Raw genomic sequence first — 144,179 nt, forward strand, 5'->3', positions numbered from 1 at the left:
AGGAAAAATCATGGTTTGGGGTTACATTCAATGGGGGTGTGCGGGAGATCAGCAGAGTGGATGGCAACATCAACAGCCTGAGGTATCAAGACATTTGTGCTGCCCATTACATTACAAACCACAGGAAAGGACAAATTCTTCAGCAGGACAGCGCTCCTTCTCATACTTCAGCCTCCACATCAAAGTTCCTGAAAGCAAAGAAGGTCAAGGTGCTCCAGGATTGGTCAGCCCAGTCACCAGACATAAACATTATTGAGCATGTCTGGAGTAAGATGGAGGAGGCATTGAAGTTAAATCCAAAAAATCTTGATGAACTCGGGGAGCCCTGCAAGAACACTTTCTTTGCCATTCCAGATGACTTTATTAATAAGTTATTTGAGTCATTGCAGAGATGTATGGATGCAGTCGTTCAAGCTCATACACAATACTCCAAGAGTCATACACAATAATGACTCTTTTTCCACTGCTTTATATTCTACTTTATATTCTACTGTACATTATTTCTGTTAAGTGACAAGACTTTTGTCTAAGCAATGTCAGACCTTACTGTCCTAAATAAATAATTAAAAATCAGGGCATGATCATATTTTATTTTGATAAAATAAGCATAATCTAGAGGTCTTTGCCCTTCATATAAGCCACTTCTGATACCAAATGATCAAATACAAGTCAAGTTATTATTTGTTGTTCCTAAAACTTGAATAAGTGACAAGACTTTTGTCAGGTAGTGTATGTTACAACTCAGCAGCCATCGAATTTCAAAGTATTTTTGTTTCTACTTTGAATGTCAATGGCTACTAGTTTCCAACATACTTGATATGCGTAGAAAAGGAAAAATTAATTCAAATAGTTTAGAACCACTGTGACTGAGTAAATTGTGAGGAAATGTTCATTAAAAAAATCTTTTTACATGTGAGTTACATGCACACACGATGCTTCAGAAATCAATTAAATTGTCTCTGGTGCTAATTATGATAATAAATGTTGAAAACAGTTGTGCTTCTTAGTTTTTTGCAGAAACTATGATACGCTTCAGTATTAAATCAATGTAATGAATTACTATAAGCACTTAAGCACTATAGTAAAGTATTAATTACTATATATCTCATCAACTGAATGCTCTTTTGCTGAATCAAAGTATTACTTTTTAACAAAACGTTACTGACCTTTAAAATGTGAACAGTAATATATTTTACTTCACTTGTTTTAAATGAATCAGTGTATTTCGAACAAAAATGTTTAATCAACTTGCTAATTGGTGCATAATCATCTGTGCTATGTGTAGATACTTTTTATTTATTTCAGTGTGTTTGTATTTGAGGTTATAAGTCCTCAATATTCTGAGTATAATTAAATTTCCTACAGTATCTTCACAAGGTACACTTTAGGACACATGATGTTATGAGTTTTTAGTTGTAAAAATCTCAAAAGAGAAATTTATTTCAACGTTGTGTCTATGTTTCATTTGGTGTAATAAGGCAATTTGTGAGTGCACAGAAATCAGCACAGGTTATGCTAAATCTCTTTTGGGACCCCTGATTCCCTTGGGTCCAAAGCAGCCACTTACTGGTTAAGTCTTCTCCAGGGAAAACATTGGATTTTGATTCCAAAATATTCACTATCACTCACAAAAAGACAAAACCACTGGTATATTAGAGGCTGTAGACCATGTAGACATTGTAAAGGAGAGTTTGGATTGCTCATTAAAACAAGTTGCAGTGTGACAGACTCTATAATTCTTTATAATCCCTGTTGTCTCAAAAGGGGCATTTCCATCTCCTCTCATCAAACCTCCCCACTAATCTCCCGAGAGCTTAACTCATTATATTCTAATTATCAGCGATTGTGTTTCACCCCTTCGGCATGAATAGCACAATGAATAAAAGATCTGCGTTTTTCAAAGTCCACATCATTGGCTAAGATTAGTTGACACTGGACTGCAGACACATCTGTTTAATTCAAGCGTGAACATTTGGCCAAGTGTAAATAATCTGATACTAATTCTGAGAGAATGGGATCTTCCGTTTTATCTGGGAGGATTAGTGCAGTGCAAGCTTATGGTAGTTTATTGCTTCATTTTGAACAAACTTAAAAAAAAGAATTGCAAACGAATGTGTTTTGCTGATCCACAAGACAACATAAGGGCTGCAGCTGTAATAGATACAACAGCTGGGCTAATATTGTGGAGTTGTGAGTCATATTAACGTTTATTTTGTGCTTCTGGATCTTTTCAGTGTGTGTTCATGACTTCACCCTGAGAAAGATAGCTGGTACCGGTGTCTGTGTTTTTGAGTGCGCGTGAACCCCTCTGACCGAATCTTTCTGTCCCCATGGAGACTCGAGAGGCTCATCAGTGGAACAATTGACTTGTGCTTCTGCATCATGACAGCTGGGCTTCACCCTATTAATATTCAATTCAAGGTCTGGTGAATACAACCACTCTCCTAACATTCAGCTCAAGCATATTGTCAGCGATCAAGTTCATCTATCATGGTGTCCTTGGTGCTGGCCTTCCCTTGACCATCAAACATTAACTAGCTGGTCTGGATCAAAGACTTCAGACTGTGAGGTGCAAACATTGTGAGGCTGAAAGAGAGAGAGATTTTATGGCTAGTCTGAGAGCACTATCAATTAATTATTGATACATAACAATAGCAATTAGACTTGTTGCTTTAAAGTTGATGACAAAATATAAATGTTATTAGCAAGCAAAAAGTGCTGCAGGATTTAAAATATTTATTAAGCATTTTGTAATAAATTAAATCTTTTTAATTCTATTTGGACTAACAAATTATGTAATAAATAGATGGATGGATGGATGGATGGATGGATGGATGGATGGATGGATGGATGGATGGATGGATGGATGGATGGACGGATAGGTGGCTGAAGGAATAGTCAGATAGATGAATGATGGATTTAATGAATAGATGAATGGATGAAAAGATGGATGAATGAAGAAATGGTCAGATGGATGAATGAAAGATCTATTGAATGGATGGATGGATGGATGGATGGATGGATGGATGGATGGATGGATGGATGGATGGATAGATAGATAGATAGATAGATAGATAGATAGATAGATAGATAGATAGATAGATAGATAGATAGATAGATAGATAGATAGATAGATAGATAGATAGATAGATAGATAGATAATGAATTGATTGATGAATGGATGTATGAATGAATAGATGGATGAGTGGATGAATCGATCAACAAATTTATGAAAGAATGAATGAATAAATTGTTGCTTGAATGGATTGTTAATGAATAAATGAATGAATAGATGGATTGATGAACTAATGGATGTATTGATTGATGAATTGATGGATGCATAAATGAATAGATGGATGTGTGAATGGATGGATGGATGGATTGTTTGATGAATGAATGAATAAAAAGATACATTAATGAACTAATGGATGTATTAATTGATGAATTTATGGATGGATGAAGGATGGGTGGATGGGTGGATGGATGGATCAATGAATGCATGAATTAATGAATGAATGGTTAGATTTTTTGATGAATGAATGAATATATAGATGGATTGATGAACTAATGAAAGTACTGATTGATGAATTGATGGATGGATGGGTGAATGAAAAGATAGATTATGGATGTGCGGATGGATGGATCAACAAATACACAAATTAATAAATTTAAATGAATGGTTGGTTGGATGGATTGTTTGATGAATGAATGAATAAAAAGATGGATTGATGAACTAATAGATGTATTAATTGATGAATTTATGGATGGATGAATGATGGGTGGATGGATGGATCAATGAATGCAAGAATGAATAAATGAATGAATGAATTAATGAATGAATGGTTAGATTGTTTGATGAATCAATTAATTTATAGATGGATTGATGAACTAATGGAAGTATTGCTTGATGAATTGATGGATGGATGGATGGATGATTGAAAAGATGGATGCGGATGGATGGATCAACAAATACACAAATTAATAAATTTGAATGAATGGTTGGTTGAATGGTTGTTTGATGAATGAATGAACAAATAAACCGATGGATTGATGAACTAATGAATGTATTAATTGATTAATTAGTGAAAGGATGGAGGAATAGATGGATGGATGCATGAATAGATGGATGATGCATGGGTGGATGGATGGATCAATGAATGCATGAATGAATAAATGAAGGAATGAATAAATAAATGATTGGTTGAATGAATTGTTTGATGAATGAAGGAATGAATGAATAGATGGATTGATGAACTGATGGATGTATTGATTGATGAATTGATGGTTGGATGATGGATGGATCAACGAATGAATGAATGAATGAATGAATGAATGAATGAATGAATGAATGAATGAATTAATGAATGAACAAAGTAATGACATAATAAATGGTCTGTTGAATGGATTGTTTGATGAATGAATGAATAAATAGATGGATTGATGAACTAATGGATGTATTGACTGATGAATTAATGGATGGATGAATTGATAGATAAATGGATGATGAATATATGGATGGTCAGATGGATGAACATATTGAATTTCTGGATGAAATGATGGTCAGATGGATGAACAAATGGTTTGATGAACAGATGGATGTATGAATGAATGGAAAAAAGAAATAAAGAAAGAAAGAAAGAAAGAAAGAAAGAAAGAAAGAAAGAAAGAAAGAAAAAGAAAGAATGAATGAACAAATGACTGAACAAAAAGACTGACTGACTGACTGATTGACTGACTGACTGACTGACTGACTGACTGAGTGACTGACTGACTGACCGAATGAATGAATGAATGAATGAATAAATAAATGAATGAATGAATGAATGAAAAAGCCAGTATTTATTCACAATTCCAGGAATATTGTGAAGTAATATTACAATTCAAAATGTTTTCTTCTGATTCTTTGAAAAATAAAAAGTTCTCAAGGTTCTCATATTTTTGCAGTTTAGTTAAATTTGAGTTACATTATGAGCTGCTTGTTTTTAAAGTGAATATTTAACACTTTTAGACCCAGAATGTAGTGATGCAGCAGTGCAGTGATCAGCTCTGTTCCCATAGAGCCCTTTAAAGGCCCACAGTGACCCAAGCAGACCTGCAAAAACGATCCTCGCTCCCCTTTGTGCCAGGTTAATGAACGCTGGAGTGATGAAAAACAGTTCCAAATCCCGCCTCCTCCATCCCGCTCTTTCCATCCCTCCCCTTCTCCCTCCCTCTTTTTTCAGTTGGTCTGTCCTCTGCTGTCTGTCTCCAATAGTGATGTGCTGGAACAATGCTGAACTCTTTGTACCATGAAGTGCAATGGAGGCAGGGCAGCATGAAAGAGCACTCTCAATAAAAAGCCTTTAAGAAGCAACAGGAGACATTTATATTTGCTGAAATAACGCATCGGTTGAGCACGTTAGACAGTGCAGGGCATCATTATAGGATATAAACGAGATGGCAGGTGGTTAACATCAACCAATGTTTCTTTTGAAATAATAAAACGCTCAGCTGCGACCTTTAGGATGAATGTCCAATGACCAAGCTCTTCCTCATACATATTACATCAGATTATTAAGTGAGTTTGGCTGCGTGGTGCAGACAATAGAGAGCTGGTCACAAATCACTTTCAAACACAGGCCAGTCAAGGTTTTCAGACCAGGATGGTGAGCGTTGCCACCCAGGCGGTCTTTCAATGAGTTTTATGTTGAGAGCTATTTATCTGACTTCTGGCGGCTAAATAATCAGTTAACCACCAACTCTGAAACTGTTACTTCTGTGTAATCTAATGTGTCCCCACATAGCACGTTTTCTTTAAAGGGTAATTTTACAATAATTTTAACCTTCAGACCATCTAATATGTGAGTGGTTTTTGATTAAAAATGAAAGAGTTTTTTTAAGTAAAACTGTCGACGTCGATTAAAAAAATGCAAGTCAACTGCTACTGGCACTTTGAGAGTCAAAAACACATACAGGCAAAACAAAATTTATACCTGTGGCTCTAAATAATAATTTGAGCTTTTGTAATTGTAATCCAAAGCCCCTGCATTAACTATACATTAACAAATTAATAAGTTAGTAAACTAATGGCAACTTTTCATTTTTGAGGGAACTCTTGCTTTAAGTCTGTGTGATATAGAAAATCATCTGCGAGAATTATCTCTGCATAAACCCCACCCATTCTTAAAACCCACCACAAGCATACATTTTAATTTGTCTTCATTATCAGCATTAATAGAAGTATTTCAGTACTTTCATTTCGTCTTTGTTTCCCAGACTGATATTTTGTGAGTTCAAAGCAAGAAACGAAAAGATCCATTAGAATAATAATAATAATAATAATGTAAAAATTCTGTAATTCGAAGGACCCTTCGAAGTGGCTAGTTTTGAGCACTTCAGCTTGAAATGACACTTCAATATGGCAATTTTACTGTTTTGAAGGATGCATCAGGTGTATGCTTAGCAGACTTTAGTTACCCACAATTCATTTCACATGCAACCCACAAGTCCTACTCCACCCAACTCGCTCTGAGCTGGGATCGAAACGACGATTCTGTGTATGGGAGTCGGTTGCTCTAACAAGGAGGCTAAAGACCATGGCCTCTAGCATCTGTCACTAGAGCACCTTCAGAGGTCACAGTATTGAGGTTTACCTTCATAGCACATCGCTAGCTGGCCTCCGTTACACTCACCCCCTAAACCTCACTCCTACCCCTGGATGAGCCCTCATGTGTAACCCACCGGTCCTACTGCACCCAAACCACTCTGAGCTGGGATCGAACCGGCGATTCTGTGTATGGGAGTCGGTTGCTCTAACAAGGAGGCTAAAGACCATGGCCTCTAACATCTGTCGCTAGAGCACCTTCAGAGGTCAGAGGAGTGAGGTTTACCTGCATAGCATTTTGCTAACTGGCCTCCATTAAACACATATTTGAATTGTAAAGAATCAGTCACTTTCCTAACCTCAAGAAGCATGCTAGAGACAGACATTAGAGGTCCATACCATGCCTGAAACACTGACTTAAATCCCACTCAGTGCAGGTTGAGTACTGTATGGGTTAGGGGCTACAGTATGTGTCTGTGAGTGTGTTTTTGCTAAAAACACCAAACGTAGTGCTCAAGAATAATTTTTAAAAAAAGCCTCTCTATGCCAACTTGTTACTGTTAACAAAAGCTTGCAAAGAGTTCTTCTGAATGGTCGTTTTTACATAGAAAAACATTGGAAAAGTAGCACACTGGAATGGAAAAACACGTGTGTGAATGGTGCCTTATATCTTCATCAATCTGGATACTCACTGGAAACACAAAAAACTCACAAATGTTTAGTTGAAGTCATGTATTTTGACTAAAAGTTTGCTAAAGCATTAAGGTTGTATTTGACTCTGTTCAAGACTATCCAAAAATAAGCATACTGTGCATGGCAGTAAGCCCAGTGCATGGTGGATGTTGAGATTTTCAATGTGGGATTGACAGAAATTGTGATCAATCAATCAATCAATCAATCAATCAATCAATCAATCAATCAATCAATCAATCAATCAGTCAATCAGTCAATCAATCAATCAATCAATCAATCAATCAATCAATCAATCAATCAATCAATCAATAAACCAACCAACCAACCAATCAATCAATCAATCAATTAATCAATTAATACTTACGGACCCAGTACCCTAGCACATGAATATTATTTGTTCGAAAAATAATTTGCTTTTAAAATCTGTTGTCAATCATTTATCATGTCAACACAAGTCAGTAGACTGACAAAAGTCTATTATAGAATGACCAATACATTTCAGAAAAAGCATTAACTTTTTTTACTTTCCAGTGGATTAAAAACATTGAAGTGAACCAGAAGGATTCAATCAACTTAAAAGATTGGTTCAAAACAGCGAATCATTCCTAAAACCAAAATGCTAATCCTCAAACTCACGAAGAAAAAAAGCCCAACAACTTCAGGCCTACATATTCAACAGGTCTCATGTAAGCTCAGTGTCTATCGAAGCTTTTACTTTCTTTCACCACGTTAATCTGCCAAGTCTCTGAGGAGATTTCGCCTTTCCTGGACGCGACACAACGACAGTATTCAGCGTGGTTGTGATTTAGAGCGTGCTACTTGCTCCCAGAGTTAAATCTTTAGCATTTGTCTGCATAGAGGAGACCGTGCTGCAGGCTAAACACTGATGCACTGATCGCAAATGAAGGCGTCCAGTCAAACCCCTCACTGTTAATGCAATGCACGACTCTCTGGTGTGTTTTCTCAGTCATCTTAAAAAAAACTGACAAGCCATATGTTGTTCCTAAAGGCACTGAAGGGGGAAAAAATGGGATCTGGTTGTGCCTTTGCTGTTTACGCTATTAGTGTCATAAAGAGTGGATTGATTCCATATACAATGGCTCAGATTCAAACAACCTGTATGGGGATTGAAAGCTCTTGATGTACTGCAGCATATAAAGTATTTGCCTTTAATATATATATGCAGTTAAATGCACAAACTCTTTAATGTCTGCCAACTTGCCAGGAAATAAATGCGTGCACATTTACAAGTAAGAGTCTCATTGCATTAATGAAACATTCCAGCAGAAAACTGTACAAAACAAAGTAAACAATAGCGTTTTAAGTCCTGCCGTGAGAAGAGTTGTGATAGTGTTTTGCGCTATCGCACATTCTCTGCCCTGAGGTTTAACCTGGCACAGATGCAAGCCTTTCTAATCATTGCTTTGAGCTGAAAAAACCTCCCACATTTCAAAATAACATCCTGGTGCAGACAGTGCGATGACAATTTTAGATTCCAAGGACAGTTAACTTCCCTGCTTCCTGGTTACCATTGTGCTCTTATGATAGCACAGGGATGAACCAAACCACCCCCCTTTTCCATATCACAAACTCACAATGGCTTAGAAAGCTGAACAAATATTATAAAATGTAACAAATACTTACATAATTCAGGGGTGCCCAAACCTTTCTTATGAAGAACCAAAAACCAAACTTGATTGAGGAAAAAATTAACAAGGGGGCTAATAATTCCAGGGGGCTCATAATTCTGACTTCAACTGTATATATATTTTTAATACTTGCACAAAACAAAAAACGAGCAGTTAGAAAAAAACAAACAAAAAACTAATTTACAAACAAACATCCCCAACACTAATTTCCCTTGTGTGGCTTTAACAGAGACACGTAGCTAACAGTCTGCAAACATTAAAGTCCTCAAGCATCACACAAACGCACAGCAAGGGTATGTATAAGGTGCAACTCCGATACAGTGATGACAAACAAATAAGTAAATGAATAAATGTAAAAAAGGTAAATGCAAAAAGATATACGATGCAAAAAAAAAGCAACCGTTGAAACCGTTCAGTGTGTGATAGAACACTGTAGAAAATGCAGGGTTCCACACAATTCATTCATGTTGTCCCAACACAAATTGATTGAGTTAACACTTCTAACAAATTTATGTGGATTGAACATAAAAAATTAAGTTGTCCCAATGGAATCTCAAGAATTGTGTTGTTTCAGCTCATTTTAAATAAGTAGTTTGAACGAGCAAAAAATATATAGGTTTTTTTGAGTGAAGGAAGGTTATAGGTATTGCTTTATCACAATCAAGCCCATTGTGAAAGGCATTACAAGGTTACGGTGAGATAAAAGAGGAATGATTCAAAAATAAATGAATTAATAAAAAAAAAAGACAGGGGGTGCAGATGGATCTTTTGTGATTATATGAGATTAAATATCTTCCTGCTCTAAGAATTGTAAATTATAATTTTTTACATTTTATAATTAACTTATTATATTAAAACAAAACAAGCTCATTTATAACAGATTGGAGTTCAGTGGAGACCCTGTTTTTGCCTTGATTTGCTCGAACGATGCTTTTTGCATTGCTTTCTTTCTGTCAAGTGACAGTATTTACATTTTCATAAATCTGATTAATTTACAGACAGATTTAATTAAAACATTTAACTTCAGTTTGCTTCTTTTTGTAGCTGAGCAAACAAACAAACAAACAAACAAACAAACAAACAAACAAACAAACAGAAGCTTATGTTAAATTAGAAATGACAATCTCTGTTAAAGGCTCTTGCCCCAACGCTCCCTATTAATCTCTTCTCTGATGGGAAGGTGGTCCAAATCAAAGGTTACAAGCATGGGCCAACTTTGGTCTGCAGGCCCTAGTTTGGACATCTCTGATATAAATATGTTGTATTGAAGTTAGCAAAAATTATCATAAAATCAAGTGTATAGTGCTGCAACAAACTAAATAATACAAATACAGTGGTTAGCACTGTCACCTCACAGCAAGAAGGTCACTGGTTCGAGTCCCAGCTGAATCAGTTGACGTTTCTGTGTGGAGTTTGCATGTTCTCCCCGTGTTGGCGTGAGTTCCCCGGGTGCTCCGGTTTCCCCCACAAGTCCAAAGACATGCACTATAGGTGAAATGAATAAACTAAGTTGGCCTTAGTGTATGTGTTTGTGAATGTGAGAGTGTATGGGGGTTTCGGTTGCAGCTGGTAGGGCATCCGCTATATTAAACATATGCTGGATCAGTTGCCAGTTCATTACGCTGTGGCGACCCCTGATAAATAAAGGAACTAAGCCGAAGGAAAAATTGCAGATACTAAATATAAAATAAAATAATATAAACATAGGCTATATGCAAAAATATATAGATCCAAATATGTGACTTGCAAGATCCATGGCTGTTTACATAAAAGTTTGATGACTGAATGGATTTATTTACATGCTGACAATGCTCTATGAGTTCAGATGCTTTTGTTCGGGAATGTATCTTTGACATATGTTGAGAGACAGGAAGGATCCTAAAACAAACAGGACATGTGAACACAGAAAAGATCTGCTGCAGCCTATACATCCTGAAGCATTACGCAATAGCCCAGTGCATAGCCATCTGGAGGAGAAGAAATGTGGCGCTTACACTAACAGCCCCAGTCTTGGGTGTTGACATGATTTTTGATGTTCTCGAAGAGCTTCAAGTGTCTCAGTCAGCAGGAATGACAGCGACTGACTGTGGGCTCTCCAGTAAAAACTCCCTGACCTTTCTGCTTGTTGATTACAATTATGAACCAATTCATAATCCAACAGAAAGCGGGAACTGATTACACCATCACGGAAAGATGAAACAGCGCTATTTTATGTAATATGCTTTGTTTCATATGCTTTACATTAAAGTCTCTGTGTAATAACGCCCATCTGTCATTACTGAATGAAATGTGGTCTCTAATTTATAGAGGGCAATTTACATCAGTCATAAATAACTATTGCCCAAGCACTCATGATATCCTTTCAAGTGTATGGAATCTTGATTTCATTTAGAAAGTTTGGACTCCACCATGATGTTTTGCTGATCAGTGCTGTGTAGTCTGTGATGCAATTACGGCTTTACGGGATTGTGGGGTTAATGCAAGGGTACATAGCACACACTCATAATTAGAAACTGTGGATGTAAAAACAAAGTGTAATTCATTAGTTGTGAAAGGTACAAAGAGATCAGAGTCTTACAAAATCTGGTGCAAATTATCTTGAGGTTGTGTGCTTTTCGGGACAAATGCAAGACTACCACCCCCTAGTGGTTACTTAAAGATGAGTTTTGCATCTATCTATCTATCTATCTATCTATCTATCTATCTATCTATCTATCTATCTATCTATCTATCTATCTATCTATCTATCTATCTATCTATCTATCTATCTATCTATCTATCTATCTATCTATCTATCTATCTATCTATCTATCTATCTATCTATCTATCTATCTATCTATCTATCTATCTATCTATCTATCTATCTATCTATCTATCTATCTATCTATCTATCTATCTATCTATCTATCTATCTATCTATCTATCTATCTATCTATCTATCTATCTATCTATCTATCTGTCTGACTGTCTGAAATCACACTTTTTTAATACAAAAAGAATACAGTTGGCATTTAAACAATACTTGTATACAGTACACAAAATATCAATTACATACATTGTCAATGAAAAAAAGATACAAAGAGAGAGTAAGAAAGAAAGAAAGAAAAAAGAAAGAACATGAATGTACACTCACCGTCCACTTTATTAGGTACACCTGTCCAGCTACTTGGTCACACAAATTTCTAATCAGCCAATCACATGGCAGCAACTCAATGCATTTAGGCATGGTCAATGCATGTAGACATGGTCAAGACGATCTGCTGCAGTTCAAACCGATCATCAGAATGAGGAAGAAAGGGGATTTAAGTGACTTTGAACGTGGCATGATTGTTGGTGCCAGACAAGCTTGTCTGAGTATTTCAGAAATTGCTGATCTACTGGGATTTTCATGCACAACCATCTCTAGGGTTTACAGAGAATGATCTGAAAAAGAGAAAATATCCAGTGAGTGGCAGTTCTGTGGGCGCAAATGCCTTGTTGATGCCAGAGGTCAGAGGAGAATTTCCAGAATGTTTTAAGCTGAAAGAAAGGCAACAGTAACTCAAATAACCACTCGTTACAACTGAGGTATGCTGAAGAGCATCTCTGATCACACAAAACATCCAACCTTGGGCTACAGAAGCAGAAGACCACACCGGGTGCCACTCCTGTCAGCTAAGAACAGGAAACTGAGGCTACAATTGGCACCAAATGAGGCTCACCAAATTTAATTTAATTTAACTTATTTATTTTTTGCTCACCAAAATTATTAGAAGATTGGAAAAATGTTGCCTGGTCAGATGAGTCTCGATTTCTGTTGTGACATTTGGATGGTAGGGTCAGAATTTGGCATCAACAACATAAAAGCATGGATCCATCCTGCCTTGTATCAATGGTTCAGGCTGGTGGTGGTGGTGTAATGCTGTGAGGGATATTTTCTTGGCACACTTTGGGCCAATTAGTACCAATTGAGCACTGTGTCAACGCCACAGCCTACCTGAGTATTGTTGCTGACCATGTCCATCCCTTTATGACCACAGTGTACCCATCTTCTGATGGCTACTTCCAGCAGGATAACGCGCCATGTCATAAAGCCTGAATCATCTCAGACTGGTTTCTTGAACATGACAAAGAGTTCACTGTACTTAAATGGCCTCCACAGTCACCAGATGCACCTTCATTAGAAAAAGTCGATTCACCTGGGAAAAAAATGTACTAAAAGTAGACAGATTTAGAAAAACAAGAAATGTATAGAAAAACACATTATGACAAAATATTAAAATAGCTTGTTCAATTATTTTGCATGTAAAGCTTATGCTATGAACTAATGCATAAATGTTGTGGGGGATGAGACTATTCAGACAGAGACCATTATAATACATTTAGATCAACATGATATACGATAATGTGGGAAACAACAGAGAATTCATTCATTTATTCATTTTCCTTCAGCTTAGTCCTTTTATTCATTAGGGGTTGCCACTGTGGAATGAACCACCAACTTATCCAGCATATGTTTTACACAGCGAATACCCTTCCAGCTGCAACCCATCACTGGGAAACATCCATACTCTCTCTTTCACACCCATACACTACAGCCAATTTAGTTTATTCAGTTCATCTATACCGCATGTCTTTGGACACATGGAGGAAACCCACACAAACATGAGGAGAACATGCAAACTCCACGCAGAAAAATGCCAACTGACCCAGTCAGGACTCAAATCAATGACCTTTTTGCTGTGAGGTGACAGTGCTAACCATTGAGCCACCGTGTCGCCCCACAACAGAGAATTGTACGTAATCATTTGCATGGATGTAATAAAGCATTTGCAACTTGTTCAAAGGAATGATAAACTGCTTTTCTGATGTGCACAAGTGACACAATGATGTGAAGATTGAACAGGTAGTTTTGAGATTTTCAATTTTGACCAAAGAAATCCCTGCTGAAAAAAAAAACAGCTTAAACCAGCCTAGGCTGGTTGGCTGGTTTTAGCTGGTTGACCAGCCTGGTTTTAGAGGGGTTTTGGCCGTTTCCAGGCTGGTTTCCAGTCAATTCCAGCCTGGTCTTAGCTGGTCAGGCTGGAAAATGACCAGCTAAAACCAACTTGACCAGCCTGGTTTAAGCTGGACATAGCTGGTTTTGGCTGGGCTCCCAGCATGTCTAGGCTGGTCAAGCTGAGACCAGGATGGAAATGACTGGAAACCAGCCTAGAAATGGCCAAAACCCCTCTAAAACCAGGCTGGTCAACCAGCTAAAACCAGCCAACCAGCCTAGGCTGGTTTAAGCTGTTTTTTTTAGTAGGGATGGACCAAAGTGACTGAGAAAACTTTAAATAAAATAGAAGTAAAAGTACTAAATCAACAACAATAAGATAAAAGATACATAAAGACATGAAAGTAAAACTATAAAAGTAAAAAAGTAACACTATAATAATAAAATTCTTCATTGTCAGTCATCATCGGTCTATGTTCAGCGAATACTTGGCTTTTATTTTGAAAGGCTCAACAGGAAGTAGCTGCTCCACAAACTTCCGACAAGGATGCGCGAAACCCTCTGAGGGATTTCCCTTTATTTGATATCCTTGTTTATTAGCCTTGAAAGAGGAAAAACGCAGCATTACAGACTAGAAACGCAGCGCCAGTCATGTCAGAAACATACGGTAGGGCGACTCATTTTCCTCTTGTCCTGCCACACTTCTTATTGAGAGCATAACATGATTTTAGCAGGTGTCCCGGGCTCATTCATCACACTATATTTGCTTACAAGCCGTGTTCAGTGCCAGCGAAGCAGCAGCTCTCTGATGCCATATGGTTTATCTGTCGACGAGTTTTGATTCAATTCTGATTAGTAGATAATACAGTACTGACGGTGTTGATATAGAAAGACCGTGCTTTGTCTAAACATGAATGTTTTTATAAACCTCCTGTGTAGAGTCGATTCTGATTGAGTGTTATTAGCCTTCAGTCGTTCTTAAATTTAACCATAACGTTCCAGAGTGAGGTAAAGTGGATTTTATATTTACACATTCAGACTTTCTCCTCTAATAATATGATTTCAGAAAAGTATTCATTGCTTATTCTAAATAGTGAAATTATATTAGCAGCCAGTGACTATCAAAGTACACTGTTCACAGTCAATGAAATGGTGCTACTGTTGTTTTAAACTCATACTTGCATGTAATTTCTGTCAGAATATTTAAAGTACTGTGGTAAACAATATAAGGAGCTGTCACTGAACGAATGTGCAAATATAAAACCAACTTTACCTTAATACGTTCTAGTACTGCCTTGTTTAATTTGTGTAAGAATTTCTATGCATTTCTGGACAAAATATCTTTGTTTTTCTCCCTTTTAGATTTCCTGTTTAAGTTTCTTGTGATTGGAAATGCTGGAACAGGAAAATCCTGTCTTCTTCATCAGTTCATAGAAAAAAGATGTATGTCTCTGAATAATCTTGATTTTCAAGTGATAGTTCAACCAAAAAAGAAACTTATGTCATCATTTACACACCCTAAAAATCTATTTTTGTCAGTTGATCACTAAAGATGATATTTTGAACAATGTTTTGTTTCGTGAAGAACACACACATCCAGGCACTCGCACATTTAGCATTTTTTTCTAAGACCCGGCTGCACATTATAAAGATACTGTATATTTATAAGGACTGCACAATACTGGAAAAATATGCAATATGGGACATTGTTTGAGAATATTTCCATAAAATACAACATTTCCGTAGAGACATGCTATTTTTTTATGTAACTTTAGCATTGTGAATTTTTTTAAAATATTTTTATGATCATTCATAAATGGGTAGTAAACATTTTTCTGATCTATAACTAAAAATAAACAATCCATGCATGCAACTTACAAATGGTTGGCACATAAAATAGATGTAATTCATTGCACGTCTTTGCATTAAGGATATTTTATATACTAGTATCAAGATAATAGGCATTTTTTGATGTATTGTGCAACATTTTATATATAGACCATTTCAATGTGGTCCTGTTATTGGCCTATGAACATTTCTTATTTGTCACCAACCTATTTCATATATGTAACAAGAGGCAATTATAACTGTTTAAACAGCTATCATAACATTATTTATCAACATGTGGCTCTTTTTGGATTCTCTGAAGCTATTGAAATAAAAAACCTAAAACAGGAAAAACATTAGGTCAATTGTTTTTGTTTACATCCCTAAAAATGGTCTATAGAATGTTGGAAATTAGTGGCCATGGCCTTAATACTAACATTCTTCAAAGTATCTGTTTTTTTGTGTGTTTAAACGCTGTGTGAACCGGAAGTTGCTGCAGACTTTTATCTCCATATAGCACAGTATTTCCAAATGAAACTGAATATTGACTAGTGGCTGAGGGGTTATTTTTTTATTATCAGAGAAGGACTGCCATTACAGAATAAAACAAATGGCCAGATTTTTGATTAAAGATTACCAAATCAAAGGAGTTTTTTTTTCAGTGGATTAACTTGCATGGTTTAAATGTGCATGTTAAAAATAACAATATGCACTAGCAACAGTAAACTTTGTACATTTTGATTTCATGCAGACATTAACAGAGCGCTTGGTGTGGAGACTAAATAAAAATATTTGGATGAACTATCCCTGCAAAACCTAGACACATGATTTGACGCTACATCAGTCATTGTTGTGTTTCTAATGTCTTCTCCTTTTTTCTCTAGTCAAAGATGACTCAAATCACACTATTGGGGTTGAATTTGGCTCGAAGATAATCAGCGTGGTCAATAAGTTTGTCAAGCTCCAGATCTGGGACACAGCGGGACAGGAGCGTTTCAGGTGGGTTTACATGACTGAATCATAATATATCATGAGTGTTTCCCTGTTAGACTGTGAGATCTGGCTTATGGCGATCATTTCCAGATTTGTTCTCAGGCAGTCAGATGGTGGAGCATTTGGTGAGGGAGTGATTTGACTCCAGATTGCACATACTATAGGAGTTTATAGTAGCTTTCACAGATTCGTTTGTCAGCGCTATCAACAAGCACTTAATTTGCGCTGAACTTTTGCCAGCTACTTACTCTTGGAGTCAGAATAGCCTCAGGCCCTTTGAATGAAAATATGCTGAGGTCACATAAGTCAATGCAGTTTTATTTTCATAGTGAATTTTTATGTAGCTTTGAATGTTTCTAAAGTATTAAAAACTTTGGATGTTTTTTGGTGTCATATCGGTAACACTTACGATGAGGTTGTTTTTAATTAATGTTAGTTAATGTACCTGCATGAATAAATTATGAGCAATGCATTGTGTTACTCTGTATTAACATTAATGAAAATAAGTCGTTCATTGTTAGTTCTTATTAATTCATAGTGATTTATAATGTTAACAAGCACAACTATGCATTTTAATAATGCATTAGTAAATGTTGAACTGCGATTAATAAATCATTTTTTGTATTTATCTATCACATTTATTAAAAATAAATGTTTATATTTGGCTTTTTATATATGCCAATTTAGGACAATTTGAAGAACTTATGTTATTTTTGATGCCATTTCTAATTTATTACTTATTTCTAATGGTGTGGGTCTTTATGAAGGGTCGGTAAAAGAAAATTATTTGTCATAGGATTAGTTTTTTTTTTATTGTTAAGGATTTTAAATAGTACAAATAACAAAGACAATCAAACAAACAAACTACCCCAAGAACTGCAAATTAAATAAAAATGTACAAATGTATGTTTAAAAAAAATCTAAACAAAACAAAAGAAGCCAGAACTCTCTTAAAATAAAAAGTTTCAGAGCTTATGTTGAAAGGATTTGAGAGGTTCCCATAGTCTCATGAATTTGTCCTTGTTGTGGTTGAGGTTATAAGGTTAATTTTTCCAAAGGAAGAAAGTCTGACAACTCTGAGAAATCCACATGGAAATGGTTGGAATTTAAGAAGTAGACCATTTTAGTAATATACATGTCTTAGCCAGAAATTCAAGAGTTGTAGAAGATGTTTGAGTTCTGAGCCAAAAAGTTATTTAGGAATGTCATTCAGCAAAACAATTGAAAGGGAGAAAATGAAACGTTTTCCAAATACCTCCTGGATTGCAGAATGAACCCCTCTCCAAAATGGTTGGATGTGATATATATAACTTTATAAATGTGTGTGTATATATATATATATATATATATATATATATATATATATATATATATATATATATATATATATATATATATATATATATATATATATATATATAGATATATATATATATATATATATATATATATATATTAGCTATATCATATTTAATAAACATTTGATTATATGAATATTAAAATAACTGTTTTTGAATGCATTTCAGTCTGAATAATTTCAGTTTACTCACATTAATAAATTTTCTTAGGCAACAATTAAATATTTAGTTTTTGTCTTTATTTTTATTTATTATGTACACTATTTCATTTCTTATTCAATTACTATAATTTCTAAATAGTTTTAATTTGTCAAAATTGTTAAGTTAATTATATTTATGGTTTTAGTATTTCACAGTTTTTGTATTTTTTTGTATTTTTTTTTATATTCCTGTTTTTTATATTGCAATCTTTATTTTAGCTTTATTTGTTTTAGCTGAAACTAAATCGATGAAAGTAAAATGTCCTTGTTTTTATATTTTTCAGGTAAGTTTTTAGTTCTTTAATAACTCAGTTAAAATCAGTAGAAGCCATTTCCACCATTTTAAAATTGGACACGGTTTGTTTTTTTGGGACAGTTGCATAACAATTAACAAACCACAAGACAGCTTGAAGCGAAAGATTAGAGAACAGTATGAAGAACTGATTCACTGTTTTGTTCTGTTTGCAGCTGCAGCTCATCTTTATTATGCCATTTCAAAGTGTCATTTGATTTTTTTTCTATTTTAATATGCTTTAAATCGAGACAGTAGTAGACAGAAAAAAAAAACATTGTCCTGCATGTTCATTTTTAGAATTGGCATGCAGATAATTTCTGTGACACACTCAGTAAACAAATGGAGTATGTTGAAAGGCAATGTTGCAGCAGATACTAAAGGACGTCTGAGCTACACAGTCTTGCTATTGTGAGCAGATGTGATTTGACTAGTTGGTCAATTGATATTGATTCTTCAGTGTCCGGTGACGTTATAGAGAGAGCAGAGCGGCTGATTCATGATATAATACCAATTTACAGTCCAGAGTCCAGTTCAATGCCAGCAACGTCATACAGTTGTCAGTGTTTTTGAAAGCTAGCATTACTATATGTATATATCATGTTGTTGTTGTTTCACAATCCCACCAATTCTAGATGAAAAAAAAACATTTTTTTTCTTTACTATTCTTCTCTTTGAACTTGGATATGTTTTTAACGCAGGTATTTATTTTACAAAATATGTTCTTAAAATAATCTTATATTTACATTACTGTTCAAAAGTAACATTTAGTTTATTTTAAATAGACAATATTTAAAAATATCATTTAAAAATATATGTTTCTATTTATTCCGGTGAGCAACCATTCATTTAGAAATCATTTGAATATGCTGATTTAACTCTTTTAACAGTTAATGTCATTATCAGTGCTGAAAATCATTTTAATTTAATTCATATATTTTTTGTGGAAACACATTGTTTTATGATTCATCTATTATTATTATTAGTATTATTATTATTATTATTATTATTATGTTTTTTTTATGTTTTTTATTCAACCAGGTAAAAAACATTGAGATCGAGGGGGATACAGGGGTTACAAGAGGTCTGCAACACACAGATTATGAAAAAAAAAATTATAAAAATAATAGAAAAAATACAGTTTGGTTATTCAGCCATACCATATTAAAATATGTTAAAAGCACATACATTGATAAATGGACTGTTGTTGTTTGTTATAAAGGTTAGAGCAAAAAGATTTAATCGAGATGAGCTCAGACATTATCAGTTCTGAAGAATATTCCAGGATGAGGGGGCGGCATGACTAAAAGCGTGTTTCCCTATTTCAGTTTGAACCCGGGGAACAGAAATGACAATTTTCACTTAAACATAGGGTATAGTGGCTTTTTGACCTATGAAGAATGGAACATGAGTTTAAAGGTGCCAGACCAAGAAGAGCCTTTTTAGACCAGAGTCATCCAGTGGGTGTACCTTCTTACATTTAAAGAAGGCCTCTCAGCTTTGGCATACTGTTCACAATAGTGAGCTAGTCAACGACTGCCTGTAACAAACCTCAAAACGCTGTGATAAACAGAGTTTTTGTAGTAGTCTTACTGTCACTTTTAATAAAGAATGCTCCATATTCACAGCTGAAGCCCGTGCTTTAATTTTAGCATTGGAGTATATAGAAAATGCCCAACAAAAGAAATCAATTATTTTCACAGACTCCAAATCATGCCTCCAAGTGATGGAATCTACAAAAAATGATCATCCTTTAATTGATAATATTTTAACCAAAGTTCACCATCTACAAAATCAGTTTTATCACATCATTTTTTGCTGGATTCAAGGACATGTCAGGCTTTCAGGAAATGAGCGAGTTGATGCAGCTGCTAAAAATGCTTTGAAGCAAGTTGTGAACAAATGCCAAATTCCTCCATCAGAGATGAGACCTTTTATCAACATTTACATTTTAAACAAGTGGCAAGAGGAGTGGGATGCATTGGAAAATAATAAATTACATGAAATCCAACCTGAAATCTCAAACAGAATTTTAAGACATTTTAAGACTAGATTTGATCAAGTTTTTTTACCAGATGTCGTATTGGGCATACAAGATTAACCCATGTTTTTTGCTCAAAGGTGAAGACCCTATTCAATGTTTGTGCTGCAAAACTCACCTTACTGTAAAACACATTTTACTGGACTGTCCTGCTTTTAATGATTCTAGAAGACTTTTTTTATGAAATGAACTCTCTTAAGCACATTTTTAGCAAAGTGACACCAGAAAAGATTTTAGAATTCTTATTATGTATTAACACTAAACATCTTATTTAACTTGTGTATTTATTTGTTTGTTGTTCTTAATTGTTTATTTAATATTGAAATGTTCTTGCCATGAAAATAGCCTTGGTTGCTGACATGGCAATTAATAAAAAATACATTACATTACATTACATTACTGTCACTTGTATACAATTTAATAAGTTCTCACGCAATAGTTTAGGGAAAAAAGTCCACAGTTTTATCATTTATCATAACATTGTTTAAATTCAGTTAAATGACCAAGGGTCTGGTTTATACATTTTGCCTAGAAACCTTCCCTAAAATGCAAAATACACCAGAATACATTTGAATTTATTTATTTATGAACAATTATGGTTCATCTGAAGATTTAAAATGCTTCAAGTCAGTCAATATTTAAGTTAAATATATGTACTTCAAGTTTACGTACAGCTTTATCCATCAAGTTTGGTTTTTTACAGATCACAACATTGCGTGGGAAGTTGCATACGCACATTTCCGCCACGTTTATTAATGAGAACCCAGATATCATGTCATTGGTTTGATATTGGTTTACTTTCAGACTCTTGTAGATGTTACAGAGGTTTAATTGTATGAATGTTTGTTCCCCTCAGGTCTGTAACAAGGAGTTATTACAGAGGCGCAGCAGGGGCTCTTCTAGTCTATGACATCACTAGGTAAAGTGACTGTTATCATATCCAGAGCAGCTTCGTAATATTATATGTGTGCCCATTTTCTTTATGAGATATTTCTGGATTTTCAGATTATAATATACATTTTTAGATTCTTAAGTGCATTGATACTGTATGTCTCACTGTTTGTCTCTGAATGTTAGTCGAGAAACATACAATGCTCTGACCAACTGGCTGACAGACGCCCGGATGTTGGCCAGTCAGAACATAGTGATCATACTGTGTGGAAACAAGAAGGATCTGGATGCTGACCTTGAGGTGACCTTCCTGGAGGCTTCACGCTTCGCTCAAGAGAATGGTGTGTATGTCTGACCAGCAATTACCTGTTGAGCAGCACTAAAATTAAATTATTAAAACATGTTATCTGCTCAGAAATGAATATCTACTGCCAAAAACATATGTATTTTTACTGTGCCACTAGAGGTCACTACAGGATAGTGGAGAATGCAATAGTAAAGTGTATAGACCTGCACTAAAACTATTTTATAAATGTTTACATTAATTAAAAATACAACTAAAAGTATAAAACTAAAATATTTAAGCCCCCCCCCCAACTGTTTATTTTTTTCCCCAATTTCTGTTTAACAGAGAGCAGATTTTTTCAACACCTTTCTAAACATAATAGTTTTAATAACTCATTTCTAATAACTGATTTATTTTGTCTTTGCCACGATGAAATAATATTTGACTAGATATTTTTCAAGACATTTCTATGCAGCTTAAAGTGACATTAAAAGGCTTAACTAGGTTAATTAGGTTAACTAGGCAGGTTAGGGTAATTAGGCAAGTTATTGTATAATGATGGTTTCTTCTGTAGACTATCGAAAACAAATATATCTTAAAGGGACTAATAATTTTGACTAAAATGTTCTTTAATAAATTAAAAACTGATAAACTAATAATTCTGACTTCAACTATACATATATATCTATATATCTATCTATATATATATATATATATATATATATATATATATATATATATATATATATATATATATATATATGTATGTGTGTGTGTGTGTGTGTGTGTGTGTGTGTGTGTGTGTGTGTGTATGTGTATATATATGTATATTAATAAATACAAATTTTGCTTAAATATGTAAAGGCATATATTTTAATATTAAAAAAGTGTTTATTGTAAAACTACAGTTAGAATAATCATTTACAATAGTGAGTTTTACTTTTAAATATTTATTAGCTTATCCTTCAAATCTTGAAATTTTACCCATTAGTCAGCAAGAATTTGTTTTTTTTATTATTTGAAAATCATTTTAAATATAAAAAATTTATATTTACGTAGTCTTTTATATATTGTCACAGTCTTTTTAATATAGGGACCTATCTGAAAAGTTTTTTTCTTCATATTTACATAAATATATTTGTTACATTAGTCAGCAAGAAGCTTATTTAAAGATGAAAATGATTTCAAAAATAATAATATTTTATATGGTCATAAAGTCTTTTATATATTGTCACTGTTTTTTACTATTTGTCTATTTGCTGTAACAATATTGAGTAATGTATTTTATTCTGTACAGTCTAAGAATTTCTATAAGAATTTATTCATTCATTTTGTTTTCGGCTTAGTCCCTTTATTAATCAGGGGTCACCACAGTGAAATGAACCGCCAACTTATCCAGCTTATGTTTTACGCAGCGGATGTTCTTCCAGCCACAACTGGGAAACCTCCATACACTTCCATTCACACACATACACAACGGACAATTTAGCTTACCCAATTCACCTATACCGCATGTCTTTGGACTTATGGGGGAAACCGGAGCACCCGTAGAAAACCCACGCGAACATGCAAACTCCACACAGAAATGTCAACTGACCCAGCTGAGGCTTGAACCAGCGACCTTCTTGCTGTTAGATGACAGTGCTACCCACTGCACTACCGCGCTGCCACGAATATAATATAATGTATTATTATTTCACTAAAATTAACTACAATTTACATATTTCTAACTGAAGTACTTAACCCAAGCTAAAACTAAAAATGAATATAGATTAAAGCTAAATAGAAATATTAAAATTACATAATGTCTAAAACTTAATTAAAACTTCAAACAAAACTGAACATCAAAAAATATAACTAAAAGGAATAATAGATGCTATATTGGTGCTATTGAGAAACATTAATTATAAATGTTATATAAATAATAATAAAATAAACTGAAACAGAATATATTGCATATACTGACAAACTACGTCTCCTGAAGAGTGGATTCAGTTCTGAGTATTACTAATTTAGCACAACAGATGTAAGTGGTTTTATCTTTTCTTTCAGAGCTGATGTTTTTGGAGACCAGTGCTCTGACAGGGGAGAATGTGGAGGAAGCTTTCGTCCAGTGTGCTCGGAAAATCCTTAACAAAATTGAATCAGGTGAACTGCTAACGCCCTGTCCTGTTAACTTCATGTTTATAACTATTTGAATGAGTCTGCTGATGAGTCTGCTTGTGATCTGGCTGTGTAGGAGAGCTGGACCCAGAGCGAATGGGTTCAGGAATCCAGTATGGAGATGCGGCTCTCCGACAGCTGCGTTCACCTAGACGGGCACAAGCCGAGAGCGTCCAGGAGTGTGGCTGTTAACACACGTCCCTCTGAACAGACAGCTCAACAACCAGGTAAAGCTCCACACACGGTACTTCCTATCTTCTGGGAGAAACCAAAGTTTTCAGAGCTTCAAAACAATTGAACCAACTGCTTTGCTAAATGATTTTAAGTGTCAAAGCATTCAAAATGTAATGTAAATGTAACAAAAGCTCAGGCAAAACATGCAGTTGAATTGATTGTTCATATACAGTTGAAGTCAGAATTATTAGCCCTCCTGAGTTATTAGCCCCCTGTATATTTTTTACCCAATTTCTGTTTAACAGAGATTTTTTCCAACATATTTTTAAACATAATAGTTTTAATAAATCATTTTTAATAATCTTTTTTAAAGATTTGCCATAGTGACAATACATAAAATTATACTAGATATTTTTTAAGATACTAGTATTCTGCTTAGTGACATTTAAAGGCTTAACTACGTTAATTATGCAAGATAGGGTAATTAGGCAAGTCATTGTATAACTGTTTTTTTCTGTAGACTATTGAAAAATATATATATTGCTTAAGGGTGCTAATAATATTGATCGTAAAATGGTTAAAAAAAAATTAAAAACTGGTTTTATTCTAGCCAAAGTAAAACAAATAAGACTTTCTCTTGGGGAAATACTGTGAATTTCTTTGCTCCATTAAATATCACTTGAGAAATATTTGAAAAAGAATAAAAAAACAAATTTAACTTCAACTGTAGGTAGATTTTTTCATATATATTTCATCAATATGTTTTCAGCATATTATAAACTTTAAATTGAAAGTATAACCCATCAATGCACTTAGCTGATCATCTACAGTGCATCTGGAAAGTATTCATAGCTCTTCCTTTTTTCCACATTTTTTATGTTACAGACTTATTCCAAAAAGGATTAAATTCATTTATTTCCTCAAAATTCTACACACAAGACCCCATAATGACAATGTGAAAAAAAGACTTTTTGAAATTGCTTGTTAAAATTTAAAAAAAAAATGAAAAATCACATGCCTTTGCTCAATACTTTGTTGATGCACCTTTGGCAGCAATTACAGCCTTATGTATTTTTGAATATGATGCCACAAGCTTGGCACACCTGTCTTTGGGAATTTTTGCCCATTCCTCTGTGCAGTACCTCTCAAGCTTTATCAGGTTGGATGGGAAAAAATGGGTTTACAGCCATTTTCAGATCTCTCCACAGATGTTCAATAGGATTTAGGTCTGGATTACTGCTGGAAGATGAACTGTCGCCCCCGTCTGAGGTCAAGAGCACTTTCGTTCAGGATGACTCTGTACATTGCTGCATTCATCTTTCCCTCTATCCTGACTAGTCTTCCAGTTCCTGCAGCTGAAAAACATCCCCACAGCATGATGCTTAAACCACCATGCTTCACTGTAGGGATGGTATTTGCCTGGTGATGAGCGGTGCCTGGTTTTCTCGATTTTCAAAAAAAGTCTTTTTTTCACATTGTCATTATGGGGTATTGTGTGTAGAATTTTGAGGAAATAAATGAATTTAATCCATTTTAGAATAACGTGTAACAAAAGAAATTGTGGAAAAAGTGAAGCTCTATAAATACTTTCCGGATGCACTGTAAATATCATCATTAAATAATAAATGTCTGCATAATATGGGTACTTTATAAATTTACAAGGCTTATATATTGTTTGTTTTAAAGTGGGCTAACAAGAGACCTATTTATTTTTATTAACTATCATTCCTTTTCATTTTACAAATGCCTCGTTAAAACATTGAAACCTCTTCAGCGATTCACCACAAGTGCACTAATTGAGGAAGCAGCCATTTTTTGTGGTGTCCGAAACCATAGTGGATGTTATAAATTGCACTCAATCAACCAACCCATGTACACATAAAAGCTAGAAAATTCCCATAATGCACTGTGAGAGTTATGAATTATTAGTTACAAGAGTTGTGAATGCCGAATGAATTTCTGCATCTGACCACAAGATGGCAATTTTAAGCACAATCCTATCAGTGTGTGGGTAAACATAAAATCTCATTTAATAAAAGTAATGCTTGTATACATGACAGAAATCAATAGTTTTTGTTTTATTACTAATAGAGCGCTTGCTAAGTGTTAAATATCTATCGCAGTGTTTGGCCAGGAAGTTAAAAATCTTATCTATTTGTGGGACTTATCTTCCAGCAAAGCACAAACACAACTTGTGCTTGAATTAACTCACTGCTTTCATTCACTCCTTCTATAAGTGGACTTATATAGTGGACTAATTTAGAGAATAGTGAATGAGAGGGTGGCGATTTGAGATACGACAATGTTTTATACAGATCGCCCCCAAGTGGAGAATGAACATTTTCTAAAGGTTTGGAAACAATAATAATGTTTTTTATTGAAATCACATGAGCTTGCCAAAGTAATATGCGCTCCGAAACCACTTGGAAACTGGAAATTTGAACGCTGCCATCACTATTCTCTTATAGTTCTTCAGATATGAGATTTTAATTTTAGAAGGTTTCGTTTTAGGTGCTGAGTGTTTAGTACTTAATGTATTTATTGTTAGTTATTATTATTATTATTATTAATATTATGTTATATGTTTTTTCTATGCAATATCATAACCTTGGTCTCTTAAATTGAATGTGACCGTGTGAATGCCGGATGGTGGAACGATGTTGTTCTTGCCGCTCACAACAGCAACATCCGCTAAAAATAGCAGCACTGCATTCAGATTTAATCAGACACAGTTGTTCACTGTGCTCAGAACATCATTCCCTGCATATTAGATTAAAGTGTCTTGTTAGGTTGGGTAATGGTTATTTTCTGTTCTGTGTCTCTGTCCTTCATTCAATAATTGAATCACATCAGTAACCTTGTCTTCAAATATGATTTCAGCTTTTCTTCAGCTTATTTGGTCCTTACTTTTGGACATAAGATTTGTTTAGGACACATTTTTGTTTAGCTATGATGATAGAATTAATATAAAAAAAACAACGAATCTGAAAACACAAACTCTGATTCAAATTCAAACTGAAAATGTATTAAATAGATTGTTTTACTGGATTATATTAAACTTTTCACATTTCCTAAATTCAATTATCACAGATATAAATTGTGTTTCTTAAATTAGGCAGAATGTCTCAATTTTGCGTTCATTTTACTCATTACTAGTGTCAAGGGCAGCTCTAGGATACAGCTTTTAGAGTTTCTGACAAAAGATTAAATATAAAATTAGAATGATAGATAAGTCATTTTTAAAGAATTATTCAGTGACACACATTTAGATGGTTGTTTGTCGCCACCTATTGGCATAAACAATGTAATTCCTACAACTTTCATTTGAAGCATCAAGTTGCTTTCACAGTGATGTCTTTACCATAAACATTAGTGTTCACATCTGAACTATAAACTGTTGTCCCAGTACTTTTATTTGATTGTGTCTGATGAAATCATAAAGACTAAACATAAGCAAATATAACATCCGCCATTTTGTTATGATCACGTGACCTACCCACGTCAGTTGCATCCCTTCACTCCTATTCATAAACTCTCTCGCGGGGCATCATGGGCTAGCATAGTGTCCATTGGATGTGCACTTTAGAATCTCGCCGGAAGTAGTAAGTCATCCAGGTACTTCTCACATACAGTTTTTTTTAATTCTATGAATTCAGACTTTATTACTCGGCTCGCATGTGTTTTAGCGTACTATATAGTATGGAAGTATGCTATTTCGGATGCAGACTAAACATAAGCAATTTTTGATTTATTTATTATTAACAACATTTGAGTTTTTTTTTCAGTGACATGTTTAAAATTATTAACTTTAAATAGGTTTATGGTTTTGCAGGGCTAAAATGACAGACAGTTAGCTATGGTTCACCTAAAAAGGACCTAGAACTGCCCCTGACTTGTGTTGATCACTATTAGTCCCTCAAAACAATAAAAGTTTAATACAGCTTTTATTTTGTACATTATAACACCCAATTTAATTGTTTTCCTGTGCTAAATATAATGATTTACATTATTTTTTACCATGATTTACCAACTAAAATGTCAGTCAATATTTTATATAGCAAAAATCCACAGAACCATTCAGTGACGCATTCAAGAATCTATTTAATGTCCACAATGCAGCTTTGCCCATTTGTTGTTCAGTATAAATATAAAACTGTGTATAATCACTTGCATAATTAACAACATTTGTGTAGTGACACCAAAATTAATATAGACAAACATAAATAGTACTAAACTGTGTTTGAAAAACAGCACCTTTTCTCTAACTGTATAAGGATGTTGACGTGTCTGTGGCTTGCACAGCTGAGAGGAACGCTCTTCAGGAAGAACTGCTATTTCTGTCTCTGACACACACAAACGCCACTCGCATACAAGTGACGATGACACAGCACACACGCGCGCACACACACAAAAGGTCGAATGCTGCACCTTATTGCACCCCCTCCTGAAGACAAACAAATCCTCCAATACTCCTTCACCCTTTTATCAGTCAAATGCCACAGGAGAAACAGCTTAAGAGGCTATATTTAACTCCAGATTCAGATTCTCCACCTGCACTTGTCCAGGTTTCTGAAGTGCCTTATTTGGGAAGCAAGCTAGAAATAGAGATTCAAGGAGACCGAGGCAGATACAGGCTGATTAGGAAGCAGCTCCTTCTGTTTTGTATTGGGGCTTTTTGATATAGTAGATATACTTAATTAAGTTATGGAAAACAATTACCTTTTTTTTTTTTAGCTGCCGTGCTCAGAGACATTTTAAAAGGTATAGTTCGCCCCCAAAAATGTCAATTCTGTTATCGTTTACTCATCCTCCACTTTCTTTTTCTGTTTCTTTTTTTGTTGAACACAAAGGAAGATACACTGAAGAATTTTTGGGGAAAAAACAATAAGGACTGCCCAATGGTCCGGGGCTAGCGTGCGAGACACTCGAGACCGTAGACGGGATCGTTACTGGCCTTGTCACTTAAGTTTAATTTGGCTGCAACTGGTTGTCAATTGCATGCACATAGTGAGCTTTTCACACCTAGATGTTTGTTTCGGAACCTGTCTCGTTTGCCCATTTAACACAGTTTATTTGGCATATGTGAATCCTGCAATTGCGCTCTGATCCACGCCGAAACAATCCGTCCGTGACTGCCTGAATTAAAACAAACTCTGGAGCGGATCGATTGTAGTGAGAAAGCAAAATGATCCAACAAACGAACCAAGCTATATCACAGTGTATTATAGTTGTGTAGTAGCTATACAGCTATATGAAGAGAGAAATGTGAGTAGGGTGGGATGTCATTCCTACTTGTAAATGTGTTTTTTATGTTGAATATGAAAGTGAAAGCATGCTGAAATATTACAGAGTGCTGTTTATTCGTTAGGAAAATTGACAGAAATTACTATCTGATCATTTTTCCATATTTTAGTCATATAATATTTTGTATTAGGCCTATTGTTTTGCTAATTTCTGCACTGACACCTCGAAAGAAAGATCAATATTAATCTGCTTCATGATCAGTCTCGGTTCACATGTTATTTCTCTCTATAATTTAAGCCTATAATGCATTATTCTAGCTAACTTTTTTTTTTAAATAGATTGATTAATTGAATGGATAGATTTTTACAAAACTTGACAACTGAAATGAGGCTATGAGAAAGGCTTACCTCTCTGATCTATATTTGGTGACAATGTCTGTAGGTGTCCAAATTAAAATGCACCTTTTCACTTAAAATATGTGTCTAAGAAATGTAAAATATGTGGCTAAAAGCTATTTTTGGTGGGGTCGGTGAAAATTTTGGCATGGCAAGTAAAACATTTTAGCGTTGAACCTTGAATTTTCTTTCATTGTATTTTTATTTTAATTTTTTTGCTCCTGTTGAGGATTTCAATGGCTGCTTTTTCCAAACATTCTTCAAATTATTTTGTTTTGTGGTCAGGTGAAGAAAGAAATAATAATAATACTATTTCTAAATAATATAATAAAAACAATTATTATAATAATAAAAATGTTAACAATTAAAAACATGCATTCAGGCCAAACAATGAGATTTCTGTTCCAATATTATATTTCCCAGAATAATTTGGAAAAAGAAGCTTCATGTTTGTTGAATTCAAATATTTCTATAATTTACATTTAAATATTTCTTTTTGTTAATGTTTACTTTTGACATGAAAAATACTTCAAAATTGATTTTGAAAGCATTTTATATGCAAAAAAAATATATACAGTTAAAGTCAGAATTATTAGCCCCCATTTGAAATTTTTTTTTTTCTTTTAAAAATATTTCCCAAATGATGTTTAACAGAGCAAGGAAATGTTCACAGTATGTCTGATAATATTTTTTCTTCTGGAGAAAGTCTTATTTCGGCTAGAGTAAAAGCAGTTTTTAATTTTTTTAAAACCATTTTAAGGTCAAAATTATTAGCCCCTTTAAGCTATATATTTTTCTATAGTCTACAGAACAAACCATCATTATACAATAACTTGCCTAATTACCCTAACCTGCCTAGTTAACCTAATTAACCTAGTTAAGCCTTTAAACATCACTTTAAGCTGTATAGAAGTGTCTTGAAAAAGTATCTAGTCAAATAATATTTACTGTCATCATGGCAAAGATAAAAGAAATCGGTTATTAGAGATGAGCTATTAAAACTGCTATGTTTAGAAATGTGTTGAAAAACAATCTTCTCTCCGTTAATAATTCTGACAACAACAACTGTATATTTTAAAATTGTCATGTCATGTCATTTTCTTCCACTTATCCGGGCCGGTAAAATGTATTTTATTTTATAATCAAAAATGTATTTGATCACAACAGTATTTGAAACAATGTGCAAGTTTTGTGCTAGAGCAAGTGTTGGACTGTGTGTTAGAGCAAGTTTTGTGCTAGAGCAAGTGTTGGACTGTGTGTTAGAGCAAGTTTTGTGTTAGAGCAAGTGTTAGACTGTGTGTTAGAGCAAGTTTTGTGTTAGAGCAAGTGCTGTAGTTTTGTAAACATGAAGAAAACTGATCACCTGCACTTTTTCTGTGTCGTTTGGCCAAGGTTTTGCGAACACAATGACGAGGAGAACATTAGTGGGGCGTTTGACGTACGGCTCATCGTGGTGGAACGATGTTTCCCTCACCTTACTTTTACTTCTGTTCTGACACGCCGGGGGTCTCCCTGCGCTCCAGAAAGCCTCCGAAAAATGTTTACTGTCCCCCTCGGGCTCCAGACCAAGACATCCGTGGTACCCAAAACTCCTGAGGGTAGATAAAAGATACTGCACTGAGCCCCTGCCCCGTCTTTTCCCTTTTCCAAATGTAGATGTTGTGTAGAGAAGAGTTTATATTATCACCGTGGAGCATGTTTCATGGTTGCAGTACTACAACATATTCATAAATGACTATATGCAGCAAATGTGTATATATATATATATAGCTTAGGCATACTGCATCACTGCTCTCTGGCGCGCAGCTGTAAATCTTATCAAAGTTTATCATGTGGATTATATCGATAGCTCATTGCTTTTATTTGTTGTTTTTTCTTATTGTCTGTTAAGGAAAGGCTGCTGTAGTGTTTGATTAGTGTTTTTTACAATCAGAGGCAACATTTAAAAGGTCAACACACTTACTTTCATATCACACTGTAATACATTGTATTAACAGCTTCAGTGTTACTGAATATTTATTGTTAAGCATTTTTAACCATTTGTTTTCGTGTTGCCGTCCCCTTTGTAGGTTTTTGTTGGAAAGACACTAAAGTTTTTAAAGCCATTCCTTGTTTTCAAAAGTAAATTGCGTTTTTGGTGGGCGGGTTGTGGAGAAAATGTTTTCTAACCTGTGCAGTCTTCTCCTAAAAGTTTTAAACATTTAAAATGGACATTTATCATAAAAGCTTGCACTTAAAATGTGTGATAAATCAATGTGGATCCCAATTCACAATGCTGGCCATTATGTTTTTATTTCAGTCATGTTTAATAGTGCGTTGAATCATAGGTGGTTCCTTGTTTTTCATTAAATATTATAGTTCACCTATACAGTACTCGGCATAATTGAGTACACCCCATTTTGAAAATTTCTCAGTGAATATGGGCAATGTATTTTGGTGTATTTATTAAACAGATATATTTATTAAAATAATATTTTAGTTAGGGCTGGGTTAATCGAAAAGTAATCGAAATCAACATTCAGAAGCTATAATCGATCTAATTTACCTAGTTTTAGTCACCAAACATATTTAGAAATTGAAAGATAATACAATTAAATTCAAGCTAAATATTGCAAACCTAAAAAATTACAACCTACTAAATTTCAACTAAGTTTTTCGTTTTTTTTTTTTTTTTTTTTTTTTTTTTTTTTTTTGCTTCTCTTGATTTTTCCTCTTTTTTTAAATTTGTATTTAATATTTTTCTATAACATACAAATTTGGGTGTACTAGTTTTTGGACCTTTATCGTAAGTAATTTTGTTAGATAAGCTCCAGATTTGGCTTCAATAATGACTAATCTAATGTTTATGCACAAATGTATTATTGTACATCTTCCTATTCAAAATATGAATTTATAAGAGATTTGTAAGGGGTGTACTTGCATATGCTGAGCACTGTACATAGAAAATTGCTTTTATTTACTTTCTCTGAGCTCATCCTAAATTAAGTTGATTTTTTTTCTTCTGTCGAACATGAGATTTTTTTTTTATCTGAATCTGGGGTCTTTGGTGATTCATAAAATACTAAAAAAAAATGGAAAACAATTGAAATATACATTGACAGTTGAAAAGCCCTATTCAGGCTGAACCAATAATACACACTTGATGATACATTGAGATCTTATGAAATGAAAAGTCTGTAAGAAACTGAACAATAATAATTTTAGCACAGACTGATCATCTTTTTATAAATCTTCAATGTATCATCACAGTGCCCCAGGTATTTATTCTGTCATTTTTTGACTCTCAAAGGAGTGCCAGTAAATGTTGGTGATGATTCACAGAGGACCACAGTTTCAGCACTAAACCTTCTTTAAAGTTCTGCTCAAGAAATAAATGCAGCTTCACAAAGAAAACAGACAATGACTGAAAACAGACTTACTTTACAAAGAATTACTTTAATTGAGGAACTTTTCATCACCTACATCTTGGATTGCTTGAGGGAGAGTGAATCAATAGCCAATTGTCATTTTTGGGTGAACTGTGTTTTTTTGTTGTTGCTTCTTTTGTTTTACATAAGCTTCAAAAAGTAAAAAAGAAAGCCAACTAGCCTACTGTGTGATATTGCTCTGAACAATTAAGATCTGATTACAAATTTGACCTAATCAAAAGTACAATTTAGAGTCTGAATGTAAAATCTGTGTTTGTAAAATAAATGTAATTTGTGTCAAACCTACAATCTTATTTTGCTGGACAGTCAAGTATTCCTTAAGAAAAGAAAATCAGTTCAAATGAACAAAGAGGACACTTGCAGACATTTAAACAGTGTTTCTTTGTATTTTTGGCAGGTAGGCAGTATCCAAAACAGCATGTTATAATGAATTTGTGATATACAAATCTGACGTTTAGTGCATTAGGCAGAATAGAGTGTCTTTTTTTAATGGATGGTCTTTATACAAGCTGTCCTCAACTACAAACGAACATGAAAACTACTTTTACATCAATAATATGCATTATAACCCAACACGTTTTTAATTATTTAACACATCAGTAACTTCTGAACAGCATTGTGTTAAGACTAAACATAATGGCACATTTACCACCATTATCTTGGTCCTCATAACGTAAGTGCTTCAAAAACGTCCCATCCCATGTAAACACATATCAGTTTTAGTAACTTTAATACCCTCAAATCCAAATCACACATTAAAATAGATATTCATCCTCATAATGAAGCATTATGGCTTAAACAGTACATTAAAGTCAATCCTATACGTCAGTGTTTCTCGACCACGTTCCTCCTTGACCACCAACTCTGCACATCTCCCAAACCAAACACACCTGATTCAGATCATCAGCTCATTAGCAGATACTGAAAGACCTGTCATGGGTGTGACGGATATAGGAGACATCCAAAACATGCAGTGTTGGTGTTCCTCCAGGAACGTGGTTGAGAAACACTGCTATATATAACACAAGCCGGAACTGACTTTAATGATATGATGTGAGTGGAAATAAGTCAAAATTAGTTCAATAACCTTATATAAATAGTGTACAAATATCCCAGTCTCATCTTTCCCTATTCATAAATTACACAAAATACAACAAGAAATACCTGAGTGCTACTAAAAAACCAAATGACATCAATAAATGGAAACAAATATGCTTGATAAGCAGCTAGACTTGCTTTTGCTGTGTATGATCTCATTCAAACATGATTTGTCATTTTGCTGTGTATGTTTCATGCTTCAGATACCAGTGACTTTTTACATTACATAATGATACTGAACATTACATAATGATATGAATTACTGTTCTGATCTAATACAAGGTGGAACGCACCATTGGTGTAAATGTACAAGTAAAAGCTCATATCAAAAAAAGCAGATATTAATATAATGGATGAATCAAAGTGTTGCTTATTTAACACCACAAATGTTGGCTCAATTGATTTAAGTGAAGTATAAAACAGATTTCTTTACATTTAATCCTAAATGCGAATCGATATAAACACAATGTATCAATAATACACAACATTACAATACACCAATATCGTATTTCTATAATTGTCTGACAATTACTGAACACTTTTGAAGTTGCTGTTTGGCTCAGAGTGTAAAGAGACACTGGTAAACCTCATGGCCTGTACTTTCAAAATCACGCATTAGGGCATGTGATTGTTCGTCCTGCAGCATCAATGAACTGTGTTTTCATGTTTGATATGTACCAGTAAAATGCATCATATCCATGGTGTAAATAAACGCCTGAAACGCCTTGAGTTATAATCTGAGTTTAAATCATTGTAAGTTCCATCGTGGAAGACACCGAGCGAACTGGACCGATGTTCCAGTCATCATGTGGAGCCTGAGAGGTTTAGATGGTCTCGGATGTTTTCAAAAAAAAAAAAGATCTGAATCGGTACTACCGAGAGCGAGCAGAAAAGCAGCGCATGTACTCTGTCATCCAGGGATTGAAATCGGGGATGATTTTATTTCTGCTCTTTTCCAAGTCAGCAGATCTGGCTCTTTGCTTGTCAAATCTCTTCATCTGTTTTTCAACCTCCCGTCTGGTTTTTGCTCGCAGGGCTGACTCGTGGATCTAGACAGAAAGAAAAGCATGACGACGATAAAAAAGGAGCACTTCAAGTCTGTTTGATTTATAAGTTGCAGACTTTTATTTCAGTATGATGACGCATTTTGAACTGAATGAGAATATTGAGGTTTTATTTTTGCGCTCCTGTCATCTTTCACTTGCAGTAAACTAACGGTTGGAGGGGTGTGGCTTAGCATATGAGCAATCGAACTGACATCATCAGAGAAGGACTGCCATACCAGAGTTGAAGCAAATATTTTGATTTTGATTCAAGATTACTACATCAAGAAGGTTTTTCCAGTCGATTAACTTATTCACAGATTTATTGCTCACCTTATGACTAACAATATGCTCTAGAAAAATAATCGTAAATTTTGATTTTATTCAAACTTTAAAGGGATTTAAAATGATAGTTCATGTCTCATCTATTGGAGCTCAAATAAAAATGGATACTAAAAGATCTGTGTTCATGCAATTTATTTTTAAACACTGGATGAACCTTTTTTTTCTTAGTATTTTTTCCACTTTTTAGCTTAAAAAAAGAATTTAATGAACATGCAGTGCCATACCTGACAAAAATCTTGTCGTCAAGTTTTAGGAACAACAAATAATAACTTCTAGTTGACATTTGGTGTCAGAAGTGGCTTATATGAAAGGCAAAGGCCTCTACGCTTACGCTTATTTGACCAAAATAAAACATGATCATGACTCATGATTTTTAATTATTTATTTAGGACAGTAAGGTCTGACTTTGTTTAGACAAAAGTCTTGTCACTTAACAGAAATAATGTACAGTATAGAATATAAAGTCATGCTGCACTGGAAAAAGAATTAATATTGTGTATGACTGCCATAAGCTTGAACGACTGCATCCATACATCTCTGCAATGACTCAAATAACTTATTAATAAAGTCATCTCGAATGACAAAGAAAACATTCTTGCAGGACTCCCAGAGTTCATCAAGATTCTTTGGATTCATCTTTAATCCCTCCTCCTTCATCTTACCTCAGACATGCTCAATAATGTTTATGTCTGGTGATTGGGCTCGCCAATCCTGGAGCACCTTGACCTTCTTTGCTTTGATGTGGAGGCTGGAGTATGATTAGGAGCGCTATCCTGTTGAAGAAAATGGGCAGCACAAATGTCTTGATACCTCAGGCTGTTGATGTTGCCATCCATGCTGAGTGTAACCCCAAACTATAATTTTTCCTTCACCAAACTTGACTGATTTCTGTGAGAATCCTGGGTCTATGCGGGTTCCAATGGGTCTTCTGCAGTATTTGTGATGATCGGGCTGCAGTTCAAGAGATGATTCATCTGAAAAGTCTACCACTATCACTATAAATCTATCACTTTTCCAAATGATCAACTAGAAGTCAAGTTATTATTTGTTGCTCTAACAACTGGGATTGATGACAAGACTTTTGTCAGGTAGTGTACCATACCTGAAACAGAATTGTTTAAATGACCAATAATGACAATTTATTTTTGGGTTGACTGTTTTCTCTATGTTTTTTATCGTTTTATTAACGAGCAAAGCGAAGCACACAATCTGAAAGAGCCATTTATACTAACAATTATTTTACTTTTATTCTATTAGTCTTTGTTTTATTAATTTTCTTACTGGACATAAGCCTTTTGTAATATGCTGTTGCAAAATAATAATATAAACATAAGAACTTTAGTCATTTTACTATTTTCAAATTCTAATCTATTTAATGGTGCTCATTTATATTAGTGAATGCTGAGGCGACCTCTGATGAATAAAGGGAGTAAGCAGAAGGAAAATGAATTAATGAATGATTGAATGAATGATTGAATGAATGATTGAATCAATAGCTTGAAATTTGCAAAGAAATCTGCCACTAAGTGGTGTTTCTATATTTTTAATCTGCAATAATAAAAACTAAACGATTACTTGTTCATCTTAAATTAAAGTTTCTATTTGCACTCACCACCCTATAATATTGTTTATGCAAATGATGCTGATGTAAACGGTTAAATGAGAAATTCTTTACTTTTCTAAGTAAAATAATTATTTATCAGTTCAATTTACTTGCTACTTGCTTAGTTCCACCAAGTAATGTTTCAATAGTTGCAGTAATCAAAACTATCTGAGTAATTGATCTCAAAAGAACTATTTATAAATTTGAAAGTGTTTTTTTCCCCTCTTTATTCTATTATTCATTTTCCAGTTTTTTTGTCCATCAGTTCAAGAAATCACCCCGACTTACCTCTGCGGTTGAAGCTGCAGGACCGACATTATGTGTTTTCTTTAAAGCCATGTCAGTCTGCTTCTCTCCTGCTCCATACAGGGCAAAGGGGTGACGGTTCTCTTTGTCGGGGTCTTTGGGGGCCTGAGGTTTGACCTTTGATCTTGTGTACTTGTGTGAAGAGCGGAGTTTGCTCTTTGGCGTGTTCTGGATCTGTGTGTCAGTGTCTGGGTTGACAGCAGGAGAGCGTTCTCTGTCTCGTTCTTCCTGTCCTTCTGGATGAGCCACCTCAGCATCACAGGGAACTAAATCTGTTGATGGAAGACAGAGAGATCAGTGTTGATTTGGAATTACTCTGGTTTAAAAGGGTTTGGAGTCATTTTAGTTAAGTAGCCCAGACTGTTGTGCCTTGATGCCTTGCTATGATGTTTTGAGAATTACTTTTCTAATTATGATCAATTGTCCTGATGTAAATAATTAATTAAGAAAAATGCACTCTAGTCTATTATCAATTTTAGTATCAACATCAGTGGGATGAATATAAACAAAATATTGTCATACATTTGCCAAGTACTTATTGCATAATAGCTGTAAAATAAATTAAAAAATTATGATTTTTGTTATTACAACCACAAATACACAAGTATTACAATAAAAAAAAATGTTTTAGAACATTTAGAACATCTTTTTTCTCTGACAAGCATAAAATGTTTCTATTCTCATTAATATTATTTAAAATATTTCAGTGCAATAAACATAGAAATATTCGAATATTTTTAAAAAATTATAATTTACATTACACTTAAATAATGTCACAACGGCACAAATAAAATTCACCAGCACTCAATATGACACTCAAGTATTATTTATTATAAAAGAATTCAAAACAATAGTAGCAGTTGTAAACTGCAGAATGTGACTATTATCGCGACTCCAAACCATTATTATATTTTATATATTTAATACAATATATTATTTATTAGATTGTTTCTTATTACACTGTAAACCCTGCTGTTGTCATAACTAAATATATTAAGTTATTAATATAACTTGACTACTTAAAATACCAAGTTTTGGCATCAAAACTTAAACAGGTGTGTTTAATTTGCTTATTAGGCAACAAAAAAACTTTTAATTAATATTTTAAGTTTTCTGACGATTCACCATGTCTCTGTTTAAAATGATTGGTTGCGTTTGAGATTCTGCCTTTACAACCTCACTGAGTAGTAGATATATGTTATAGGACACAAGGTGGTCATTTTGCTTGTGATGCTGAATTTTGCTGAAGCACAGCAGGACAGAGGCACCTGAACCCATCTGACGAAAGAGAAAAGTTTAATTAGTAAGTAGATATTTAAATGGTTATACATTTTTCTTAATTGATATACAGCAGGGGTGACATGGTGGCGCAGTGGGTAGAGCTGTCGCCTCACACCAAGAAGGTCGCTGGTTTTAGTCCAGGCTGGGTCAGTAGGCCTTTCTGTGTGGAGTTTCTGTGTGTGTGTGTGTGTGTGTGTCTGTCCGTCCGTCCGTTCGTCCCCTGGTCCTGTAGGTTGGGGGTTAAGCATTGGGCTAATGACCAACCTCAGAAAAATTTGATGTTACAAAACACCAACATGTTGCGGCTAAATATCAACTTTGATATAAATTACCCTGAAAGTAGGTAAAGAATATAAAAGCTGAAAATGTGGAAGTTTAGTCTATAAGCCATTTTAAGTTATTTGTACTTTTTCATTCATTCATTTTCATCAACTTTTCCGGGGCCGGGTCGCAGGGGCAGCAGTCTTAGGAGAGAACCCCAGACTACTCTCTCCCCTGACACTTCCTCCAGCTCCTCCGGGAAGAGTCTGAGGCGTTCCCAGGCCAGCTGAGAGACATAGTCCCTCCAGTGTGTCCTGGGTCTTACCTGTGGCCTCCTCCTGGTGGGACATACCTGCCAGCCACCTCAGCTGACAAATTCTCTCGATGTGGAGGAGCAGCGGCTCTACTCCGAGCTCCTCCCAGGTGACAGAGCTCCTCACCCTATCCATAAGGGTGCGCCCTGCCACTCTGCGAAGAAAATTAATTTTGGCCGCTTGTATCAGAGATCTTTTCGTTCATGACCCAAAGCTCATGACCATAGGTGAGAGCAGGAACGTAGATTAACCGGTAAATCGAAAGCTTTGCCTTTCGGCTCAGCTCCTTCTTTACCAAAATGGACCAGTACATCAACCGGATTACTGCTGCCGCTGCAACAATCTGCCTGTCAATCTCACGTTCCATCCTTCCCTCTCTCGTGAACAAAACCCCAAGATACTTGAACTCCTCCACCTGAAGTAAGGACTTTCCTCCAACCTTAATTCAATGAAGAGACCTCATTTGGTCAACTCAATTAATTGAGATGTCAATTTCCCATTACTCAAACAAACAGGGAATCCCTTTCCTTAGATCATTTGAGTAGTCTCAACTTATTCGGGTTTACAGTGTACATGTTTCACTTTTTGTATTTTATTTCACTTTTCTATAATAGCAAGTTTTCCATATTTATACATTTTACAGCTTTATTAAAATTTAAAACATTTTAATTATAATATTTAGCAATAAAAACAATATAAATATTTAATGTCTTTGTAGCTGTAATGTCATATTATTACAATTAATATGTTTAATTAAACCATTTAAAATATATTTTTCCACACACAAATGTTTTGTAACAAAAATAAATATGAAAATCTTTTTATTTTAATAATTGAAAGGTACTAATAGATAAACATTAACACACCCTAACGCATATACATTATACTTTATTTTAGCACTTTAAAACTAACTACATTTAAGTTGTCAATAACAACGCTGTAATAAACAGTGTATAACACAAAAGATAAGCTGACAGACAGTCTGTGTGTCAGCAGCACTCACTGGTCTCTGCATGCTCTCTCTCCTGCACTTCTGTGGCCTGTGTTTCAGCTTCAGCTGCTGGTTCTGGAGTCACACAAGCAGATCGCTCAGGTTTCTCATCAAGGGTCTTCAGAGGTTCAACTTTATTCCGACTCAGAGGTGTAGATTTACCACTGGAGGCCGTCTCGCTCCCCCATTCCCCCCAAAACCACGGCTTGTGCGCCTGCTCCAGCAGCCGCCTTGACAGTCTGTATTTCAGCAAATCCTCATAACACTTTGCGTAAGTGTCCCATTTCGGGTCTTTAAATTTCTTCATGTATTCCGACCTAATTCGCTTGGTCACCATATTTCACTGTCGTCCGACTGCAGAGGAAAAACAGAGAAATGTTACATTGTAGAGAAGTAACAAGGTAATTACGCAAGTCTATTCCGGATCCGCCCCATCTCTCGCGCCAGACATTTAAACCAAATTGTTATGGCAACAGAATTGTAATATGCAAACGAAAGCCAATCGCTGGCCCGCTGTGAGTCTGCACGCTGCCTCCTTGGAAACGCCTACTTAAACCATGGCGTCACCTCAGGGGTCTCTGAACCGCTTAACGCATTTGCATATTAGGGTTTAGAAGGTGAGGACAAACATGACCGCACTTATAAATTTCACTAAAAACAAAACGCACGAATTATGAGAGATTGTTATAGGTGTCATAATAATGCATTGCCATCGACAGAACGACTGAACAAAAAACCGAAAGAGCTTGTCTTTGCATACTGCAAGTAGCGAATGTTCAATATCAGTGTTTGACACAAAGTCCTCGTTATCTAAATGCAAACAAAAGTCGTGCGGTTTTGTGGTTACATTACATTACATTACGCAGCTGCTACGTCGTCGAGTGGTGTTTAAAGCGAATGTTCACGTGACAGCAGTCGGTAGAGGCAAAGTGAATGAAGAATGGCGTCATAAACATCTGTCAATACTCATTTTCGATCATAAATTCACTTACCGTTTTGATTAAGGCAGGGACGAGAAGGTAAACAGATGGCGCTTGGTGTCTGCAGACGTCAGGCTTGCGTTGTAAAAACACGGTTGTAGCTCCGCCCTGTGGTGAAGACGCTGGAAATCACTCGAAGGCATCAACAGGTGTTGTTTTACAGGGTAAAAACTGCGTTGGGGGCTCAAAGAAAAAGGTTTGGACTAAAAAGTGATGTTTCTTTGTGTGTTTATAAATGTGAAGTGCATGTTAAGTATTTTCAACAGATCTGTGAAAGTAACAATAGCGACAGTTTTACAAATGTTCCACACACACATCTCACAGACCAAAAGAGATATAAGGATACACGTAGTATAGCTTGTTTACAGTTTATATATATATTTGCTTTTAATCGAATGTGTCCATTTTTTGCTGAGCATAAACATTCATTTTTACTAAAATTTACTGAAGGCACTTCATTGATTCATTTTCCTAGTCCCTTTATTAATATGGAGTCGCCAGAGCAGAATGAACCGCCAACTTATCCAGCGTATGTTTTACACAGCAGATCCCCTTCCAGCTGCAATCCTGGGAAAACATCCATACACACTCATTCACACACATACACTACAACCAATTTAGTTTTATTCAATTCACCTATGTTGTATGTCTTAGGAAAACCAGAGCACCCGGAGGAAACCCATGAGAACTGGGGGGGAATATTCGAACCAGCTACCTTCCTGCTCTGAGGGGACAGTGCTTACCACTGAGCCACCGTGTCACCCCAGAAGGCACTTATTAAAATGTAATTTACTGAAACTGTTGTTTATATACACCAAATAATCTTGTCAGGCATATTTAGAAGAGGAATTTGATGACATATTAATATATTCTATTTAAGGATCACAGTTCAGCCCCAATTTGAAAGTAAATTAAATATTTTTACTTTGCCACTGTCCTTCAAACCACTAGGACACATCTGTATATTTGCATGGGTTATGCTGATTTTTCTATATTTTGATATTGTATGTACACAAAGTTATTTAAAACATTAGACATTTACTTATAATCATAAAGTCATTTTACTATAATTCTATAGTAATAGGTGACGCAGTGGGGCAGTAGGTAGTAGTGTCGCCTCACAGCAAGAAGGTCGCTGGTTCGAGCCTCGGCTGGGTCAGTTAGCGTTTCTATGTGGAGTTTGTATGTTCTCCCTGCGTTCGCGTGGGTTTCCTCCGGGTGCTCCGGTTTCCCCCACAGTCCAAAGACATGCGGATAGTGGATGAGTGTGTATGGATGTTTCCCAGAGATGGGTTGCAGCTAGAAGGGCATCCGCTGCGTAAAACATATGCTGGATAAGTTGGCAGTTCATTCCGCTGTGGCAACCCCGATTAATAAAGGGACTAAGCCGAAAAGAAAATGAATGAATGAATGTATAGTAATATTATTTACTTCATAATTATATAAATGAAACATGCTTTGTTAAAAATGTCAAACTAAAATGGTGTTTCTGCAATGTTGCAAGATGTTAACAGCAACATACATGACAAAACCAGACCAAAACCTGTTTGCTCAAAAGTTAAACAAAAAATTGCTTTCAAGCCAATTCAAAGAATCACATTTGAGTCTGATCTCAAATAATTTGAACCATGCATGTTTAGATTTATGATTTTTTTTTTTTGGCCTTTAATTCAAAATGAATATCTGAAAGAAATAATGTGTCTTTATCAGAAAAAAACTAATTATAATAATTATTTCAATGAAATTAATTTAGAGTTATTTGATTACTCACTCTGCTTAGGTTACAACTTAACCAGGAGGCAAATGCAGCACATTGCAGTGAGGTCAGATGGAGGTCAACGTTCAGTATTTTTAGAATTACTTGAAAACTATTTTAGAAACATGAGTTAAATGATCATGGGTCAAAGATATTTTCTGCATCAAATAAAACACAAAAGTGATTTTATATCAGGGTTTCTACAGGTTTTAGCAAGTCAAATTTAAGACTTTTTAAGACCTTTTAAGGATTATTTTAAGACCATAATGAATGAAATTTCAGACTTACACAAGGCTTAACACTAAAGATTTTTTAAATGGCCAGGTTAAAACTTAAAAAAAAAAACCCATTATAAACAAATGTGATTGTAAGGAAGATAATTAAACCATATTAATAAGTAAATAGAGTTAATAAATAAACGTTTCTTAAAACCTTTTATTGAAAGATGTTGTTAGTGATTGGATGGGTTTTGGCCCAATTGGCTATAGCTTTACATGGGCATAGGAAAATTAAAACCTGTTTATACCCATTTAAAATGATTTAAGACCAACAACACAATATTTTAGTGGATTTAAAACTTTTTAAGGCCTAAAATTTGCCTTTTGAAATTTAAGACATTTTAAGACTTTTAGACCCTGTAGATACCCTGTATATAAATGGAAAGCACATTGAACACAAGGGTCTAATTTAATATTTCAAATTATTTATCTGAAAATGAAATGCCTAAATATATGTGAAATAACACTCCATGTTCAGCATATCAGTTATATTTATATTTAAAAGAAACAATGCACTTATAACTTGTACTTCTTTTAATATATAAAAAAATAGGTAAGCAGTGTTTGTGGCTGCACTGTGATCCTTAAACAGACTCATTTAATAAATCGCCAGTTTGACTGTATAAATGACTGTAACACTGAATGATATTTTAGTGGATGTCTTCAGAAAATCATGATAAAAATGATTTAATTTGAAGTATTTTTTTTCTGGGATAAGCTGACCATAGCATATTTAATTTTGTGAACTAAATTACTTATTTTGATTTAATTTTAGCTATTTGTTATTAAAAAATATAAAAAACATACTTTTTTCTAATTCGAGAGCAACAATTTCTCTTTCAGAAACACTCATTGAAAAAAAGTTTTTTTTCAATCTGAACAATTTATTAACACATATGCGTCACAAAAATCAAAATGATGGACTTTAATAAATTAATGACTATTTATGTACAGATTACAGTCTCATGATGGATATCATGGTTTAATGGTCTTCTGGATGTTGAGTGTGTGATTGATTGCTTGGACAGTGCTGGTCCTGCCTCGTCCTGTTCCTGCTTGTTACTCAAGGGTATGTTCATCGAGTAACTTGTGTAAATCTGTCCCAAAGCTGTCCCATAATTCTGAATGTATTCTCCATTATTGTATGATCCACAGTAGACAGATGCAGCTGATGAATTTAGAAGCACTTGCGGTGGACAATGCTGGGACCTGCCTCATCGTACTCCTGCTTGGTGATCCACATCTGCTGGAAGGTGGACAGGGAAGCCAAGATGGAGCCACCGATCCATACGGAGTATTTACGCTCAGGTGGGGCGATGATCTGGGAGGGGAAAAAGAGAAGCATGAGCAGGTTAGTTGTTATATCAATGAGGAACGTAAACATGTTTATATTAGAACTTCCAGAATTCTATAATAAGACTGTGCTAAATGTCATTTTCAGGTCATTTTTATATTTAAAGCTTCTAAACTTTGAAATCCTGTCTTTATATTTGACAATTTCATATTTAATTGTGTAATCGCTTATTGTCCAACAATTGAGAGAAAGGAAAAGTTTTTTTAAATGTTGTAAAAATGTTGTGTAAAAGATAAGAAAAGATATTGTGTAAATGCCAAGAAATATGCTTTAAAGTTGAATATTTCAATAGATAAAAACAAGTAGTGAATTTATTTGTAAATATAATAATATTTATAATAATCACCCTCATTTTATAATATGTAAATCATATAAAACATGTAACATTCTATATGACACTCTGGAGATATTACAGGGTGTCCGCGGGGTCTTAAATTATAAAAAACTAAATTTTGGGCCTTAAAAAGTCTTAAATTCATAAAAATATTGTGCTGTAGGTCTTAAATAATTTTTAAAAAGTCTTCATTTTCATCTGTCCAACTAAAGCTACACAGTCGGATCAACACACAATCAATAATCAACAATCCATCTAAATAAAATTTGATTTTATTGCAAAGAGATAAACTCACAACCGCTTTTAGACATTTTTACAGAAAAGTCTAAATTTAATTTCTAATCAGGAAAAGAAAACTATAAACAATTACACAATTCCTTAGGACAATAACGGCAATATATGCCTTTAAATGAACTTCTATTTATACAAAAACTATTTACAGAAGTAATGGAGGGTGGACATAATATTTATGAATAGGCATGAAACTTAAGGTTTTATAACAGAAATGTATTCGGTTAAAAAATGTTGAAAAAAATATTGACATTTAAATATGTGGCTTTGAAATTACATTTAGATTTAACTTTTTTTTTTGGCAAGCAAAAACAAATTCCATTGGCTCAATTGGGCGATTTAAAAAAATTCGAAGTGTTTAGCTTCGTATAAGTCTAAAATTTCATTCATAATGCTCTTAAAAGGGTTATAAAAAGTCCTAAATTTGACTTGATGAAAACTGCAGAAACAATCCTATGCAGCCACAACTGAAATCAAATTCATCAATAAACTGATCTATTCGGTTTGGAGCATTATTAACAAATATTAGCACACTAAACTGATACTCTAATGCAGTGTTTCCCAACCCTGTTCCTGGAGGCACACTAACAGTACATATTTTCGGTGTTTCTCTTATCTGACCCATTAACTTCAGGTTTTGGAGCCTCTTCTGATGTTCTGATGAGTTGATTCAGGTGTTTTTGATTAGGGAGAGGTTGAAAATGTATACTGTTGGTGTGCCTTCAGGAACGGGGTTGAGAAACACTGCTCTAATGAATCAGAGCATGTATTAGATCAGTGTTTCCCAACCCTGTTCCCGAAGGCACACCAACAGTACACATTTTAAACCTCTCCTCAATCAAACACACCTGAATCAAGTCATCAGAACCTTAGAAGAGACTCTAAAACCTGAAATGAATGGTTCAGATAAGGGAGACATCCAAAACACGTACTGTTGGTGTGCCTCCAGGAACAGGGTTGGGAAACACAGTATTAGATAACAAACAACCCCACAATAATCTGCTAACGTAACTAATTACAGATGCTAATTTGAAGTGGAATAATATTTTGTTATATTTTATAAAATAAAAACATTTCAATGAACAGTAAAACAGTTATGGATGCTCACAAAAATATATAAGGTGTATCTATTTGATGTAGAAATACTCTTGTGTGTTTTTGTAATTTTAATAAAAAAACAATGCTAGAATAAAATATACGCACATGTAAGAACGTTATATGTGTTTTATTTCAATGTGAAAACTGTAAAAATGTCTGGCTTGGTAGTTTTGTGTTAAAAGCACAAGGATAAATGCATTACCTTGATCTTCATTGTGCTGGGGGCCAGAGCGGTGATCTCCTTCTGCATACGGTCAGCAATACCTGGGTACATGGTGGTACCACCAGACAAGACATTGTTGGCATACAGATCCTTCCTGATGTCAATGTCGCACTTCATGATGCTGTTGTAGGCGGTTTCATGGATGCCAGCAGACTCCATACCTGTTCACAAACACTGTGTTAATGAAATGGTATAGCTCTAAAGAAAAAAACAAACAGATGTATGAGTAAGGTTTTTCTTTACACACCAATGAAGGAAGGCTGGAAGAGGGTCTCTGGGCAGCGGAAACGCTCATTTCCAATGGTGATGACCTGGCCGTCGGGCAGCTCATAGCTCTTCTCCAGGGAGGAGGAAGAGGCAGCGGTGGCCATCTCATTCTCAAAGTCCAGAGCCACATAGCACAGCTTCTCCTTGATGTCACGCACAATCTCACGCTCAGCTGGAAAACAAAGGTGTGGGTCAGCCAATTGACAACATAACACATGTTACAAAATCATATAAGTCTACAAGTAGTCTAGGAAGCAGACTTATGATAGGCTAATGATAATTTTAATGAGAGATAGATAGATAGATAGATAGATAGATAGATAGATAGATAGATAGATAGATAGATAGATAGATTGATTGATTGATTGATTGATTGATTGATTGATTGATTGATTGATTGATTGATTGATTGATTGATTGATTGATTGCCTGCCTGCCTGCCTGCCTGCCTGCCTTGGGATATATTTAAAAAAGAAAAAAAATTCAAAGGGGGGCTAATAATTCTGATTTCAACTGGATATTATTAATGATAGCCGATACTTGGCCTGTAAAAAATTAGCTATTTTGTCTAATAAAATTTTAAATAATAATAATATTTGGCTACATTTGTTATTTTAAATGTTATAAATAAAGTTAGGCATCAGGGAATTATGATGAAATGTATGGAAAATCCATTTTCATTTTGAGTTTTGCTAAAGATTACATTTAACAGTGCATATACTATTGAAAAACTACTTAAAAATAATTTAGGATCAACTTTAACTCCGTTTTAGATGACATCAAAGACTATGAAAAAAACACGAAAATATTGGCCAAAATACAATACTGTTCAAAACTTTAGGTAGGTTTTTATTGAAATATAAAAATATAAAAAAAGAGAGCTACAATAAAAATATTATTACTAAAATAATTTAAAATAACTGCAATAATTTCAGAATTCTTTAAAGAGAAAGTTGCAAAAGAATTTATTTGAATTAACATTAAATGTTTTGTTTCAGTGTTTTGGTCCATTTAATCGATCCTTACTGAATAAGATGTGTGTTTTTATTTAGAAAAGAATATGCATTAACATTTTATATGATAAATAAAACAACAACATCACTGCAGATAATAAAGAAATGACTGAAAATTCCTACCGGTTGTGACGAAAGAATAACCGCGCTCAGTCAAGATCTTCATGAGGTAGTCGGTCAGATCACGACCAGCCAGATCCAAACGCATGATGGCGTGTGGCAGAGCATAACCCTCATAGATGGGGACATTGTGGGACACACCATCACCAGAGTCCAGCACAATACCTTAAATACAAAATAAAAAATGGTCAGAATCCAGTAAAGCACATTAGGTCTTACCCATATATATTATCAGCATTTTATATTTTAGATGTTAAAGTAACCTCTCACCAGTGGTACGGCCAGAAGCGTAGAGGGACAGCACAGCCTGAATAGCCACATACATGGCTGGGACGTTGAAGGTCTCAAACATGATCTGTGTCATCTTCTCACGGTTAGCCTTGGGGTTGAGAGGGGCCTCAGTGAGCAGAGTTGGGTGCTCTTCAGGGGCGACGCGGAGCTCATTGTAGAAGGTGTGGTGCCAGATCTTCTCCATGTCGTCCCAATTGGTAATGATGCCGTGCTCGATGGGGTACTTCAGGGTGAGGATACCCCTCTTGCTCTGAGCTTCATCTCCTACGTATGAGTCCTTCTGACCCATACCCACCATGACACCCTGCAAGAAAAAAATTGGCATTGTAAGAATATTTAGATTAAGCTTAATCATTTAATCTCATTTAGATTAATCATGTTGAAGGGGAAAAATGCAACTGAACATACCTGGTGACGGGGGCGACCAACGATGGAGGGGAAGACGGCTCTGGGGGCGTCATCACCGGCAAAGCCAGCCTTCACCAGGCCGGAACCGTTGTCGCACACAAGGGCGGTAGTCTCGTCGTCGTCACACATCTTGATGTATTCTAAAAGGCAAGATACTGTATCAGTACACTGTCAGGCAAATTTGTAACACTTTTTTTGGTTGGGCAAATATGTGTCTTTGTGTTTCAGCTACTTATGCTTGGATTTAGGGCACGTTTTTAAAAATTATCTGAAAAATTATTATTTGTTTTTAATGAAATATTTTTATTAAATAATAAATGAATATAAAAAGATCTTGTAGAGTTGTTTTTTCTGGGTTAACAAATTGATATTGAGCAGTATTGGATTAGGTGCAGTTGTATGCAAAGATATTGAGTTAAGACTGAAAAGTGATTCTACTGTGATGCAAGTCACCTTTCAAATTCATCTTAGTTTCCATCCATTTAACTTGTCAAAATATTTTCTATCTTTTGTACTTGTGTTTTGAGTCAGTTTCATGACTCATTTTAAGTTAAAGTTTCTTAATGATTATTATTCATTAGTAATGAAAAGTGAATGACTGCATATATGAAGTAAAAATTATTCTACAGCAACACACTCATCAGTTTATACTTGTTTTAACATTTGAATTGAACCTTTGCTTCAATCCACTTGTGATAATATTTTGTACTTCTGTATCTTTTATGCTTTATGAATTACTTTCAAGACTCAATTTATGAGTCAAACTAATTTATTCATTTATTTTATTAAAGTACATAATTATAAAGAGGTTAAAACTGCATATTCACTACATAGATGTAATTATGAGGTGAAAATTGTTTACATTTTAACTCTAAATTAGTATTAGTACACTGTAAAAAATATATGAACAATTAGTCATGACATCATATGTTTTTAGTTCATTGTCACTTATTAAACTAAGTTAATCATGTTCTAACTTAAAAATAATAATAATAATTAATAAGTTTTGCAAGTGGTTTTAAGTCAGTTTAACATAATATAAGTTCAATGGACTTATAGATTTAATTTGATTCAGCTGAAAAGTTTTAACGCAACCAGCATTTTGATTAGTGTAGTAAATAATAGTAAATGAGTAAGTATTCTTTAGAGTCTACTTTACAGTTTATAAGTAAATTAAGGATGACTGACTGAGTATAATGAGAAAGAAGCCTTAGCTGACAAACCTGTTATCCTAAAATATGATTATTAAGTAAACTAACAACACTGCCAACGACAACTTAAAAAAAACTATTATACATGCTTTTAAATAATGGATTAATGAAAACTATCATTTATTCCAGATAACCGTGTAATCCTGTAAGCCTACTGTCACCAAATAAACAAGTTTAACTTGCCTTAAATTAAATAGTCAACGTAACTACCAAATACCAGTATGGGTTTAACTAAGTCCTCTTACCTTTCTCTGCTGAAGCTCAGTGCAGAACAACCGCTGGTGGATCCAGTCACAAACTGCCTGAGGCACCGGCACTTTATATACTCACCGCGTTTGTCGCCATGTGTACTATTGAGGATATCTGTATGTTCAGTTGGAGTTTTTCCTCATTCTTCAACCATATTAGGCACTGGCAGGGTAAGTGAGGGGTGATTTCCTAGAGAAGCGGCGTGTCTCCCTCTATCCCGCAGGGTCATAGTGAGCAGGACTGTCCATTTATGGTTTGACAGTCATCACTGCAGGCCTAAGTGTGACCTGTATATGGAGCTGGGCGGTGCTGAGACCAACACCAGCCTTCTCCACATGGTGCTCCTCCGTATTAGTGTATTATATCTGTAAGAGAGTACGCTTTGTTCATAAACAGTTTGATGTAATAATGTTACAGAAGTAGATTCTGAATGAAATCTCCATCAACGAGATTTAAATGATGATTTCAATGATGAAAATGTTGACATTTTTAAATAGTTATTTTGTTAGGTAAGACGTTAATAAATGTACATTAATTAATGTCTATGTTAACACTGTATGAACAATGCTGTAAAAAGCCTTCACAAATAAACACACATCGTAAAGGAAGTCATGTAAATGAATTGTGTGGGTAGTCTGAATTTTAAGACGTGCGTTTTCTATTTTAGACACTTGAGAAAATTTGTAGGCTACCATCTGTTCGCTGCTCATTTACTGCCAGTTTTCCAGGCAGATTTACTGGATGGTGTTTATGATATTTTATTTTTATTTATCTTTTTCTGTCTCTATACACTAAATACAAATTCAGAATAGTTGATGACATATTAAAAGAATAAGGATCACTGTGCAGCCTTAAAATATAAATTTATTGTCAATTTACATCTTTAAATCTCTGTTGCTATGTACTTCAAACCACTAGATTTAACAGTTTGTTTTAATTCCTGTTATCTATCACTGTGATTATTCCTGAAAACCATAATAGGTATTTATGGGTGGAATGCAACCCAGATGATGATAACACACTGAAGGGCCCCTGGATCACCTTATCAAGGCAAGGGACTCGGCTTCCACCTTCTGCCTGCCATAAAAGACACGCAAGTGGCTCCCCTGTTTATACATATATGGTTTTATTGTGGATTTATACTATGGGCATGTTGTGATCATTGTAATTTCATTGGACTTGTTTTTATATCACATGATTACTAATAAAGGAGTTGTAACAATAGATCATAGGCTAACAAGAGTGATTAAGAATCAGACTATTGGAGTTTGCTGAGATTTTTGCACCATTTAAAATTAAATTGAATATGAATACTTATGGATTGAACTATTATTTCTGTCATGTGTTGACATTTTACTTTCTAAGCATTAAGGTAGACACTGTAGTTGTATTTATTATGCTTTCTATATATTTAAAATCACTCATTCACATGTTTTTGACTTGATACACTATCAATATTTCATAACTGAAAGAGCCTATACTTATTAGATAGAATATTGGGTGGTAATATTTTATTTTTTGTTGCAGGGAGGTGTGTGGCTGCTCTGCATTCTTTACTCTAAAGAGGCCCCTGTGTCTCTGTGCAAGCAGATATGCTGCCATAGTTGGTCCTGGAGCTTATGTTGAGCAGCTGAGTGAGTCTTGAGGGCAGTAGCCACAGTCACTTAAGGAGCTTACAACAGCTCCTGCAAACTACAATCTCCTTGCTTGAATTTAAGCAGGCCTGGTTGCAATTTGGATTTTGAGGTTAAGAGAGGGACACAATACTAATGAAACTACTTAAATACTGAGGTGTAGAAAAGTCTGATAGTGATCAGTTTCTCACATCAGCTATTTTTTAATAGTAGATCCATTTCAAATCATTCATTTAGCCTACTTACTGTACAGTGTGCTGCCCCCTCTTGGTTTCAATAATAATATGCCATTTATTTTCAATAGTCAACAGCTCCCTCTTATGGCATGTGTATGTTCTCACAGAAGGCCATGCAGACAGGGTCCAAAGTTACAATGTCTTTTATTAAGAGTGCAGATAAAACAATAGAAAACAAAATAATACACATTTCACAAACTTAAACCTAATAAGTTACCACACTAACTATTAAAATCCTCTATAATTCTGAATAGATTTCTTTTTATTCCAGTGGCACATATATAAATATATGTATATACAGGCTGTAGATAAAAGTACATTAAAATATCTCTGTTATAGTGTTCTAGAGACGATAATATTTACCCTTTTTCTTCTATTACAATAGTCCATACAGATGCTGCTTTTAAATCAATATCTTCATTATTGACAACAGAAAATGGCACTGTAACCGGGTCAAAGTTTGATTTACATCCCAGTTAAAGCTTTGTGGTTTAGGATTTAGGCACAATATATTGACATCGGTGTCATTACCAAAGTAAATAAGAAAGGACAGAAGCGCTGTTTCTGTAACCATAAAAATAAAGAAGTCATTATCCATGTTACTTACTAAAAATAAGCAGAACAAATGGGTAAATACTCCCAGTGAATGGTTTTATGTATAGTTTAGATGACTTCTTCATGAATAAGGCCCTTTGTACACTTCGATAACTTGATAATCACCTGTTTCTTAATAAACGGCTGACATGATTTATTACATGTAGCATCAAGTAACTTGATAAGTCTCATATATAAAATTTACCTCATATTCCTTTTGAGTTTTCCATAGGCTATGAAAGCATAAAAACTGTTGAATAAAAACAGTGTTTATGGAACTAAGATGAGTATTATATTATGTCATTGTAATTAACAATGATCAGTATACAACTGGTTTCCAGTTACTTGATACTGCACAGGCTAAACAGCTACATTTCAGTGTTTTTTTCTGTTGGAGTGCTCAGTAAAGAGACGTTTAATGTGTTTGAATGTTTGTTTTTCTCTTATTTGAGGAGCGCCTGTTTCTGCTCGGTCTGCAGGAAGGCCTGTTTCTCCATGAGCTTGCGGAAGAGCCCCTGGTCATTGGCTAAGAGCTGCGAGTGGCTGCCGATCTCCATCACACGATGCTGGTCTAGTACTGCCACAGCGTCCGCGCTCTGGATGGTGGAGAGACGGTGAGCGATGATCAACACTGTACGGCCGTCCATCAGCCTCTCTAACGCCTCCTGGACCAAAAACTCATTCTCTGCATCCAGAGCACTGAAACACAGAGCATGGTAAGTCTATTTACAGTGCTCAGCATATATAAGTACACCCCACACAAATCTCTCTTTTAAATTCATATTTTTAATAGGAAGCTATACAATATTATATTTGTGCATATGCAGTACTGAAGCCAAATCTGGAGCTTATCTAACAAAATTACTTACAAAAACGGTCCAAAAACTAGTACACCCAAATGTATATGTTATAGAAAAATGTTAAATACAAATAAATAAAAAAAGAGGAAAAATCAAAAGAAACAAACAAAAAAAAAAAAAAAAAGGAAAAAAAATTGTTGAATATTTTTTTTTGCAATATTTTGCTTGAATTTAAATATATTATCTTTCTATTTCAAAAGATGTTCGGTGACTAAAATATTATTTTAATAAATATATCTGTTAAATAAATCTGTTTTGTTTAAATGCACCAAAATACATTGCCTATATCCACTGAGAAATGGATTAAAAATATTCATTTTCAAAATGGACAGTACTTAATTATGCTGAGCACTGTATTTAGCTATTCTCATCACAAGACTAACCATTAATTCAGAAATATGTACAAGGGCAGTTGCCAAATGGAGGGTAAATTTTTATTTTTTTCGAAAATCAGAACAACATTTTAAAAAATATATAATATTTATGTGGTTCTGATGTTTGAGAAAAATGTAAGGGGTTACTAGCTTTATCAATTCTTTTACTGTTTTTTTTTTTTTTTACTTTTACTGAACCGCCCCTTAAATACGTCCTACGGTGTGATATTGCAAAACTGAAAAAACAATACTATAAAATAATACACAAATTGCGTGAGAGTGATTTATCTTCACTGTTGGACATTAATCCTCACATAGTGATATTTTAATATATGAATTTTATTGTTATGAATATAATTTTTTTTCTCTCTATAAAAAAATATATTATATATATAAAAAAACTTAACAGGGCTTCATCCTGGGCTTTACAGGGGGCTTCAGTTTCAGGATCTTGAAAGGGGTCCTACAACTTATAACATTTTCAGTGGAATTTCCTGATTCAAATTTTTTTAAATTTCCATATTAAATAAAAAATGATTTACTAAATGAGTTACTTGTAAAATTAGGTCTGAGGTATTTCTGAATGATTTTATGATATTATTTTTAACTATTAAGAGTTGTCATTTATTGCTGGTGGTTCATTCTGCTGTGGCGACCCCTGATTATTAAGGGATTAGCCGAAAAGAAAATGAATGAACGTTATTTATTGCACTGTGCATGAATCACACCATAGGACAGTTTTGAGATGTTTAATGTTTAAAAAAACTTAATAACACATCAAAAGGTACATTTTCTGCATTTTAAATGATGACGAAACTGTAGGTTTTGTGTAATAGTTATGTGTGACAGTGAAAATACAATGCCGTGTCAACAACCCACATATTTAACATTTGACTCGTTCTTTTAGAAATAATTTTGCAGTAAACTGCACTGTGCAATACACTGGTGTGTGTAACTTGAGATAAAGTCATAACAGGTATAGCAGGTTGAGATTTTGGCAAATCTGATTAAAGCCTTGTTGTCATGGTTGATTTTAATGGGCTTATGGTACCTTATGTACAAAGTCATGGCAACAGGGTTGACATGTAAAGATTGAACAGAACTGACAAACATAATGAAAGCACATAAAGTGATGATAAGAGCAGAGACTTTGACTAGTTCTTCAGTGACCCTGAAAGAGTAATGTCATGATGACAATGTTGACATATATTGGGTTTATTCATGTGTGCTTTCTTTTTGTTGTGTTGCTTGCTTCTAAAGCACCTTGAGAAAGCAACCTTTAACGCAGGGGTGCTCAAACATTTTCTTATAAAGGTACAAAAACCAAACTTGATTGAGCATGATGGGCGGAAGGTAAATATTGCAAACTCTATTCCACTGAAATTGCCATGGGTAATTTCCTAATTTATTTAATATGGAAAAATAACTAGAAAACATTGCTTTATATTAACTAATCCAGTATATATCTTTTAATTTTATAATGAACTTATTAGTTCTCATTTATAACAGAATGGACCTACACTAGTCAAGCTGCTCTTGTTTTTGCCTTGATATGCTCGCCAATGTCTGCTGCATTGTCCTTTGTCCATCTTGTGACAGTATTTAAAAATCTAATTAATTTACAAACATGTAATTGAAACATTTAATTTCAGTTTGCTTTTTTGCAGCAATAAAACAAATAAACAAAAAAGGTTATGTGAAATAAAAAATTACGATCTCTGTTAAAAGCATTTGCTCCAACTCTTCCCATCATTTTTACTCTCTTCCCAGATGGGATGGTGGACCAAATCAAAAGTTACCATGGGCCAACTTTGGCCCGCTAGCCCTAGTTTGGGCATATCTGCTTTAAAGGCTCTATACCAAATTAATGTATTATTAATAATATTATTAATATTGCAGGTATTTACGTATACATAATGTAATGAACCGCTAAAAAACTATCAATCTGTCAATCTAAAATTATTTTTATTTCTGTATATGTGTATGCATGAATATATATATATATATATATATATATATATATATATATATATATATATATATATATATATATATATATATATATATATATATATATATATATATATATATATACACACACACACACTGCATGTTTGTTTAAAGATATATCTTATTTTATAATGGAATATATATTATATTAAGACAAATGTAACAATTGTCATTTAGAGCTTTAATATTCCAAAAATTGCCTTTTTTATATGAAAATTGATATTACGTTCTCTAAAAAAAAAATCATATAAACACATCATGGCACCTTTTTGTTACTTTATGCAAAAACAAATGCTCTAGAATGCCATTTTAGCTAGACCTAACTATAAATTAAAAATCTATTACACTAGTGCGTATATGTGTGGGTGTATGTGTGTGTGTGTATATATATATATATATATATATTCCCTGTATACTGCATGTAGTTGAAATGAAAACTAAAAGCATATAACTAAAAATAGAACAAACACACACAGGTTAGATATGGGTGATTTGAAGTACAAGTATTCTCACCTTGTGGCTTCATCCAGTAAAAGTATTTTGGGATTCTGTGAAGAGCATGACAAAATAAATCTCGTGTATGCTAAACAACAATATGTACAATTCAGTCAAACACTAAAGCTGACAGCTTACCTTCAGCAGGGCTCGTGCTATGGCCACTCTCTGCTTTTGTCCACCTGTTTATTCAACAAATTATTGAATTATGCACGAAAGGTCAGATAAATGACTCAAACATGAAATATTCAACTACAAATATCAGATGTTCATTCAAACCTGACAGCAGAACCCCCTTCTCTCCCACCACAGTGTCGTAGCCCTTAGGAAACTCCTGAATGAAGTCATGAGCATTGGCGATCTGTGCTGCCCTGTAAATGTCCTCTACTGTCACCTGACTCGGATTCGCCGCCCCGTAAGCGATGTTCTCAGCAATTGAGCAGGAGAAAAGAACTGGTTCCTAAAACAAACATAAGAACATGCTGAAATAAGTCAAACTATGGCAGAAGAAGGTATGATCCTGTATCTGCTGGAGGCTTTTCTTACCTGGCTTACAGTACCAATGTGACTCCTCAACCAGTAAGGATTTAAGTCTCGAATATCATAGCCATCAACACTGACAATACCTGCATTTAAAGTAAAACTACACATTACTAATGCTGTCATATACAAGTTATTCATGTACAAAATATAAACATTTTCAGTCCCTCGCAGTATATTTTTCAGATTGTTTACGACTTTTCTCAAAAGTGGTGTCAATATTTGCAGTGTTTCTTTAGTTTCTTGGCAGTGAAAATATACACAATATTGTAAAATAAATATTAATTTACTTTAATAACAGAAATTTAGGGCAACAAATTATTATTTATATACATTTTGTCTACTTTCTTCCTATTTAAATACTTGATTTACATTTATTTACATTTAAATAACAAGTGCATTAAATTGCTATTTTTGTCCAGCTAATAAACTGAGCTGCTTGTTTCTTCTCACATTTGATTGTGTATCATAGGGGTCATTAAAACCCTGATATATAAAGTATAATAATAAGGAATGAGAACACAGTTTTCTGGCATGATTTAGTCAAGATTACAGTGTGATTGAGTGGGTTTGGGCTAAATGTACTTTATGAAAACATCAAATGATGCATCTGGCTTCCCAGAAAAATCAGCAGGAAATTTATGACATTTTAGAAATATTGTATGCTCCACTCATTTGTGCAGCATTTTCTTGATTTTGTTTTAAATGCTGAGACTGCAGAATCGCAAAATTGACTGCTTCTGTTCTTTTTTCTCAGTTCTCACCTGAATCAGGATCGTATAACCGCAGCAGCAGTGAGACTAGTGAAGATTTGCCTGAGCCACTGGATCCTACCACTGCCATTACTGACCCTGCCGGCACATGCAGACTTAAGTCCTGAAAGATGGGGGAATCCTTCCTCGTTGGGTAAGCAAAACTCACATTACGAAACTCCAGTTCTCCTTTTAACAGCTCTGATGTTAATACAAGCCCCTCTAATAGAGGAAAAAAAAGAACAGAAGACAGAAAAGTACATTGCTGTCATTATAAATGCTCTAAAATAAAGTATTTAGTCATTATTTTAAAAGGAAATTATATTTACCATTGAGGGGAAATTCAGGCTTTCGGTCTATGAGTTCCCATAAACGAGTACCAGCACCAAGACCTTTCATCAGCTCAGAGTAGAATGAGCTGAAACCTTAAATGAATTTAAAAAAATTGTAAGTTTTAACTTTTACACAGGCCAAAAAACTAGTTTCTACCTATGAATAAGGCTTAGTGTAAGATCGTCAACCCCCACAAGAGCGGTTTTGTTGGGAAATCCCAACAGGACTGTGTTGAAAGCAACCTATTCTTTGTGTGCTCTCATGTTGCACTCTGGGTACAGAAATGATAAAGCATGGCTTGGGACCTGATGACCTAAATGAAGCGACTTCCATGTGGACCAGTTGATGAGGAAAATGAAGCCCAGGATATGCCTGGCTGAATTGAAAAGCTATCTGAAAAGATTCTAATATATGTTGAGGAACATAAACTACTATTCAAACGTTTGCAATCCGTAAGATTTACTCTTTCACAATACAATTTTCTGTAAATACAGTAAAAACAATACTGAACTAAACTAAAAACTTGTATATTAACAGTTTAAATATGCCATTGCTCCAGTAATCATTCTAAAATGATGAGCGGTGTGCAAGAAACATTTTCTGTCATTATATATTTGCATATGATGTTTTAAAAGAGGTTCTGCTGCATATTTTTGAGGAATCTACAGTATCATGCAATTTTTGCAGGATTCTTTGGTGAATAGATGAGACCTAAATATCATATCATGAGACCTAAATATATCATAAGTAGCCATAGGTATACATTAAGTTTTATCTATATGTGTTAGATAATATATTTACTTTCAAAATGCAGGAAACCATTGATTTAACTGCAGTTTCAGCTAAAAATCTTCTTTAACATTCAACAGAAGGAAAAGCACCATCTATATCTAGAATGGTTAAGTAAATGAATAGCACATTTTCATTTTTATTTAAACTATCCCTTTATCCCATTTCTTTCAAATAGATACATTTATAAAGTGATAACACTAAGAATAGATATATTACAAATCTTTCTGAGCCGCAAACGTTTGAACAGTAGTGTATATTTAGTCAGATTTCAGAGCTAATATCCTCACCTGCAATGCTGATGCCTACCCAGAAGGCATACATAAGGAAAGACGAGAGCTGCCCAACAGTCATAGCCTCACTGGCCATCAGCAAACCTCCCTTATACAACACACTCAGGATGATGACATTTCCACTCAGCCCTGTCTGCAAAACAAATCAGGACAGATGAACAGATGAGTTATTACACCCTATAAATGACATTTCTGCTATAACTTCAACACCTATACATCAAATAAGATCCATCTTACCACTCCATAGAATCCAGCAGAAACCACAGCCTCCTTCTTGGCTAGTTCGAATATATGGTCAACCTTTTGTGAGTACTTTTGCACCTCCGTCAGTTCTTTTCCAAAAGCCCGGACCGTCCGCAAGTTGCTAATCCTCTCTTCTGCCAGCTATGAGATGCAGAGCAGCTACAGAGTAAAAGGATCTCTTGGCCACTTGGCGTCATTACATTTAGAAAAATCCTATATATAGTTAGGTCCATAAATATTTGGACATCGACACAATTATAACATTTTTGGCTCCATACACCAACATTAAGGATTTGAAATTAAATGGACAAGATGTGCTTTAACTGTAGACTGTCAGCTTTAATTTGAGAGTATATACATCCAAATCAGGTGAACGCTGTAGGAATTACAGCAGTTTGCATATGTGCCTCCCAGTTGTTATAGGTCCAAAAGTAATTGGACAATTGGCTTCTAAACTGTTCCATGGCCAGGTGTGTGTTATTTCCTCATTATCCCAATTACAATTGAATTGAATTACAACAGAAGATAAAAGGTCCAGAGTTCATTGCAAGTGTGCTCGGAATCGGTTACTGTCAACTCTCAAGATGAGATGCAAAGAGCCATCACTTTCAGTCAAGCAAGCCATCATTAGGCTGAAAAAACAAAACAAACCCATCAGAGAGATAGCAAAAACATTAGGCATGGCTAAAACTCTTAAAAAGTCTCTTCTTTAAAAGAAAGAACACACCAGTAAGCTCAGCAAACACCAAAAGACCCAGAAGACCACGGAAACAACTGTGGTGGATGACCAAAAAATTCATTCCCTGGTGAAGAAAACACCTTTCACAACAGTTGGCCAACGTCTGAAGCGTTTTAGGCAATATTTTCTGCTCATAATAAGCCAAATACTTCAGAACTCATTGGATGGTGCTTAACAATGCAGATGAGAAGGACGCAAAGCATACTGCAAAAACAACTGAAGAGTTTTTGAAGGGTAAGAAGTGGAATGTTATGCAATGGCCAAGTCAATCCCCTGACCTGAATCTGATTGAGCTTGCATTTCACTTGCTGAAGACAAAACTGAAGGGACAATGCCCCAAGAACAAGCAGGAACGAGAGACAGCTGCTGTAAAGGCCTGGCAGAGCATCACCAGGAATGAACCCCAGTGTCTGCTGATGTCTATGCATTCCAGACTTCTGGCTGTAATTGACTGCAAAGGATTTACAACCAAGTATTAAAAAGTGAAAGTTTGATATATGATTATTATTAAGTCCAATTACTTTTGGACCCTTAACAAGTGGGAGGCACATTTGCAAACTGTTAATTCCTACAGCACTCACCTGATTTTTATGTAAATACCCTCAAATTAAAGCTGACAGTCTGCAGTTAAAGCACATCTTGTTCATTTAATTTAAAATCGATTTGTTGATGTATAGAGCCAAAAATGTTAGATTTGTGTCGATGTCCAAATATTTATGGACTTAACTGTATGTAATCGGCAGTAAAACATGCAAAAATTACACATTATGTCTTACCTGTGTGGCCTCTGCTAATGCGTCCTGTGTGCGTCTCGATATGGATCGTAGAAATCTACCAAAAATGACAGCCAGGCAAGCAATAGGAGGAACCACCATCAGCACAAAAGCTGCCAAACTGGGTGACACGTATAACTGAGAAAGAAAGAGAAAGTTCAAGAGAGAATTAATCACTGGTGATGAATGTAAATGAAACCCAAGATTCAGACATTACATGTACCATAAACTCATAGTTTCATGAGGAAACGTTAAAAATAAAAGCGCATTGACACCAGAATCACTGCATGATTTTTTTTTTTTTAAAAAAGGAAGTCAAAGAGAACTGAGGCATCTAGTTTTGCACAAGTACCATTAACATGTGTCTAGTAAAGGGAATTATCTGCTAAATGTCAAGCATCTCACCATCATGCCAACTCCGGCTCCAGCCTGGGCCAGGGAACGCAGCCCATCAGACAGGTTATCAGTGAGGCAACGTCCCACAATGGCTGTATCTGCTGAGAGCCGGTTAATGAGTTCCCCGGTTCGGGTCTTATCAAAGAATCCCAACTCCTGCTTCAAAATTGAGGAGAAAAGGGATTCACGCAATTTTCGCACAATCTGTTGTCCTGTGAAAGCAAGAAAGACTTATTAGAGATCAATCACAGTAATGTATGCTGGTCACATGGAATGACTAAACAAGACTTAAAGGATCAGTTCACCAAAGAATGAAAATTCAGTTTTTTTACTTCGAACAACATGAGGGTGTCATGTTGTTTTAAAACCCTGAGATCTTTGTTCTCGAAACACAAATTAAGACATTTAATTGAAATCTGAGAGCTTTCTCATCCTCTATAGAGGGCAATATAAACTCTATAGAGTCCTGAGATGCACAAACTACAAAGACCAGAAAAGGACCCAAAATATTGTCAAAATAACAACCTATGTGACTTCAGTGTAATCATACTGTAATTGTACAAAGCTCTAACAACACTTTTGTGCACCAAAAAAGCCTGTAAAAACAACTTTGTTTATTTTTTTAATTTTTGGGACTTACCCTTTCAATACAATAAATGCATTTTTTAACAATCCAAAGTTTGGGTCAATAAAGTGTATTATAAGAGATCCCTATTGCTAACTAAGGGCTCTATTTTAACGATCTAGGTGCAGAGTCTAAAGAGGCATGGCCCAAAATCATTAAGGGCGTGTCCAAATCCACTCTTGCAAATATGCTCTGCCCCCCAGCGCATGGTCTAACAGGGTTGTGTTATTCTCCTAATGAGTTATGGGTGTGTTTTGAGAATAACATGCATTAAACCAATCAGAATCTCAAATACTATTCTCTTTAAGAGTCAGTTGCATCGCGCCATGGTGCATTTGCCATTAACATGGCAGACTTTGTAAGTGGAAAAACTGAAAGGACAAGCTGAATGTCTCACTAGTAAGAAAACAGTTTAACAGACCATCTGCGTGAGGATAAAGAACTTACTTACTCCTTACTTTACTTTCACTCTTTACTTTACTCCTTTACTTTCGTGGATAAGGGAACGGTGTTGTACGCACTACACTGAAGATATCCATGAGCCTACATATTTAATTTCATTTGTTAAGCGCAAAATGTGAAAATTAGAGTTGCACTGGTTTGAAAATAGCAACAAATTGTGCCAAACACATCTTGCACCTTTTTGCACCGAGTCTATGATAGGGCTGCATTTATTTGATCAAAACAGCAATGGTTTGAAATATTATTGTAATTTAAAAACACTGTTTTTTATTACAATGTTTTATAAGGGATTTATTTATCATATGAGAAAGCTTAACTTTCAGTGTCTTCAGTGTCACATGATCTTTCAGAAATCATTCTTATGTGCTGATTTATTCTTAAATTCATGGTTCACCCGAAAATGAAAGATTCTTGATTTTTTACTCAGCCCTAGGACATCCAGGATGTACACAACAGAGTTTCTTTGTGCAAAGGGAAATTAAGGATTTGAATGGATTTTTCACCATTTAAGGCAAGTGAATGAGGGTCTCTGTAAACCATTTTTGATGGTCCAAAATCTATATTTAGGTAGCTAATGCTACAGGAGCACATTTGACAAATATGGGTTATCTTTCTAAAAGACTGTGATCCCTGTGATTATAAAGTCCTGTAATGAATAAACAATCAGGACGTTTTCATTTTTGGGTCAACCATTCCTATTCAAATTGTTATCATTATCATTATCAATGTGGGGAACAGTTGTGCTGCTTGAAGGGATAGTTCACCAAAAACATGGAAATTGCTCACTATTCACTCAGCCTCGAGTGGTTCCAAACCTTTATGAGATTTTTTTTCTTTTGGTCAGCATTAAAAAGGTATTTTGAAGAAAGCAGAAAACCTGTAACAATGGACTTTCATAGTAGGAAAAACTATTAAAGTCATTGGTTATAAATTTCCATATTCAAATATCTTCTTTTGTGTTTAACATCTTTTTTGTTTAACATAATCTCAAAGGTTTGAAGTAAAAAGTGTGTAAATGACAGAATTTTATTTTTTTGATGGACTATATATATATGTTTTTTTGACAGTCTTTGTCAAATAAAGCTTTATTTTTTTTATATATATATATATTTTTTAAATCTCACGTTACATTACATATCTCTTCATTGCTTTCTATCAAAATCTTATTGAGCTTAAAAACATATGAAGCAACATATGTCTTGTTTCAGCATCCAGACTTCACCTGAGATTTGCATGAGGTAGACACGAGCAGCGTTTGCAGCGCCTCCGCAGAGGAAGACGCCTGTCAGCATGAGACAGAGAGAGGTCAGGGATGCGCTGAAGTCCTCGGTGGGGCTGGTGTAGATGGTGTCGATCACTTTTCCCAGAAAAAAGGGCGCAGACATGGTGACAGTGCTGGAAATCACCAGAAACCCCACAGCAGCTATCAGGAGATCCAAAAGGTTATTTACAAAGGCAATGATAAGGGACAAACAAAACATTCATTCATTTTCAAAAAGTATTTGTTCCAATTCCAAAACTTTAGTTTTTTTTTTTTTAATTGATCAACTTCTGTATTTAAATACTGTTAGGCCAGATAACCATAAAGCACTGTTTATTGAACCTTTATTTGTCCTCTGTAATATTTCTATATTCCTTATATTGTAAATTTTTATGCAGATATACAACATAGATAAAGACTTGATCACCTCAGTCTATCTAAGTGAAAAAAAACTTTCCAAATAGAGCTTATCAAGCCATCTGGTGAAACTATATTCATATCGCAATACATATCACAGCATTTCATTTCAGTTATTCAACGTTGAAGTTCAAAAAACAATCCTAGATAATAGACAGTGTGGGTTTTCCTTATTTTTAAAATCAAGTAATGCACCCATCATTCAAAAATCTCTCACACATCAGTGAATTATAAAGGCAAAAAATATGTAAAAGAAATAAAATATAGTCGTTAATTAATAATAATCGAGTTAAAATGTTTAATTAATCGAGATTTTGATTTTAGGCCAAATCGACCAGCCCTAATATATATATATATATATATATATATATATATATATATATATATATATATATATATATATATATAATATATAAAGCAGCATTTGTTTGGCCTAACATTGTAGTATTGACAATAGTACATTTCCTTTATTTTTTCTCTCAAGTTTGTTCAGCATACAGTATGATATTATGGAAATATCAACATTACATGTTATAATAAGAACAAATAACTTTCAAATAATATCTTTTGTGAGTATGAAATGTCAAAATATGATTTAAATATTGTTTCATCAATATTCAGTATAACATTTACATAACCTTATGTATGCATACAGTACTTATTCTGATAGTTATTACAACTAAAGTTCAAAGTAAAGTTTTTATTATTATATTTAAAATTGTACCAACTTCAGGCGGACAAATAGATAAAACAATGAGGCGTAAATCATTGCAGGATAAATAGAAATATTTAGAATGACAAAAAATTTGTATTTTTAGGACAAAATGTGATATTCAAATTGAGTCTTTTATTATGTCAACAAATCATCCATGTTCTAAATATGCCTGATTTGTTGGTGTATAAACTATTGTTACACTGAATCACATTTTAGTGAGTGTCTAATGTACTTCATGGCCATAATGTCATTTAAAATAAATAAATAAAAACAATTAAAAACCACATATTCTAAAATTACAGTGGACATTTTCCTAAGAGATAAAGTTAAATACAAAACACTAGCTCGGTTGACTTGCCTGTCAGTCTCCATCTCTGCGGATGCGCCAGCTGAAGGAGCTTCTTGACATCTTCCGAGGGAACAGGTAACGAGTCCGCTGTGGTTTTCACGCTGCTCTCCTGATTTCCCACAGACCCTGAGGTTTGTCTGGAGTCTGTAGATGTGCTATAGAGAGCAACTGTGTGTCTGGAGTGCTTAGGTGAAAATAACCCTTCAGTTCTGAGACAAGAGAGTCTGGATATGTTTCTTCCCTTATACGCAGGCAACAGAAAGATATCAAACGATGCATTTTTGCACACTTGCCTTCTCCACGTTCTTGATGTCCGGGTTGACCAGTGATGAAAAGTCCGTGACCGACAGGTAATGCTACACTGTTGCAGTTTCCCGATAGCAAATCCTGTCATTCGCAACATTGTCCCATACATTTAAAGAAAAATCGAAACCAAATGAAGATCACAAGTCTCTAATCATTGTCTGTCTAAACTTAGTGTATATAGTCAGATGACCAGTGTGAAAACCGGAGTGTCAGGACTGACTTGTAACTGCATGACACACAGTTAATGTTAGAAAGACCGACTACTTGTTGTCCGGGGTCGACGGTTACTGAGGTTTATCTGTTCCTGACAGTTTTGCGTTATCTTTACACACGCCCAGCGATTTCACCGGCAGCGCCCTGTCACAAAAACCTGCTGCGCGACATCTGTCGGTCTTTAATCCAAACAAAGTAAATGACTGTCCAGCTGCAGAAAAGTGGCGTTTGAAGTGTTTTAAAGAAAACAAGAGTAAAAAGGTGACCCCGGTGATTTCCTTGAGGTTCGAGGAGGCGAAACGTTACTACACCAATGGATGATCTCAATCATAGATCTTAGCATAGATGGCGCAGTCGTCTGGTCAATGGCGCCGCCATCTTGGAAAGGTCAATAAGAAGCGTTAGCGCTAAATAATACGGAATATTGTCATTTTGAGCAGTTTTGTCATCTAAAAATAATAGTTGGGCAAAAATAACAATTGTTTCCATTTGTTGTACAAGTCACGGTCTTCTGTTATTTTATGCATTACAGTTTTTTACAGACGCTAGGACAAATTTCTCAATACTTAGGTCACTTTTGCGAAACTCTTTACACAATTCTCTTAACCGACTTTCAGCTTGGTAAAGCAGTTCATTTCACATTCAAAATGCACTACAACTACCAAAACACTTCATTCAGGTCTCAAATAAACTTATTCTTCCAGAACACTTGCAAAGTTTGACAGCCGACAAACACACTTAGTCAACAAAACAATGACCTAAAACACTAACAACATGAAGCATTACAGTGTTTTCTTGTGTAAAACAAGGACACATCTCTGTTTATAATTGCAATATATATTGTTTATAACTGCAATATATGTTACTGGAATGAATAAGACATGTCGCAGAATTCTTCAGTATTTTATGCTGTTTATTTATTTTTATATTTTTAGAACTAAGTAATTCCAAAATACAAGAATTTGTAAACACACCATCCACAGATATAATAGTAATGCTCCTCTGGCTGGTTAAACTGCATTTTTAGATTTGAAATATGTTTCAATAAAACATTGCTGTTCAATTTTTGCATTATGTTATTGTTTTGAACATACGTTTAACAGTTTTGAAAACAGTATGCACATGCAAAATGTCCTGTACGTACAAAGATTTTTGGCAGTTGTTGTGTCTGAGTGAGAAAAGAATTCATGAAATTTGAAAGATGTAGTCATTGAATGCATTTTGTGCAAAAACAATGATAATTGGTCCTCAGTTTAGCCCACATAGACTTCTGTTGTGCCCACTGGGTGAAGCGTTTTGCAAAAGTGACCTAAGTATCTAGAAATGTGTCCTAGCATCTGTAAAAAAATGGAAATAAACAAATAAATTAACCTCTAAATGACAGCAGTTAAATTTGGAAGAATTGTCACTTAGTTTACAGAATTAAAATAAAAAAAATGAGAGACATCTTTAAATTGTGTTTCTCTGCATTTACTGTATTAGGTATGGGTTTGAGTGAGGGAGGGAGAGAGAGAGAGAGAGAGAGAGAGAGAGAGAGAGAGTGTGCGTGTGAGAGAGTGTTTAAGTCAATGGATCTCAGCAACCAGCAATCTTCAAAATATCCTATTTAGATATAAATTCATTAATTTAACTCAACCTATCCAGCATATGTTTTACACAGAGGATGCCCTTCCAGCTGCAACCCAGTACTGGGAAACACCCATACACTCTCACATGCACTACAGCCAATTTGGTTTATTCAATTCACCTATACTGCACGGAAACCGGAGCACCTGGAGGAAATCCACACGAACATGGGGAGAACTTGCAAACTCCATACAAAAATACCAACTGACTCAGTCGGGGTTTGAACCAGCGACCTTCTTGCTGTGAGGTGACAGTGCTAACCACTGAGCCACTGTGTCGCCTTAGAAATACTTAAATGTAAACCACATGAGGAGAATAAATGATGGTGTCATTTTAACTTTTGAGTGATCCTGTTCTTTTGCAATGTTTTAGACATACTGACATTTTGAAAAAAAGCTTTTTGTGCGCTTAATTTCTGTTACATTTGCATTTTATAGACTACTAATACTTTATTTTTTAACACGTTTTTAATTTTTACTTTTTAATTATATTAACAGTGCAGCTATATGTGGTAACCTTTTGACTTTTGCATTTTGAAACCTGTTCTGCCTGTTGCACCACAGTTTGTAGTTTTGACCTTTCCAACATGGCGGACACGCAACCACAGCTGAGGCGAGATCTATCTTTTCAGTTCTGTGATCTCTGACGAAACCCGTCTCAGACATGACCAGTCAAACAGTTCAATGTAGGGTAATAGAGCTCCAGAACGATTTATGTCACCACTGTTTACCATTTAGTGTATCTGACATTCCTCTCTATGTGCCCACCGGCGTTTAATATAATGCAACTTGCGTAAATGTCATGGCCACTTTGGTCACAATTTATATAAATTATATCAATTAGCAAGCCAACAGTTTATACATTACAAATATTTTCTCCCGAAGCAAATCATATATCTTCAAACGTTTCACTAAAATGAAGCGAACTAGTTTTACATGCTTATTAAATTGACAAGCGTTGATCCTTGTTTTCGATTATTACTGTCTTGTGTGAAAGTGGAGAGTTCAGAGGTCCCCAAAGCGAACACGTGTGTGATGAGATTGTGAGTATTTTGAAAGTTTTCCGTATTACATAAAATACTGCTTACTATAATAATTCCTGTTTTACAGTACGTTCTATTTATTAATATCCAACACGCTCTCTGAGATTATTTTGCTGTGTGATTCGCTAGGGGCTGCCAGACATCTATCTGCTGTGTTTAGGATTATTTACAGAGTTTACCTCGTATGTTTGTGGGTTTAGTGACGTGAAAAAGCTTATTTAAATCTATAAAATGACAAAAGCCCAGTGATCTGTTTCTCTTTTTTATTTCAGATTTGCTCAATGTTTGCATGCCATGTAATAATATCATTTGTCTTCACTTTACAATGTGGCTATTGCTACTGTGTACTCGCATTCAAACATACAATAGTTTGGTGTCATTTACATGTCAGCTTCATATTGTATTACAAAATAATTTTACTGCTTTGTTAGGGACAGGTTTAGATTGAGGTAAATTTGGCTTTATATTCACACATTTGGACTTTCTCCTTAATGATATAATTTCAGAAATTTATTCTTTGCAAATACTAAATAATGAAATCATATTAGGAGTCAATGACTCTCAAAGTACAACACTATTGACTATTAACTATTGTTAATTAGATAATGTTAATGTTTTTGGAAGTCTTACTTGCATGTCATTTAAGCCCGAATATTCAAAGTACCATAGTAAACAATGTAAGGAGCGTGTCACGAGTATTCACCAAACGAAAGTGCGAACATATAACCAAGTTCACCTCAATCTGATTTAGTTAAAGTGCAGCTGTAGGGTCAATAGTATAATTACAGATCAATATACGTACAATAGAAACCGCTGTAATTGCATCAGCGTTAAGTGTAAGCACAGTATAAAGGTTTTTCTTCACAGTAAACTAGTTGTATTGGATTAATAACTAAAATACAGGTACATGGTCGTTAAAAACACTTATATTTGTTTGTACATTGTCATTGTTTTTGGTTTTGCAAGATGAACTGAATTTTTTTTTTTCATATTGCGATCTAATGATTTCTCACCTAAAGAAAGAATGGCTGTAAATTTAAAAAAATATAATAATATAACATAGTCGCTATTTATTATAATCACTTTATCTAAACACAATTTTAAAGTTTTGCTTAAAACAAGAATACATTTCTGTCAGTGGGCTGTGAAATATACTTTTTGTTTGTTTTTGTTATTTTCCTTTTTAATTTAAATTTATAAATGTATTCATTTAACAGGGACAATGCTCATCAATCAACAGTAAAACTGCAAATAAGCCAGAGTTAGCCACAAGCCTAATTTTCATCTCTTGCCCCCTGCCAGATTTTAAAAAGGCAACCTAAAAAAAACACACACATTATTACACATACAATAACAGTAAAGTTACATACATCAAAAAGACAAAACGTATAATAAAAATGTCATAAAAAGCTAGAGAAAAGAATTACACATGATTACAAACTTGACTTACTTTTAGCAATTTCTTTAACTTGTATTTAAATGTTGAATAAGTTGTAATACACTCTAAATTAACAGGAAGTGTGTTCCAGAAATGACTGGCTGAGAAGACTGACCGTGCAAAAGTTGTACGTCTAAACTGCACAGCATTACATTTACATTTAGTCATTTAGGAGACGCTTTTATCCAAAGCGACTTACAAATGAGGACAAGGAAGCAATTTACACAACTTTAAGAGCAACAGTGAATAAGTGCTATAGACAAGTTTCAGGTGTGTAAAGTCTAAGAAGCTAAGCATTAGTAAAAAATTTTTTTTTTGAGAGAGAGAGAGAGAGTACAGTTAGTGGTATAGCCAGAGAGGCAGTTACAGATTAGGAAGGAAAGTGGAGACTAAACAGTTGAGTTTTTAGTCGTTTCTTGAAGACAGCAAGTGACTCTGCTGTTCTGATGTAGTTAGGGAGTTCATTCCACCAACTGGGCAGATTGAATGCGAGAGTTCGGGAAAGTGATTTCTTCCCTCTTAGGGATGGAACCACGAGGCGACGTTCATTCAGTCTTCTCTAGTAATAGATCGTGTTGCTCTGCCATATTTGATCTTCTGTGTCACAAACTCAAATAATGGAGGTGGAGCACATCTATTTAAAATTGAGAAAATCATACAAGCATCAGCCAAATATTTCATATTATCAAAGCTCAATAAATTATGATTTTGTATTATATTACAGTGATGATCCCTAATAGATCAAATACTTTAAGTGTCTGTTTATGAAGCAATTCATCTGATTTTAAAACGGTTTTACTGGTGTGTGTGACCAGTTTTTCTAGTCAAGTAAGGTCATAAATGCCTGAAGTTGACCAGATTAAATGTAACAATTTTAACCGTTGGGATCATCATAATTTTACTTTTAGTTCAGTGTGACGGGAAACAAGGCTAATTAACTCAAATAGATTTGCTTTGTAAGTAAAGTATGTACAGTCAAGCCCAAAATAATGTATTCCTCAAAACTATTCATTACAACTATTCATTACAATCTTTTACTCATTATTTAAAAAAGGTCTTTATAAGTCTGAATTCTGAATGCTGTTGTTATTATGTTTTATCCTTCACTGGCCACCAAATGGCGCTGTTTCATAGAAAACTGCTTAAATTGTAAGGGGAGAAATTGCGTGAATATTTGTTAAAATGTCTTACCAGTAATACTTTAACCTTTTGTTTTTGTTTCCTTAGTCTCAAAGATATTTAAACATGGCTGCCATTTACTCTGGCATTCAACTGAAACTGAAAAACACCCGCACACCCTGGCCAGACAAACTAAAACTTGCTCGATTTGCATGGATATCAACACAGTGCCTTCTTCCTAATAAAGAACAGGTAATCCTATTGAAATAAACTTGGTAACACTTTAAATTAAAGGTGACTTATTATGCAAAAGTAACTTTTTAAAACTATTTAAACACAGTTGCGTGGCAGCGGTCTGTGAATGTAACCAACTTCTAATGGTAAAAATGTATTCATTTTATTTTTGCAGAAACGCTTTGATTGACATTCCTTCTTTTGCACATGTCATTATAAGGGGTGTTGGAATATCTAGCCATTCAAAAGCTCAGGAGAGGATTTTGTTCAATGCAATAGTATTAGTAGTTTATTAGAGACAAATAAATCATTTGAAAACAAAGCTCCCGGGGGGCGTTACACCAATGCAATACAAGAATTACACTACCGGTCAAAGGTTTGGGTTCAGTAGGATTTTAAAATGTTTTAAAATGAGCTTCTCCTGCTCACCAAGGCTGCATTTATTTCATCAAATTCTAGAAGTGTGAAATGTTATTGCACTATAAAATAACTGGTCGAAAGTAGTTTATAATTTAATCATTTATTCCATGATTTTAATAATGAATTTTTTTGCTACACATGATCCTTCAGAAATCACTCTAATATTAGTTATTGTTATTATTGTTATTAATAATGTTGTTATTATTATTATTATTATTATTATTATTATTATTATTATTATTATTAATAATTATAATAGTAATAAAAGCAATAATGACTGGACATAATTTCATTTGAAACAACAGTAAGTAATAAATAAATATTTAATAAATACATATTTAACAATATTAATTATTACAGATATTTACAATATTTATTATTACTATAACAGAAGGTTCGCAATTACACTGCATTTCTCCTGACTCCAGTATTTATACACAACTGATATCAAAAAGTGGAGTTTTGGTGGAATTTGTCACTTCTGTCGGCACCAATAACCTAGTGGTAAAGTGCGCCTCCATATAGCGCTGAGGTGCTCACGGCAACCTGAGTTTGATTCCTGGCTTGAAATGCTTTGCCAATCCTTCCCCCCTCTCTTTGCTCCCTATGTATTCTTGTCTCATCTCTACTGTCCAATATAATAAAGGTGAAAAACCCCTAAAAATAATAAGACTTCTCAACTTCAAGTGTTCAGTTTCAGCACAGTTTGCTTCAACAGGAAAGCTAAGTGAGAGTTATTTTCAGATATTCATGTCGCTCTATCTTTCCAGTAAGCTGTATCTACTTCTGCAAAAATGCTTCATTTGTATGCAAAGCTTATCACACTCAGAGAAGAAGTTTGGTTAATATATCATCTAAGCAATACAAATGTTTACTAAAAAAAGAAAAAGAGACAAAAATAATAATAAAAAAAAAAATTCCTTTTTCACAACAGGGAGTAAGTCCCGCCGCCCATTAGTGATGGTCTCACCCTTGTTAGCATATGATGCTAATCTTGTTTTTAAAGCATTTGTAGCTCCACCCACTTTCGAAATGAGCACAATCTCATTTGAATTTAAAGCGACAGTCACCAACATGACACAATTAGGATCAAAGCCTAAAAGGGGCAGTTTCAAAGAGTTATAAAACAATAGTTGGGGTTTATTTTGAGCTGAAACTTCACATACACACTCTAGGGACAACAGAAACATATTTTACTATGTAAAAATGTGCATAATAGGTCCCCTTTAAGGCGCATGTAGTTAATGTTAGTTAATGTATTTACTAACATAAGCAATGAACTATTCGTTTATTACATTTATTCACCTTTGTTAACATTAGTAAAGGAAAATTCAGTTGTTCATTCTTCGTTCATGTTAATTCGATGTTAACAAACATAAATTTGGACTAATAATGCATTTGAAAATGTTGAATACTGATCAATACATACTGTACAAGTATTGTTCATTATTAGTTCATGTTAGTAAATACATTACCTACATGGCGCATATTGTAAAGTGTTACCAGAAACATAATCTCGGTCCTCATGTTTGTGTGAGAGTAAAAGTAATCGAGAGATCTCACAAAACTTTATAGCTAATTCATTGTTTGGATTTTAAAAATGTTTTTCCAACGTTTATGTTGCTTACTTGCTAAAAAAGAGATGTTTTCTCCCATAAAAGGTTCTGTTTGACTGGACAAATCATGCCCTCACTTGCTTTTACAATAAGAAAGTGGAGATGCCTCCAGAGGTGGTGGAGGGTTTATGGACCTACCTCGATGATATCCTTCACAGCAGGAAGCTTCATAATGTGCTGAGTCAGGGAAAAACCATTAGCCTTCGTCTCACAGTAGCACAGGTATGTATATCAGTGCTTTAGTTTCACTACTGTTCTGTATTAACACTCCTTGTGTAATGCATTGTATAATACTCAATTAATGGTAGGCATACTAACCATAGCACTGTTATTAATAATATTCATTAGTCTATGTAATTAATTAGTTTATGGTTACAAAAAGTTAGTTTTTTGCACATTGTCATGATTGTTTAAAGGCTTTTATTTAAAGCATGCTGTTGCTAAAAACATGACAATAAAAATACCATCACATCTTATTAATAATGTGCTATGTTTTTCAAAAAAGAAATGTGGTAGTTTCAAATAAGCCGAACATAGTCAGAAATGAAGGTCAAGTTGTGAATGACACAGACAGGGAATAACTAAAGGATGAAGAATGTTGTAATGCAGCAGTGTACTGTAATGAATTGTTAACATCAAGGACAGGTTTAACTTGTTTTTGTAATGTTGATGTTATTAAATGCTGATGCATGGTTAAATTAATATTAAAAGTGTTTGAGTATTCGGTCAAAGTTTATTAATATAGCACATTTATGTGTTATAAGACAATGTGCTTTACAGAGCATAATACTAAACTGCACAACAAAAAAAAAAATGATTGAACAAGAATGCATCTTTGCAAGTTACTGAGTATTGAAACCAAGTGAATAGAAGTAGGATTTAAACAGTGACTCGAGGGCTGGAAGTGATGGTGGATATAATCTGAAATATCAGGAAATATTCCTTATTTTTTTCACTTGAAATTGAATTTTTGTTGACCAAAAGTAGATCATATTATAGTTTCAGGTAAACTAAGAATTAAAATGAGTCAATATGACATGGCAGAACTTTGATTATATTTTAATGGATTGTTCATCCAAAATGAAAATTGCCAAAATTTACCCATCCTCTGGTTGTGTTTTGAGTTATTTGTTTGTTGTTGAACGTACAAGAAGATATTTTAAAAGCAGTTGCCATTGATTTCCATAGTATTTGTTTTGCTTTTCCTAGTGTGTAGGGCTGGGCAATTTGGCTTTAAATCTATATCTTAATTAATTGAACATTTTAACTCGATTATGATTAATGAAAGATTCTTAGCGTTAGAGGTTTGCTGCAGGACCCGACCAGATTTCTTAAAAAAAATAAATTTCAGAATAAAACGCGGTAGTGGTCGGTAACTCTGTTGTAATTTTAATGGGAGCGGGGAGTGTAACAATACAGCATTCGCGAGACATGGAGAGAGAGAGAGCGCTCTCATCCGCCATGGTGCTGTGTGTCGATTGTTATAGGCTGTCTAGACTCTAGCATCCAGCTGGGTGTTTTTTGGGAGGCATATTAAATCACTATAAATTTTACATTCTTCCTTGGCACAATATGTACCTGCTTTGTGTATAAAATAATGCTGATATGATATATGAAACACAATCGGTAGTTGGCAAATATATTGAGTGGATATATTTGTAAATTTGAAAGAGTCAGTGCCTCACCAGCTACAAACCTCATGGCACGTCACCGTTTAAGGCAGCACTCATGTCTCATCACAAAAGGGCAAACAAAACTGACATTTAGCCTACAATCCTTGCACAACCTACACCTTTATCTGTTATCTCTCTCTTTCGGTAGTACCCAATTTCAACGTGAGATTTTGGATACCAGATCTGAATTTAGTGGGAACGGTCAGGTCGGGAAGAAAACGGGGCAGTGCGGACAGCTGGTGAATAAAGGCTGAATATACAGCGGGAGTGGTTGGGTGCGGAACAAAACCTAGTGGGAGCGGGACTAAAAATTCAGTCCCACGCAGATCTCTAGTCAGCGTTGGCATCAATCACAGCAAGGGGTATGCAAACTTGTGGAGGCTGCGCCAGACCATATGCTGCGCTCAATGCAGAAGTGTAAACAGAGCGGGGTCACGAGACTCCACACCTGGTAGGGAAAGTATTTGAAAAAAATTGATCTGAAAAATGTTTTATTGATTTATAGGTTCTGAATTTTGATTACTTTTCGACTAATCTCCCAGCCCTACTACTGTGGATATATTGTAAATGGCTACCGGTTTACTTTTTTAAATCTTCTTTTGTGTTAAACATGAAGGTTTGGTACCACACGAGGGCCAGGAAGTGGGCAGTAAATATTAATTTTACATTTTTGGATGAATAGTTTCTTAAAGAATTTTTAATATGCAAAATATGCTTAATTAATATATGCAAAAATGAACACTGATGTCATTGCATTCATCATTTGGTTTTTTATTTCTAGATAATCAATGACAGGATTTTGGATCATACTTCAGGACTCAGATCTGTCAGTTTCCACACCATTCTGAGCTGTTGCCATGGTATCTTGACCTCCCCGGTGCTCTCTGTTATCTACACTGCTAAGTATGAGTTATTAGTGCAGCTTTTGTCTCGACTCTGTGGCTTGACCAGCATGCAGCTCAGACAACAGAAATATGAAGAGCCTCTCTCGCTCAAAGCCTTTGAGGTTCTCCTTGTTGTCCTTAGCAATTACCTTACAGTGCAGAAACAGCAGGCAAACTCCAACCGAGTGTTTTTTCAGGTAACGGCACACCTTCTTCATCCACTTCTCCTCCTCAGACACTTACTGAACACTAGAGTATGGACCGAAAAAGATGATGTTAAGATTCGACAGAATCTGAGCAAGGAAATACGGACCAAAGTGGATGCTGTTCTCCAGTCAGCACTTTTCATTTCTGATCATCTACAGTCTTACAAGGTAGAAGTTTCACCATCCGAGAATGAAGCTGGGGAGAGAAAGAGCCACATAGGAAAAGGCTTGCAAGGCCCTCTCAATACCATCCTTTCAAAGATTTGCATCCATGGAGCTAGCGAAGAGGAAGAGGCACTATTTTATGCCGTTAAATCAAACTCTGTCTCCTTGCTATTTAAATTTGCCCTAGATTCTTTTTGTAGAGGTGGAGAGAACAAGCGAGTGATCTTTCACCTCATGGCAAAACTCGTTACTGCTTTGGGGTTTACAGATGAACTAGATATTGATGAGAATTTCAGAGCATCAAACTGGGGTATCGGTTTACTCGCTCTGGAGAACCTCCTGAACTCCTGTTTGGCCGGTGATATCTATAATGTAGCTGCAGACAGAATACAACACGGAGAGGTGCAATTCAATTTCTACAGGAAACTTGCTCGCCTATTATTTAACAATACACAGATGGGTGTCCCAGCTTGGTACCGCTGTCTCAGAGCTCTGCTCGCACTGAATCACCAAATTCTAGAGCCAGATTTAGATGAGCTCCTTTCGGCTGTGTGGGTTGATGCAGACAACATGGAACTACGTGTGAGGAAAGCCAGAGAAGCACTTGTATCTGCCGTCTTACAAACTTATTCTAAACTCCGACAGCTGCCTAAACTTATCGAAGAGCTGCTTGATGTTGTGTGCCGCCCTGCAGCAGATGAGTTGAGACCGGCTTTGTTGCCCGAAGCAATACAAAAGACCCTGAGTCAGTGTTTGCTAGACACTCCTCTCAGGCAAAATCTTGAGATCTGTGGGCTCATTTTGAAGAGAGTGCAGTCCTGTCTGCTTCCCCACATTCAAGATGAAACATCGGATTTGGCACTGAAAGTCTTTTCCATTAGTTTGCTCCTTCATGCTGTGCTCTTCAGTTTTAAGACTCTGGACAACAGCACCCCTGTGCCAGTTGTGAAGCAAACGTTAAGTTTGATGACAGAAATGCTGAAGGTTGTTGAAGATTTGTTGGAGCAGAAACTTGCCACCAAAGGTCCTTGGATGGAGAAGGTCCAAGAGGTGACCCTTCTGCTTGCTCATACTTGGGTTGAGGCGGATGCTCTCTTCCAGATTCACTGTACTAGGTACACATCACCTGCTGCCTCTCAGAGTAGCTTTTTAGTGGACAAAGCTCTGATGCTAAAGAACATCGACAGTCCACTTGGTAAACTATTACAGAGTTTCCTTGCTCTCCACAAGCTGAAGATACACTTGCTCAAATCATCTAGTGAAACGACAGAGATGCAGAAAATGGCTCAGTTTATTCTGAACAGGGAAGAACTTTCAGTAATGCACAACCTCGACCAGATGTGGGACTTTCAGTTTTGTAATGTGAATTCCAGCACTTATAATGCAGCCCACTGGTTTCTTGTTACCTCCAACCTTCCATTAATTGCTCCTTATCTTGATCCAAATGACAGGTCTGTTTTTGCAGAATGTATGTTAAAGGCTTTGCTTCAGAGCTTGGATGCCTCTGGAAGCAATTTGGAGAACACTGGGATCTCTGTCTGCTTAATATCAAGACAATTACTTGAGAGTCCTCTTCTTTGTGAGCTCCCTGAAATGTTCTCAGCTTTGACAAAGTGCATCATCAAGGCATTTTTTGGACTGCTAGACTCATCGCACATGCAGCTAATCTGTCCTTCGTTTTTGAAGCCTCCGGTGGAAAAGGTTGAAGTCAAAGATGAAGAAATGGGCATGACTCCTTCAATAAAGAGACTCAAAGCTATTGGACAGGAGATGTTGGACTCTGTCAAAATGAAGTCTTCTATACCTCTATCTAAAAGACAGATAGATTGTCTACTGCAGCTAGTCAAAGTCACAAGTGTCCTGAATGTTTACGCAATGTCCCTTGAAGACTATTTAGAACTTTTTCTGACTTTGTTAACACTGACATCCACCATTCAGTGTGTTGAAGACACAAATCTCTCTGCATTTATTGAGTTACTCAAAGAGCTTTTTAGTGTCATGGCTTCACTCCTGCTGGTCAAAAACTCTCAAACCATCCTGAAAGTTGTTCACGGAAGTAATCTCTTAGAGGCAACAATGACAACCCTTTTCTCTCAGAGCAACAAAGGCCTCTTCAAGGCTTTGGATGGTCCGACCTGGTTGTCTTTCCTTCAGTCAGTTCAAGATTTTATCCAGTCCCTAATTCAGCTCATAATCAACAGGAAAAGCAGCATATGCCTCAATCTGGAGAAGTTTACCTCCTTCATGGTTGAATGTAACTTCACTGCAGGAGTTCCGGCTGTAGACACAGGAGATCTCTTCTCGCTGCAGCTCCATCTGGTAACTTTAAGCATGCTTTGCAGAGAAATGATGACAACCCTCGGCAAGAACAAACAGCTGGACCAGTCCCTGACTCACTTGTTAGAGAAAGCCACTTCTGTCATGGAGCCAGCCATTCAGGCTGTGTTGATAGGCAAGGGAAGTAGTTTCCTCCGGCAGTCGTTTTCTGTTGAAGTGGTAACGGTCATGATCAAGTGTGAACTAGCAAGAGCTTCAAGCTCTAATGACGACCGCCAGGAAAAAATATCCAGTATGCCATTCTTTAGGAGCTTTTATCAGCAGATCTTAAAAGAACTGTTCCCATCACCTCGTCCTATGGACTTTCTCATTTCATCAGTTCACTATCTCTCTGCATTCTACATGGCTGCAGAGAAGACCAAAGTGGCAGATCTTGAAGATCTCCATATTGAGATTTTGCAGAGTATCCAAGCGCTGCTATCAGGTAAAATGCCCTGTGGCTTCAGTAAATTGATTCTCCAAATTGTTGTGAAGCTTCTGCCTGTTCTGAAAATAGCATGCCAATCATTTCTTCAGGAACGTGGATGTCTCTGACAGACGTGAAGGAGCTGGAGGGTCCAGTGAAGGAGCTGCTTAATCAACTGATGTCCAGCTGTTCTCAAGAGCAGTTCCATCTATTTCTGCTGATGCTCAGAGAGGGGCTTGTGGCTGCAAAGGTTGAAGGAGGCCAATGCACTGTAAGACATTCCCATAGTAGATGAGTGTTTATTACTGGGTTCTTATTAGTTGTAATAGCTTACAATAAATGATCACCTAATGCTGTTAATTAATTTAAAAGGTTAACACATTCATTCAGTTTTTCAGTGTATTTTTTGTAAAAATCTGCAGAACGCAAGTCCTCAAGTGAAACACCTATTTATGATTTAAATGATTTGATTCATTTGGAAATAAAACCCATACAGAGCACGTAATAAATGTCATTTGCATCTTTAGCTGGTGAAATTTAAATATTAATAGAATAGTTAAAGTGAAATATTACCCATTAGTGATACATTGTCTTTCACAGTCAGAGGGCAAAAAACATCTTAATGCTTACAGATTTCATCCTTAATGATTTGATAGTCATTTTATTATTGAATTATTGCAGAGAATTTATAAAATACCCACTTATAAAATAAAAAACATTCTTTAAGTGTCATTTATTTGCAAATGAAGCCCATGCAGAGCGCAAAATGAATGTGATTCTTATTATATTTATTAAAATAAAGTTCAATGTTTTGCATTTCCAGAGCACTTTGATTCAATTTTGAGAAATCTGTCTTTGTTGTTGCACAACCTTTACACCTAATTAGACTAATACTCATCCAGATATCTGGTGTTATTTCCTTAAAAATTAAATTAACCTGTTATTTTTTAATTCCAAAAATGAACTATCATTATTTAACTGAGTAACAGTCCACATATAATAGCACTAGCTTTTGATGAATTTGTTGTGGAGTGTCTGTATGAATTAAAAATAGATGTTTCATGTTAACATGAAACAACAAAGATAACAAATCCATTCCTTTTTCTCTTTCATAGCATAAGAGTTTCTAAGCATACTTGTAGTGTGTACTAATGATATGTTATCTCTTTTGCTTTCACAGGAGGTTCTGTCCACAGTGACTTTAATAAAGCTGCTTGCCTGTTGTCTTTTTCCAGAGCATTGCTCAAAGGCTTTTTGGCTCATCACCCCACAAATAATATCCAGCCTCATTGTGAGTATTCCACTGCATGTTTTCAATTTGTTTCCCGGTAGATGTTTTTCCCTGAATAAGATTAATCACACATGGGTCTTTTTTATAGTAATTGTTTGTAATGCAATTGTCTTTTCAAGATGGAAGCATCATACTATGCTTTGGAATTTGATTAATTAGGATATAAAAGTAGATCAATAAGCTTATTTTGTTTTTCCACAAACTTTAAAGATATTCCATGACCTTTGCATGGAAAACAGTAGTCAATTTAGACAACTTTACGGTTTAAGACACTTTTTAAAAATTAACAAACACGTTACGACCCTGTTTACTTTTTATAAGTTATTTTCTGGACTTCCTGTTTAAATAAAAAAACACAGTTGACATTGTGCAATAAATGCGATAAACCTTCCCTTTTTTGAGCCTGAAACATTCTTTTAAGGGTGCCTAGAGAGTTGGCTGGCAGTGAAAAACACCCTGCAGAAAGCTTTGTAAAACATATCACATACCTCACCCACCAGCCTGACGTTCTCTTGTCTTGATTTAGCATTAAAATTCATCTGCCTGGAAAAATCAGGTTTCAAAGTCTTGTCTGTGTCACCGAGTTCAGTCAGAGGAGGCCTGTGTGTGCCTGACAGGTTACTTTCATCACTCCACCTTTCTTCTCCGCGTCAGAACTTGATGCAGTAGAGCTGCTGCTAACAGAGTTCACCAGAGCGACCAGAAGCTTTGTTAACCTTGCTGTTCTCACATCTTTTGTACACAAATAGAGAACAAGCTCTGTAATCTTCACTTTTGTCATTAATATTTTACAGCACGGATCGTGTGCGGTGCGGTTTAATAGAATTCTGTTAGATAGTGAAGTGATATTGTGCTACATTTGAAGATTTCTGGTGAATGTCAGTCTGGATTGTAGGAGATCTGCTGTGCATATTGTATTGTTTGTTGTGTTTTCTTTTTCCCTATAAAAACACTATTGCTGGGCAAAGACTAATCACAATTAACCACATCAAATATAAAAGTTTGTTTTGACTATATGTGTGTGTGAATTATTTACTCTCACCGGCCACTTTATTAGGTACACTTTAATAGTACCGGGTTGGACTCCGTTTTACCTTTAGAACTGACTTAATCCTTCGTGGCATAAATTTAACAAGGTACTAGAAATATTCCTCAGATATTAATTGGTACTAATGGGCCCAAAGTGTGCCAAGAAAATTTTCCCCACACCGTTACACCTCCACCACCAGCAGCCTGAACTGTTGATACAAGGCAGGATGGATCCATGCTTTCATGTTGTTGACACCAAATTCTGACCCTACCATCCGCCGAATGTCACAGCAGACATCGAGACTCATCAGACCAGGCAACGTTTTTCCAATCTTCTATTGACCAATTTTGGTGAGGCTGTGCAAATTGCAGCCTCAGTTTCCTGTTCTTAGCTGACAGGAGTGGTGGTCTTCTACTGCTGTAGCCCATTCGCCTCAAGGTTTGATGTATTGTGCGTTTAGAGATGCTCTTTAGCATACCTCAGTTGTAACGAATGGTTATTTGAGTTACTGTTGCCTTTCTATCAGCTCGAACCAGTCTGGCCATTCTCCTCTGACCTCTGGCATCAACAAGGCATTTGTGCCCACAGAACTGCTGCTCACCGCTTTTCTGTAAACCCTAGAGATGGTTGTACTCAGACTAGCCTGTCTGGCACCAACAACCATGCCAAGTTCAAAGTCACTTAAATCACCTTTTTTCCCCCATTCTGATGCTCAGTTTATGTATATGTGATATATACACACACAAATAGTTAAAAACAGAAGAGTTTTCTTACATAGATATTTAAATGTATAAATAATTTGTTTCATAAACATATATTTTATATCTAAATATAAACAAAAATTTTCCCAAATATATGCATGCATGTCTATTTACAATATACATAATAAATGTACATAGCGCACACAATTATATCAAAACAAACTTTTATTTTGTATGTGATTAATCTTTGCCCTGCACTAAAAAATACCTAAACCTGAAATTCATATGATTTTTCTAAATGAAGACGGCTCCGACTTAAATTTAGATCATGAACCTAAAAATACTGCCTACTTCATCTAGATTGCTATAGCTGTTTACTTGCATATTAAATTCTGTTTGATAAAAGATAATCTCTTGAATAATACATTTTACAATGCCATTGGCTCTCTAAACAAAATCAAACCCTGGTAAAATATTTGGCCAAGACTTAAAGGGATAGTTTACCCCAAAAATAAAATCTGTCATTTAATTCCAATCATTATTAGTTTCTTTTGTCTGTTGAACTCAAAAGAAGATGTTTTGTAGAGTGTTGGAAATTGATACCTATTGACTTCCTTAGTATTTCATTTTCCTGCTATGGAAGTCAGTGGGTATTTAAAAAGATTCCCTTTTTTATGTTTAACATGGAAAAGAAACTCAAGGTTTAAAACCACATGAGAGTTTGTAAATAGTGAGTTGGTTTTTATTATTGGTGAACTATTTCTTTAAGTTTATTCATGCACAAAAATAATTATTTAATCAGAATGTACCTGTAATATGAATCAGTGAGAAAAGTTACTTTTTCTCAGCATGTAGTGCAGTGACAAGATGTACCAGCAGGGGCTATGTGGAGCTTGTTAACTAATAAAACAAACCAGCATACTAATCATGACTAGCATGCATGATAAATGTCATCAGGGTGGTTTTATGTGGTCAAATATTTCAATATAATGCTCGCTAAATCACACTACCATTTAAATTTGGCATCAGTTTTTCTTTTTTATGATATTTTTTTATGCGTGGACAAATTAAATTGATCAAAATTGACAACATTTCGCCACCACTTTATGATGAAGTGCTTGTTGTGTCCCTAATTTTAAATCGAAGCATTTGCTAAATGAATACATGTAAATAGCCTTGTGTTAAATGATATGTAAAGCTGTAATATTTACCTTAACTTTAATAAATGACCACAGTGAATGCATTAGTTGGCGAAGACTTTAAATTTGACAGATTTCTTTTGCTTTCTCCTAGTTTATAATAAAGGAATCCAGCAAACTCCCCTCTCTGACCCGTGTGCTGACAGTACCAGCTCTCGAGGCCCTGACCGTCCTGCTCCGGCAGGGTAAAGCACAAATCTCCAACCCACACCATGTGATTGTGGTTTTGGGCGCACTGCAGCTTGTGCCTCTCGATAGTCATTGCATGGAGGACTATCATTCTGCTTTTGAGGCCGTCCATGAAGCTCTGTTTGCAATTATCCACTGCTACCCTCAGGTGAGCACCCTGGGATGGAAAGGGGGAGAGAGATAAAAGCCTAAACCTGATAGTACTTAGCCATTTTATTGTTGCACTTTTTCAAGTTGAATTATATCCTTATACATTTCGAATTGACTTAAGAAATCGCCCAAAGGCTGAGGTAGAAACCATGCCAGATGCTATCAGTTAAAAAAAAAAAAGGTGGGGATCTGACATCTGTTTATCTGCACTTGCTTTGGGAAAATCTTTTATTAATGTAACTTTCAGGTTATGTTTCGTGAACACACCCAGTGCACTGTGTCTGGTGAAAGAAAAATGAGTCCCGTAGTGTGGATCAAAATGTAATATATCTGTTAGCAAACACAGAATGACATGGGATTTTCTTGGGATAAAGAATCCCCATTCAGACTGGTTTTCTTTAAAAGTAGAATTCAGAAATGTGCTCTCATGAGCTGTAAAAAATGAGTGATGTTATGGCAACATTCAGCTGATCTGGTGAATTAGTACTCTGAGATGCTTTTGATAATAATGTTTATGCAAATAGGTGTGTTACAGGCTAATGCCGCTTGATGTTAGGAGTGAACATTACAGTGCCCTGGAGAGGCGTTTAATTTGCTCTTTATACAAATGAAAATTAGAATGTAGTTTGGACAGTTGCCACAGATCCTGAGGGGAAGGAGCTCACGGTGGAGTCTGGTAGTTGGGGAATTGCAAGAGTGTTCTAGACTGTAAAGACGTTATGCTTGACCATAATCTCAAGATGACCTCATGTTTGAGAAGCTTTATAAAGTAAAATGAGAGCAGATATTAGAGTAGTTTTGGAATTAGTCACGAGGATGACTGAACAATTAATTCTGATGTGCAAAATGGATTCAGTAGTGCAGCCAATGTGTCCAAAACCATTTTTATTTGACAATATTTGAATATTATACACAAACCTTATGACCACCTTTCTAAAAACCCAAAACATTATGACCACCTGGCCAAAGTGCTGTTGGTTTTTCATGTGCTTCTAAATAGTGTTGACACCCCTATAGACACAGGCTTTAAAAACTAAACATGAACAGAAGGTTACTTAAGGTCTTAAGGTGAAGCTGCCACGGATCAAACTTGTTTGTCCAGTATATTCCATTGATCTATAGGATTGAGTTCTGTGGAATTTGAAGGCCAACACCCTGAACGCTTCATCATGCTCTTTAAACTATTCCTGAACAATAAGTGCAGTGTGGCAGAGGGCATTATACTGCTGATTATTAAGGCCACTTCCACCAGGAAACACCAGGGTGTGGCACTTCTGCAACAATAGCTGAGTTCCAAATGGCACACTGTGCACTTATGCACTATGTACTTATGCACTTACACACTCAACAGCATAGTATATGTATGTAGTGTCAACCCAAATGGTATACTGATGTTTTTTTTACTAAGCAGAAATTCAAACCATTTCCCTGATGACGTTTGACAGCTGCCAAATTTTGTGAAATATTTGACCAAAGTACCAAATATTTCCTGCCATGAGTATAACTGCATTCACTATCGGTAGGTGGTATAGTCACTCTTGTAGGTAAATTTTGCTTTCATTTATTCATTTTCTTTTCGGCTTAGTCCCTTTATTAATCAGGGGTCGCCAAAGTGGAATGAACAGCCAACTTATTCTTCATTTGTTTAATGCAGCGGATGCCCTTCCAGCCACAACCCTACACTGGGAAGCACCCATACACACTCTTTTGAATTTTGCTTTCACAGTCCAAAATAAATAAAGTAATCCAACAGTGCCCGCAAGCTCAGCCCCTTCCACTACGTGAGCAAAGCTGCGGCTGTTGAGTGTGTGAAGTGTCCATCATTCCACACGCATCATCAGGGTATTTAAAGCGCACTTATTCTTTTTAGAGTTTTCAGTGTGAACGCACTGCTCAAACTGTTTATACTACAAAATGGTGTAGAATAGTACATAAGTATGTGATTTGGGATGCACCATGTGTTTGCAAGTAGTTAGCATGTGGACTCATTGATTGCCGAGCAAATCATTCTCAGGAGAATCACACTCCCTCCCTTGTAAAGGTAAGCAGTGCACAAGTCCACAACCATCCTTACAATCATTTTAACTAATTAAAAAATACAATTTAGACAATCTGTTGTCATTTATTTAGCAAAAAGGAAAAACTAGATGTTTCTGTGCAGTTTCCTTGTTTTCTGCAGTTAATGTTTTAAAATAAAAATGCATTTTGTTCTTTGTAATCAGGCTTATAAGCATCTTATTGGTTATTGGCTTCCAAAAATAGAGGTATTGGTGTCTGCCTAAATCTCAGCATCCACTTGTTAAGTGTGATGTCAATTGAAGCAGCTTCCGGGTCCAAACACTCTATCAAACTGCATAGGAAGACTCGTTAAATGGTAATAATAACGTTTACAAAGCAACGTAATACTTTCAAAAATTACGATCGCAATATATATATATATATATATATATATATATATATATATATATATTTATATATATATATATATATATATATTTATATATTTATATATATATATATATATATATATATATATATATATATATATATATATATATATATATATTTATATATATATATATATATATATATATATATATATATATATATATATATATATATATATATATATATATATATTTATTTATTTATTTATTTATATTTTTATTTATTTATTTATTTATGCCTAATATCCGATGACTAGAAAGTCATTTGGCTTGGACCCGGAAACAGTATTCCATACGTCACCGATACATCTTGACTTAACAAGTGCATATGTGTATCACTAACCAGCATTATTATGCTGTTTTTGGTAGATTGCATTGGTTCACACTTTTTAAAAGTACTATCAGCCTCGTGCTTATTTGCCCTGTTTAATAAATCTGGTCCTAAATGACTAAATAATATGTTACATTTTTACAATGTGGCTTACTTTGTACACTACACAAATCTTGTGGTTGATCCGAGTTGCAAGAGCAACAAATAATAACTTGACTTCTAGTTGATCATTTGAAAAAGTGGCAGAAAGTAGATTTGTTTGATGAATAATCTGTTGAACTGCATCCTAATCACAAATACTGCAGAAGACCTATTAGAACTTGCAAGGACCCAAGATTCTCATAGAAATCAGTCAAATTTGGTGAAGGAGAAATCATGGTTTGGGATTACACTTAGTATGGGGGCATGCGAGAGATCTGCAAAGTGGATGACAACATCAACACCCTGAGGTATCAAGACATTTGTACTGCTCATTACATTACAAACCACAGGAGAGGGCAAATTCTTCAGCAGGATAGCGCTCCTTCTCATACTTCAGCTTCCACATTAAAGTTCCTGAAAGCAAAGAAGGTCAAGGCCAGTCCAGTCACCAGACATGAAGTGAGGATTATTGAGGATGTCTGGGGTAAGTCATTGCAGAGATGTATGGATGCAGTCCTCCAAGCTCTGAGAGTCAAACACAATATTAATTCTTTTTTTCACTGCACCATGACTTTATATTCTACTGTACATTATTTCTGTTATGTGACAAGACTTTTGTCCAAGCAAATTCAGACCTTACTGTCCTAATTAAATCATTAATAACCATGACATGATTATATTTTATTTTGGTAAAAATAAGCATAGTCTAGAGGCCTTTGCGTTTCATATAAGCCACTTTTGATACCAAATGATCAACTAAAAGTCAAGATATCATTTGTTATTCCTAAAATTTGGATAGGCGACAAGACTTTTGTCAGGTAGTGTATATTGCCATTCAATGTAAAGATAATGTGAATATTTGACTTTTCAGCCATAGCTTACAAAGTTGCCAGGACGAAGCTAAAAAAAGATGAAATCAGCTTTCTATTAAAATGTTATTATTTTTGTTTAATTTTGTCCTATTGGTTTCATAGTATTGTTTTGCCATCTAGCTGAGCATATCTACAATGCTTAAAAGCTTACTTTTTTGGCACAGATGGTTATTGTTATTGTTTTTTTTTCTACTTTATGCAGTGAATTCAGACTTGCATAAACATAAAGGCCAAATAATTTTTCATGCCAAGTCCAGCTGTGCACCAATTGTTAAAGCTTTAAATGTTTGCAGGTGATGCTGAAGGCTTCTCCCACCTTCCTGAATTGCTTTTATCGCTTGGTTTCTTCAGTCATGCATGAAGGGAGACAGCGGGGTGACACTGACAGAGGTAAGCACACCTATTATACACACATCCACAAGAGTTTTAAAAGCCATTTCAGATGTCTACATGTCAATATTGTGTACCATTTGAGAATGGAAACTTTTTATTTATGTATTTATTTTTTAAAAGTAGTACAACATTAATATTGTGCAGAAAAATCACTAGGTATTCACCAATGTTTTTTGTAATGAATGAGTTTGGATTCATTTAAAGCTGTTGGCATATCAGCAATAATATTAAAAGGCCAATACCGATGGTTTACTAATTGCATGGAAACAATGAGTCTTGGACACTAAAAGAAAACGACTCCACTTTAGTCAATATTTTTGTGGAGAAGAATGTTTTAATTTACGTATAGCAATACAACAAGACTTTAACTTTTCTTTGACATATAATATCATTTAATTAACGAAAACCTAATGTCATTTTATATCTTAACTAGTGCCTGTCCTAAAATGTTTCAAAGAGTTGAATGTTAAATGGTTCGGTAAATTCATTTAATAAAAAAAAAAAAACCTAGTTCTGTATGCAACTCACCAGTAGCAGTATCAGAATGAACTGAACTTTTTTTTTTCGGCTAATATAAAAAAATCCTATTGGCGCAATAAAATTACAAGACAGAATTTTTGGGTTATTAAATTTTATAAATACACTCACCGGCCACTTTATTAGGTACATCTGTCCAACTGCCATTAACGAAAATGTTTAATCAGCCAATCACATGGTAGCAACTCAATGCATTTAGGCATGTAGACATGGTCAAGATGATCTGCTGCAGAATGGGGAAGAAAGGGGATTTAAGTGACTTTGAATGTGGCTTGGTTGTTGGTGCCAGACAGGCTGGTCTGAGTATTTCAGAAATTGCTGATCTACTGGGATTTTCACGCTCAACCATCTCTAGGGTTTACAGAGAATGGTCCAAAAAAGAGAAAATATCCAGTAAGCGGCAGTTCTGGGGGTGCAGATGCCTTGTTGATGCCAGAGGTCAGAGGAGAATGGCCAGACTGGTTTTAGCTGATAGAAAGGCTGCAGTAACCACTCGTTACAACTGAGGTATACAGAAGAGCATCTTTGAATGCACAACACGTCCAACCCTGAGGCGGATGGGCTACAGCAACAGAAGACCACACCGGGTGTCACTCCTGTCAGCTATGAACAGGAAACTGAGGCTACAATTCACACAGGCTCACCAAAATTGGACAATAGAAGTTTGGAAAAATGTTGCCTGGTTTGAGTCTCGATTTCTGCTGCGACATTCGGATGTCAGGGTCAGAATTTGGCATCAACAACCTGAAAGCATGGATTCATATGGCCTTGTATCAATGGTTCAGGCTAGTGGTGGTGGTGTAATGGTGTGGGGGAAATTTCCTTGGCACACTTTGGGCCCATTAGTGCCAATTGAGCATCATATCATTGCCACAGCCTACCTGAGTATTGTTGCTGACCATGTCCATCTCTTTATGACCACAGTGTACACATCTTCCGATGGCTACTTCCAGCAGGATAACATGCCATGTCATAAAACGTGAATCATATGAGATTGGTTTCTTGAACATGACAATGAGTTCACTGTGCTCAAATGGCCTCCACAGTTACCAGATCTCAATCCATAAGAGCACCTTTGGGATGTGGAGGAATGGGAGATTCGCATCATTGATGTGCAGCCGACAAATCTGCACCAACTGCGTGATGCTATCATGTCAATATGAAGCAAAATCTCTGAGGAATTTTCCAGTACCTTGTTGAATCTGTGCCATGAAGGATTAAGGCAGTTCTGACGGGAAAAGGGCCGTCCAACCTGGTACTAGTAAGCTGTACCTAATAAAGTGGCCGGAGAATGTATATTGGGTTGTTTTATTATCCTTTTGGTGGCAAAGCTGAATTTTCATTAATTGAAGCTCAATTGCTAAACCAAATTTAACTGACCTTTTTCTGAGAAGTAAATGTGAGGGCTAAGTTTCTCTTGGTTGTTAAATTAATCTTCTATTCACGACTCTTTTGTAACCTTTTCCAGAAAACCTCTTTGCACCCAATTGAATTGATCGTCAATGAATTCAACAACACTTTTAGCATTCATGCTTTTAATGTTCGTTGTAGCTGGCAGACAAAGAAAATGGAAAGCACCTGATGCTGGAAAGCTATTACAATTGAAACTTAATACAAAACGCGTCTTATTCTCAAGTCATTAATTGAGTATCAATGGAGTCATGTCTTCTGTTTCCTCTCCATCTACAAGCTGCCCTGATTTTATTGTGCAGAGAGAAAGATATGTTATTTCAGAGGTATGATTCACCTAATGAGACAAGCGCCTCGTTGAGCTGTGTTCAGAGACAGGCGCTCGCAGACTGTGGCTCTTTGGATTGAATTTCAAAGTGAAGTGAAGGAGAAAAAAACTCCATGAAGACTGAAGGTTGAATTTGATCCCGAAGCTCAAGGCTCAACACATTTTAGCACTGAAGGCGTATCCCTTTTGAATTGAGAACTCTATTTATGACTCTGAGGTTTAAAGCCTCTTTTTTATTTTTTTGCAGTAGCATCAGTACATTTAGTCTTTCTTCGTTTCTCAGACTTTCATTTTTGACATCAAAGCTCGGTCAGAACTGAAATGTATTCAGATGTGAGGCAATTTCGGTCTTATTGAACATCTTATGGTAACTTTCTCAAAGCACGAATTTGACTGCATGATCACTCTGTTCTGTCTGGATCCAAAGATAATGTCACTTTGAAGCGATTTAATCAGGATTCCTGTTTCTTGTGTTTTAACTAAGATGTCTTTGAAATAAATCACTTGTGTAGTTGATGAGTTTGGAAATTTTGAATAAATTTGTAGAGATTTAAAGACGCCGGATAGATGTTCATTAAAATGTCTGGTTTAATTAATAGTTTTATATTATAATAGAGTGTTTTATTCAGAAATATGGATTAAACTGGTCAAAAGTGACATCTTTTACATCATTACAAATGTAAATAAACGCAGTTTTTTTTTTTTAAATCACAAAATCTTATAAAATGTCTCATGGGATCAACAAAAATATTAGGCAGCACAACTGTTTTCAGCAATGATAATCATAACTTTGAGTGCCAAATCTGGACATTAAATTCGACATGAAACAGAAGTTAAGTTAGCCTTTTTTTTCTTCTATAGTGATGTACATCCAATGGACTATATGCACAGCTAGTGTTTTTCAGCCAACAACAAACTTCCGGTGAAAGGTCTGTGTAAATATTTTCAGTTTAGTAAGGTTTCTTTTACAGCATTAATGTTGTAATATAGGGTGTCCAAACTCGGTCCTGGACAATAATATCCAGGTGCAGACCCGCAGACCCACACACGTTTCATCACACACAATCCAGGACACACAATCTAGGCAGGGGCCAACCATATATGGTTACGACGGATGTTAATGATATTGAAATCTTCTCGGACCTTGTCATCAATATATTTATATATGCAGTTGAAGTCAGAATTATTAACCCCCCTTAATTATTAGCCCTCCTGTTTTTTTCCCCAATTTCTGTTTAACGGAGAGAAGATTTTTACAACACATTTCTAAACATAATAGTTTTAATAACTCTTCTCTAATAACTGATTTATTTTATCTTTGCCATGATGACAGTAAATAATATTGTACTAGATATTTTTCAAGACACTGAATAGTATTTATTTGCTTAATCAAATAATGATTTGATTGTTTTTATTTACATAATATGAGTAGCAAAACTGCACAGATGTTAAAATGATCGTTGCGGGTTGTGATATAATAATCAAATAAGGACTAAAATGGGAAACCCTAAACTATTCACAGTCACGGATGGTTTCGATCACCATATTTGTGAAATACAGGTGGCGATAATGATCCTAAGGAGTTAGTCGTCGTTAAACAAGAAAACAGATCTGATCTATTAACCATATATGGCTCGCCCCTGCCTAAATCACGTGTCCTGGATTGTGTGTGCTGAAACGTATGGGTCTGCGGGTCTGCAGCAGGATAGAGCTCATCCTGGAGGGCCAGTGTTCTGCTGTGTTCTCCAACTTGCTTCAACATACTTGCCAGGAAATTTCTAGTATATCTAGTAGGATCTTGATTAGCTGGTTCAAGTGTGTTTGATTAGGGTTGGAGCTAAATTCTCCAGGATTCCGGCCCTCCAGGACTGAGTTTGGACATCCCTGTTGTAATATAATTAAAATATAATAGGTTAAATAGACTTGAGCTCTCATTTTTTATGTGTAAAATGAGACGAAAGACTGTGTAAACTCTAGGGCAGTGCGATTAATGGAAATCGTATCGAAATAACAATTTGAACAGCATGACTTTCCAGCCGTATGCTATTTGAACCAATCCTTGCGCATCGTGCCTAAACAGAGTGCGAGAACAGGAGACTAAGCTTAATGACAAATAGCCTGCTTCGGTCTTAATGTTCAAAAATGTCAACATCTGTGGTGTGGGAAGTTCTTTGGATATAGAAAGGCTGATGTTTTGCAGAACCAGGTAATTTGTAGGACCTGTCAGTCACATAACGTATCTAAAAGCATGTGGAAAGTGCGAGGAGCGTCACTTCCCTCAACATTGTCAACATGCTTTTGTGCTCGCGCTCATTTGTCGTTGCTAGTTTACCATCAACTGTTTTCTCAGAGAATGACAAACTAACAAAACATTGCTGCAGCTCTGAAACCAGTTTTATTTATGGAGAAAATTAAAAAGCACTGCGTGTTTGGGTGCTCGGTGTATGTCTGAGGTGCACCCGGAATGTGTACAAATAATATTGTTTTTCCTCAGATCTGCTCTAGAGACAATTTGTTACACCTTTACTAGGTAATTTTTTTGTTTTGCCTTATGTCTGTTTTACAGACATGTTACAGGTCTTTGATAAATGTCTTAATTGTTTTCCTTTGGAAATATGTTTCAGATTCACACTGTAAAACATCGGTGTGTCACAATAATCGCAATATTGTTCAAGAAAATCTGGATAGGTTTCTTTTGCCCATATCACACAGCTCTAGTAAACGGAAGCGCCGTCAGTAGCAGCAGGCTAGTGCAGAAACTCCAAAGACATTTAAAATTTTAAGACATGGCGTGGAAAATGGAGTTTAATGCAGTGCTTCTTGTCCAGTCTGATAGCCACTATCTACATGTATATTATATCAAACAGGCAGTGAAGATCTCGGATTTTTAAAGAAATCAGATCTTGAACTTGTAGTGCATTGTAGTGGTGTAACAGATCACAAACCATCTCATGGTTCGGATCACACTATCGGATCAAAGATTTAAATGCAGTGCTTTGTAGAATTAATAAACATACAAATCATTATCATTTATGATTCATGTTGTGCGGGTTTGAATTGAGATCATGATCTTTTAATGTTTAATTGTGCAGCTTTACACTGAATGCATTAATGCAGGCTAAACAAACAGTGACAGAAAACACCTTTAATTAATAACCTAAGAAAGCATTTAAGTAGATTCCACCACAACTTTTTCCGTCATCATTATATTTTACAGGGAAGCCAAAATGCTTTTATACACTTGATTTGATTGACGCAGGAGGCGATCTCTCTGCAATTCTTATAGATGTTGGATTAACCTACGAATTAAAAAAAGGTTATTTATCCACGGGTCATGTGCGTTCCGAACTGCGGGTTGTGATCCGTTACACCCCTAATGGCTTAACTGTTCACCGGAAGCGCTTGGACTGGCTCACTGAAAATTAAAAATTAGTCTGTATGAACATTGAAATGGGACAAAAATGTAGGGCGGTGCATGATTTCATTTGTTGGGAACCGATTGGATCATTGGAAGATGGGTGTTTCTAACAAAATGGAAGAAGATTTCAAGGCCAGTTTGTGGTGGGTTGTTGAGGATTACTGTCAGCCAGTGTCCTAATACGAGGAGCTAAAATTTAAAAACAGGCCAGAAATTTATATGTGCATTATGAGAGGCAAATGAAGGTTTGATTTAAAAATGATGAGGGCAAAATATGTGTACAAAATAGTGAGTGCACAGATACATTGTTTATAACAAACACTCCTATATACATAAATATTTTGTGTATTTTGATTTCATGCCAACTTTAAAATGATATCTGAAGGATCATGTGACATTGAAGACTGGAGAAATAACTACAGAGAATGAGTGAATTACATTTGAACACATAAAAGAAACCTTAAATAAATAATTAACAAATAATTTTGACTGTACTATAATTTAATTTATATATATGCAGCCTTAATGAGAATAATCATTAGGTTAAATTATAGGATAATTAGAGGTGCAGTATATGATAGTGTTTTGTAAAATCAAACCTAAAATGTTCCTACCACATCACAGATATTGCTGAAATCTGTCTGTGTTATAATAAATCACAGGCTTTGCTGACGTGACATGGTTTTAGAGAGAGGGTTCATGGTTTACATTAATTGAATCAGGGTTATAGTTTTAATTAAACGCTCCATCGGCATTTAGCATAATGAATCACATGCGTTAACAAGTCTGTTTTGACAGTTCCAATTAAAATATCAGAATTGCTTTGTGATATGTCTGTTTTCAGCTTCTGAGAAAGACAGAGAGAGTCTTCTGAAGTGTGCTAGGCTGGTGGAGAGGATGTACACTCATGTTGCCAGTGCTGCTGAAGATTTCACTGTCTTGTCCTCTTTCATGGTCGCGCAATATGTCAGTGAACTGCAAAGGGTAAGTTGCTAGTTATTTTCAGTCTTTAATAGGGCTGTGCTCTGTATTGTGAATTTTTTTCTTTAAGTATTTCCCAAATGATGTTTAATAGCACAAAAAAATTTCGCAGTATTTCCGAAAATATTTTTTCTTCTGGAGAAAGTCTTATTTGTTTTATTTCGGCTAGAATAAAAGCAGTTTTAATTTTTTTTATACCCTTTTAAGGTCAATATTAATATATATATATATTTTGGGATATAAAGGGAAGCTCCAATCAGCTTTTTTGCAGCCGATACTGAGTACTAATTCCATGTCATGTTGATCACCAGATACTGAGTACCGATTCTGATGTTTCAAGCTTTATAATGCATAAAGCACATTTTCGCTCTAAGATTGATGCTTAAGTGGAGTTTTCTCATTACTTAAGACACTAAATTAAGGCTGCATATAATTCCTTAAATACATCTATTATAACCATTTAGTGTGCACATGTCATGGTCAGAAAGAGCTTTACAGAAAATGATATATAAAACAGATTGAAAAAATTGGGAAGAAATGATTAACAATGCAATTCAGAAACATTGCAAATGATTGAAGAATTCAAGATGTCTCAATCAAGAAAAGTTTGAAGCGCATATTTGATGCATAAGAAGTTAACCTAACCAATATAATGCTTAGAACATCACTGTGCCTCTCTCAATCTGTTCTCTTGCTCACTCACTCTCGTCGCCATGATTTTTAGGGTATTTTGTCTAATTTGTGGGTGTCACAGAGCCACTATGTGGGAGACTCACGAAGCTTTCGGGAGAGGTCATACGATTGGACACTAGATAGGAGCAATCGATCTGTTTGCATTACAGCAGCTCAAAAGACTGGATATACAATAGCTGCAACAAAGAGACCATCACTCGCGCGAGTTGTGCCAATATACTGTATAAACTGGTTGCACTAAATCTGTATATATTTTATTTAGCTGTTGTGACTCGAGCACAGCGTTCACTTATGCCCCCCCTCATCATTTACCTCCTCACATGTTGTGGCACTGCTGAAGTATCATATATGGGTGCACACATTTAGGATCAGTTCAAGACATCGGCCAGATTGGAGAGTACCGATTGAGTCATGAAATGTGATTATCGGGCAATACCGATCGATCAGAGCATCCCTAATATATATATATATATATATATATATATATATATATATATATATATATATATATATATATATATAGTTGAAGTCAGAATTATTAGCCCCCTTGTTTATTTTTTTCCCCAGTTTCTGTTTACCAGAGAGATTTTTTTTCAACACATTTCTAAACATAATAGTTTTAATAACTCATTTCTACTAACTGATTTCTTTTATTTTTGCCATGATGACAGTAAATAATATTTGACAAGATATTTTTCAAGATACTTCTATACAGCTTAAAGTGACATTTAAAGGCTTAATTAGGTTAAGTAGGCAGGTTAGGGTAATTAGGCAAGTCATTGTATAACGATGGTTTGTTCTGTAGACTATCGAAAAAAATATATAACTTAAAGGCTTCATAGTTTTGACCTTTAAATGTTTTAAAAAAAATTAAAAACTGCTTTTATTCTATCCGAAATAAAACGTATAAGACTTTCTCCAGAGTAAAAAATATTATCAGACATACTGTGAAAATTTCCTTGCTCTGTTAAACATCACTTGGGAAATATTTAAAAAAGAAAAAAAAAATCCAAAGAGGGACTAAAAATTCGAATAATATCTGGATGCAGCCTTTATGATGCAAGCTAAGATTGCATCACTCAGCGATGCAATGTCAGACACAATGCACTCAATGGAGTGAGTGTCGTCACTGTGACGGGTAGGGTTAGGGGTGGGGTTAGGTGAGTGCATTAAAAAGCATTGGTTGCGGCTCAGATTGCACTGCACCAGGTCTGGATCCAGACCCCTCGCAATAATTGACTTCAACTGTGTATATATAGTATGGACAAAATAAAAAGTCTTTAGATTCACGTTATGCTTTTTTGTTTACATTGTGATGTTGCAAAATACTTTGTTTACGTTAATATTAAAAAAAAAATTGTGCAAAAGCCATGCAGACAGAAACATCAATAACAGTAGAGCAATATTTACAGTTAGTTTTTTATGTAATGATATTTTATGCTTGTAATCTTTATTTTTTTTTAAATAAAACATTTGCCCTGAATTTTAAAGTAAGAAATATGATCACATATCAATGAGTATAATTTAAAATATGAGAAAAAAAGAAATAGTCCCTTCCATTTGTGTCCAGTGTATGTATGCATGTATATATTATTAATTGATTGAATTTACAGAAATAAATTTAATTTATTTTACTATCGTGATGTGTGTGTGTGTATATATATCGTTTTCAGAATATAAGATGACTTGTATCATGATATGAGATTTGTCATATCGCCTCACCTACCACATGCACATGCCAATTTCTGCTCAAATGTTTCTTTTGCGATCTTGTGAACCGCCTAAGTCAATATTTGCTACGGTGTTTGAGCAGAGTCTTCTCACTGCCATAAATCTCAAAAACACACAATTACAGCTTGAGAGTTTACGTCCCATGTCTTGAACTCTTGGCAGTAATGTTATTCTAACAGATGAGAGGTTGTGTTAACCTTAAACTGAAGGATCAACATGTTGTCCAACGCAATCTGAGAACCATTTGTTTTTGTTCACTTGAATTGTGAAGTGTGTTTGACCTTCTGAGTGACCTGAGGCTCGTGTTACTGCACTGAATCACATCAGCGCACTTTGCCGATAATTGCTGTCATTGTATACTTTCTTTCTTATTTTCTAGGTGACGCTTCAGCCAGAAATCAAGGCACATCTAACAGAGGGAATATACTGCATTCTGGACCACTGTGTTGAACAAGACATCAAGTTTTTGAACACCACCCTTCAAATGGGCGTCAAAGAGGTCTTCAATGAACTGTACAGTAGTTACACACACTATCACAAATCTCAAAGGCAAGGGGAAGAAAAGTACACTGTTTGATAATTGTATTCAGTGCCCTAAATAGTTTGTGTCATGGAAAAATACTATTTGGTAATTTTTACTTCTGATTAATCTCTTATAGTTGAATAAATGTTAAAGACGGGGGTAAAAACAGGTGTCGGTTCATCCAAAAAATGAAAGCTGAAAATATTTAGCTGTGCGTATGTTTTTTTGCAAACCTGTATGTGTAAAATGTTCTTTTGTCCACACTAAGAAATGCAGTAGGCTCTGTTGTTTAATTTCCAATGTTTTAAAAAATATCATGTTCTTATTAAAGGAAAATTCATACAGGTTTGAAATGCCATAAGGGTAAATAATTGATGACCAAATGTTCGTTGTTGATTAAAAAAATGTATTGACTGAAAATGGCATTTCCAGTTTTTGGCTGAAAGAGGAACTGCCAAAAATATGAGCTGAGAAAAAAAGATTACGCAGCATCGCTTGACTTTCACACCGAAGGTAGAAAGTGCTGCTTTTGAATGGGCTGACCAAAGTGCAAGTGTACCCATACAGGCCCGTACCCGGGGTTCAAGTGGTTCAGAAGACCCACCCCTCACTGACAAAGGTCCAGAATTTGTCCCATACATGACCTCATTTGTCCTATTTTGACTGCTATGCCATTTCGGTGAAAATAACCTATTGAAAATACTTTAAGACCAAGCAGAATCCAGTTTTGGCCAATGCTATTGCTAACAAATATTTTTCAAGAGTTCAACATCCAGCTGTGCAAGAAAACATACAATCTGACGTAAGAGAAGTCATCTTTCCCTACTGTCTAGTTGAGAAAACATTTTACAAGTAACTTTTATTTTAAATCTTTGACCTTATTCTTGAAACAGAAAGTGACTGATAAAAATATATGAAGCACCAAAGCGGACCATTTTAAAATTGATTTGAATACCATTTTGGCTATAATAGTAAAAAGTGTGGTTATGATGATCATCCGACAAGCTATATCAGAATAGGGCGTAAAATGTAGTATTTCAATTTCATAATTAAATAGAAAATGAGGGTTATAACTGCAAAAAGGTCTACTGTTTAAGAAAAAGAACCACCCCTTTGACCTGCATGGCTATGGGCCTGTCATACACATTTCTATACATGTCTTGCACACAGGACTTGACATTAACACCCGCCAACCTGCCATTTGCTGGTAGATTTCAGCTGTGGTGGCTAAAGGCTGATTTATACTTCTGCATTAAGCATACGCATATGCTCTGGTGCAGCATTTGCACGGTTGCATAGCCATCGGCATGGCTGACGCCAATGCTGATGCACACCTCTCAAAAAATGTTGCAACGACGTGTTGCGCAAGCTCTGTGATGGTCCGGCTTGGTAACTGTGACCCGCGTGGGCAGGACAGAGAGCCGCACGAACCTGTTGGAGTGAATGTTTACAAGTGTCCAGTCCCGTGAAGTAGCTCTAGATCAGGGGTGCCCAAACTTTTTCTTATGAAGGGCCAAAAACCAAACTTGATTGAGGTTGGCGGGTTAAAGGTAAATATACCAAACTGTTATATGTTAAAGATTCCATGGTAAATATCTAATTTATTAATATTTAAAGTTGTCTTGAGCATTATCCGCTATCCATTAAGTAACGGAATTTACATTTTAACATAAAAAAATCCGACTCATTCAGAACATCTAGCTGAAACATTTAGTTAGTTTGCTTTTTTTTTGTAGCTCAACAATTACACAAACAAAAAGTTATGTTAAATGAGCATTCGATCTCTGTTTTGCACCATTTTCCCTAACCTTCCCTACCATTCTTCCTCTTTTCTCAGATGGGCTGGTGGGCCAAATCAAAGGTTACCATGGGCCAACTCTGGCCCTAGTTTGGGCATTTCTGTTCTAGATGGAAACTGTTGTGTTGTGTTTACCTTATTCTGGTACACGTTCTGAATGAGCGAGTTTTAGCCATAGACATTTAGCTACTTGAACATTAAGGTAGCGTTTAGAAAAAACGAAACACACAAAGGAACACAAAAACCTACTGCCAGCTAGCGTTTCGGAAGTGTTATTGCAGAGCAACACAAACAGCATGCAGAAGTATAAATGTGCAAAGCTACAAGCAAGGCAGGTGCCATGGGTCACACTGATCCCTCAACACAGAATCAGCCTTTAGACTGTCACACCCACTAGCCACTTTGGCTGGTTGAAGATAATGTTTTCATTGTAGTTTTCTTAAAAAGCAGAGTTTAACAATAAGGATTGCCCAATGAGGGGCTGGCGTAAGTAATGACAATGGTAACTGTGTTTGCGTGTGCAAAAGAAAGCAGGTGAATACCGAATGAGAGGATGATCACGCACATGGTGAGACACAGCCTAACCTGACGCACTGACGAGGGCTTTAGTATCAAAGCTGATTTCAGGTGATGTGATGCGCGCGAGTGTTTAAAAGTTTCAAAAAGAAATGGTTCCAGGAAACTGGTGCGATCGGTTCTCTTTTAAACAAAAGGTGGTTCTCGTGCACCCACAGTCCTGCTGCTTTCAAGAGCTCCAGATTTTTTAAAGGTCTTTTTGTAAGCAGCTCTTTAACCTTTTACGTGATAATCCTTTCCTTATCGCACACAGTCCATTTTTTACCTGCTTTCTTTTTCTTACAGTTATTTTGGGCTAAGAATTATTTATTAATTTTTTTTGTAAAAGTGTGTAAATACTTGAAAAGTATTTGTGTGTAAATACTGAAAAGTCATGTGAAATAAAAACTAATTGCAATGTCACACTATGAACTCATTTGCTTATGCTTATTAAGCAAGGTCATACACAATACAAAAAAGTGAAATGAATGAGGAGGCATGTGGAAATTTTAATTTAATCAAGTAATTTAGCATGCCAAAGTCAAACTTTATGCACATAAAATGTATTTTCCCAACAACAAAATCGTGGCTAGTGAAAATGGCGAATGGCTAGTAATGTTGGAAAACTACAAGCCACAGTGGCTGGTGATCAGAAAAGTTAATGTCAAGCCCTGCCTGCACATGCTAACTGTAAAAGCAAATTCCACTCAAATAATGTGATGACCAGTCATTTATATGTAATATACTCATTCCTGCTGCTTGCAATAGTCCTACTGTGCTGTCATGGCAGTGCTGGTAAATGGACACCTCTCAACATTTTACTTTAAAAATGTGGTTATTTTGTTGGCTTTTTAAAAAATTTGAGTTAAAATTTAAAAGTGCTAAAAAGTTACTTTATTCAGTTTCAGTTTTCGGCCAAATGCATCCAGTTTTTTTCTTTTCAACCCAGATCCTAGTTTATACTTTCATTTTGATGCATCTTTATTTTAAATGAGTCTGAAGTCACCATGTATTTTATATTTTCACAGGTTTTTTGACAACTGTATTTAGTACTATTAGCCAAAAACAAACCCTATTGTGTATTTTTAGCAAAAGACCTAAAACAGTTATAGTGTTACCGTAGCTTATCTGAATTGACATATTCTGTAGTGATTATGAAACTAATGTGCAGCTCATCAGCTATAGTTGGCGAAATCCTGTCTCTGGGTTGTGCTTCTGAGCAAACCAATTAACCTGAGGTAGCTCCAGGTGGACTCTGTAAAATTAGTGTACTGTAAAAGTGTCTCCTGGATGACAAATAACCAATTAAAAATCGAGCCTGTTAGACCTATATTGTAAAAATGGTGTTAAACATTTATAGTGCAGTCACAGTAACCGCTCCAGTGTGTCTCAACACTCTCCTGCAGTGTACGGCGAACACACTGTTCCTGGTGTTCTCTCCAAAGAGAATTGAGATTCCAAACTGGTCAGATGCAGACCGAATAAATGTTCAGCGTACAGGAACCAATACTATTACTACACAAGATGTTCAGCATAAACTCTACAAGTGTGATGGGACTGGCTGGCCATGTTACTGGTTTGCCAGCCAACAAGAGGCCTTCAGATTATTGTAGTTCCTAGTACTATTACCGAAAGTACCCCTTTTTTTTTTTACTGTGTTTGCACATCAGAAACTCTTTTAATTGATTGGAGAATTAAATAATTCCTAACTAATCCTAAATCCAGCACAATAAGAACTACAATTAATCAAGTAAGCCATGCAAACACTGGCACCATATTTTAAAAGTCTTACACATTCAGAATGCTAATGTTAGCAGGGTATACCTGGAGGCTGGCCTGGTGGCTAGATCCTATACCTTGCTAAGTTACTAAGACAAATGTGACAGTGTTGAAGAAGCCAAATGTCACAGGAGGTGTGTTTAAACATCATGCTGGGATTATCCGGTGGCTAAAGGCAAATTCAAAAGAAAATCAGTTGTTACACATGCTAAAGCACTTACAACTCTTTAATCCCGCATGTGGTTTACTCTCCATTATGCTTGAGTGTCATTCACACTATTCTGAAGTGGAGGGCTCCATGAACAAGTTCTTGAATATATTGTCCAGCTTTTCAAGTGCTTGGTTCTGTGGCGCATGTAGATGTGTGTCTGGCGGGCAATCTGATGGTGGAGCTGTTTCACAATTAGTCTGCAGTCCTTTAGGAAACCTGCATTCTTCTCCAACTGGGATAAATCCATCTCTGAAGGGTGCTTTGGAGTGAGAGCAGTCATAACCACCATAATGTGGAGTCATTCTATACAGAAGTGTCCAAAACTTGCCAATGAAGAATTATGAATGGTGCAACAGAGGGACACTTTTCATCCCAGTTGACGCGGAAGTGCATTCCAGTGGACTTTTTTTTAGCCTCCTACACCATGTATACCTTCAGAGCTCGCTTTCTCTCTCTTTCTTGAGAGAGAGAGAGAGAGAGAGTGGGAAAACCATTCAAAGGATCTGCAATCTTGCTCCTGGAGGACCAACGGCTCCTGGAGGCTCCAAAACACTTGCCTGGATTTTTCTAGTGACTCTGAAGATCTCGAATAGCTGGTTCGAGTGGGTTTAATTAGGGTTGGAGCTGAACTCTGCATGTAAATGGTCTTGCAGCAACTGGACTGTATACCTCTGAATTAGTGCTTAGGGAAAATCCCTTCAGAATGGAACACAGCCCTGGTTTGTGTGTTTGGCACTAAAAAAGAAACCTTCAAGAGTTGGACCACCTGTAAGAATCTTCCTCAGCTTTTTCTTCTTTGTTCAGCAGAGTCAGGGGTTAGTGTTTATACTAGAATTGTCAAGTCACAGACAGGTTTTTTTATTTTTGTACAGAGGTTTATATCATATCAATTACAGCAGATTAAGTGTGATAAACAAAAATAAATAACAGAATTAATGATGCGAACTTCATGAGACTAAATCTGCTCTACAAAGTAGTCATCATTCCAGTCAGATCTGTTAAATGGAGTAAATTCGTTTTAAAATAAGTTTCATTCAGCTATAAGCAGCTCTACAACCGATTGTCATTTGTTACGAGAAGAGGATGAGGATGACAAAAGCAGTGGGCGTTTGAGCATCATGTCTCCGCCAGAACAGTGTGTTTTGTGTGTGTGTGTGTGTGTGTGTGTGTGTGTGTGTGTGTGTGTGTGTGTGTGTGTGTGGAGGCTCTTTTGTGAGGCTTTACATTTTTCTTTCGATCCTTTAAATCATTATCTGTTGATTAGGAGCTTTAATTGGTTTAAGTTCTGTTTGCTGTTGCCCATCTTATGTAGTTTTGTGCCTCAGAAACTTTGGTTTGGTTGTGAGTTTATTTTTTTTATAAAATACTTTGTTATTTACTCTGCACTTACTGTTAATTTGGGATTGGGTTAGTAGAGAGTAGAGTTGCATGGTTTATCGGTGATATGGTATTATCGTGATACTATGGCTGCAAAATACTGGCGGTGCCACTGTAGTTTGTAAACGATAGTTTCATCATTAATGGTCTGTCTACAATACATATTGCATGTGGAAAAGTCACAAAAATGCTGACACAATTGTGCAACAATAGACCATTTTATTTGAATAGTCTGTGGAGCACTTTAAGGTTGCAAAACTGTGTAGAATTCATTAATAGTAGCCTGTTGCACGTTTTCTGATGCTTCAGTTCGAATGCACATCTGAATCAGTTCATTTCTGTTCCTGTCAATATGATTTAGTAGCTACAACAATCGCAACAATCTCTTAAAAATAATGAAACAATTTTGAATTACTTTGGATTCTTACCTGATAAGACAAAAAAACCAATAGATGAAATATCCAAAAGAGCAACAGGAAACAATTTTTGTCCACTTCACAGCCTAATTTGCTCTTTTTGTGATTAATTCTATTCAGTACAATTTGTATCTTTATTTTAATGTGTTTTCTTTGGTCTGTTATCTACAAAATAAACAAAAAGAACGAATGCATTTTAGGTGAAGTGATGTGCAAATACTTTTTTTCAATAATAAGGGAATTATGGATTCAATTCAAGTAGGCCAGATAACTTAAAATACAGTATCTTTGACAATTTTCTTTAGTTCATAGATTTGAGTTACGAATTACAGTATTGCAATACTACTTGGTATCACGATACTTCAGCTGGTATAGTATCGAATGTGAATTAAGGGTATCGCGACAACCCTAGCATTGAGGGGCTGCCATTTTTCTTTTTGCTATTATTTTCTCCTGTTTATGTTAGGAAGGGAGTGGGGGTATTTTTGATGTATTTTTCTTTTCTTTTCTTTGATAGATTAATTAGTTCTTCCCTTTCTATCAGTTAGAGAACTTTTTGTTTGTTGTTTTGGCTTCAACTCCCTCTTGAAGCTTTTTTGAAACCCTCCCTTAATCGTTGACTAAATCTTTTGGTAATCTTTATTCAAGTTGCATTTTTCTTTCGTTTAGTCCTATGGGAGGTTGCTCATGTGGCCTCATTGCTGACACACACACACAAACTCCCCTAACATTCTGTTCTGATCCTGTATTCCCCTAGACAAAATTAAGGGAACGTACCAGAATTATTCATCTCTAGTAAGTTCAGTGTTGATAACATTTCAGTTATGAAACCTGTGGATTCAGCTATAAAGCAGCCCAAGAGAAAACAATGGTGTCATTATCTAGCTCAATTCAGATTTTTCTTTTCATTGATGTTAGAGTTAAATGAATTATACAGTATTACTCCATGTTGGGTTTGTATTAAACTTCAACAGTGCAAGCATTAAGTCCTATTCATGCTATGAGCGTCAATTCGACTAATCACCAGTCATTTTAATGGATAGATAGTGACTTCCGGTGACCTTCAGCTTGAATGTGGGTCTGTCGAGTGACACAACAAATTTGAGAATCCTTCAATTTTATACAAATGAATCAGTAGAGCTGACGTGATCCCACCTCAGCTCCTTCACCAGCTGGTTGAAATCTCCATGTTGAAGACTAACACAGACCAGCATTTGCAGCAGATAAATAGCCAAAATAGCAGAGCAAACAGTTAAGTCTTGTTCATCTTTATAATTAAGCATCTTATCCATCTTATTCCACTTATTTTTAGTGTTTAACCTCCACAATGTTTATCTTCAGCAGCAAGAAAAGTCACTTGCAGTGAATATCATCATAAATGGTACCCAAGCAACCTCAAGATGGGAACACTCAGTAGCAAATTCAATCGGCACCCATGGCAAAAGGCAGATACAAGGTCAGTGGTAGTGTGAATGAAGTTTTAAATGGACTGTGGCAAGGAATTCCTTCAGTTGACAGAAATGGAGTTTTACAGACAGTTCAGTTTTACAGACCTTAATGAATTCACCTGTTCTGATTTATGATTCCAGGCTGTATTTTTGGATTGATATTACTCAATTTGTCATCTGCATTCTTTGTTTTTATGGTCAGGGGATACATAACATAAGTATTTGATGAGAAAAGAGGAGTTGTCCAGGAGGTTGAAATAGTAAGGCAGAGTTGCCATTTAGCTGCAAGCGGACGGCTGGTTTATCAAAGGCTTTAAGCACAATGAAACGTTCCTATCAGATCCTGGCATGGCACTTTCAAAGCTGGCCATAGCGGTCTGTGCTAAAGACTCGAGGAATTGTTATCTGTAGGGGGTCTTGCAGTAAAGCGAAAGGCCAGAACAGGGCAGAAAGCATCCCAGTCGGCACCCAGGAGCTGGCAGGGATGATCAAACCAGTGGCTGAGAGCCAAGTCTGTTGCAAAACAGATTCGCCTCATTAGCCCTAGTGAATGCTCAAATGTAGGGCCCTTAGATACAACAAACCACTGAGTGTAGAGAATGGAGGAAAAAAAAGACATTTCCCCACAGGACACAAATGCAGACAGGTCATCGTAATAACTAAAATAACATAGCAAGTCCTGTTCACGCTTACAGTACATGGATTTCTGTTCAAGCCTTTTGGATGATAGGTAGAAATGCAAATTTATCAAAGATTATTACAATAAATGTCAGTGTGTGTTTATAATAGAGCGTCAATGTTATGTCTTAAGTTCTACCATATTTTATATGCGGTTGTGCTTTTATCGTTGGAGAAGTCAGCTGGCCTCACACTTGAGTTGCTCAGTCAGTGTTGACATGTTTAGAAATGTGCACGTTCTTTTGGAATTAAATTGTTATATTATTTTCAATTGAGGTTAAGAGTGCTCATTGACTTCACGTTGTTACATGGTACAGCAGCCAATTTGGAGAACTGCTGTTTCACAGTGGAAATAGAGATTTAGGGCACATTTACACAACACCACTATCAACTAAAAATGAAAAAAAGTTGTGCAAAATGAATGGCGTTTTGGGAACCTGAAAACACAAACATTTTTAAATGGGTTTCAATGCTTGATACTACTATCGTCTCTGTAAACTATAAGAATGTGTATTTGAGAAAATGTTGACATGAATGGTATTATTATCATTGGCAAGTGCGCATACTTCAGGAATGTGTGTGCGCTGACAAAATTGTTTATTAGTTATTTTAGTACATGAAAACTAAACTAATACTAAAACTATTGGTAAAAAAAAACATGAAATTAAAAATCACTATAATTGAACACTAAAGCTAAATGTACAGTTGAAGTCAGAATTATTAGCCCCCTGTTTATTTTTCCCCCCCAATTTCTGAGAAGATTTTTTCAACACTTTTCTAAACATAATAGTTTTACTAACTCATTTCTAATCACTGATTTATTTTATATTTGCCATGATGACAGTAAATAATATTTGACTAGACATTTTTCAAGACATTTCTTTACAGCTTAAAGTGACATTTAAAGGCTTAAATAGGTTAATCAGGTTAACTAGGCAGGTTAGGGTAATTAGGCAAGTTATTGTATAATGATGGTTTGTTCTGTAGACTATCGAAAAAAATAAATTGCTTAAAGGGGCTAATAATTTTGACCTTAATGTTTTTTTTTTATTAAAAGCTTCTTTTATTCTAGCCGAAATAAAACAAATAAAACTTTCTCCAGAAGAAAAAATATTATCAGACATACTGTGAAAATTTCCTTGCTCTGTATATACTTTAAAAAGAAACTAATTCAAAGGGGGGCTAATAATTCTGATTTCAACTGTAACTAATAGCAGTCATTGAAAAACAAATGAAATAAAATTAAATAATTTAAAAATAATAATTCATAAGTTGATCATTCATAATTATTAATTCTATGACAACAAATCTTATTTAAGCAAATACATGTAGATGGCACTTTTACAAGCAAACACAGTGCAAAGTCTAGTGCAAAGAAATCTTTTCTATATAAACAAAAAACAAGTCATAACTTTTCTCCATCTGACAAAATCATAACTAGGCATGTTTAACTATATATATATATATATATATATATATATATATATATATATATATATATATATATATATATATATATATGATATTTAATATGAAGAAGTTAGTCTTAACTTAATTTAATCTGCATTTGTGCGTTTTTTGTTTCAGTGTCTGTTCAAACTGTTTTACATATCTAAAATGTTTGCACAAGAGTTAATGTAAGCTGTGCAGACATTAAACTTTGCTCTGGCTGACAGCGGATTTGTTTTGCTAACTCTGCTAAACTATAATTTCTAAAACTGAAACGAAATATAAAAAAACCAAAGGAAAAAAGGCTCACAAAATAAAACTATCAAAACCATTAAAAAAACAACCTAAAGCTAAACTGAAATTTCAGTTAAACTTAATAATAGTATTGAAAAAAACAAAAAAATGACCAGCTGTCTTTCTGTCATGACAACTCTCACAGAGATTTAGTATGGTAATGAATAGATATAGCAATGTGTTTGGTCTTGGTGGCATAGATCTGCTACGCTGCTGCTGCTTTAATTGTTATGGCAGAAGAAGTACAGAGACTTGTCTACTGCCAGTATATTCATAGACGTGCTGTTTGACAATATAACAATGCTGCTGCAAACATAATATATATGTAACACAGGTGGAGCTGGAGTGGAGGAGGGTTTCCAAAAACATGTTGCACATTCTAGCATAAAACAACAACCAAACGACCAATCACCTGCGACATAAAGTTAGTGATGTAAAACTATATTATGGATTAGGTCAGCTATCAGTCTGCACTCTCAATAGAGTTTCATGACAGAACTAGTCATGTGAACAGATTATTTTGAAAACAGTATCTGCGTCCCAAATGGCACACTATGCACTTATAAACTATGTACTCATGCACTTACACACTCAACAGCATAGTATATGTAGTGTCATCCCAAATGGAAGACTAATTTAAACGATTTGAACTTACTAAGCAGAAATTCAAATCGTTCGCCAGATGACGTTTGTTTCCTGAAATTCGTGAAATAAATGACCAAACTACCAAATCGTACCTGCCATGAGTATAATCACATTCACCATCGTGAGGTGGTATAATCACTCTTGTAGGAGAATTTTGCTTTCAAAATCCAAAATAAATAATGTTATCAGTGCCCGATATCTCCGCTACATGGGCAAAGCTGCAGCCGTTGAGTGTATGAAGTGTCCAACAATCCACACTTCATTTCACCGGTTGAATAAGTGCATCATCCGGATATTTAAAGTGCACTTATTCTTTTTAGAGTTTTCTGTGTGAATGCACTATTTGTACTATAAAATGTGTAAAATAGTGCATAAGTATGCGATTTGGGATGCACCTTGTGTGTGCTATTTTTCCAGAGGTTTTGTAAACAGATAGGAAAGGGAGAATGTAAACAAACTCGGAACATTCAAAAAAAGGTTGAGCTTTTATGGCTACAAGAAAATATTTATTATCCATAAACTCCAAGTATTTGTATATCACTCCAGGCTCTATCACAAAACAGAAAACATCTAATTTAAGTCTTGTTTTAGTACTTTATTTTTATTAAGAACTTAATTTTACAACAGAACATTTTACATTTAAAAATATACAATTTTACCGTATTGCACATGAAATGATAAACAAATAAAATAATAATAGGTAAGTAAATAAAAGACACAACATTGGGGGGGTTACTTTGTTTCAGATTCAATACATTCAACACTTGTTAACGTTGCAGTAATCAATCCATTTCTTCCAATGTTTTAGAAATAAGTCCTTTTTAAGTCTTAAAATAAATGTTGATACTTCCATATTGCTTATTTCCTTCACAATTTATATCCAATCACCAATAGAAGGGGTGTCATGCTTATACCAGTGTCTGGTAATACTCTTCTTGCTTGCCACACTTAATATATTTACAAGATACAAGGAAATTTAAGTCTTTAATATTGACATCACACTGTAAATAAAATATTGCTGCCTCTATATAATTTTTTTGTTGAATCAAATCAACCTTTAAACCACTTCAACTTGCATCAAGCGAACTAACTGACTAAAAATATTAAGTTAAACTTTGAGTAATTCAAAAACAAATGTGGAAAGCTGATTATTAAAATAAATGAAAGTAACAAAACTAAATAATAATATTTTTAATAGTGAACCAGAGTTTAAAGTTTCTCTCTGAGTGTTCACTGTGCACTTAAACTTAGAACTATTCCTATAAACGAGAAAGTAAAATCTATTTTATTATCTCCTGCAATGACAAAATGGTAAATTCCAGTGTAATTATAATCATACTCTCTGCCTCAATATGCCAGTTTCACCCTGACCTCACATTTCCTCTTCCAATACAGGAAGTTCTGAATTGGAGGGTCTGAAAAGAAGTGGAAGGGAAAGCAATAAAGCATTATAGACCTTTTTTTACAATATATGGACGCCATAGGAAATGACAATCATTGTCCAATTGTAGGCTACAAGCCAAATGTTCCCACGGTAAAGTGAGTTTCAAATCCCAAGTTTATGAGCAGGAAATGCACAACCACACTGTAACAAAATAATAATAATCTGATGTTTAATCTGATGTTTAATTAAAAGCCTTGAGGCTTTTTGTTAGGGTTTTGACAATAAAATCCTTTTATTGAGCTTCAAATTATTGAGAGTGCCAGAATACAGGACATGTCATTTAAGGCTGATTTTATTTTTCTTCTTTCTGTTATGGAAAGGACAGACAGAAATGACATTATAAAGTGCCATACAGAAGTACCGACCACACAAACGCAAAGCAATTCAGTATTGTTATATAGAAAATTTCTCAAATTCAATCAGACATGGCAAAAACTAGATTTCTGTGCATGATTTTGTCTTTTCAGGACACAATTGATATTCTTTATGTTTTTTTTTTTCTTTATAGATTTTGCAGGGACTTGTTATTATTATTAAAATGTTTGGGGCCTAAAATAATGGCTTTTCTCAAAACTTATGACATTATAAAAAACTTATAAACTTATAAACATCCACTAAATTAAACTGCTGTAAAACTGCATCAGATAATTTTGTTTTTGCATAAATGTGTTTTATGTTAACCTCAGTCCTGATCAAAACTACTAAATTGTTTAGAAAATTACAGGATTTTAACTCTTTATTTGCCAAGTTCTCAAATGATGCTACTGATTTGTTGAAAAAAAACAAACAACATGACATTTGTCAATATAAAAAGTATTTGTGGACTGGATTTTTTTTTGTCTTGGACATGTGAACGATTAGTAACAACATTGGCTTTGATGCATTGGTAGATTTAACTTTTTTCTCCCTAATTTACTATTAGTGGCTGTTTTGGCCCTCTTGACTTGCATTATAACCACATTTGATGGTGCTTAAATACACAATCTTTGTTGTTATTTACTCCATGTAGTTCTAAGAGCTGAGATGCATATTTTGATTAATCAAGGTAATTGTGGAGAGGTCACTCACACACAATTACAGACACATACACACACTAATTTGCTGTTATACTCCATATAAAATCAGGAAACTAATCTTTTGCACAGGCCTCTTTGAAACAGGGAAAACCACCAACAATCAAAAATGCATGATTATATGATGTCATGGTTTTGTAGTCAAAAAATTTGGTTATAATGGAAGTCAGTGGGGCAAAAACAGCCACCAACAGTTAATTAGGGAGAAATTGTTTTTTTTAATTAATCAAAAAAATGCCTCAAAGGTGATGTTGTTTTACATGTCCAAGACTTTGATAAAAGTTAAAAATTATCCAGTCTACAATACTTTTTCTATTGAAAATACGTCATTTTGTGTGTTTTATTTTCACCAAATCAGTGACATTATTTATGAGTTTGGCAATTAACGAGTTAAAATGCTGTAATTTTCTAAGCATTTTAGTAGTTTTGATCAGAACTGAAGTTGATTAACAGATTTATGCAAAAAAAATTTTTTGAAGAAAATATGCATTGATGCAAATGATGTAATTTTACAGCAGTTTAATGTAGTGGATGTTTTCATCCCTAACATAATAAAAGGGTGACAAATTTGCCCAGAGTGTATTGTGTTTTTTTTTTTTTTTTAAATTTCAAAGCATTTTCCCAAAATATGTGTTAAGATGTTAATATTTGTCACCAAAAATCATTCTGCTAGCAAAAACACAGAAGTAATAGCCAAATTAAGACACAAAATCACCCCAGAGTGGTTGAAAACATCCCCAACAGTACATAAAGGTTAAAAGATGTATTTTATTATTATTATTATTATTTTCATTTTAAAGTTGTTCTATTTATCAGAATGTATTTTTTCTGTACTGTTTTTTTATCATGTTGTTGCACATGTTTTGCTTGTGGTTAAGCTATATTTCACTGCCATTTTATTCAACCGGCAATCAAATGCAGTCTTCGATTCTTTGCCAAAAGGAAATTGCAATTTTAAAAACGGCAAGCTGAAAATGTGCCATTTGATTGATTTTGCGTTTACATTTTAAAATCACATAATTGTTCAATTCTGGAGGGACACAGCAGCTGCTCGCTTTTCTCTTTATTCTACTGTAGGTGATGAAAATTCATCTTTTTAGTTGGTGAAAGTCAGGGAATTTGACATTTAACTTAGAGCGGGAACCCTGTAAAGGTTATTTCATGTTTGTAGCATTTAGATATACAGGGGTTGGACAATGAAACTAAAAACGCCTGGTTTTGGACCTCAACAATTCATTAGTAGGGTGTCTGTCCTCCTTTTACAGCCAACGCAGCATCAATTCTTCTTGGGAATCACAAATACAAGTCCTGCAAAGAAATCAAGAATAGTGGCTAGGTCACTGTGATACTGAGGCGGGAGAACAATTCCTGGCTTCTTCTTCAAAAAAAAAAAACAAAGTGGCTCAATAATATTTAAATCTGGTGACTGTGCAGGCCATAAGAAATGTTCAACTTCACTTTCATGTTTATCAAACTGTCATCAGTATAGCTGTGAGTATTGGTGCATTATCCTAATACACGCATCGCTGTAAGGATACAATGTTTGAACCAATGGGTGTACACAATTTCCACAGAATGGTTCGATTGTATTTGGCAGTGAAGCACCAAAGTATTGGGGAAGTGAATGACATGATATTGCAGCCCAAACTACCAATCATATATCCACCCCAATGCTTCACTCTGGTCATGCAACAGTCTGGGTGGTACGCTTTTTTGGGGCTTCTCCACACCATAACTCTCCTGGATGTGGGAAAGACGAAAAAAGTGAAAATGGACTCATCAGAGAACAATACATGTTTCACATTGTCCACAGCCCAAGATTGTTGCTGCTGGTGAAACCTCCAACACTAAATTGGCCAGTGTTTCAGTTTCATCATCTAACCCCTGTATCTTGTGCATTCTTTTAGACATCAAATTCAGATTTTTGTAGGTTTTATAACATTTATATGTAAATAAATCAAGAACTCAAACCATTTACCTTATTATGCTGTTATATTGGAGTGGTCTGATTCTTGGCACATCATGATCGAACCCTCCAGCTATTTGTTATTTCATAGACACTCAATCCTAATCAATTTACAGCACACTTATAGCATCAGCAGCTGTCCTGGAGCAATCGGAGGATAAGTGCTTCGCTCAAGTTTGACGCAAGATTGAATTGGGTGCCACTTGGCAGCCCAAATCTTTAACTGCAGCGCTGTGTTCATAAAGATCCAGTGTGTGCGCTGCCTGTCACCAGAAGAAAAGTAGGTCATTCAAGTGTTTCCTTTAGAAGTGCAGTGCAGTTTTTCTTAAGTCAGCCTCGTCTTTTATTCAAATTATTCGATGGCTCAAAAACATTGCGGTTAAATTTTTAATGCGTGCTTTAAAATGAAGAATCTGTTTCTAATTGTAGCTTGTATTATTCATCACAGCTGGCCATTGATAATTTAAAGGAGTTTCTACATATATAAATTAGATGGCTTTTTTTTCCCTCTCAGGTTTTAAAAGACACCCAGTGGGCCCATTTTGATGAATAAGTGAATGTCACTATCGACTGTCTGAAATCAATCGTCTGTCAGCTGATGCAGGGACGAGCGGCTCTTCTTCAAATCTCTCTAGGTCTCTGTCAAATATTTAAACGAAATCCTTGTGAACTTCCAGAAGACGCCAAGCATCAATTTGCGAAGCTGCATTCATTCCAATAGTTTTCTGCACCTTTTATTAAGCGCAAAAGGGTTGGTACACCCTAGAAAGTCAATTCTGTCATCATTTACACTCCCTCATTTTATGTCAAATAGTCCCTTTATTGTAAATCTGTTCATTGTGATGTTGGAGAATATTTGTAAAGAGATGGGAAAAAAAATCCCCTATGAATCATGCGGTTTAATCCAAGAGACACTAATGCAACTCAGCACTGAGGCTTTTATTCATGTATAAACATTGATCAGGAGACATTATTTACAGTATTCAGTTGGGATCATGAAAGCGCAAGCGTGCCATGCAAGAATCACTGTGGTTCATTTACGGGTCACACGGCACATGATCTTTTGGAAGAAAGTATGAGGTTTGTTCTAGGTAGGTTTGGACACAAAAGAAGATATTTTAAAGAATGTTGGAAACCAGTAACCATTGACATCCATAGTAGGAAAAACAAATACTATGAAAGGCAGAGGTTGGTTTCCAGCATTATGTTCCTTTGTGTTCAACAGAAAAAACAAAGGTTTTGAGCTTCTGATTATGTTCCCTAATCTATGTGAAGAAAAGTTCAATGCTCAAATTTCCTATGGATTAATTTTTATACTCTTTGCACTCTAAAAATAAAATCTGGGTTTCTGTAAGCCAATATTGCGTCAAATATGGACAAACCCAATGGTTGGGTTAAAAAGCGAAATTTAAAATTAATTGAAAAAAATTACCCAACGTTGTGTTTGTCCATATTTGATGTTCAGTTACAACAAACCAGCATTTTTGATTATATGAGTGTTTAAAATGTCTAAATTTGGGTGAAATATTATTGTTATTATTAAAAAGTGTATTATTAAATGTATTTTTGTTTGAATATGTATTATGGGTTTAAAATGCTTTGAGGGTGAGTAAATGATAACACTATTTTCACTTTGGTGCAAACTAACCTTTAAGATCAGTCTTGTGTTGAGCAATAGTTCTGTCCGGACACATTGGGATTTATTTATGTAAAAGGTGTAAACATTCTCAATATGGGCCTCTGCAAAGTTCCAGAGGAGCCCATTAAGTGTCATTAAATTAGATCATTCGGAGTCCTGCACATGCATACAGGGGAAAAAATGTATATTGTTGCCTCAAATTATTTTCACAGATTTGTTTTCTTCCTTCATGTAAATAATGTGCACAATATAATAGTTTGATTTACTAAATCGTGATCACATTGATTGTAATGACTTGTTTCAGTAATGTTAAGTCATATTAAAGAAGCAAATTATATGGTTTCAATATATAAAAATAATGAACCTCATTTTCTATAGGACAAAAATTATTAATTCGGGGCCACAACTGAACTAAAACTAAACAATGCAAACTGATTCACAACAATTTTGTTATGATTTATAAAAATGTGAAACATTGTATTTGTGGCAAACAGATTTTTTTCAGGATGTCATGTGCATAACTCTAATTTAAAAAAAATGTAAATGGAAAAATTATAATAATTAAACTAAAACCAAAGATTTATGTATAATGACAGGATTGGAGGGTCTTCAAATTATGTCTCACAAAAAGGGGGTTAGGAGTCACAGTTGTACAGACCCGTAAAATATGATTATCTATAATTTAGTCTAGATAAGCTGCACTAAATGACATAACTGTGATTGATGGCTTTTGGTTCCTGACCAAAATAATCTGCTGTAATTATGATTTCTGAGTTTCTGGGAGGTACTGTATGTGTGTAATCTTAGCACATATGTGACCCTGGACCACAAAACCAGTATGTGTTGCACGGGTATATTTTTGGCAATATTTGAATGATTTTTGGCATGAAAGAAAAATCTGTCATTTTAACCCATATGATATGACCAAAAATATATCGTATGGGTTAAAATGATTGATTTTTTTTGTTGCCAAAAATCATTAGAGTATTAAAGATAATTTTGTATGAATATAGTTTGTACGTTTTCCACTGTGAACATGTCAAAGCTCAATTTTTGATTAGGAATATGGGTTGCCACGCACTTCATTTGGACAACTTTAAAAGTGATTTAGATTTTTCTTGAACTATCAGATTCCAGATTTTTAAATAGTTGTAACTCGACCAAATATCGTCCTACAGGATATCCTACCAAATATTAACAATGATAAATTATTTTAGCTATTGCTAATTCAGTTGAGTAATTTTAGTATAGTTCCTCAATTTTATTTCATTTTCATTTCAAATAATGAAACAAATGTATTCTGTTTAATGTCAGGGTAGTGTAACACTTAGGATGTGACGACAGATTGCACTATTATATCTTTGTTTCTTTTAATTTTTTCTATAACCTGCTTTATCACATTGTAATCGGTTTTTACTTATTATTTATTTTCTTTATTACAGCACATTGAATTGCCACTGTTTATGAAATGTGCTATATAAATAAACTTGCCAAGAATGTTATGAATATATTCAGTTGTGCAAGACTTGTACAAAAATGCATATCAGGTCTTTTACATTTCAACAAAAAGCTAGCTATGTCAAGTTAACTGTCATGGGCCTGTTTGCAAGTCCTCCTTAAAGTCATCAAAACAAACTTTTATACATTTAGTAATTTTTCCATTTTATAAATCTTCAATGTTTTATTGGATTTTTTGTTGCTGTTGAGCAATTACTAAATAAAAAATCTAAAGCTATTTGATAAAATGACAAAATTAAACAAGCAATCACTGTGTGCACGAGATAAGGCAGCGTTACGAGATAAGCAGATTACAAAAATATGCAGCAGTGGATAAAAAGCAATCTTATTTTTACGACTTTCGAGAGAAAGCGTCAGACCATAATAACATGTTTGTAAAATCTTCTCCAGCATGCGCCAAACAATGATTCCTCGGCGCATCTTGAGGAGTTTCAGGCTAACGATGGATGTCTCCACCCCCAGCCCGCCTCCGTGCGCGTCTCTGCGGAGCGTGATTGGATTAAAGTCGGTTACCCTTTCCCCTCTAACCCGGTGATGCTGGCTGTTTCCTGCTTCTTCCTCTAGCCAACCGCTGCTGCTGCTGAAGCCGTGTTAGTTGAGCGCTGTGGCCACAGCGAGACGCAGAACGTGGACGTCAGTGGCTTTTCAAGGCACAAACCTCGAGCGAGCCACTGTATCACCGCATCAAAAAACACAGCAATGCGCAGGAAATCTAGGATGTTACTATGTTTCGCTGTGCTTTGGGTTCTGGGCATAGCTTATTATTTCTATTCGGGAACAACGCTGAGTCGAAAGGTAGGTTTTTCGGTTTTCTGCTTTCTTCGTGTTGAATGCTGCTGGAGCGGGGCGAATATAAGTTGTTTGTTGCGATTGTATTGAAATGTTTCGTGTGTGTGTGTGTGTGTGTGTGAATGTGGAAAAACAGTCGGTATGACGGTATAGTCCGCACGTTTAAATAGCCAAAGTCAGTAGACTGGGCTCACAAAGATAGTGTTATCGCTCCGTGCGGTGATTTCTCTGCCAGGCTATCAAAGGACCATGTTTTGCTTAACTGCATTCACACAATATTATGATTTTTTTCTATTAAAATGAGTTTTTCCTTGAACAGTTTTGAAATGCCGATGAAATTTAGGGTCGAAAACGACGATGACCGGTTAAACATGAGTTTAAATGGTGAACGACCCTAGTTGTAAACCATTAAATAAACATGTTTAGTATGAATTGTAAACATCTGTAATGTTACAGGGAAGCAGTAAAACAACACATTCAAGTTGGTGGCTCTCCTATTTGAGAGCTAACAGTCAGTCATGGAGTTTTCTTGAGGTTGTAAAGAGTATGACTCGAATGTTATGAGTACATTTAGTCTTAATTTAGGATCTGTCGGTGACGTTTTACATAGTTGTTAGTTTTACGCCTGTAGGTGGCGACACAGCCAACTGTGATTTTGTTAGTTTTTTTAAGTAATGACTGGTCGATGTGCCATTTTGTAAATACAGTCAATAGATTTGGGGGTTGTTACAGGCACAGATTCAAAGCTGTACAACTCAAATATCAAGCTGTATCTTATCAGAGGAGTTCCACGTTTGTACTTTAACGTTCCTCCCGCATGGGAAGATTTTCTTTCACCATAGGAAGAGTGTGATCTTAAAAATTAAATGTGAATGACATTAATTTGTAATGCTTGCAAGAACTTTATTATTATTTTTTTAAACTCGCCATGGGTATTTAACCATGATGATGAACTTTGGCGAAGTAGTCCTAATTAAATAAATAAAAGCAGTACTATCATAAGTCATAATGCTACTATTGACCAATCAGCAACAAGGTTCTGCGTTGTCTTTTTGTGCTACTTAATCAGCATTTATTACTCGCAGTTAGAAGATAAATTTTTTTGCGGAAAATGCAAGTTCTTGGTTTATACTACCAGCATCTTATCCACAATGTGGTTTTAAGCTTTATAGTAGTTAAAATCAACCTTAAACCTTTTAGAATTGCAAAAATAGTGTTAGTAGCACCATCCGATGGGTAGCATCTTTCATTAGAACTGCAGAAATATTCATTTTATTTAGAGCGGTTTACAACCAGAATAAAGTCACATTCAAATTTGGAGTAGAATGATGTTCGATGTAATCTGATATTATTATTATTATTATTATTATTATATATTTTAACAACAATTTTGAAGTAACGCATATTGCATAACTTTAACTTTTAGACAAAAACTGGCATTTTGATATCTTATTTTTAAACATGACTGTGGGCACGTCGGGAATTACGCAAGCTTTCGGTGTCATGAACTTCCAGTTAATTTAGTACATCTCTTTATACTACTTGATAACAAGTACCAGTTTGCACAGGATCATTTAATTTCAATCATAAAATATTCATCATTGTTTGTCCAGATCGTTTTATCATTTACAATATTTTAATGTAGTTATTTCTGAATCCAAAGCTTCACTCACTAACATTTTAACAGGACATTACTTCAGCATTTAAAAGAATAAGTTGGACATTGGAATTGCAAGAGCACAATCTTTCATTTATATATATATATATATATATATATATATATATATATATATATATATATATATATATATATATATATATATATATATATATATATATATATAAATAAATAAATAAATAAATAAATAAATAAATAAATAAATAAAATTATGCATCATGCATATACAGTAACTTTCGGTCTCCAGAAGCTGTATGTGTCTGTTCTATTAATCACCACTTGACAGTGTACATGTAGCACTCAGTTTTTTTGAGTGAGGGTGGTGTACCATGAAACCACACTTTTTTAGTAACGTACCATCTGTCTCAAAGGATGTTTGCTGAAATCATAGCTCACATAATATTCAGCTCATGTAGCTTCCCTCTAGGTTAAGTAACAAAAACAGTTTTGAGGTTTTGTTTGTGTTTTTGTGCTTTGTTCCTACAGCCGTCCATCATTTTCTATTGTGAGTGCATTTGATATTGTGATCAAGGCACAATGAGGTGAATGAACCACTGCACATTTGGGAATTGCTACCTTTTGGCACGCCTAATGTACATTACTGAATGTATCGGTTTTCTTCTCTGTGCGGCATTGATCACCGTTTATTTGTAATTGTCCTACAAGTTGTACTGCAGACTGAGGGAACTATTTTGTTCTGTATGCGTGGGTGAAATGGTAAGATACTGGATGTCATAGACTTAATAATTACCCATTTCTCACCTAGTTTATTGCTGCGTTCATCATATACTCTCATGATGTACATGGACAACTGCTTGGGGATTCCAGTTAGCGCTCCTTCATCTGGCTCACGACACCTCACATTGAATCCCTCTCTCACGGGGCAGCTTGTGTTCTTCTTTATACTTAAATTTACCCAGTGAATTTAAATTTATTGAAAAATTTGATTCGACATGACCTTTGCCTTGTCCTGCTGCATTTATTTCTGTGCTGCTTACGTAATAGATTTTAAACAGATGTCAAAGATCGTGTCTCTGCGAGGAAATGAGCTTCTATGACCAGCCATGGTGTATGACAGCCTCGGGACGGCGGCAGCGAGGTTGCGCAGATGCTCATCGTGGATTCTTCTAGTATAGCTGTGTTATGCAAGGGTCAGACCCTGAATATTTTTCCCTATCCGGAGCCACGTCTGCCCTCGGATGCAGCCGGGATTGGGAAACAGGGGGCTTTTATCTCCACCGAGAAATTCGTTTGATCTGATATCTGCTCCACAACACAATTATTGGCATGTTGATTGTTCTGCCCCTGTTGGCAGGATTACAGTGGCGGTGCTGGGATGGGGCCGTACTGCTTTCAGTCACTTGTTCAAATCAAAGCTTGTTAACATCAGGATGAAGCAAAGTGCGTGACAGATTTGGTCAGCTCTCTCACAAAGCCCTGTGTGTCTTTTTCCTTGTTTCTCCTTTTAATAGCAGTGGAAAATCAGTCTGGTGACTGTCATAAAGAAGAAAGTAGACCTTAAGTGTATTTTGGTTGAAAAGTGTAACTTAAGTTATGTGTAGGGTGCGTGTAAAGCAGGGGTGGGCAAACTCGGTCCTGGAGGGCCGGTGTCCTGCATAGTTTAGCTTTAACTCTAATCAAACACACCTGAACATGCTAATCAGTGTCTTCAAGATCACTAATTATCTATAAGCAGGTGTGTTTGATCAGAGTTGGAGCTAAACTGTGCAGGACACCGGCCCTCCAGGACCGAGTTTGCCCACCCCTGGTGTAAAGAGAATTTCCTCTTCAGCAGTGGTCCCCAACCCGTCGACCAGTACTGGTACGTGGATCAATTGGTACCGGGCCGCACGAGATCAGTAATTATTTCCATTTTACTTATTGTCTGAGTCTGAACGATTTTTTATTTAGAAAAATATTTTATTTTGAAAAATGACCATGTTCTCTGTTACATCTTGGCCAATTTAGTGCCAAAATGTAACCCACAAGCTAGCAAAATGAGTAAGAAACTGACGTCTTTGGAAAGTTTCTTTGCGAAGGGGAAAAGGATGATAATATTATTATATTATGTTATGCCCAGTGAAACTGTGACTGATTTAGGCATGGGCATTGTGGACAATTGCCCAGGCCGGCATCTTGCTAGGGGTGGCATAGGGAGCCCACTGCCATTCCAATACCACCCCTTCCTCCCACTTTTCAGTTTTATCCGCGACAACCGCCCTACCCACAACCATCGTTTACCTAAAGCGCCAGTTAAGCTTGTGCTGGCGTTGTCGAGAAACACAACCCCAGCTGTAAAATGCACCCCCTCTGACATGTCCATATGTTAACTTAACTCTATTATAAAATAATATTTTAGCAATTTATGACAACTAATGACAGTGACCAAGGTGAGTTCAGTGAATTGAACCCCTCCCTTAGAAATATATATATTGTATATAAATATAATGTATATAAATATAAATGGATTTAGTTTAAATACAATACAGATGAGATTTAGTAAAGGGAATTGTTTAATGTGTGGTTTAGTTTAAAACGACAACAATTTTATGTTTTTTTGTTTGTTTAAAACTCACTAAAAAGCCTAATTTTAGAAACTGGCTCATAACAACAGTCTATAAATAAACCTTTACTTATACTACAGTCAATATTTTTATGTTTACATTTATTTGTAAACCAAGTGTGTTTTAAAATGCGTTTAACTTCTTGTTCTTTCTAAAAATAATAATCATTATGTTTTGATCAATTATGGCCCTTGATTTTTTTTATTTTTTTTTATTTATTTTCTTTTAAATGCAGACTGAGAAGGCTATTGAAAGTCAATGAAGGGGGTGCATTTTATGGCAGAGGTGAATTTCTCGGCACAACACTGCCACTGCAGTGAAGGACTGCCAAGAAAAGGATCCACAACCCATTTTATCAACAAATCCGGTTAATTCAGCATGTCTGTGCAAGAAGCTGCAGGTCGCAAATGACGGCGGCCTTGTTCACATATCGCATCTTTTTCATGTGCAAGTACGTTATTTTCTATAGAAACGCGTGGCTTGCAACCATTTGAAAACAACTCCTGTTTTCAGAATGCTGCTAGCGCACCGCAAGTCACATGAATAGAACTCCCCAATCAGCTTAATCCTTTGTATGGAATATACACATTTTGGTAGACTAATCACCTCATACAAACTCAGAACCCCCAAACACTGCTGTGCTTTTTATTTTTTGTCATAAATAAAACTTGTATCAGAGTTGCAGCAATGTTTTGTCAGCTTGTCATCCTCTGAGAAAATGATTGATGGTCTACTAGCAATCTACGTGCAAACCTCCCCCACTCCCGGTCCCCCAGGCCACGGAAAAATTGTCAAAAAAATTGTCCGTGGTCATAAAAAAGTTGTGGACCACTGCTCTCGAGTATAGTATGCACATGACTGTTTTTGTTTTATCAACCATATAGATGTAGCAAAGGCTATAGCTCCTATCTGGATGAGTTAGAAGGTTGTTGCTGTATTCTGGTATGATGGATTATTGCGATAGTATCTAGTAGGATTTTTATAATGTTGACATGGAAAGAAATGAAACCAGATGAGAATCTCACCTGCACAGATGCAACTTCATTCCACTCGACTGCTTAGTCTCTCAACTTGCTCCCCTCAGACAGGAACAGCAGAGAGAATGTCAGAAACAGAGGGTGCAATATCTAATCTCTATCTCCCACAGCAAAATAGTTCTTTAAAGTCAGCTGTATCAAAATACTTTGGAAATCCAAAATATGAACACAGGCTGTCTTTGAAGGTGGATTTTTCCAGTTTGCAAAAATGTTTATGGATATTTACTTTACCCTAATTTATCTCCCAATGTAAAATGCTGGATTAAATGCCACAGAGTAACACTGGTTTTGTGACCAGGATTTGTGTAAAGCCCAATTTATACTTGAGTGTTGTGATCTCTGTACTCTAGGGCCAGTCAGTATCTGTAGAATCTTTTTTTTTTTTTTGCACAGAATTTTGTAGAAAAAAAATCTGTGGACTAATGCAGAATAATTTTGAGGACATAATAGGGCTGCGCAATATATCGTTTCAGCATTGATATCGCAATGTGATCATTCGCAAGTCACATCGCAGGATTTGCAATGCTGAGTCTGCATTCTAATTTATCTCTTGCATGTGTTTTGGAGGGCTGTGTAACGTTAGTAACTTTTAAATAAAGATCATTTTTATTGAATTATTTACTTTGTATTATTTAATTACTGTGCCTTTATTTCAATTGTAACTTTTGTATTAATCCTATGTTTTATATTTGTTTTTTTAGATTTTTTTATGCAGTTGCTCTCCCCCACAGAATCATCTAAAAGTATAAATTCTTTCCAAATCCATACGTTTAAGCGATCTGGTGAAATTGTATTCATATCACAATGTCAAAAAATAACAAAATATCGCAATGCTACATTTTTTCCAATATCGTGGAGCTTTGGCATATAACTAAAACATAACAAACATTGTTTTCTTTAAGGTTTGTAATGCTAAATTAATTAGAGCCTAGTAAACAAAGTAAATCTTTCAAATAATATATCTACTAAAAGAAAGAAAATATTACTTCACTATGTGTTGTACATTAATTGTATTAGCATATTATTAAATTCCATGTGGTCCTACCAATGGTGCATCCTGTGCACTTATGGCCCGTTTCCACTGAGTGGTACGGTATGGTTCGGTTTGGTACGCTTTTATGGCCGTTTCCACTGTCTAAAAGCGTACCGTACCACTTTTTCGGCACCCTTTCGAAAGGGTACCAAACACGAGAAGGGGTACCAAAAGGCGGAGCCACACGCACAGCTGAACGCTATTGGTTTACAGAGATGCGTCATTCGCTTACGCAACAAGCCAGAATGAAAACAAAAAACCCGCCATGTTTGAAATTGAAGCGAGAGATTACAGCGGAATTATATAAACATATAATAACGAGCCATGGTCGATCTGGGCTCAAACAAACCTTGTCGTCGTCTGGATGAACAGCCACAAAGCCAAGAAGAAGAGCAGATTTACCCTGTGCCCCTTTTTTACGAGCCAGTCTGAGGCGCGAGCGGTTTCGCTTTCTTGCTAGCGCTCGCGGGCGTCTAACATTATTATTATATAAACTTCTTGAGCTGATGATAATAACCTGCGCTTGATTATTAACGTGCTTTTGAAACCCGATCCTGTCAGACACTGACAAACGCGAGAGTGAAGCGTGAAGAAACAAAGGAGAAGCTGGAAAAAAAGAAGCACATTATTTATCAGCAAACATGAACAAAATGCCATGGATAACTTATTATCTTCACCTTTTGGACTAATATGAACTGGGAATGACCGAATTACTCTCTGACTGTGGGCTATATTTTGTGTTGTTTTGAACCTAAATACGAACGAAATGTCTGTTGTGTGTGTTCTTCTGTAGTTGGTAACATATATCGGAGACTGTATGGGGCTGTATGTGTTTATATATGTTCATTTATTTAGTTATTTAATATAATTACAGACGTTACAGTAGGCTGTTTCGCACTGTCATTGATCTGCAGTTATAATCAACTCATGTTCATAGAAAAGTTAGTAATAAACATTCTACACAAGTATTTATGTGTGTAAAGCATCTGTTTTGTGAGAAGTGCTTTTCATATGATATGTAAGTGACCCATACAGCTTTACTGTAGACATTTCCTCGAGCATGAATGACGTCGACTGAAACTTTGTCATACGCCCACCAAAAGGGTACCCTTGTTAGTGGAAACGCAGGCCTGATAAAGGTGACCCGTACCAGTCAGTGGAAACGAGTCATTAGCTGATGCTATTGTAAGCATTTATATTTCAGCGTTCTGTCCGTGTTCTGCAATAACATTTTCAAAATGCTTGTAGGCAGTGGGGTTTTTATTTTACACTCATTCTGGGTAAGAAAGAAGCAGGAACCAATGCTTGTTTGACAACTTTGATCATAAAATAAACTCAAAACGAACATATTCCTTTGCAGATCCTCTGCGGGACTTGTTAAACTCGTGCCACTGGACTCGCTCTGCTCCCATTGCTCTCTTGGCCTTCAGAATTGCTTAAGTGGCTTATGCTGTTTTTGTTAATGTGCACACTTCTTAGTGTGCTTTTAAAATTGTGTGCACTGCTTTGTCCATAAGGTATCAACACTGCACCAGTCTGGTGTTTAACAGCTGCATCAAAAACCAAAACAGAATATGAACACCAAACTAAAGATAGCAACAACAACCGATGTTCTCATTGACAAGTCTATTTATTTGTTTAAATCCCCTCACATAAACCCTATAGGCAAGAGGTGTCGCAGCCCTGCACAGTTTAGTTCCAACCCTGCTCTGACTCCATTACCTGAGGGTTTGAAACAAACCCTGAAGAACTTGATTTGTTTGATCAGGTATGTTTAATTAGGGTTGGAACTAAACTGTGCAGAGCTGCGGCTCTCCAGGAACTCACTTTTGACACCTGTGCTATAGGCTATTCATTTGACTTTGGGCTATTTTTGTGAGAAATTAATGCAAACCGGCCAAAGCTCTTTATTTTCTTGTTTTTATTAAATTTTTTATTTAATTTTATATTTAAGTTTTTATTTTAATTAATTTTAGAGACCATAAAGAAGATGCCCAGCTTAATACTGCTTTTAAAACCTGATTTTGAATATCAGCAAACACAATAGGGAATTCAATAGCGGCACCCTAGTATCCCAGTAAATTTTGTGTTGAAGGATGTCCTGGGCATTAATATATGAGGTTACCTTTTACTTGCCAAAGGGTGAATTGGTTTTTAAATGTGAAGGGCAATATTTGAAGGCTTCTTCAGCTTATCTCTTGCCTGAGATACTGTCTGTGAAAACTCTACAGCCTTGAAAATATGATGCTTTTGTAGCTCTTTGCCATAGGATGTTTTTCTTCCTCTTATCTACCAGCTAAGCTTCAAAAGACCTTATTTTATTTATTAAAAAAACTGGCTGTTTTTAAGTTGGCATCCGGATTTCGTAACATTTTCTTTTGCCATCTTGCTGAATCAGCAGAGTTTAATTCCTTCATTTAAGTCAGCGCTATATGAACAGAGCCTCAGTTAGCCTGTAAGTGTTTTCCCCAATGTTCTCAGCATTGATATGAGCAGGCAGTCAGATATGAATTTTTTTTTTTTTTTTTTAAACGAGCTGACCTTTGACAGGAACGTAGTAATACATGTATCCATAAAGAGTTTTAAAGACACAGAACAGAGACTATTCTGTCTCGTGATCCTGTGCTGGATGACTGAGTGACCTCTGTGTTCAAAGGTCATGGAGATGAGTTTATGACCATGACATTCCTCCTTCGCAGTCCACTCTACTTTTACCAGATGTAGACGAGGGCTTTTGGTGAAATAATGAGTGTACAAGACCTTACTCATGAATTAAGAGTGATATCCCAGTGTCATTGTGTCAGTTTGATAAATTTTTCTCTAGCAAAGTATTTATGCTCCAGCTGTTGTGTGTTTTTTTTTTTTTTTTTTCTTCCAGATTTATTATTTTAATTAATTCACTACTTGTGTATTTAACAAGCTATTAGGGGGTACACTGGTGCTGCAGAGACCAGAAATCTTTTTTCTTTTTTTTTTTAATTTTGCTGTTTTACAGCTATTTCATAGCATTTTTACCCCTTCGCTTTTATGCGTTTGGGGTAAATGATTAAAAGTCTGCAATTTTTTTTATTATTCTACAAAAACATCAAATCTCCAACTCATGAGATTTGTCAGAAGCTTAGTGTTGGTGAATCACGGGAATGTGGTGTAGTTAACTTGTAGGCTAACTATAACCTTTGAGCAATTCCAGTGTCATGTATGTGACGTTTGCAGTAAAAGTATAGAAAGAGAAAGTATATGTTAACATTATACTGAAACATCTGTTTAGGATTGGGAGATATAATCGTATTTATTCACCGTACACCATTGTCAATAACGATAAAAAAATGTTTGGTATCAAGGCTGTAGTTTTATTAAACTGAGGGCAAGCGCATTGAAAATGAAGGAAACCACGTGCTCTCGCTTGTCACTTCAGGTCAGAATAACACAAGTGAAAATGAGTGCTGTATAGCAGCAGTGAAGAGATTGTAAATAAAAAAGGATGCAAGGATGTCGTCAGAGTGGCTTTTTGGTTTTTCTTGTGCATCCCGAGCACTAGCACCCCATCTGAAAGATTTTTAGCACATGGGGTAATCTAGTCATTCAACTTCACAATTTATAATGTTGCAGTATGTACTTGAATAATCATGGTTGGTTCCTTTACTTGAAAGCTCAGATTTGTTTGTTGACGGAGTTTAGTAAAGTTGGTAAATTGAAATAAAGTGGTTAAATCCTAATACTCCCAAAAGTCTTGTTAAAAATATGAAATCGTTATCGATACCGAATGATATGAAACATTATATTGTGATAATTTTTTTTCCAATATTGTCCAGCCTAACATCTTTTTATATTTTCCAAAACTATTGACCACAGAGTTAAGGTATCTGAAAAATATCAGTCTGTAAACATATTTTATATTTACAGCTCGCTTTAGAACAAAAATGATTTTTTTTTTTTTTTGGTAAATCATTTAAGAGCATAAAGCTTTCTTATTGGTGTGACGGATGTGAAATTGGCGCTTGTGTGGCTTTGGTAAATTTATATATAATTGTTTAAAAACATTGATCGATACATTACATTGAGTATTTTTACAGTACTGTAAAATACAAGCCTGCACAAACTTAAAGGATTTCACAATTTTTTTTTTTTTTTTTTTTTCATGGCAATGTTGACATTTCCATGGAATTGCTCCTTTATTTTTCTGCAAGTGGTGAACAAAAGCCAAATTTCTCCTCCAGAGACGAGACCTTTCATCAATGTTTACGTTTTAAACAAGTGGCAAGAGGCGTGGGAGGGATGCATTAAAAATAATAAACTGTATGAAATGCAACCTGAAATCTCAAACAGTTATAAGACATTTTAAGACTAAATTTGATTGTGATTTTTACCAGATGTCATATTGGACATACAAGACTAACCCATGATTTTTTTTGCTGAAAGGTGAAGACCCTACTCAATGTTTGTACTGCACAACTTCTCTCACTGTAAAACACATTTTACTGGACTGTCCTGCTTTTAATGATTCCAGAAGACTTTTTATTTAATGAAATGAACTCTCTTAAAGACATTTTTAGCAGTTATACCAGGAAAAGTTGTTGAATTTTGATCATGTATTAACACTAAAAATCTTATTTAACTTCATTTGTTTGTTGATTTTTAATTGGGTCTGCATTATTGAAATGTTCATGCCATGAAAATAGCGGTTGCTGACATGGCATTAAATAAAAAATACATTACATTACAGGTTTCAGAATACATAAAATATTAGGTGTATTTTTGTATAATAACTGGTATTGTGGTTTTTTTTTTTTGTGCATACTCGCCATATTTCCCCTTGGGCACACCTCATATGTGCATTAATTCATTAATCTGTTTTTCTCAAGTTCATCTATGAATTATTAAACTCATTTGCTAACACCCAATTCTAATCTTTCAAAAAGCTCAAGATTAATGTATTTGTTCATACTGTTCATTTAAAATATTGCAGTTCCAAATTCAGTTTTAGCATTTAGTTTTTAATGTTTATTTAAATTCAAGATTCTTAATAAGCATACATTGAATTAAAGTGCTTAACTGCAGCATTTTATGAATTAAATATCACATTACAGAAGACATGAAGCAAATGGTTTTGACAATTGTTACAGTGATAACTCTTGACATGTGGTGATTAGCTGTGAAGCATTGTCTTGTCCTAAGATTCAAAGCTTTTTACTGAGTTCTTTGGCATCAGAAATGAATTTGCTGTAATATTTGGTAAGATAAAGGTCTCTGCAGGGATTTTCAGAAATCCTTTTCAATTCTCCCCCTGCTGCCTGTTCAGTTGGGGAGTGAGATATGAAGAAAATTAATACATCCCCGCGTACCACTTCAGTTTGTAACCACACTGTCAGAGACAATTTCTCATAATCTCCCTCCTTAGTATTATTCCGCATGCGTTCAAGCTTGATTCTAGCCTTGTAAACTAAAGGCGCTCTGCGGTTTCTCATTAAACTGCACATCCTGGTCGCTTTTAGATGATGATTGAGTTCGTCTGAGTGAACGGTGGAAGAGGAAGGACTAATTGGCTTCAAGTCAAAACTGACCCAAAGGCTCCTCAGCAAACTGGCCACAAGCCAGAAGGAAGCATGAACAGGAAGAAGTGAAACGTGTATGCGAAAACTACAGGAAAAGACCAAAGCTGAAAATGCATATGAGCAAATGAAGTTGCTAAAACTTAAACCTGCATCTGTAGACACCTTGACTACCAAATGGCTCTTTTAATATTACATGTAGAGGTGGAGAACTGCCAGTTTGTTTACCCAGAGGGCTAACGTCTAGAGAAATGTATCTCCAGCTGAATTTGCGATTTTGGAGAAAATCGATTATCCTCTGCAGGGGTAGTCATCTTTCTGTGTTTTTCACATTTAGTTCAGTCATCAGTCTCGCATGTCTCTGTGAAATATGCACGCGCAACTGCCGAATGCATATGAGTGCAATGCAAATGAGAAGAAATGAGCTTTTGATGTTAAGGGTCATTCATTCTTCATCGCGGTTTAGATTCTGGATATTCCCCTTGTGGCAACTCTGTGACATCATTCTGTTATCTTTTATGATTAACACAGTCAGGCGCCTTATTGGTCCTTCACAGCCTAGCCGATATAAAGAGAGAGTTTTTCACAGTTTGTAGGTAGGATTGTGCAATGTTTTCCATCTATGAGAATAGTAAAATTGGTTTAATGATGTGCGAGAGTTGACCATTTATATAGCTAAATTATTATACAAACAAGTGCAATTTTATACAACAGTTAACAGAGTAAATAATAATTGTTACGTTTTTTTAGGTTCAGTATTTTTGTTTTGTTTGAGTGTCTCAAGACTGCGGTGTTGTTTTTACTTGAATCGATTTTTGAGCTAAACGAAAGCAAATTGTTCAATAAATGCTTTCACACAGTGATATCAGTACGTATCCGGAAAATTTCCTGAACAGCTTTACCGGTAGATTAAAAAAAGTGCTGTTCACACAGGCAAGGACGTTCTGGAATTTTTCCAGAAAAGACCATTCACACATCCATTCCAAAATACTTAAATTCTGACATCATTAATCAGAAATGTTGATGTTTTCACTTTTATTTAGAGCTTTAGTAGTCATGCAGCTGCTTTGTCCCAGAGACATACATAGGCAGAAGTGTGAACCGCAGTTAAATGTTTACACATTTGATGACATAACAAATTCTGTGGATGGATAAGTATTGTGAACAACTTCTATGAAAACCTTTGGAAGAATGCTTTCACATGTCGAGTTGTACATAATGTGTGTGTGTGTTGGCCCTCACTGGCTGCTTCACGTGCATGCGCGTCAAGCAACTGAAGCTGAGCCTGAAGGTAAACAGACAGAGATTTGTCATGAGCATTTTATCGATAATTTTTAAGACCGTTGGCATTAAGAAGGAACATAGAAACGTTATCCAAATAACATCTAGCAGCCAAATGTGTGTGGGAAAAATTATTCAAAGGCTATTATTTTCATAAACAGCGCAGATGTGAATGCGTCTGAATGGTCTGATAGGCTGGAGTAGACGTCTCACCTCTCTCCGGCAATTTTCCTTCTGTGTTCACACAGAGCAGCATTACTTCAAATTACTGGTAATGTTACAACTTCTTTTTCTGGCGAATTGACGGTAATTTTCCGGAAAGGTCTGTATGTGGAAAGCACCTAATGAATAATCTCCACAAGTCACTTTGTTTCTAAGTGAAACAGTTGTTTTGAATTTAATAAAATTTTACAGTAGTAATGCAGAGGCGGTCACTTTGTTATTAAATGTTGTAATTTATTAACTTTAACCCTTTTATGCGTGAGTTTTAAATGGTCCAGCTGACCCTTGATCTGACACTCCGATACTCAAATATGTTATAGAACATATATTTTGTCAAAAATTATGTAATATTATCGTCACTATCCTCAGCTGTATCCCATCTAGACTTTACCCTCTCCTGCAGCGTGATGAAGTCTAGATTGGATATAGCTGGGGATACTCGTGTCAGTATAGCATAATTTTCTTGACACTGTCAACAACAAATATTTTTACATCACCGTGAAGGTTGGGTTTAGGGTTGAGGTAGGTGTAGATGCTGATTAAAATACAATTAGTGTGTAATTTAATAAATAACTCTTCTCGTTAAATTCAGATCATAACTGTATCCCTTCTAGCAACAACCACAGGAGAGATCCGAGCTGCTGAATTTACGTCATGTCTATTCATTATATTTTTCCAAAATACATGAAGGAAAGTAACTGTTTATCTGGGAGAGGAATAGAGAATTTTCTAGTAACAAAAACCGTGTGCATCTTGCGTGAACAAAGCACATTGTCTAATTATATTGAAAAATAATTATTATTGCCATCTCCATAGACGTCTGCGTGTATTATACAGACCTTAAATGTTTGTTTTGCTTGTAGTTATGTGTATTTAAATTTTAAAAATAAATGTTGTTTGTTTGAAAGCACAGATAAATTGTGATTTGACAAGTGCTGCGCATGCCTCGGTGTGCACAGTCAACTTTAGTAGTTGATGAAGTGTGTTCTGAATGATCTAATCACACAGGTGTGATTGTATGCTTCAGGGACCTGTCAAGGCTGATCACAGTAGTGCGATCGAACGCGTGAAAGGGTTAAAATAAAACGCCTATTACTATAATACACTGACTTTTACTAAATGTCTATATATTTTTTTTCTAAGTTTATTTATTTATTAAAATTACAAAATGCAAAAGAGTTCTGAGTATTTCCACTGTTAAAGTTAAATTCAGTGTCTATTTCCCATCAACTTCCTGCTAACAAAAATGGAACCTTCTGATAGCAAAAACTTTTCAGAAATGTCTTTCAAAACTTCATAATTTGTGCAGTGTGAACTTTGCTCCCTTGATTGCCAGACGAAGCAAAAATGTTCGCACCTTTGCGGATGGTTTATAGTAATTGTACACATTTTTAGACTATACCAAAATGATCTTATTTTTAGGCTAATGAATTCGTAAGTGATGACAGACGTTCAAAACTTAATTCTAATGCCTCAATAGATGCTTTGAATGTAAATATGACATGACAGTATGACATCTCAAATGAGAATGATCAGAATGACCACTTTGGCTATTCTAGTTATATAATTCTGATAGTTTCAGTGTTAAATGGCATATTTAATTAAAAAAATATGAAAATATATAAAATATGAACAAATATATAAATATGAATTTAATTATAAAAATATAAAATTTGTCACAACGCTGGGAGGTTTATAATGAAATTGAAGGCCTCTTTGTATTCATATTTAAAAAAATGAAGATGAACAAAATTCTAATGGAAGCACTGTCCCAAAATTTAGTTGCTTTCAGCGCTCTTGCCAAACTTAACATTCTTTGTTGGTGAAAACCCACGTCTCTCTGTATCAGCTGTAGTTTTATTTTATCATTCTTCTGCTCCGACATCTCTAAGACAAAACAAAAACTGAGTGCTCGTCGTTGATAAGCTCTAACTGGCTCAAGCTTTTGGAGATATGCTGTGCTGAAAGTAGTTCAGACTTGTTTTTGAGCTTTAGTTTCCCACTGGGCAATCTTGGTATGGAAAATAGAGGGTATAGAGAGCCTATAAAGGGAATATTTGTATTCTCTGAAGGCAGATGTAACTCTTGATTTTTCTTACATAAGCAACCAATACCACGGTCAATTCAGCCTTGGGCTTTTCTTTTTTTGTTGAGGAAATTTATCCAGTTGTGTTAGGTGGCGTCCTCAGATGATCTTTCTGATGGAGATGTAATGTACACTAGGAGTCTAACTTGAGGATCTATTTTAAGAGCAGGTTCTAATTGACTCTGGCTATTTAGAAGATTTCACCACAAGAGCAATATAATCCCCCTCCATCCTTTGAAATAGAGATGAATATCAAATGCAGTCTCATTGTTCACAGTGTTTAAGCCTAAAGGCAGCGAGGATGCAAGGACTTCAAAGGACCAATGAAAAATGAAGCACAAACATTTAGTTAATTATTTCACTTAATGTCAGGGAAAAGATTCTTGATTTCACTGTCCATGTTCTTAGGGCTGCTGTAAATGATGGTTGAAATAATGATGTCATTTAGAGATGCTGTTTGTCATTGTCATATGATTCGTAACATATTTAGTTATTAATATCTGAGGTTTATTTATTGGCATATTTTTACATTTTGTCTTTTGACCGTTCATGAATATATATTGCCAAAAGTCCTGCATTCAAATTTTCTTGGTTTCTTTTGTATTTAATTTTTTTGTCTTTCATGTGTTCAAGTTGTTGTTGTTGTTGTTGTTGTTGTTGTTGTTGTTGTTGTTATAGACTTGATATTTACAATAAATTGGTTTGTAGTAGGGCTGTACAATATTGGGAAAATGTCATATTGCAATATTTTATTTTTCTGTGAAATATATGAGCAATATCACATGAGTAGCAGTGCGATATGGCTGTATATCAGCACTGGTGGGAGGCTTCGTTAGCACAAGGCTGCAGGCAGAGTGCTTTAGTGTTTCACCAGTGACGATATACAGCCATTTCGAACTGCTACAATTGTGAGACTGCGTTTATACAACAATTTGGCTGGATAATTTTGTATATATAAAAAAAAATACAATCTAAAATGGATAGTCTAAAAACCCTTTTGTACTACTTTCTTCCACCATTCCTTCACATCTGCAGCTGATGTCAGAACAGCAGAAAGCATTGCTACTTCATAAACATCACTTTAGAGCTAGTATTTGAGTGATACTCAAGTGTAATATCTAATGTGATGACAAAAAAGGGCACAAAATGCCATCAGTCTAGAGACATTTCCCAATCCCAGCATATTTTATAATCACTCTGGAAAAAAAAATGCTCTTCTGACTACATTCTAGTCCACATAACACAATTTTTAAATCAAGTAAAAATGATTTTGTTTTTACTTTTGAGAGGTAATAGGTCAAATTTGTTAGTATTAAAACAAGTAAAATCTTGTTTTCGGTTTGAATTTTATATTTTTGGACTAGAAACAAGACCAAAATTCTCAAAAATCAGACTCAGCATTGCATATCCTGCGATGTGACTGTTGCGAATGTGCACATTGCGATTTCGATGCTAAAACGGTATATTGTTCAGCACTGGTTTGTAGTGAATGCTGCTATAATTAATTTCTTACATGTATATATCTTTTTATTCTTTTATTATTTGTTCTGTATGCCATTTATATGTAAAGGATTTTGAGGGAGAAGTAAAATACATATTTATAGTGTAGTGTTTAAGTTTACCAGTATTTTACATTATTTGTATGCATATACACCAGGGCTACACAACGTACCACAAAATGATCATTACTGCAATAATAGTAAATGAAATGTACGTATCGCTGATGTGTGATTAAACTACTTTTTAATTTTTTTTTATGCATTGGTTTATCTAAATCAGATGGGGTCTTTCTATCTTTATCCCCACCTCCCCTCTAGTTGCTGTTCTGCTGTTGGCTGGACCAGCCCAAAAATGAACCCAGAGCTGTAAAATAAATACTAATAGAGGGAAATATGATAAATGATAAAGTTGTTGTATATTATTAAATAGTGCATAACATTTTTACCAATAAAATGCCATCCTTAAAACCACTTCAACCCTAAACATATTTTTTTACCCAGTTTTTTTTTTTTTTTTTTTTTTAACCCCTTCCATAAAATAATTTCTGGATGCTCGTAAATAATTTAAATGACCATTTCGCCTCTTATGAAGTTTTTGATTAATACAAGTATAAAAAATAATACATATATATATATATATATATTTTTTCACTGAACCATCAATACCAATGCAGAATCTTTACATTTTAAGAACGTTTAATACTCAACTAATTACTAAATCCATTTATTCATGGACTTTATAAGTGATCTTAGATATAGGAATGCTATGAATAATTCATAAAAGCATATATTTGCTGAACAAAATGGCATATATTTGCTGTCAAATTGAAATTCTATACAGCAGAACTGCCTTTTTTTTCCCCCCACGGTCACTGTTCAATGGAAACCAGTAACACATCTCAAGACTGAACATCCGCTTCATGTCTACACAGACACATCTGCCTGTCAACTTGTACTTGAAATATCATGGCACGTTTCCCACATAGATTAAACAAAGATAGTCTATGAGCGCTGAGCGAGGTAGAGTTGTTTAAACAATATGCAAGGGCCCGGTTCTTCATGTATCGAGACATATACACTAATGGGAAAACACTGAGCATATTGCCAAGGGCAAGAGCGTGTTGAAGATGAGGTTTTCTTAGCCAAGCGCTTCCAGGCTGTTTGCCGTCTTGGCATCTCGGAGAGTGCCACAGACCAATCAAACAACAGCCATGTGATTTTAATGAGCTCGGGTTTTGGAATAGCCTCTAGTGATGTATCATCATGTCAGCGGAAGACATTACAAAGCTGCTGATTAAAAGCTGTTGGAAGCTATGTGCACACCTTTGCACTCAAAATACACACAAACTTAAAAGTATAAACCTCTATATTTTGCATCACAAAACGGTTACTGCAATTAGCCATGTTTCCAACAACCTACTTTAATGCGTATTTTGGAATATCGCATAAAAATGCCTAATCAAAATGGGTGGGAGAATTATTATTATTTTTTTTAAATTCAGAAACGCGATGCATTCATGAATTGATTCTAAGTTCATAATCAATTCTGTATTCATATGAGATCACCACAGGTGCAAGCCTGCACACTGAAAATGATTCATTGGATTTACTAAATGTTTTTAAGGTAACTGGTTGCAAAGCTGAGTTTAAACAAATAAGGACAATTTAGTAATGTTCAACTTAAGTTTCATTTTAGCCCATATAAATTGCTTGAAACCACTTACCTTAATCAAAATTTTGTAAATCACACTTTGTGTGAGCTAGAAATGGAAAAATAATAAGAGTTGACAAGCGCATATACATATGCTGCTGGATCGTGACTTCCAGAATTGGAATCACATCAGATCGCAAAGTCTCTGAAGATTTCCACCCCTAATCTAAGATTCAGGGTGCATATCAATTTTGAAAATCCATACAAAAAAGGCTCACAACCGAGTTGGATAAACTTTGTTTGGGAAGAAAATAAATAAATAAATAAATTCCTGCATTCGCATCAATAAAATAGTTTTTTCTTTTACAGATTAAGTCGTAACAAAAAGCCTTTCTGATGGAATTTGGGCATGATGGGACGACATTAACAGACAAACCAGTGTACCCACCACATTACACAACATCTGAAATGTTTTTATGCTCATTCTAAAATAACTTAGCTAAAGTCTGTCATCAAAATGGTTTGGTATTATTATATGTCTTGAGTGGCTACGTTCTAAATCTTAACCAGTTTTGACTGCATTCATTGCTTTTCATGTTTGTCTTTGGAGGCACAAGTAATTTATTGTATAAGAAAACAGGCCCACAGTGGCTTTTCCCTACAGCGGTGTTGGATAAATAATTATTTTTTCATATATTCTTTTGATATGTATACTTTTAAAGGAACCTAAAGGGAATGTTATAGATGGATGTGCTTCTTAATATAGTCACATGCTCAACTGTAGTTTTCAATTAATTGAATGGTTGGAATATGCCAGTTACAGGAATATTGTGCGGGCAAAGTGTTGAGATCAATAGGATTTTTCCAAACAAACTGTTTGGACCACTGATTGGACCACTGGAGGCCCACAGCTCTAACCTTTTGCTTCAGCCCTATCAAACACAGCTGATCCAAATAATCAAGGTGTACAAAAGAGTCATCCACACCTTTATTTGTTTGATCAGGGTTGGGGCAAAACTGTGCAGAGCCGTGGCCCTCCAGGATTTGAGTTTTAGACTTATGTCTTAGAGCAACCGGAATGGAACATCTTGTGTTTCTTCTGTATTGTTCCCTTGCTGCAAGAACATTAAGTCTAAAAAAATAAATCTTCCTGGGTCTTGGAATATTTTTTTTGATCCTGACACAGCAAATTCAATTTTCTTTTGATATTTGGTGCCATGTTTATCAGAAAGGGATACTTTTGTTCTCTTTGACTCAATAGATGGAAACGTTGTTTCATTTGCAAATGTTTTCTCATGTTCCAGTTTTGCACTTTAGTTTGCATCTTTGAATAGAAACATGGCTGCTGTGATTAAGTTCATAAAAAAATCCAATGAGTGGAAAAATGGCATCAAAGTAAAGTTACGTGAGCTGCTAGAGGTTATTCTCGCTAGACGCTTGGTCTATTAAACAATGTAGCTGGCAGACAGTGTTTACTTTATTTGCTCCACGCATTTTGCTTTTGGGCATACAGTAAAAGGCATATAATCGAACACCAAAGTGACCAGATTAAACCCCAGGAATTGACCGTCCACTTCGACTGACAGAAATCAACTCCAGCGGTGGATTTGAGTCACTGAGCTCGTGCGTGGCTCTTGTTGCCTGATTGAAAGCATTTACAGAGAATGCCTTTCCATTTTCTGGAGCTCTCCCTCATCTTGTTCAGCATAAAACGGTGAGCGATCAAGTCCCTGCCCAGATGTATTATATAGCTGATGTGCTGCTTGAACTAAATGCCATTCACTGATGCCACAATGTATAATTTAACCCATGCAATTTGGTCTGAAATTCTTCTGCAGCAGATTTCGAACTAAATCAAGAATGCAACGGTGTAATCATTCTCGTGGCTTTTGTAAAGCTCAAAGCATCAATTACATGCTAATTAACATGCAGTGGAGGGCAGACGGTGCTCAGGAACTGCTGACTGCGGTCCCTTGTCTTTCAGCCTAATGTTACCTTTCATGCATATGCAACCACAGACTCCTCAGTTTTTTTTTTAATCGCCCTGTCATTTCAAAGACAGAAGATGAAAACTCTGAGTTAGTTTTTCCATTATATTCCCTAGGCTCTCAAAGTTAATTTAATTATTGTAATTATTTCATTTTAAAGTCCTTTTAAGTGCTCTTGCGTGCAGTTGGATGTCAGTCAATCTAAATGCAATACTCCACAGCTTGTTGTAGTAGCGCTGACCACCATACATTTTCCAACCTTGTAAATTGTTACAGAGGAAAATCTTGGCATCATACAGCAAACCGCTGAGGATCTCACACTTGCATACATTAAAGTAGTTTCAAACACAACAGTCCCATGCTGACAAATACACCTTGTTGCTAGGAGATGCATGACAAATGAAAACAAAATGTCTCCTAAAATAGACTAAAAATATCAAACATGTTTGATTTCCTCCCACTGGAATACAATATCGCAGGTACAACTTCATGAAGTATGAATACATTGTTTTGGCATGATTTCTTACAACGCATCAAATAATGATCATGTGTGATGTCAATAGGAAAAAAATATTGGCACTGTACATAAAGTTACACCTTGCACAGAAGTGCTGTCTCAGAGCGAGCCATCAATTATTATTTTTTTTATGTCTTGAGAACATTTTGTTCATAACTCCAAGCAAGCTGGTGGTGCTCGCTTTATCGCAGTTTCACTGTAGAAATATGTTAAACAGAGATGCCCATACAGGGCCCGGTGGCCAAAGTTGGCCCATGGTAACTTTTTAATTTGGTCCACCATTCCATCTGAGAAGAGAAGGGAGAATTATGTTGGTGGTTTTGAGATTCAATTCAAATTTAATGTAATTTTATTATGTTGTTGTTTTTGAAATCAATAAATTCGTTTTTATTTATTTATTTATTTTAATTGATTTGATTGTTAAAAGAGAACTAAAAGTAAATGTTGAATTAAATGGTGAGAATTGATCAGATTTTGTTTAAATGCACATACTGTCACCCGACAATCCAGACATCTCGGTGAGCAAATAAAGGCAAAGGCAGATTCTGTTTGACCAATAAATTCAGAACTGAACTCCGCTGTGTTATAAATGTGATTGTTTCTATTGCAATAAGTTATAATTTAAAGTTATACTGCATTAGATAATGCGATTTGAAGTTATATTTTCTATATTTCTTTTGAAATATTAGGAAATAATTTAGCAAAATTACCCAAAGCAAGCTTAATGTAAAAAAGTTTGGTATATTTACCTTTGGCCCACGGCTCTCGATGATATTTGATTTTTGGCCCTTCATATGAAAAAGTTTTGGCACCCCTGATCTTAAAACTTGACTATGAGTTAGTTAAGTTTTACATTTCGGTATTATCATTTTTGTGGGCAGAACACATTCACTGTTAACTATGACTTTCATTTCAATAAAATCCTCATTTAGTGCTTATGTTGTTGTAGCTGTAAAGTTTACTTAAGGGATTCAGGAGTAAGCAATGTAGAATGTGGCCAGCAGTATTAATGTAGTGTTAACGAGATCATCCAAGAGTTCATCCAAAAATGAAAATTGTCATCTACTCACCCTTCACAAAACCATTTTGAAAAATGCTTATTGCAGGGACCATTGACTTTTCATAGTATTTTTGTCCAACTATGGGATCTATGGTGCCAGCATTCTTCAAAATATTATATATACATAATATTTTATATCCAACAGAAGAAAGAAACACAAAGGTTTAAAACCACAGGAGGGAGAATAAATGAGACTAGTTTTAATTTTGGGTGAACTATCCTTAAGTACGTATTAACAGCTTGTAAGTACTAATAAGCAACCAGTATGTAAACTAACAAGACAATTGGTCCAAAGATTAGTTTTCATTTTGGGTGAACAATTCTTTTAAGTACATAATAACAACCAATTGGCTGTTGCTCTGAATGTGAGCTTGTTGTTGTGAAATTGGCAGTTTGGATCTGATATCGATCGCCAGAAAAGGGTCAAACCTTAAAAGATAAAGATTGTATGGATGAATCAAGCAGATCAAAATAATTGCATAGACTGCTAAGACTGCAATATTATAACCATGTAGATTTGTCACGATACTGAAATTCAGTACCACTTGGTACTGAAGTTTTAAAAATGTCCATTTCCTGCTAACATTTACAGCGCTGATTTGTCATTGTTCACGTGCTCCGCAGAATAACTGTGATTGGTTGTGAAGGTCATCAGTTCATCGAACTCGCCGCTGTTTACTGAGTGTAACCAAAGCTACAGGGATACTGGAGTGTTTTAAAGCTGCAAAGATCAGCTGGTCTATTTATAAGCTGACATAAGAGTTATCTGCTGATGAATCGACTGATGTTCATGGCTTTAAAATGCTCCAGTGTTCTTGTATCTGTGGTTACACACAGTAAGCGGCAGTGAGTTCAGTGAACTGATGTCCTTCACGACCAATCACAGTCATTTCTATTGAGCGCGTGAACACAATGGCAAATCAGCGCTGTTTAAGAACGCACTTAACATTGCTTAAATGTTAGCAGAAAATTGATGTTTTTAAAATTTCAATACCGATTGGTATCGATTTCCAGTATTGTGACAACACTATAACCATGTATGTAAACTGTTTTTTCCATTCTAAAATTCTCTTTTAGCCATGTATTGACCAAGAGCTGAATGCCTGCAAATTAGTCTTGGTTAGGTGGTAGGCCTCTTTCCATGCATCTCATTTAAGTGAGCAGTTTCTCATTTAGATATCTTGTTCAGGGCAATGCAGCCTTGCTTTTAGGAGGTGTTGTATCCGGCAGAGGTTCACTGCTTATCTAATCATTTTCAGGCTTGTCTTGGGCTTTTGCCAGGCTCATGGCTTCCATGACTGCCTAGTATACATCTTCATTACCATTATAGGACAAACAATAAACCATTTGGCTTGGTATAGGCTGTCTTTTTTTAATATATAAAAACCTTGACTCTGCCTGAGGGCTATGCCTGTCCCTCATAACAGTCCCGTTTAGCTAATTTACATGCATTTTAATGAAAGGTGAACATCTGTGCTGTGAGTCATCCCACCTGGTCTAGATCAGTGAAGGACACAAGTGAAGACTAAGAAAATGGGTTGTTGATTGCTTTTGATTTGAAACACCTTGAGGATTTTCTCGTGTTTCTCATTTAAAATAATTTTTGGGCATTAAAAATATAAGCAGGAAATATCTTATGAAGTCTATATTTCTGCTTTATTATTTTGTGAGTGCTTTCATGTTGTCCTGCTGTTGGTATCAGGTAAAGGTGTATCTTTTGTTTAAAATGAGTTTCTTAGATAATGTTCTCATAAGAGTTTGTTCTTTTTTTCTAAGTTCTCCAGATTGCTTCCTCTTCCTGTTTGTTAACATTTTGTAGACTATCGTTAGTTGGAATACTGGCTTTACCAGTTACTTGAAAGTAAAATGGGAAGCAATTGTACTCATTAAAAGGTTCTCAATAAAATATTATAACATGGCGGCATTAATAAAATGTTGCCATGTTATAATATTTTATTTATATAACGAAGTACATGTGTTTGGGCCTGTAAATTGTGTGTTGTTTAAAAGATGTTTTCTACCTTGTGTTAAGATGCTTTTGTCTACACTCTCAATAGAAGTTCTTAATCAGCATGGATGCTTCCAGCAAGCAAATGAAAAGGATCTTCATTATTATTTTGGCTCAAGACAGTGACGTTTAATGCATCGTATCCCAAAACAGACATGCAGAGAGTAGTCTTTTGTGTGGCTGTTAAACACATTTTTTTCAAATTACCCCTGAATGTGTCACTTTTTTTTTAATACCCACTATGTGTAAAACACCATGTGATACCAGGCGTAAACCGTTTTCTTAATGATGGTATTTGGAGCAATGAGTTACTAAGTAACTTGTTACTGTAATTAAATTACTGACCCACTGAAAAAGTAAAGTAAGGTATTACTGCTCATATTAAGATCATGTAATAAGTTACTTATAATGTACTTGCTCTAAATATGTTATATACACTACTTTGCAGTCAGTATGATTTTATAAGGTTTTAAAATAAACTTATCCTGTTCACCAAGGCTGCATTTATTTAATCAAAAATACTTAAATTTGTGAAATGTTATTGTACTATGAAATAACCGTTAGTTTATAATTTAATATAATCATTTTATTCCAGTGATTTTAAAGATGAATTTTCAGCTTCATTAATCCAGTCTTCAGAGTCGCATCATCCTTCAGAAATCACTCTAATATTTATTATTATTATTATTATTATTATTATTATTATTATTAATGGTAATAGTAATAAGAGCAACAATGACTGGAGTAATAATTTCATTTGAAACTGCATACAATAAAAAAGCAGTTACTTAAAATTAATAAATATAATTTATTTTTAACATTTTAATAAATGCTGCCGTGATGAACAGAATAGTTTTCTTAAAAAAATATATATGAAAAAAAACTGACCCCAAAATTGCTCTTGCTTACTAAAGTAGATCGAGTCTAACATGAATGGCAATGTTATATATAGAAAACATGGTGTCATTGATTTGAAATGTTACATGTTTTGATGCATGTTGTTTTTTTTTTTTTTACTAAAAACGTTGTTTGTGATTTTAAAATGCATAAGTATTATTAAATATTATAAATGTAAGAAGCCATGTTTGAGTCAAATGTAAAGAAATGAATGATACCTTTATTTCTTTTGTCTATGCATAGAGATTTAAAGGGATTTTAAGTAGTACTGAGTTAAGGAATTTAATGACTTTTCAGACACACTTGGAGAAGTAATTTACATACGGTTTTAATGATGCAAGTAATTACTTTTTTGAAGTAAGTTCAAATCCAGCGCTTAATAAGCCTTTTAGGTTTTTTTTTTTTTTTTTTTTTTTTTTTTTTTGCACTTAATAGAAGTTTTTGCTTGTCAAAAAATCCAACAACTAAGCAATGTCTTTTTTAAATTAATATTATTATTAATATTATTATTGTTATTAAAAATAACCTTTCCTACAATCTGCTAATGCTGTCGATTGAGATTAACTTGCATTGAACCCGGAACATTCATTTTAATGGTTTATCAAAGCTTGGCCGCTTTGCATGATTCAAATCAGTTTCATGCTTTTTGCATTATCTTTCTTCCAGTATATAATGTAAGCAGGATTAAAGCTCAAAAGGTCATCGTGCACCTGGTGACGTGTTCTCCTTTCCTTAGCGTTGTAATTGAATATTTTGGTGAATTTCAGAGCTATGCTAATGAAGCCTTAGCATAGAACAGATGGGTGAAGGACGACTGGTCTGGTGAACTTATCTCAGCATCCTCTAGATTGACATGCCAGGCCTGCAGGGCAGCCAATTTGCACTTGTCTCCATATACAAAGTGACGGCCCCTGGACACCCAGTGCAAATTCACAGTCGACAGCTTCTCACCTTTTGCCGGAGCACTTCGCTGGCGTGTCAGTGAGAGCTAGTCTATTTCCCTGACAGAATGCCTGATTTTGTTTGGCATAATTTTACTCTGTGCATAACAGGTTTCGTTTTGTTCTGATGGAGGAGACGCTGCTGAAAAAATAGTTCTAGTATCGTTACCCTCTCTGTCAATTTGCATTGTTTTAAAGTGTCTTCCAAGGAGAGAAAAAGTAAAAAAAAAAAAACGTATCATTTTCTCAAGTTGGGTGTTTTTATTTTTATTTATTTATTTTTTTTCGATTCACAATCTAAATTTGATAAAAACAATTTTAGACTTGTTAGACATCATCTCAATTCAGATTGATCACCTTTTTATACATGCAACGATTTTGTTTAATATTTCTTATTGTTTTACAGTTTGAAGTCAAGTGAATGAGTTTGTAATCAAAAACCTTAAGATGCTGGATCAAAAGGCTACAAAAATAATAGATAAAAGCTAAATCGATGGCTTCACTGTGTGTGTATATATGTATATGTGTATGTATATATATGTATGTATGTGTGTGTGTGTATATATATATATATATATATATATATATATATATATATGTGTGTGTATATGTATATATATGTATATATATGTATATATATGTGTATATATATGTATATGTATATATATGTGTATATATATGTATATATATATATATGTGTATATATGTGTATATATTAGGCATGTGCCGGTATCACATTTTCATGCTGCGATTAATTGATTGAGCTTTTATCACGGTATACGGTATTATCACGATATTGTAATTTTACTAGAGAAACAGGTAAAAAAACACAAAAAACTTCAATAACAAAACTTTAATAACTTTTTAATTAACTAAAAGTACTTCAAACATTTAAATACAAATAAATATAAATAAAACAATACACAATATAAAAGTAAACTTGAGCAATTATATCAAAGTGAATGTGCAAAAGGGAAACCGTCTTCGTAATCCCTCTGCATTTTTTTGGAACCCAAAATATTTTCAAACTTCTGACTTTAACCTTTTTAAAGGGGGATAAATTGTCGGCAGCGTTCCTCCTTATCAACTCATATTCTATAAAACACAAAAGCCATATATATGAAATAAATAAATAAATACAAACTTTAATCTCAATTTAATTTCTGTATACTGTCCATAAAGATATTTGTTGAGTTCTAAAAAAATACACTATTCATTCATTTATTTTTCTTCGCATAAGTCCCTTGTTTATCAGGGGTCGCCACAGTGGAATGAACTGCCAACTATTCCAGCATGTTTTATGCAGCAGATGCCTTTCCAGCCACAACCCAATATTGGAAACCACCCATACACACTCATTCACACACACTCATACACTACAGTCAATTTAGCTTATTCAATACACTATTGACTCAGCCTATATTCAATAATAAACATAACAAAAACTGCCTGATAAAGCATGGGTAAATCTTCAAAGGGAACAGTGTTACATTTTAACCTCTTTCACCTCATCCTGCTTGCTGTTTCACTATCTAAACAATGAAAACATAATATAAGTCAAATTTGTTTCATTTTGATATTATGATTAACAGACACCAAACAGCCTCGTGTAGCTGCATATTTTTATGAGCATCATCTTCACACTGCATATTTATAACAAAACAGGGCTTAAATATAACTGTCTCCTTTCATTTCCATTGAAAAGAATTAACTTTACCCTGTCTCTTTTGCAGAATATCAGTTTTAATAACCAATAATGGCCATTATAACAGTATAACGTACATTAAATTTAAACGATAAAGGTTAGCAATCAGTCAATGTGCAGAATCAGTGTATGTGGTT

General features: G+C 35.1%; 6 protein-coding genes across 7 annotated transcripts in view; 3 read left to right on the forward strand and 3 right to left on the reverse strand.

Moving 5' to 3' along the window:
- The first annotated feature begins 14,431 nt into the window (after window positions 1–14,431).
- rab4a (RAB4a, member RAS oncogene family) lies at window positions 14,432–31,899 on the forward strand. The gene is made up of 8 exons (XM_056470745.1): window positions 14,432–14,567; window positions 15,263–15,343; window positions 16,612–16,726; window positions 21,468–21,530; window positions 21,689–21,843; window positions 23,841–23,936; window positions 24,028–24,178; window positions 31,157–31,899. The coding sequence occupies exons 1-7, from the start codon at window positions 14,552–14,554 to the stop codon at window positions 24,141–24,143; spliced, it is 642 nt and encodes a 213-aa protein (XP_056326720.1). The 5' UTR covers window positions 14,432–14,551; the 3' UTR covers window positions 24,144–24,178; window positions 31,157–31,899.
- Window positions 31,900–33,554: 1,655 nt separating this feature from the next.
- ccsapb (centriole, cilia and spindle-associated protein b) lies at window positions 33,555–41,581 on the reverse strand. Its single transcript, XM_056471262.1, has 4 exons — window positions 41,427–41,581; window positions 40,447–40,788; window positions 37,570–37,859; window positions 33,555–35,339 (listed from the first exon to the last, which is right to left on the reverse strand). The coding sequence occupies exons 2-4, from the start codon at window positions 40,769–40,771 to the stop codon at window positions 35,163–35,165; spliced, it is 792 nt and encodes a 263-aa protein (XP_056327237.1). The 5' UTR covers window positions 40,772–40,788; window positions 41,427–41,581; the 3' UTR covers window positions 33,555–35,162.
- Window positions 41,582–44,311: 2,730 nt separating this feature from the next.
- On the reverse strand, window positions 44,312–50,414 carry acta1b (actin alpha 1, skeletal muscle b). The gene is made up of 7 exons (XM_056471186.1): window positions 50,304–50,414; window positions 48,848–48,987; window positions 48,419–48,743; window positions 48,152–48,313; window positions 46,996–47,187; window positions 46,728–46,909; window positions 44,312–44,769 (listed from the first exon to the last, which is right to left on the reverse strand). The coding sequence occupies exons 2-7, from the start codon at window positions 48,974–48,976 to the stop codon at window positions 44,626–44,628; spliced, it is 1,134 nt and encodes a 377-aa protein (XP_056327161.1). The 5' UTR covers window positions 48,977–48,987; window positions 50,304–50,414; the 3' UTR covers window positions 44,312–44,625.
- A 1,895-nt stretch (window positions 50,415–52,309) lies between these two features.
- Window positions 52,310–66,030, reverse strand: abcb10 (ATP-binding cassette, sub-family B (MDR/TAP), member 10). The gene is made up of 13 exons (XM_056471077.1): window positions 65,207–66,030; window positions 63,678–63,878; window positions 61,378–61,580; window positions 60,976–61,110; window positions 59,455–59,601; window positions 59,215–59,350; window positions 58,132–58,227; window positions 57,815–58,024; window positions 57,057–57,136; window positions 56,790–56,970; window positions 56,649–56,692; window positions 56,529–56,563; window positions 52,310–53,470 (listed from the first exon to the last, which is right to left on the reverse strand). Exons 1-13 carry the CDS (start codon window positions 65,610–65,612, stop codon window positions 53,215–53,217), a joined length of 2,130 nt encoding a protein of 709 aa, XP_056327052.1. The 5' UTR covers window positions 65,613–66,030; the 3' UTR covers window positions 52,310–53,214.
- Window positions 66,031–68,343: 2,313 nt separating this feature from the next.
- On the forward strand, window positions 68,344–98,925 carry urb2 (URB2 ribosome biogenesis homolog). 2 transcript variants are annotated; one of them, XM_056470678.1, is made up of 11 exons: window positions 68,364–68,384; window positions 69,900–69,949; window positions 71,050–71,193; window positions 73,257–73,433; window positions 75,666–78,900; window positions 78,993–79,153; window positions 80,063–80,173; window positions 83,198–83,440; window positions 87,527–87,623; window positions 94,164–94,303; window positions 97,104–98,925. In XM_056470678.1, exons 3-11 carry the CDS (start codon window positions 71,068–71,070, stop codon window positions 97,299–97,301), a joined length of 4,488 nt encoding a protein of 1,495 aa, XP_056326653.1. In that variant the 5' UTR covers window positions 68,364–68,384; window positions 69,900–69,949; window positions 71,050–71,067; the 3' UTR covers window positions 97,302–98,925. The 2 variants fall into 2 exon arrangements, with proteins under 2 accessions (XP_056326654.1, XP_056326653.1); XM_056470679.1 differs by lacking the exon at window positions 69,900–69,949 and having other exon boundaries at window positions 68,344–68,384.
- A 17,169-nt stretch (window positions 98,926–116,094) lies between these two features.
- Window positions 116,095–144,179, forward strand: part of galnt2 (UDP-N-acetyl-alpha-D-galactosamine:polypeptide N-acetylgalactosaminyltransferase 2) — a 152,287-nt gene continuing 124,202 nt past the window's right edge. The window contains exon 1 of the mRNA XM_056470550.1: window positions 116,095–116,332. Coding sequence (XP_056326525.1) covers window positions 116,237–116,332 — 96 coding nt within the window. The 5' untranslated portion in view covers window positions 116,095–116,236. The remainder of the gene's footprint in view (window positions 116,333–144,179) is intronic.

The sequence above is a fragment of the Danio aesculapii genome, chromosome 13 (assembly GCF_903798145.1).
Source record: "Danio aesculapii chromosome 13, fDanAes4.1, whole genome shotgun sequence".
Taxonomy (NCBI): domain Eukaryota; kingdom Metazoa; phylum Chordata; class Actinopteri; order Cypriniformes; family Danionidae; genus Danio; species Danio aesculapii.

Coding starts and splice junctions, on each gene's coding strand:
- rab4a (XM_056470745.1), top strand. Junction 16,727..21,467: donor GCGGGACAGGAGCGTTTCAG/GTGGGTTTACAT, acceptor TGTTCCCCTCAG/GTCTGTAACAAGGAGTTATT. Junction 23,937..24,027: donor CCTTAACAAAATTGAATCAG/GTGAACTGCTAA, acceptor CTGGCTGTGTAG/GAGAGCTGGACCCAGAGCGA.
- ccsapb (XM_056471262.1), bottom strand. CDS start 40,771: ATGGTGACCAAGCGAATTAGGTCGGAATACATGAAGAAATTTAAAGAC. Junction 37,860..40,446: donor GAGAGAGCATGCAGAGACCA/GTGAGTGCTGCT, acceptor TTCCATCAACAG/ATTTAGTTCCCTGTGATGCT. Junction 35,340..37,569: donor CTGCAGCTTCAACCGCAGAG/GTAAGTCGGGGT, acceptor CTTTCTGTCTAG/ATCCACGAGTCAGCCCTGCG.
- acta1b (XM_056471186.1), bottom strand. CDS start 48,976: ATGTGTGACGACGACGAGACTACCGCCCTTGTGTGCGACAACGGTTCC. Junction 46,910..46,995: donor CTTCCAGCCTTCCTTCATTG/GTGTGTAAAGAA, acceptor GTTTGTGAACAG/GTATGGAGTCTGCTGGCATC. Junction 44,770..46,727: donor CCAGCACAATGAAGATCAAG/GTAATGCATTTA, acceptor TTCCCCTCCCAG/ATCATCGCCCCACCTGAGCG.
- abcb10 (XM_056471077.1), bottom strand. CDS start 65,612: ATGTATGGGACAATGTTGCGAATGACAGGATTTGCTATCGGGAAACTG. Junction 61,111..61,377: donor GAGCCGGAGTTGGCATGATG/GTGAGATGCTTG, acceptor TTTCTTTCTCAG/TTATACGTGTCACCCAGTTT. Junction 57,137..57,814: donor GTTATACGATCCTGATTCAG/GTGAGAACTGAG, acceptor CTTTAAATGCAG/GTATTGTCAGTGTTGATGGC.
- urb2 (XM_056470679.1), top strand. CDS start 71,068: ATGGCTGCCATTTACTCTGGCATTCAACTGAAACTGAAAAACACCCGC. Junction 71,194..73,256: donor TTCTTCCTAATAAAGAACAG/GTAATCCTATTG, acceptor CTCCCATAAAAG/GTTCTGTTTGACTGGACAAA. Junction 79,154..80,062: donor TTGAAGGAGGCCAATGCACT/GTAAGACATTCC, acceptor TTGCTTTCACAG/GAGGTTCTGTCCACAGTGAC.